The following is a 144,179-nucleotide window of genomic DNA, read 5'->3' as shown; positions in this document are numbered from 1 at the left end:
GGCTTTACCCGAGAGCCAAGGAATCTTCGGCTCGGTCTTGTGGATGGCGTGAATCCATCCGGTTTGCGCTCAACTTCTTACAGTGTGTGGCCTATAGTCCTTGTCAACTACAATATCCCTCCATGGGTTTCTACGAAGAAAGGATATCTCATCCTTAGCTTACTTGTCCACGGCCGCTACAAAGTCAAAAATATGGACGTGTATCTTCATCCATTAGTCGATGAGCTTAAGATTTTGTGGGAGGAGATGGTCACCGTGCAAAATATGAGCAAGCGCGATGGTTGACAGTCCGCCAATATTCGAGCCATTCTCAGGTGGACCATGCATTACTTTCTGGGATTCGGAGATTGCTTAGGTAAATAGGCTTCCGTTCTCTTTGGTAATATCTATCATAGCTTGTTCAAGTTTGTATTCACTAGATAGAGGTATTGGGATAGATCTAGTTACCTCAGGTTATCATGCATGTCCGTTGTGCAGGCCACAGTTAGACTCTCGAAGGTCACGAACCATGAAGAAGATGGTATATCAAGGACACGCCGCTTTCTTGCCAAAAGGTTATGAACTCAGGAAAGGTTTTCTTGGATGACCTCCAACACGTATGAATGCCCAAAGCTGGTACGAGCTGAAAATGGTCCACGCAAAGTCACATACAAACGGAATGCGACGGTTCTGAGTCTTCTAGTAGTTGCCATATTGGACCTACTTACACGAGCATTGTACACAGTGCAAAAACTATTTTGTATGGCCCAAATAAAGCACACAAATTTTTTTCCCTGTTACCATCGCTATTAGCGTCGCAAATTTACATGTACGCATCATTGTTGGCATCATTATTATCGTTGCAAAGCAACACGTTGCAATTGACTACTCAATAACCGAAACCTATTAAGTGCCACTTCAAAATAGGTTGTTTTGATTTTAGAAATGTCACATAAGTTGTTTGAACCCTATTAGGTTTGATAACTAATATCTCAGCATATTTCTTCATAGGTACATGACCTAGTCAATTACTCACTCTCATAGGTTGCCCATCATTAATGTAAAATAATAACTTGAGATGGAGGTTTGAAAGACATTTGATGCAAAACTAATGCCTTGAAAGACTCTTCTGATTGTGAGGACTCAGTAATCTCAACCATATAATGATCTAACACATCTTGCATTCCCATGGACACTTGCTAGTCCTTTAAACAATATTGTGCACCTGTATGTTTATTTTTACTTTGGTTATGCAAATTCTAACGATAACATTGTAGAATCTGATTATGATGCTCAAGACATTGTTGATCTTGGTAAGCCCACCTCCATTTATTTGTTTCAATTTGAGTATCAACAAATGAAGATTTACATTTACTTTACCCTATATACAACAACCTAAATAGTGAGTAATCCTCTTAAGCTCTATGAAGTTGGTTGGAGCCACTGGTTCATGCCATAAAAGATGTCGTTCAATCCCATCACCATAAATTATAAAATCCATAACCTTTTTAGTAGAATGTGGTAAAATCATTTTTATACCACACTCACCACTTAGACATTTATCTCTTTGTGTGAGACTTGGAAAAGTAGACTATACAGAAGAAGTCAGTATGAGAAGAATGTAGGAAAAGAGAATAAAGGAAGCTTGAGGCTCCATATCCATCTCTCAATCAACTTCCATTGTGCATTCCCATTGAATCTCTCATCTATTTTCAGTTGGTATAAAAGCTAAATCTAAGAGGTTGAGGAGAGCAGGGATGCCACCTCTACCAGTAGTCTCAAGGACGGTGATGTTGCAGCGCAAGTGCAATGATGCCTGTTGGGTTCTCATCTACACCATGGAATTTCCTGAAACGTGTCACATGGAGCATAGAAGGCTAAGGCACTTGAGAACCCATCTATGCTATACTACGAATGGAATAAGCCCAATTCTTGAAAGAAAATCGTACATTGTCCTTTAGTGCACAAGCTCTATGTTCCAGAGTATGAGTACCAACCGGTGTGTTGATCCATTCTCCTTTACAAAAAGTTCTAATGTACACACATACTGAGTTCCTTGCGATGAATTTTGCACAACAAAATGAACTTATTGGAGGTCTGAATGCACTTCCTATTTCAACATCCTCAGCTCTCCTAATCCACCATCCTACATGGTGAGGCATTGTATCAGCTACAAATATTGTCTGATCCTTTTACGAGATAACATTGTTGATGGCGTGGAATGTTAGCACCTCCTATCTGGACACATCTTATCTCATTGCTGCCCCCTAACTTGCAATGCAAGGTTTTACCAAACACCATCAATTGGAACAACAGAAAGGTCTACTAATCCACATGCACAAGCCTAGACAGAGAGAGGCATGCACCATTGAGGGAGGAGGGATTTCATGCTGATGTGTCATGGTAAGATTACCTTCCTGCCTCTTGACAAAGGCATCATTTCATAAAGGATAAGTATCCATGCGTGGAGATGCTATAAGAAAATATAGCATCCTCTTTGCTAAGAGAATGCATAATGGCACCTCATTTTGAATGTATGCAAAATGGTTGGACCTTGAAAGTGGACCAACACCTTCACTTGCATAGTTAAACATTTTGATCACTGTTTATGGCCCTCAGAAAATGAACATTTCTTCCAAAATATGCACTAGGGCACATGCTGAAGTAAAATGAGACAATGTGTTGGTTCTTGTGAATCCATTCCATGTCGGAAAGGGCATGGGTGATCACTTTGCCATCGAAAATTTGATTAGCCGTCTACGGACTTGCAAACAGAATAAGGATATAGGGCTTGCCACCAGGCAGTGGTGGCTGGCATACATTAGACAGTGGCAATTAGACACACACACATTGGAGCTGCATCATTCGACTATAGTTGTCATGGTTTACGTCAAGCAAGAAGCTAACCTAGTTGTTTTGGAGGCCTAAAAGACCGATTTTATGCCATTTTTGGGTTCCATTTTGGAGGCTTAAAAATTTGCAAAAAAAAAACCCAAAATTTTGTTTAGCTTCAATTTGACTGGGAATCTATTTTTGCACAAAAAAAAATTCAAAAAAAATTCAAGGAATTGGTCGATTTCTAGCCCATATTTTGATGTTTTTTGGGTCATATAAGCACCATTTGAGCCTTATTTTGAATGTTTCTTGCTAGACAGCCAATGTATGATGTATGGGCATCTTGAATGAATGTATATGATAGCATTTGAGCTTATGTATAGTAGCCATTCTCTTCGAAGGGAATCTACATGAATTTTTGGGCTATTTTTGGTCTTGGATTGACCATTTGAGGCAATGGATTGGTTCATGTTGTTGAATGCTTGATTGGGACATCATATATTGTTGGTTTTTCTGAAATTGCAGCTATCAAAATATCGGACACAACTCAAATTACTCAGATTGTTGGAGATAAACTGACCAAGGACAACTATAGTGTTTGGTCATACATGATGGAGAACTTTTTGACGGGGAGAGGTCTTTGGGACCTCATTATAGGTGATGGTGCATGTCCAAAGCTTCTTCAAGAGCCCACAAAAGAGAAAAAGAAAAGGCATACAAGGATTGAACTAGAAAGATCAGGAAGGTTTTTCATTAGATTTCTATATGCATATCAGAGACTTTGATTCCTCATATCAAGAAGGCAAACAGGCATGGGAGATCATTGAGAAAATGTATGGAACATGTACAGAGGCAAGGAAGATACAACTTAAGCAAAGATTGCATGGAGAATGGAGAGGAAACCGCACTATTAGTGACTATGTTGCAAAAATAAAAAAAGTTGTAGAAGATCTTGTATCTATAAATGCACCAGTGGATGATGATGACTTGGTTTCAATTACGCTTAATGGACTTGGCCCATCATATAAATCTTTGGATACCTCTATTTCAGTTAGAGGAGGCTCTATGCCACACTTTGAAGAATTGATTGCTTTACTAACCGAGGAAATAAAGTTGGGTTTGAATGCATTTAGTAGAACCAAAAATACAATTGGAGATATTGTCTTTTATCATTAGAGAGGAATATCAAGAAACCTTCTTGTCTTGATTATGTGACGAAAATGGGCTGAAATAGGCAGGCCAAATAAAGAATAGTGGGCAGAAATACATTTCTCTCTCTTCTTGAAGATTCATGATCAATCATTGGTCTTACTTAACATTGATATGCTTGATGCAAGTTGACATTGCATAAGCATTGTGGAAGGGGTATCAACAGAGCATCTTGATTGCTCTATGTACATGCTTGGGCTGAAATAGGTAGCCAATAACAGGGCCGAAAAGGGCAACAAGATCTCCTTCTTCTCTCCTACTTCTACCTGCTTCTTGTAAGCTACCTATTGCTTGTTTACATACTCTTGAATATAGGGGCTGCTTTTGTACTTCATCAAAGTGTCTTCTTGGAAGATTGAAGCCATGTATATGGGTTGAAACATGCATCCCACATAGTGATTTTGTAGTCAACAGGTCCTTTTTCTTTCCTATTGTTTCATAGGGTGTGATAGACACTTGCATTTGGCTAATCTATGCACTCTGTGTTAGGGGAAGTTTATGTTATCATCAAAGGTGAATCTTGGAATATATTTGGGCTAATTTGGGGCTGATATCTTCAGCCATAATTAGAAAATTAGCTACAGCAGTGATCTTTTGATTCATTTCTTACTTTTCAGAAGACATCTTGTCAAGATATGCAAGTGTTATGTGCCCCTATGGCAGGGCAATGTTTTTAGACCATTGATAAATGCTTTGCATTGGATTAAGAGGAGATTTTTCTCTTTATTCTTGACTGTAATAACCTATCCTTATTAGGAAATCTATTTGACGATTTCTTAAAGCAAGTCTCTTTTGCTCTACAAGCCTTGTAATTGACTCATAGTCTTTTGTCTCTATTAGTCTATATTGAATGTAATCATGTAAAGTTGATTCATACTTTGGCATCATTTTGATTGATGGGGAGTAGAGTTGTTTATGTTACATGATAGCGTATTGTACTTGAACACATATCTTGTGATTGCTCTTATAGTCAATAAAACAAGCTTGATTTGAATCAGATCTTATGAGGCAACACTCTTGTGATCTTTGCTAAGTACATGCAATTGGAAACTCTATTAACATCCTTGAGAACTTGGCTTGAAACCTTCAACCCTTCTTCTATCTCTACCAACTCCAGAGTTCAAGCTCTTGAACCCTCATACATTCTTCCCTCTCAAACCCCTGTGGTTGACCTTCAACCCTACATGCCCCGACATTGGTGAACCCGGTGTGAAGGTCAGTTGTAAGAAGACTTCAAGATGGGGGATTCTTCAGGAGATACTCTACAACAGTTGGTGTGCATACTGTAGCAAACTCAATAACAACAAATCCAAATGTTACAGCAACAACAACAAAGGCAAGACAAAGAGGAGAATTATTCCACAATTATCAAAGCCCTAGAAGAAGTTGGGTGAGAATTAAAATATTTTAATGGTCAAAATGTATGTGTTTTCATCCACTTATATGTTGAGAAAATGCTCTTCTTTGGTGTACCGCAACATGCATGGAGTCGCTATTTTGCCAGACTAGCCAAGCACGGTCTTCAAGAAAGAATCCATGGTCTTTTTCAGTGAGATGTGGATTGGGCTGCATACAAAAAAGCCCTATACAAAGAATTCTTCTTAGAAGACTCTCGCCTAATGATGAAGAAAAGTTTCACTGATTGGGTTGAGAAACCCAAAAAAGGTTTAGCTACAAAAACTTTATACCATGAGTTTGAAAGTAAATTTGGACAACTTGATGTTGAAGACCAACAAAGTATGGAAGGTCAGAAGATTAAATTATTACTTAAGGCTGCAGATCCCATCCTGCAAGAAAAGCTTGATGATCGCCTAGAGGATGCTACCTCCGAAACATGAGTCAGAACTGCATGGATAGTAGTTACTGATGCAGTTAACATGATTGCTCAAAGAGAATGAATGTGACTAAGATTGGGCTCTATCTCAACTCCAACAACTCCACTGATGGAGCCTGTTCCACCTTCAAAACCCCTATCTCTTTGACTAATAAATCATCTCTTCCTTCTTATGTTCCTTCTATTTTAACTCTTAAAAATGATTTCATGGATGAACTCATTAAAAGCACACAAGATCTTCATCTGAATCTAACAAAAATGAGTTTCAAGGTGCAGAATATGGATATCAAAGTTGAAGAACGAGGACGATCATCAACTCAAAGACCCATTAGAGAAGGCTTTAAGAGGCACTGTATTTGGTGTGAGAGCCAACACCATGACAAGAGGGCGTATTCTGCCTTCCATGAGGCTGAAGCACCGAAGCTCGTCTTTGGAAAATATGAAAAAATTAAGGCAGTTGAAATTGGTCGTCCACTGGAGCCAAATTTTGGCAATGGTGGAATGAAGAAAAGATTAGAAGATTTAGCTGTAAAGAATGCCTACAAGACAATTGATGGGTTACCTATGGGTTGCAAATTGAGTCAACTAAATCTAATTTGAAAGCATGTAAAGCTAATGTGCAATCTAAAGTATGGATACATGCATTAGATCAAATGGAACGTGTCAAAGTAGCCAAAGATGATTTGACTAATGCTAGTTAGTGCATTCGAGGAATAATTGGTTGGAAAGAATGGGTAGATTCTTTCTCTACCTATTTGGTTGAATTCAATCATAGAGAAGTCTTGGTTGAAGAAAAGAGAAGAAGAGAAGATGAACCTGGCCCTTCCCCTTCTGGCCCTCCGAAACGAGTAACTAGAAGAACGTTTGAATAACCAAAGCCTGCTGAAAATACAACCCCAAATCAAGAGATGAAAGATGCGCCACAAACAAAGAAGACCGAAGGAAAGAGGAAATGTAAGCAGCCACGCTACAAATTATAGTCTGACATCGAATTTGCAACCAATCTCAAACAAGTCCTAGAAGAACAAATTCTAGGAAGTAAAATTGAGTTTACCTTAGGCAAAACTCTTGGAATTGCCAAACGTGAATTTCATGATGTAATTATTAATGTAATCAAAAGAAAAAGACAATATACTGGTGATGATGCTAAAGAAACAGTACCTACTTTTTTGCAAGCTCTTCGAGTATTTGTGTAGGATAAAGAGAAGCTGAATGCACAATAAATTCAGCTTGAAGTAGTTAAAGAATTAATTACAACCAAACTAAGTCTTCTCACAATGAACCACATTAATTGGAGTCAACTCAAGACTCCCCACACTACTCAACTTAATCTTCTCAATATCAATACTCTCAAAAAAACTAGCCAACTTTTCATCGCATCCAATTCCATCACAAGAGTAAACATCTCTTGTAGCTTGTCATGTTCCATGAGTTCAACATTATGACCAATGGACAGACTCCTATTATTTTAGGGCTTTGACCTACAAAGCAGTTAGGCTAACTCTCACCTATCCACTCACATGACCTACAAACATGGCAATTTGCTTATTGTGAGCTTGCTAAGTATCACATCAAGCATGATAGAAGCACATGGCAAACTCCATGATCCAAATGAGTGCACTTCCATTCTTAACCATCTACATCCTCCACATGCATAAGAGAAAGTATAGATATGGTAAGAGAGAGCTTGGAGAGAAAGTAGAGGAGCTTCATGCACTTAGTCCCTCACTCCCTCCTTGCCTTCCTCTCTCTCTCTCTCTTTCTCTCTCTCTCTCTCTCTCTCTCTCTCTCTCTCTCTCTCTTGTGGAAAACACACATATGAAAATTCTTTTTCATTAGTTCTCATCCTTTTTAACAAGATGTTTAGGATTAGGATTTTCTCATGTCCCTTAGACATCTTGCCCCTTTTATTGCCTTTCTAGCTAGTCATGGCTTCTTTTCATGTTCATAGACCTCATTTCTTAACTGAACATTGACTAATACATTTGACAACGTCTTCAAAATATTAGTCGGTTTTTACAACTTGCATGGGTAGGAGCCCGGCTCTCATCAAAATAATAACATAAGTTTTCCTTATTAAAAAGTTATAATTCCCTAGTGTGATATATGAGGAATAGGATTTTCAAGAGTTATCACCTGAATTTCCCTAATTTAGGATATGGGGAATAGGATCTCTTAGAGATATAGCATATATTGTAAGCATCCCTAGAATTTCCTAGATACACGTAGAATTACGGCGTAACGCGGGATTATGGTCGTAGGGTTTGAACTCAAGCATCCAAATACGCGACCCGCACACCTTACCACTACACCATCACCCCGTTGGGAGATTCGCTGAGAATTTTCCAGTATGAGATGCAGAGAATACTATTCCCTAGTTATACGCAGGAATGGCGCATATGTGGGTAGCCAGAAAATATTTAAAATTTTCCTACGCTCCGCTAGTTTTTCTATGTTAGGAACCTCTCGAAAGCTCCTTGTGACTCGCTAAAACAGCTACTATTGCCGCTGCGCAAGGCTGTGATTAAGTGCGAGCGAGTGGGAGAAGAAGATGATGATGATGATGGAGGGCAAGAAGGAGCAGTGACGACGGGATTGATGGAGAGCAGTCTTGGAGCTCGACATATATGCTCCGGGTCACTGTATTAGCTTCGGGGGAAGGCACTCAATATATTTGATTTTGATAGATATTATGAGGTGTATCGATGAGAATGGGGTGATAATAGCTATCCTTGCTATCATATTATAAAAGAGAGAATTGATAGAGGGGTCTCTGGAATATAGGATAGAGGGGCGGGGGCCTTTGATTGATCAACTGTATTATTGTGGCGCAACTTCCTGGAAGTAGCGCTTTGATGGGACTCGAGAGACAAGAAGCAGTGAGAGCAGTGGAGCATCCCAACTGTTGGAGGTTAACCGCTTCCTGCGTGTCCCTTCTGTACCTACGGGTACGTATCAAGGTACGACTTACAAGCTCTCTCTCTCTCATATAAGTTTTCCCACAACTGGTGTTGTGTACTGCAACAAATTGCGTGCATGTGTTTGTCTGCAACGCTGAGCGCATATATACAGACAGACAGAGATAGGGGGCCCCGGGGGGAGCCACAAAGCGCCCCGTATAATGCAGGAAAACGTAATACCTTTAGGCTTTCTTACGTCCGATCAGGGACATGAAAGTTGCCGCGACGCTTCCTCTTATTACAGGCCCTTTTAGATCGAGAGAGCGACTAAAGAGAGATAGAGATACACGGCTGATAATTGTCACGGACCACCACCCAAAGTACGTGCAGATGAGCCTTAAAGAAGATAATTCGCTATAGGAGTTCGCGCATTGTGCCATCCACAATATGTTGGTTTTCCAACTTTTAAGTCGACCCAACAAAATATAAAGGTTTAGTGTTGAGCGAACTGTCTAGCCATGTATGGAAAGAAAAATAAAGATAGAGAATGGAATGCCAACAAGTGCTATGTTTCTTTCGAAATGTGAAGGTAGTAAGCAATAGTTACATGCAAATACAAAGAGGCAAATTAGTAAAGAGCATTGAACATGCAAGAACAAAAAGGTGCCCAAAAGGTAAAGTAAGATATCTACATGTAAGAGTCATGCCCCACATGGTTACTTTTACTAGCAGCACCTTGTTAGAATATGTCAAGCAAGCTTTGATTGCCTTACTTCACCTACCCCATTCGGAAAACCCATCACAAATGCAATTGCACCTTCATGTCCTACACGTGAAGGCTCCTCATCACCAAAATACATTTTAGAGCTACACCTTCATTTTAGGGTGCCTCACCTTCAATCAAGGTCAAATGTGTTGTTCTCTTTCCCCTTGTGTATGTACTTCTATGCTTCTTCAAGACAAATACCTATATTTTACAACTACCTCTTCCACATTACCTCATGGAAATATCTTAGTTTGTGTGTTACTTTTATGCGATCTCTGTTACCTTTATACTACTAACTATGACACAACAAACTTACATATTCTCTACTTATGGCCAAGCTTTGTATTCTATCAATTAAATAATCTATTTATCTAGAAGCTATCAAATTTCACAATCATCACCCCAAGCTAAGCTACTCATGAAGATCAAAGATACTCCGACACACTTCACTCTAGAGGAGTCTACTCTTCTCTCTATATTGCAATCCTTGTTTGGCTTTCTTGCTATTGCATGCAAAATTCACGAACTATGTACTTACAATATTATGCAAAGCATGGATGAAGAAGAAGGCGATTTAGAACTTGTCATCTCCTTCTACTTATCTTTGTTACATGCAATTATCGCAGCACGTCACTGCCAACTACTTCCCAACTATCCCACAAGGCCAATCTCATGGTATATAGAGCCTCGATCATTGTTAACCACATTATGCAACATGTCTTCACAACTTTTTGGAAAGAAAGAAAGCGATTGTATTACTAACTTTGGATATTTTGTGTGAGTAATTAAGAGAAGGGCTCTCTCCTGTGCAAATTGTAAGTAAGAGTGTGTAGAAATTAATTTACACAATAGGAGTAAAGCTTAGACTAGGAGAGGTGCATGAATTTTAAGGGATACTAGTCAAGTGACTTGGGTATAGGGTGGATGCCCGAGGGGAAGGTGAAAACCCTAACCCTATAAACTTGAACTAAAGGATGAGAAAGGATAGAATAAGCTATTCATATATGTGCTAAATCAAGTTGGCCTTTTCTTTATACTCATTTGCCTATTGTGTGAGAGTGAAGGAGAGGGCATGTGTGAGAGAGTGACGAGCGAGGAACAAGTAGTGAATCTCTCTTCTTTCTTTCCACCTTCTTCTACATCCCATCTTGGTGAGTTGTGTATATGAGGAATAGTGTCTGTGATTGAGAGAGTGAGTGACGTGTGGTGAGAAGCTATCTACTTCTCTTCTTTGCCTTATGCTTACATGCAACAACTCCTCTTTTTCCATGGGTAAGAATGGAAGCAAGTACATGAGCCAAGAGCAAGTCATGTGGATCATGGAGCAACACTTAACAAGGTAGATGACTAAAATTTAGTTAGCATTTTCACTATGACTACCTCAAATCAATCTATCATCCAAGGAGTGATAGATTAGTTTGTTATATTTTATGAATGTGAGAAGACAAGGTGAGAGATAATCATTGACTTTGTGAGTTGAATCCCTTGAAAAAAATAAGGGTGTGTTCAAAGGTCCCACATTGATCTCATGCACAGGGCGATCTTTTACTATCATTGTGCCAAGACTTGAATAGATCAGTTACATAGTTGCATATGCATTTTATAATGTGGATTAGAAGTAATATGCAAGTACACGATTCGAAATACATGTAGATTGTTATGATTTCTTTTCTAGGTTAAAAAAATATTTTGTTGTTGCGTCACAATGTGGTTCCTAAAAAATAAATAAGCCTGACTTATCCTTTTTGTTGTGAATACTAGGAATAACTTAGAAATAGAATATTGACTGATGATTGTGAGTTTTGTAGAAAGTGAAATGCATTAAACTTACAAGGATCATTACAATGGTGCACCTTACATCAAGTAAGATCACTCCCTTAGGCAAGGAAAGAGAGAGTAAAATTATGGAAGGAGAACTCAAACCTCCATATACATGAAGAAGGGTTATTCATGATCTTAAATAGCAAATGGAGAGAGACTTCTTAGTGTGTCCAAGGGCTAAGATTATGGGGTTGAGTGAAAGCGAGATGGAGAGAAACTTGAAAGCTCATAGTGAACATACCGAAGTTAGCCCTTTGTTTATGTTTACTATTTATTACTTAAAGGTTTGCTTAGGTGCCTCCCAAATCAAGGTGAACGCCCCCCCCATGCGTATGTGGCACAAGGAGAGAGGTCTGGTATTCAAGAAATAAGAGGGTTTTTTTAAAGGGCAATTTAATGAGGAAAAAGGGGAAGGTGAGTCTTTGAAAATTTTGAGTGGACTCTCTCTCTCTCTCTCTCTCTCTATTATGATGAATATGTAAGAGATAAGGGTTTTATTTTGAAAGGTGATATGTTGATAAAAAGATTTAAATATGAGCCTTTAAAAAGCAATTCATGCCTCTCTCTCTCTCTCTCTCTCTCTCTCTCTCTCTCTATAGATGAATTTCTTTTCTAATTGAAGATATGAGATGAAATGATATTTTAATGGTTGAACATGTGCATGCAATGTGTGTGTACTCTAAAAACATCCACAAATGCACATGCATTATAAAAAGAAATGAATTTTTAATGGTTAAATGTATGCATGTAATGTGTACATATTCTCAAAACGCCCACAATTATATATATATAATAATACATACATAACATATACGCACACTCATAGATATATGTATGCACACATATGTGCAAACACATACACTCATGACGTACACACATATGCACACATGCCTATACACACACAGAGATTAGAAAAATCTAGAGACAGAGAGAGGAGAGGAAATAAAGGACAGGAGAGAGAATGGATACAAACTTATGAAACATGGGGATACATACATGCATATAACATATACAGGCATATATATCCATGCATGAATATATAGTTGTTGAAATTTATGAAACATGGAGATACATACATGCATATAACATATGCAAACATATATATCCATGCACAAATATATAGTTGTTGAAATACACGTATGCATACACATGCACACACACACATATACACCATTCATATATGAAGAAAAAAAAATGAGAGACAAGGGACTTGAGAGAAATGCAAAGGAGATGAGAGAAAAATGATGAGAGGGAGAAATAAAACACATACATACTTATAAGACCATATGATTGGAAACACATGTATTAAATAGACACATGAATGAATACAAACTTATGAAACATAGACATACATACATGCATATACACACATGCAAACTTACATCCATGCACAAATATATACTTGATAAAATGCACATTTGCATATATATGAGGTAAAAAGAATGAGCGAAAAAAATATAAGAGACAAGGGACTTTGTAAAAAAAGAAAGGGGATGAGAGAAAAATGACGAGAGCGAGAAATAAGACACACTCTTTTATGATGAGAGTGAGAAATAACACACACTTTTATGATACCAAATGAATGGAAAGAGATTAAAACTATGAGAGACAAGGGACTTTGGAAAAAAAGAAAGGGGATAAGAGAAAAATGATGAGAGTGAGAGATAAGACACACACACTCATGATACCAAGTGAATAGAAAGACATGTATTAAACACACACATGAATGGATATAGACTTATGAAACATGGATATACATACATGCACATACATGCATGCATATATATACATGCAAACATATACATCCATGCACAAATATATATTTGCAAAAATACACATTTGCATGCACATATGTATACACATGTACACACACATATATACAACATGCATATATATGATGTGAATAAAATGAGAGACTAGGTACTGAAGAAAAAAAGGAAGGGGACCAAAGAAAAATGATGAGAGAGAGAGATAGATAGAGAGAGAGAGAGAGAGAGAGAGAGAGAGAGAGAGAGAGAGAGAGAGATAGGACACACACTTATGAGACCACATGAATGGAAACACACGTATTAAACACACACATACATATATCTACATGCATATACTCATGCATACACATGTAACTATACACACACACACACACACACACAAACACAGAGGAAGACAGTGAAAAAGAAAGGAGATACAAGTGATTTAAAAAAAGATGGGAGAAAAATAATGAACTCATGAGACCAAATAAATGGATATACACACATATATATAAAATTGATTTCTTTATCTCAACGACCCATAAGCCTTCTTGATACATGAAACATGCATTAAGACACAAAGTCTCTTAATTGTTGCTAACATTGGTCCTTTGAACATTTGTGTGAAGCTCGGGGGGGGGGGGGGGGGGGGGGGGAGGAAGGGGAGGGGGTCACCTTACAGAACATGTAATATACCACATGAGTTCAAAAGAAAGGGTTTTTTTATTATGTTGACTTACAGTTTTCCAAAAATAGAAGGGGTTCATAAATGCACTTCATGTAAAATTTCATTGGGAGTCTTTTTATTCAAAATTTTTCAAAAGTAAACTTTTTTAGGGAGGCATGGCGGGGGGGAGGGAAGGGGATGGGTCGGGGGAAGATGGGGAGAGGGGAATCAATACTTAAAGGCATATATGTTCTCATGAAATAAATATTTACAACTAGCATGGGGGAGGGGGTGGATTCTATCATAGCTTTTCATCAATATGAATTTACCTTGTGCTAATATTAAAATCCAAACAACTTCCAAGTTTGAGGATTATAGGAAGGGGATGGGTTGGGGGAAGATGGGGAGAGGGGAATCAATACTTAAAGGCATATATGTTCTCATGAGATAAATATTTACAACTAGCATGGGGGAGGGGGTGTATTCTATCATAGCTTTTCATCAATATGAATTTACCTTGTGCTCATATTAAAATCCAAACAACTTCCAAGTTTGAGGATTATAGGCAACACATGTGCTTTTGTCAGGTGAGGCAAAGCATCCATAGTTGTTGCCTCTCCTTGCAATTTTATTAGCATTTCCCTTCAGGGCATATGCTAGTGAAATGGTGCATGTCAAGGTGATGCATGGCTCCAAAAAATTAGCCACACTTTACTTAAGTTACGTGGCTTACTATATTGAGTAAACTAGCCCACTTTATGAGTTAAATGTTTTGGATCTTGGGAAAAAAAGAGTCCTTAAAATTAGGCATTGGCCACATCAAGGTAGATTAGAAGTGTTGGAGGATGCCAATCAAGAGGTTGCTTAACTCACTCAACCTTGTAAACTATCTTGGATAGTGGTCAAAATAGAAGTGGTACAATGGTGTAGTAGTAAATCGAATCTCAGTATGGAAAGCACCCCCTCTCTGCATAGAAGGCAACAAGATTAGCCAATCATTGTCTTTCACTCATGTAAGGAAGCTATTGTTAAGGTGTAGACCTGACTTTAGCCACATTTGCAGGATCTAGAGCATTGAATTGTCAGATGTTGAGATTGAGGGGGACACTTATTCATCTTTGGAACATTAGGGCTCCTCTCAAAGATAGAGGATTTGGCTAGAATCTCATTTCAGGTGCTCTTTTTATACGTTAACAATTAAAGAATAGAGGTATTTTAGATGGCCTATATATCTGTGGAGGAGTGAAAATGCCTTCATACTTGTTCTCGGATGGTTTCCATGCCCCCTAGATTTGGAGGGAGGTTCTTTCCAAATTGAGTCAATGGGGATTAATTCTTCACAACCAAAAATTTTATATCACTACTCTCAAAATTTTGTTGTTAACATAACTAGGTGATTTACACTACGTGAGAGATGGTAGGCACGCTATCGGAGCGTTTGAGGTCGAAAGTCTACCACTAGGGTAAAAGACAATAGGGTGAAGGGAGATTTAAGGAGAGGAGTAGACGAAAGAGAAGAGGCATAAAGAAATAGAAGATATAGAAGAATACTCATAAAGGTGAAGCTTGTCAATTTATTTCTGCATTATGAGAAGATAAATCTCTTATAGACAAAAATGTGCATAAAACAATAACTTCCTCTATGTTTCAGACCTCCAGTCTGATGCTTCCATTGGCTTTGAAAGGGGGATAAAATACAAGGACACCTAGCCAGATTTTTGTTAGATCACTCCTTCATCTCCCAATTTGTAGTGCTCTTCATTGCTTAAAAACTGCGATCGCACGTCGCGTGATTTCACAATCCTTATTTTTACATGAAATCCTTCCAAAATGGCAAAAAGCTACATACTTTCTTTCATCCTATTCTGGAAGTTGTCTTCAACTTTTGGATATTTACAAGAGATAATATCTAAAGTATCAAAAATTGGCTAAACTTGTCTAAAAATCTAGTATTTTTGAACCATCCACACTAAAACACTGACATTAATGACTAATATGGCATTCACTCTCTAGATCAATAAGAAAGCTACACTCTAGAGTTTTTCACATTGTGACTACGTAATGGCGTGACATCCACCCCCTCCTAACCTGCACATCCTCTGGTATGTGCCAAAGTCTTATGGATCTACTTTGTTAGAAGAAGTATCCTCTACCATATCAATGTCTTCATCTTATACCTCTTCTTCTTCCATATTCTTATATTCATGCTTAGCAAACTCTTGAATGACTTCATATATTTCTAAAGTGTCATTATAAATAACCTCTTTTTCTGCCTTGTTTTCAGCATTAATTGTTGTAGAAATTTCAGCCCCAGTATATCAACATCAACCAGCCTTGAAAATAGCCTTGAAATACCTTCATTTGGAGCCATCAAACCATATGTCTTCAGCTCTTTTTCAGCCCATCCTACATATTTCATTTCAGCCCTACACATGGCTGAAATATTCTTAAAACTGTGAAGACTACATGTTGTCCATTCCTACAATCCAGACACAAACACACTTTTTTCCTTTCTTGAAAGCATAATTATCTTCCTAGAGGCACTGCCATAGCGTCCACCTACACTAGTGTTGTGTAAAACCCTTAAACTCTCGTGTATTAAGTGCCATAGGATTATCCCGCAGTCTATCTCTATTGCGGGGATGATTCACACAAATAGTAAGAAATTTTACTGCCTTTGTATTATCTTTATTCCAAACTCGAGCATATGAAGAATCATCATCCAAGGATTTTGTTTCCAGCCTTGATTCTGAAATATAGGGCTGCCCCAAAATCACCAGATAACTACATGAATCCTGCATTAAAAAATGATATTGATCCCTAACATCTCTAATAGTCATGAGTACATTCGAACAAGCTGCATAAAGATCCCCTGATGAATTGTTTGTTTCTCCCATGCACCATCCTGGATCTACATCAATCGGCCAACCTCCATTCGCATACAAGATGCGTGCCATAACATTGATTTTAGAACCATGATCCGAGCTATGCAAGGCATTTCTCTTTCTCCCACTTTAACAATTGTCTCTGTTGTAGCATGAGTCAAATGCGTTCGTGAATAATGACTACGTCTTGGAATAAAATGAGCATCTTCTTCTTCATGTGCTTGTTGATGGATATCCCCATTATACATAGCCTTCTCTCTATGCTTACTACTGCCCATAAGACCAAATTTAGCCACAAACTTGTTGTCTACACTCCCATTTAACCCATTTTCAACATCAACCTACTCCAAATCAGCATTACATGCATCATCATATTCCCTATGAAGTTGTTTCTCTATGTCTTTGTCAACTTGCATCAATGCTTGCAAAAATTCATTATCAAACTATCTTTTTCGTTTTAGCATATCAATGATTGCATCATGAAATTCATGCTATGCGATTCCAAGAACTTCACCAAGTGTGAATTCCACTCTATTGCCAAGTATGTGATCTTCCAAGACCTTTTTAAGGTTTGTGGCAAGCTTAGGATACGATTGTAACCTATAACGGAGCTGCTTGCCCCTTTTCTTTCCTTCTTGTTTCTTCTCCTGAGATGCATCCTCCATAATGTGCTCTCAAGTATGGCTTTTTCAACATCTTTTTGCTGCTCCGTTTTACTTTGAGTTATGCATTTAGATGGGCGTAAAGAGGAAGGACCAGCAGTGTCCTCATCTCTTCTTCTCTTTTCTTCCACAAGAGCTTCTTGATTACGAACCTCAGTCAAATAAGCATAGGTTAAAAATGAATCCACTTATGCACTCCATCATGTTCTTCCCTGATATAATTTGACTTGCATCAACCAATTCAGACTTTGTTGTTTTGCCTTTTTCCATGCAATCTAATGCTTGTATCCAAACGCAAGATTTTTCTTTAGCAATGCCTCCTTTACGAGTTTCATTAGTCCTTTCAATTCTCAACCCATATGTGGCTGCATCTATGGCAACAAATACTATCCATGCAGCCATATCTTCCAATCTCTTTTGCATGCCACCATTTCCAAAATTTGGCTCAATTGGAAGACCAATTTATGTTGCATGTATTTTTCCATCTTTCCAAAAGACTAACCTTTTCATTTTTCTTCACAGTAGCCTTGTACAGTCTTACTTTTCATGCTGTAAGTTGTCACACCAAATGCATCTCCTCTTGTATCCTTCTGTATATGGCCTTTGGCCGACCCTTCTCTTCTATCTTGACATCCAACGTTTTGACCTTTCAAGCATAGATTTCTATCAAATTCAGCCTCAAATCATGCATGCCTTTGATTAATTCATCCACAGCATCACCTTTAAAAGCTAGACCAATAGGTATAGTCAGTTGTTCTTCCATATCTACAGGCGCATTGGCTGCAATTTCATCCCCCTTTTGAGCACTAGCAAGTGTGGTGCCTATAGCCCATCTTAATTTCATCCGCTCTCTCTTTATCAACATATACGTTTACTCAATTACATTAGCCCAATCTAACTTCAGTCTCGTTTCAGAAGAGGCATCTTCTAATGGATCAATCAGCTTCTCCTACAGAACAGGATCTGCAGCCTTTAGAAACAAATCAATTTTCTGACTCTCCAATGATTACTGCTTATTGGCATCCAAATGCGCATACTGACTTTCAAATTCACGGAGCAAAGCTGTAGCAGCCAACCCTTTATTGGGCTTTTCAATTCAATCTATAAATGTATTTTTAGTTAGCAATCCTGCATCTTCTAAGAAAAAATATTCTCTCAAAGCTTCCCGATTAGCATCTCTTTTATGTAACTCATCAATCTAATCATGTAATGCATGCATGGCCAAACGGGAGAAATATCAGCTCTATGCATAGTATGGTGCCCCATGAAACAACATCATTTCTTAATACAATCGGATGAAGGTCGAAACATTTTGACCCTTAAACTACTTCAATTCCTGTCCCACTACCTGCAATGCATTCACAGCTAAGAAATCCATTTTTTATGCTTCCTACTAAGTTTGCATATGTTGTTATAACAATAACTATTGCTGCTGTTGTTGTAGCAAAGAAGCAATCATGTATTGTAAAGCATCACCACTACTTGAACCAAAAGAATGCCCCATCTTTACACACCTACTGCTGACCTTCACGTCGGGTTCACTATTGTCGAGGTGTTTGGGGTCGAAACTCTACCACGAGGATAAGAGACAGTAGAGTGAAGGGAGATTTAGGGAGAGGAGTAGATGGAAGAGAAGGGGCTTAAAGAAATAGAAGATGTAGAAGAATACTCATAGAGGTGAAGCCTTTCAATTTATTTCTACATTGTGAGAAGATGAATCTCTTATAGACAAAAACGTGCATAAAACAATAACTTCCTCTTTGCTGCTAAGACCATCAATCTGACGCTTCCATTGGCTCCAAAACGGGCAGTAAAATACTAGGACACTCAGCTAGAATTCTGCTAGATCACTCCTTCTCCCAGTTCGGAGTGCTATTCACTACCTGAAAACTAGGATCTCGCGTCGCATGATTTTGCCAAATCTTGTTTTTACGTAAAATCCTCCCAAAATGGTAAAAAGCTACATGCTTTCTTTTACGTGTCATTCTATTCTAGAAGTTATCTCTAGCTTTTGGGTGTTTACAATAGATAATATCTAAAATATTAAAAATTGGCTAAACTTGTCTAAAAGTCTTGTATTTTTTAAACATCCACACTAGAACACTGACATTAATGACTAATATGGCATTCACTCTCTAGATCAACAAGAAAGCTGCGCTCTAGAGTTTCTCACACTGTGACCTTATAGCAGCCTGACAACGTGTTAAACTCCTCTTTTAGGAGAAGGAGATGGGCAAGTTGTCTAGGCTGCAATATGGCCAAAATTTTGGTGGTATTTTAGGGGACTTTGTGAAAAAAATCACGTTAGCAATAACGAGCTAAGTTAGCTAGCCAAATGGCTTTCAATTTTGTAACCGAGATATTTTTTTTGACACCATTAATAATAATACAATACTTAGTTACCTCCAAAAAGGTAGTCCTTGATTTTCGGTTAATGCATACTATACCATCAAATGGCCACCTCACAGCTTGATAGTAGACAAATTCTTTCCATCCTTTCCTACAATTAGAGACATAAGAGAGGAGGTATCATCATCATCATGATTCACCATTATCATCAATCAGATCATCATTCTTACCATTAGAATTTCTACAAGTCTTAGTAAGAGAGATGGTCTTGCACTCGGTATCTCCCCTTTCAATTACAATAGTGAGTTAATTTGCCTCAATATATCTCATCATCACGTATTCAACCTCTACAAAACATGAAATCTTATGAGCTATCATAGAGACACGGATTTTTCTCTCACCCCATTGCAACCGTAGGCCAGTGCAAAGGTCTCTAGATTTCAAGCATAAAAAGTGACAATAGAGGCCTTGTGGTTGGATTGCCAATACAATCCAACCTAGGTTTTTGAAGAGCTTAGAAAAATGAATCAATGTCGATGCTTGAATTGAACGAAGCGGAGCCTCAAGAGGAAAAAGGAGCTATCTTTTGAGAGGAGACTACCCATTTTGTTGGAATTTTTAAGGCTTGGGCAAAGCAAACCAATCTATTCAAGGGCACAAGGCTACATGAGGACATTCACAAACGACATTACTTCAAATAAGCCCCTATGCTACAAGCACTTTAATAACTATGTATGCTAAATGTGGTGCTCTTACAAAAGCAGAAGAAGTACATGATGAAGGTATTGTTAATGGATATATTCTCATGATCTCCACTGATTGCAGGATATCCACAAAATGGCCATGATGATGAAGCTCTAAAATTCTTTGATAAGATGTAGCACGAAGGTCACTTTCCACATTCAGTCACCTTTACATGTGCATTGAAATCCTATACTTGTGTAGAAGCACTCAATAAGGGTGAACAAATTTGTGATGAGATTGTGAGATCAAAGTTGGAGAAATATGTTGTACTCATCAGTAATGCTTTGGTGAACATGTGTGCCACTTGTGGTGCTCTTACAAACTCAACCTCCTGCATATCAACACCTTCTAATCTAAAATTTGGCAATCCCTATCACTTTCCATCTAGATTTGTCGCACCTCCCTATACTATGGGTTGAAAATCCTAGACCTGACCCTTCTTATTGGTTCTTTTTGCTCCTCAAATGGGGTAGTTTATGATATTTGTGTAGGACCCAAACCTTCTTGTTCTCTTCTTTTATTTTCTACTACTCTCTATTTAATTAAGGCCCTCTTGTTCTATAGAACTAACCTTTTCTTTTGTCTAGTAGTCCATGAACCTCACATGCTTGGAACTAGGATATTTCACAAAGATGGTAACTTGGAGTAGACCTATGTCTTTCAAAGCAAAGTCCTTAAAGAAATTCCTGTAAGTACCATACAATATGCAATACATATATCTCACAACCTCCTTTCTGTCTAGGTCTTAGAAGACACTAACCTATCTAGTCAACCTTAGTTTACATCATGCGAAAACATTTATTCCTCTCTATGGGTTGCCAGTGGTTTGTATTTATCAACTTGAACTAGTGGTGAAGAGAGAGTCTAATTGCTAAAACAGCCTCCCAGGAACCTCTACCTTGAGCTCTCCCCTTGGACTTGTGGTGCCCATAGCTAGTACCACTCTCTTGAGGCAACATCACCAATGGAGATTATACAGTGGTCACAATGTGAGCAAACAACGCTATTATTAATGGCCTAGATGGGCTCTGTGATCTTGAAGGGCCAATCAATGGGAAGTATGTGGTTATATATAGCTGAGAAGTCCAAAGGCTACTCATATACTCATATAGCTCTAGTAACATAGGACACCCAAAAAATACCTCTACTCTTGCCATTAGCATGTCTGTGTGTTGTGCTATCCCTTTCAATGTTTGGGTTTGGATTATAAGATGAAGACCCTAGATACATCCATTTTTGCAATAAAATGAATAGCCACATCTACAAAAAATGCAACACATTAGCATTAGCAATGTACATAGATGTACATTCCAACAACAATAATATGCTTGCAGTCTAACATTCTAACATAGGCAAAGGCATATGCACAACATGGCATACAGAGAAACATACACATGGCATATGCATATACATGACATGATGTAAGCATATACATAGGCTAGGCTAGGCTAGGCATAGACATATTATAGGCCCTATGTAGAGGCTATGTATAGGCTAGGCCAGGATAGGCATAGGTGTATGCATAGGCTAGGCTAGACATACGTGTATGCCACATAGGGATATATGTAGGCTAGGGTAGGCTAGGCTAGACACATGTGTTTGGCTAGGCATAGATGTATGCTAGGCAAAGGCCCATTCTTGCCCTTAGTCTATGCCATGCCTAGCGTAGCCTACACCTAGGCCAAGTCCATGCATGGCCTTCATCTAGCCTACACCTACACTTACACCTAGTCTAGCCTACACATGACATAGTCTACACATGGCATAAGCCATGCATACACATGGCATAGGCAATGCTACAAAAGCTAGGCTAGATATATGCATAGGCTAGGTATAGGTGTATACTAAGCATAGGTCTAGTGTTTGCCCTTAGCCTATGTCATGCTTATGCTTGTGCCTAGCCTATGAATTTCCTTCACCTAGCCTACACATGGTATAGGTTACCCATGGCTTAATCTATGCATAAAAAATGGCATAGGCCATGTATAGGTGACTAGACATAGGTCTATGTGTATGTGTAGTCTACTAGGCTAGGTTAGTCTAGTCTAGCCTAGCATGGCACAAGTGATGTAACGCTTGGCCTACGCATGGTGTAGGCATTGTTTAAACATGGATTATATTGATGAATGGCTTACACGTGTAATAGGCTACACCTATGCTACGCCTACTACACCACTGCTTACCCTATGCTAGGTGTAATTCACCTATACCATCTCTGACATCTAGCCTAGCCTATGTCTAGTCTTGCTTACACTTACATTTTTTATATAGTTAGAAGGAGTACCCAAACACCAACATGTTATAGAGTGAATAGCACCAAGAAGTGATTATAATGATTTATCATGGCAATTTTGGGAAGGACATTTAGCACATTTGAGCACTCTATACTAGCCTACTTTGCTATAGTACATGTAGAGTTCACACTCAATGCTCACATGCCACTAACCATTCTCAAATGTCTTTTCCAAATTGTTCTGTGTCCCAATCATTTGTTTCTATGCTTACAATAACATCCAATTGAAGAAGGACTTGTAAATCATGTCTTCTAGATATGTTTGCATGTGAAATGATCATAATGCTAACACTGATAAGCTAATAAAGTCAAGACACACAAAAATTGTAGCTATTGTGATGAGAAGAGGGGTGATGAGCAGGGATTCTACATGGTCACATACCTAGGAGCATTTATCAAATTACACATAGACAAAATATTAAGACTATACAATGAAACATTATTCATTTCAATGGTCATATGTCAATGGTAACCATGGTAACATCACTAAGGATTCAACAACCACTCGTGGCACCCAAGTTATAGTGCTTGGCTTTTCATAATGCTTTGTGGTTCCATTAGGACTTTAATGAACACTAGCAAGGAATATTTTTTTACATGTGTTGGATCTTTTCAATCTATGAAATGGATCCTGGAGAGCTCTAGGAAGCTTCTTATCCCCCTCTCTTATCTGCATGAATTAGGGTGCTTGGGAGACATTAGGTTGATTGTTTCCACTACAATGGATAAGGCTAGTGAACAAAAAACTAATTTTATGAACTATGAAAAAAAACTTATGGGCATGTCTATATGGCCTATTGCACACATTAGTAAACTTGCATTTATATTTGTATTAACTTTGAAAGTTAAAAGTGCATGTAGTTGTGAAAATAGACACGCTTATAAATGTGTTTATAAATAGACTTACAAAAGCCCCTATAGATGCATTGCTTTTTGGTATTAAAATAATTAGGGAGATTCTACTTGGAATCAATGATTCCCTAGCTTTTCTTTAATTTGACAAATTGCATGGCGTCAAGGAAGCACATAGTTGAAACCAGTGATTCCCTAGCTTTTCTTTAATTCTACAATTTCATGACATCAAGGAAGCATCGCTTAAGTCCAACTTAGGAAATTGGCTATCCCCTTTACTTTCATTTACATAAGATTGCAAAAGATATGTAAAATGGTTGCACATAGAAGTATTGATTTCATCATAATCTATACATGTAAGTAATGCTCCATTTGCACATAAAAAGCTAAACATACATATACTACATTGCAAAGTTGCATAATGCTTTGATCATCATCATTATAATCAAGAAAGTTAAAGCCCAAGTGAAAGTTAAAGTTATCATTATCATCATTATAATGCTATGGAAAATGGAGTAAGAGAGCAAGAGAGAGAGGCATTGTATATAGAAACTCCAACACTCATTATATGTGACCAACCTTCCTTTATTCAATAGAACACAATATTAGTGAGTTTGGGGATCTCCCAATTCCCATTTTTTGAATACTAAAAAGGTGGCACCCGGATAACATGCCCATAAGTTTCTCAAAACCATATGATGCGACCTATAACTGGAAAGCACTTGAAGAATGCAATCTATTGAGCTATAGAGTGCTTGATTTGGAGTTATAGTGTTCAAGTTATGACAAATCCAGAGATTTGACCATGTGTCCTAAACTTATGGAAAATTCCCATATTCCCCAATATGGTGTTATAGTCACTAAAAAATTAAAGAATATAGTGATAGTGATGGGTGCCTGCCACCTACAGTGTATAGGTATGCAATCAAAGTGTGTGTAGTAAATAGAGGATGGCATAGGCATATGTATCTTTACCCACAACAACCTCCCACTTCAAGGCAAATGCACCTCAAGTGAGGAGATAAAAAGGAAAATGACAAAGTATAAATGTACATAAACTACAATAGGAAGAGAAATAGATGCCATCTCATTCTATACCCATCATCTTCTTAAGGAAGGCTAAACATTTTGTTGAGAGACTTTTAGTAAGTAGATTCCCAGGACTCTCGTCAATCAAGATCTTGAGAAGCTCAACAGACTTGTCCTGGCAATGTGATTTTTGTTCTCATGGAATTTTGATGAATTCTTGGCCAAATGAATAGCACTCATAGAATCTAAATGCAGTATAGGGGTAACACTAATAGCAAGGTCTAAATGTTGCTACTTATCTAACTACTTAGCCATGATAGGGATTCTTGATTGGCTCTTAAAGCCTAATTTAACTCCTAATCCTACAAGCAACGAGGTTGCAATTGTAGTGGCGCTTTGCTGGGCGGAAGTATTTTCTAGTAGTCGCTTCATAAGAAGCTCACTCAACATAAGATCTCCTTCTGACGCTCTTTCCCTCTCTGCATCAGGGCCTGTCCTATTTCTACTTGCTAGGGCTAGCACACATTGAATCTTGTACGTTTCTATGCTCTGCTGCAAGTTCTTGGCTTGATGCTCCTAATTGTAGTTCAATATACCTTGTAAAGCTTTCCACGCTAGTCTCCTCTCCCTTAGACATCCTATCATGGTGGTTTGTTCAGGTCTATAGATATTAATTGGCAACTAGCCATTGGATTTTTGTCGAGAAACCACCTAGGTCAAGCTCTTTGTCCCGTTCATGGATAGTGCTTGACTCTGCCATGTTTGCACTCTTGTGCTCCACTAGGTTGTTGATGAGATTGATCAAGTTAGGTAGATCCACTCCTCCAATGGTGTTGGTCCTGGCTTGGTCCTACACTTGGGGTTCTCAATCACTCAGCTACATTTTAGGGTCTTCTCCTACTAGTGGATTCATACCTACGGTTAGGTCTAAGTGAGTTCCTTATTATTTACAAACACTCCTCAACTTTAATTCACTCATTTGATGTGTACAGGTACTCTCTTTCATGCATTGTGTGCATTCACACTTTTGACTTTTCAATGCACTTTAAGTGATAAAATCGATATGGGGTGTGAATGCTAAATGAACAATGCAACTCACGCTATTCCCCTTTTTTTCTCATAGCCTAATGTGGCTCTAGATGCATTCCTTGGCTGCTCCTCAGAATTGTCTAGGGTCTCTACTGCTCCTCTCTGTTCGCTCAGGGTAATTTTAGGGTCAATGAATTGGTTTCGACTCTAAGTGGGATTGAACTCTTGATTAGGACACTAGAGGCTACCCCTAGGTTGTGGATCACGAGGTCGAGAGTATGTCCTCCATCCGATCGATGGTGCCAATATCACACTGCGGGATGCATCCAATTCCACAATCAGAGAGAAGCGTCCCCCATGATCCTAGATCTGGATTTTCCAACTCATTGAACACTTCATATGCTTTAGCAGGTTCTCCATGTTTGGAATACATATCAATGAGTGCATTTCCTACTTCTACATCAAAATCGGATTCTGTCCTCATTATCTGATCATGTATCATTTTATCATGCCTTACAGCCCCAATGCTACTACAAGCTTTTAGAACACATGTCAATATGAACTTGTTTGGCACAGTTCCCTCATACTGCATAATATCATACAAATGGAGAGCCCTCTCTCCCTATACTGCCCACGCAGAACAAAATGCAAACACAACGACTAAGTATGTACAAAGTAACAAATTTCACACACACAACTTTTTGGTTGATTCCACACCTCGAATACACAGCAGTACGACAACGTCAATATTGAAAACATGACTTCTTGCAATGTTGAAAATACTCTTTTTGTTGTGAATATGAACTATATGATTTGTGTAATGTTGAAAAAAGTCTCGTAGATGTGAATATGGAATAAATTGTTTGTGCAATGCTTTTATCAATGATGAGTGCTTTCAAAATACTAGCCTTTCTTTCTATTCTGTGATGCTATATACCTCAAGATTTTACCTCAAGGCTAAACCTAGCCTTATATTTGTATCATTCCATAATATTAGAGCATTTTATCAAGTTCTTATACATTGTATTATACTTTACTATATAGAACTTTCCATTATACTGTACTTTCATAGTAAAAGCATTACCATTAGATTTTATGGTTACACTCTTTATAATTTTGCAATAAGCATATGGCTATACAATACGTAAAAATACTCAATATGATTTTGCCATAGCATGTAATTTTATCTTCTAACAACACATATCACGATCTTTCATCAATTTATAGATTAGACCAAATGGTCAAAAAATTTCTTGCAATATAAGAAGTACTTTTTGTTATTTTATTCAATACAATCTAAGATTTGGCCATGAGATCAAATATTTTCTTGTAATATAAGAAGTAATTTATGTTTTTCTTTCCAATATACTGTGAGATTTTGCCATGTGGCTAAATCTTCTCCTTAAGCTATCTCTTGGCCAAAATAAGGACTCTTGTAGTATCACAATATCTTGCAACCAATCAAGCACTTTTTTCATTTTACTACAAGAATGAAATTTTGCCATTTGGTCAAATGCTTTCTTATATTATCAACCCTTGCTTACTTCCAAAAGGAAAGGCTAGTTTATACTTATAATTCCTTACTTTCTATAATTTGGCCATGTGGTCAAATCTTGTCTTGCAACAAACAAACCACTTTTTTGGAATTTGATCCTAAAAAATTAAGACTAAATCTATGGTGGGCTCAATCACACAAATTTTGGGTATGCTAGATTTGGTTGTATGGAAAATTTTTCTAAGAAAAACATATTCTATATTATCTCCAAAAAAGGAAGACCATGTTCTAGTTGGAACACCTTGATTACCTATATATTTTTAGGAAGTTTCGCCATGTGGTCAAAACTTGTTGTGCAACAAACAAAACACTTTGTTTCCATAAAGCATTTCTTTCATTTCAATTTTTCATAACTTCCTGTAAATATCATATCATTTTGCCACAAATTAGCCACTTTTTCCATTCCGCTACAAAATAAAAATTGGCCATATGATCAAATCTTTCATTTTGTTATCAATGCTAGCATCCAAGAATCACCCATTCTTGTTTTGTTCAGCCATATGATCAAATCTAATCTCATAAATCTTGGAAACCATGAGACCACTTTTTCATTCCACTATAAAACAATATTTGGCTACATAGTCAACTCCAATTTCACAGCATGTTTCAACAAATGAATCACTTTCTTCATATGGTTATGAAACTAGATTTGGCCATATGGTTAAAACTAGTTTATAGAAATCGTCTTATCTTGTAGGTTTCGCCATGAGGTCAAATCTCCACCTTTCAATTGTTTTTCACTTTATCTTATATTGATATCTATGGGATTTGCTACATAGCTATATTTTTTAAATATGTGAATCTCATATCACAATTAACCGCATCATTTCTTTAACTAGCCTTTAAAATCCCTATGGTAAAAAACCGTGGTAAAATTTCTAATCTTATAGATAAGTCTTATGACTAAATAGGATTTGACCACCTGGCTAAAACCAATGACAATGTTTCTACAATATAGCTCCTTTCAAGGGAAACTTACATGTGCAGTAATTAAAATGTTAACTCTGGGCCAAATGGAATTGTGAGATTGCTACATAACCAGATTGATATATAGGTGGATCTCATATTGGACTAAATCTCATTCTTTGATTAAATAGGATTTGACCACATGGCCAAAAATCTTAGCAAAGTTCCTAGAGTATGATCCTTGCATAGGAAACTTACATGGAGAAGAAATCCAATATTAACTTAGGGACAAAATCATCAATGACATTTTCTACATAACCACAAGGATTTTTCACTATGTCTCATACCACACTCACACTCAAAATTTCATTATCACTTGACCATTTGGTTAAGCCCATGGTCAAGTCTCACTATTAATAGAATTTGATCTTTTCACCGAAGTCCGATTTGTTAGTCCTTAAGAAGAAACTATGAAAATGTATTCAAATAGAGTATAACTTATCTCAATTAAATTGTAATGTGTCACTTATATGTGACATAGTTTTGATCACATGATCAAAGTATCATGTATAAATTTTCTTTTAATAATTAGGACTAATAAACACCTTCTTTGTACATGCCATTTTGAAGGCCTTTTTAAAAATTGAGTATGTTAAATATTATAATGATAATATAATTTGTGCAACTAATTACAAGAATCTATTGTTAGTATCTCAAGTATACTTATAACTAGCGATAAAAAGTAGGTATGAAAAAATGACTTTATTAGAATAGATTTTACTTCAAAAAAATCGTCATATATATTTTTTCCACCTCATGATATTACTTTTAATTAGATTTGACTACATGGTCAAATGTCTCTTTTCTTAAGACTTCATTTTTTAAGTAGTACCTATTTATGTATTTATCAATGTGAAGTTAAATTGCTTTAGTATTCTATGCGAGTTTATAGTTCAAACATTAGGTAGAATGATGAGGAAGTAAATGAATCTAATGTGCTTCTTTTTCTTCTTTGTAACTTCAACTAAGACATCTATGGTTGAATATCTAACAAATTCAACAATAGTAGAGCATGATGATGTGATTGATGTTTCCTTGATAAGAAATGCAACACAATTATGTGTAATACTTGATCTCAATGGTCTTCTTTTACAACGATGCTTTGCTAAGTCTAAAAGGGTTCAAAGCTTTCAAATGGGAAAGCAATGGCTTGTTCTTCGACCAGGATGTATGGAGTTTCTTGAAGCCTTATTTGCAAGATTCCAAGTGGGAGTTTGGTCAACAGCTTTACATAAGAATGTCATGGTAGTTATTAAGTGCTTGAAGATCCATGCAAAAAGGAAGTATCCTTTTTTCATGATTTGGGACCAAGAACAATGTCATAGACATTGACTCAAAATCATATATAGGCTAGATAAGATCGGAGTAGAAGCAATGTTCAAGCCTCTGAAGTATGTATGGGATCAATATAGAGATGTTTGTCAGCATACCAAGACTATTCTCATAGATGATAGTCCTTACAAAGGATGTCCAAATCCTGGTTAGAATTGCATTTATCCAAAAACATTTGATATTGATCGTGAAGACTCTATCTTGATCAAAGAACTTCTACCATACTTGACTCGCTTAAGAAAATACCATGATGCACATGAAGTCATCAAGTTTGATCGATATGGACAGGATCCAATTCAATATGGACATGAATTGTATGCTCAATTCAAGGTTGTCATTGATGAATGGACTAGAGCAGAGAATAATGGTATTTCATCATCATCATCAGCACGGCAGGAGACCATGCTTGATAAAGATGGTATATATGTTCAACCTTTAATTACTTCTTGCTTCAAGAGACCATCTATTATACAAACATCCTCAACAAATGCCTCACATCATCTGTCTCTTATATTGAACAGCTCACAATTATCCATGTTGAAGCAGACTCCTTTAGTCTCTACTTTGAAAGATATGGAAGCAATGCAACTTGCTCATGAGTTAGGATATCACAAGCATTTCATAAATGGTAGTGCAGCTAAATATTTTATACAAAATCTATAAAATTTGTATTTTTCCAATATACATGATGTAACAAGAAGGTGCTAACTCTATATGGACTAATTTTGACTTTCATAATAGATATATCCCTTACATTAAAGGCTTTTGTATGGCTATGAAATATATGCTTGTTAGAAATTTAAAGTGTTTTATGTAGTTACCTTGGTGTTTCTTAGCACCACCAATATCAATAAGAAAGTCTACTTGATGTTTTTTATTGTTTCAATAACATTAGTTAATTGTGTTGAAATTTCTTATAAAGTGGTTTAAATCCTATTTTGTAATTTATAATAGTCTACTATACAAACATACTCAACAAATGCCCTGCATCGTCTATCACTTACATTGAACAACTCACAATTATCCATGTTGAAGTAAACTCCTTTAGTCTCTACTTTGAAAGATATGGAAGCAATGCAACTTGCTCATGAGCTAGGATATTACAAACATTTCATGAATGGTAGTGCAACTAAATGTTTTATGCAAAATCTACAAAATTTGTATTTTTCCAATATACATGATGTAATAAGAAGCGCTGACTTTCATAAATATATCCCTTACATTAAAGGATTTTGTATGGCTATGAAATGTATGCTTGTTAGAAATTTAAAGTGTTTTATGTACTTACCTTTGTGTTTCTAAACACCACCAATATCAATGAGAGAATCTACTTGATGTTTTTTATATACAAGCATACTCAACAAATGCTTCACATCGTCTATCACTTACATTGAACAACTCACAATTATCCATGTTGAAGCAAACTCCTTTAGTCTCTACTTTGAAAGATATGAAAGCAATGCAACTTACTCATGAGTTAGGATATCACAAAAATTTCATAAATGGTAGTGCAGCTATCTACAAAAGTTGCATTTTTCCAATATACACGATGCAACAAGACAGTGACTCTATATGGACTAATCTTGACTTCCATAGTAAATATATCCCTTACATTAAGGGCTTTTGCATGGCTATGAAATATATGGTTGTTAAAAATTCAAAGTGTTTTGTGTAGTTACCTTGGTGTTTTTAAACGCCACCAATATCAATGAGAGAATCTACTTAATATTTTTTATTCTTTCAATAACACTAGTTAATTGTGTTGAAATTTCTTATAAAGTGGTTTAAGTCCAATTTTGTACTTTATAACTTAGCTAACAAATAAGTCTTAATTGATAATAAAATTTATGTCTATTTCTTTGGAAACACAAACCATTGGTCAAAGGTTAAATCTTTAGTCTTAGAAAAAACATAAACTTCTAGCTTGGTATATAAATCTTTATTTTATGATATGAAAATTCATTTAGCTAGTCAAAGTGTGAAGCTAGTTAATTTTGGCTAAAGTCAATATCCATCTTGTCCATATATTATCAAGATAGATAGAAATTTTGAATAAAAGATATTTATATATCATGCATATATATACAAAAAATATAAATGGGATGATCAATTATTTGACATAATTGTGTCTATTTGTAACGTGTCCACTTGTATCTTCAGGACACGTCTTAGCACTCCATCAGAAAGGATGTCTAGAAAGCTCCGCCCGGCACTCCCATGGAATGTTACGGGGTTTGCAATCTAGGGCTTTCCGCGTCTGCCACGTAGCGAAAGTATTCTGGCAGTTTCCACTTAGGATCAACTTGAATTAGGGTTTTCTTTATTGGTCATTTCCTAATGGCAACTAGCATCAGACCCAAGCGAACTACTTTACGCAGAAATGCCAGGTTCGAAGCGGATTCATACTGCAGTTGGTTCAAGGAGAATAGGAAACGAGAGGGATGCAAAGCTCAACCTCTCTACCATAAGGCATAGTCCCATTCCGTTCCCCTAAGACAGCGTAAATCGGAATCAATCATAACTCTAGGTCAACGCTTTTGTTGGTCGTGTTCTTCGACGATCTTTTAGCTATCCATCGTGATTTGAGAAAAGTTCCCGGCCAACCAGGACCACCAATCCGTAAGATAGGCCTATGGCCAGATCCATCGCACTTTCCTTGGGTTCTTTTAATTATCTAATTAGCTAACACATTTAGTTGGACATGTATCAATCAAGTTCTTTTAATTAGCCTGTTAGGCACTGGTTCTTTCACCTAATCATCTCACTTGACATAGAAAGACAATGTCAAACAAGTTCCTTATTAACAGATTATCATATTTATCTTTGAAATACAAAAAGTCCAGCCCGTAGGCCTATACACAATCCACCCGAAGTCTATCCAGCAATCCACAGGGATCACTAATCCAAGATTCCATCCATAGACTAGTATGCGGGCCTCGAGATCCAATCCTGAGTCACGTTAGCCTCTTGTGCAGGGCCCGGAAGGCGAGGGATTTATGGCCGGAGCCCCCCTTGGCACCCAAGCATCCTCTTGCTCCAATTAGCACTCAACGGAGAGACCTCTTGTGGCGGGTTCGATCCACTTGCCCGGTGCAGTTAACAACCCCCTTGGTTAGGGTCAGGCAGGTAGTTGGGTGTAACTAAAGCTGCCTCTCCCTTCAAGCCTTCAACCTGAATTATTAGATATCCATTTATCTTTTAATTCATTGATCAAACAAAACCAAACAATGCTCTTAAGTCTGTAACAAGCACAAACATTTCCATTGGTCGTTTTTGTTGGCAAACTGCTAAGGAATGAATCCTTCCTTTTGAATGCATCCAGCACTCGATCCGGGATGACCTGCAACTTGGCAAGATCCCCTATATCCCGGGTTAGGGCATACCGTATTAACCTGACTTGGTCAAACCTTAAGTTCATAGGTTATTTCAGTTTATCGGCTGGTCTTTAGCTTTCAACCAATCTTCTTTACTAAAGAAAGATACTAAATTAGGATGATTATTCATCCTCTTGCAAGATAACTTGCGTAAGGACCTACCAACCTCATTGCGAGAATTTGGCCATTCCCTTGTGATCCAATCACAAGATCATGTGACTTCGCACTTGCTGCGTAAGTGTCGCATCGAACTACGAGACTTATTGTACTCATTGAACGGAGTCACGAAACAATCTATTCCTGATTACATTAGGTTGACGTCATCAGTCCTCGAGTTCCAAGTTCCATCTTGTAAGACTCTTAAGGACAAGCCCTAGATCATTTTCCAAATATGTTTCACTGTCCCTACATTCGGTGAATGTGGGCAAGTATTTAGGGTATAGAAGTTTCAATTTTAGTAATACATACGATTAGGTCACGTATTAATTTGCTACTGAATTTTAATTCATTCTAAATGAGTACTCCGCAGTTTAGGTGTTTTAGGTTTATGCCTATTTGTTTAACTCTATAAGATAATTACGTCATCATTTCCACATGACACGTTGTCTATGCGTAAATTGATAATCCTAACTTACTGATTTAAGGTCAGACATAGGTTAGGTTAATTCCAACTAATCTTCCTATAACTTGGCAAACAAAATTCATGCTAAACAAGCAACCTTTTACTTGATAATTTATGTAGTTGACAAACGATAATTGCCTAGAGTTATGCATTGTAAGAATCATTTCATGCCTTGCACTTTCCTAAGGATTCCTAGCACTTTCCATGATGATTCAATTTGCAAAGAGGATAAAGCTATTTACTAGAAATGCATATATGCGGCCTTTATTTTGCTTGTTTTATTAAAAAATATTAATGACTAAATTCCTCTGTCGTGAGCTAATTTTTCTAAAACATTTAAAATGAAAAATGCATCCTATTTCCAACAATTATCCTTTGCACGATTGAGTTATAATGTTACCAAATACAAATGATGAAGGAAAACCCGGATTGGGGGTGAGATGTCCACATGGATGCTAGACGAACATCGTGCGGCTGTGCCTTGGGCTTTCTTAGGAGGCATCGCGAATGTAGCCTTCCCATCGTGGATGCAGCTTTACAACTCCTTTTTGAAATTCCACCATGGTTCCCTTTTGCAATAACTTGCACCGCCCGTCGAAAGCAACTTTAGAAGGCTTCCTTCTTGAAGTAGGGATTTCAAAAGGGGGTGTTTCAAGATCTTTCACGAATAAGACCCATTAAAGCCATGGGAAAGGCTTAATGGCCTTATAAAGACTCGCACGAACGGGGAATAAAAGGTGTAGTATCCCTTACGAGGGCTTTTGAGTGGGAAAGGAAGGTGTCAAAAGATCCTCAACACTCACCTTTCTTTTACGTGTGGGGGAAAAAAACAAGGTATGGGAGAGCTAGATGGGTTACTTTTGCATGGCCTAAGGGGGCCCTTAAAGGGATTTAAGATCCGGGAAGGAAGAGACTTTAAGGTAACATCTTTTGGTGGAAAAAGGACTTTATAAAGGTTCAAGGGGAAAATTGAGGGGGGAAAGGAAAAAGGGCTAAGGTAAAATTTTCTTGGGGGAAAAAGGGCCTTATAGAATCCTAAGGGAGAAACTCCAAGGGGGGAAAAAAATTAGCCTTAAAGGCTATGGGAAAGGGGCCTAAGGGGGATTTAGAAAGCATGCGGCGGGGGGGGGGGGGGGGGGGAAAGAAAGGCCCTTTGGGGTAACCTTTTATGGGGGGGAAGGCCCTAAGGGAGCCTTAGAGAGGAATTTTTATAAGGGGGAAAAATAGCCTTTAAAGGCTATACCTTTTTGGAAGGAGGGAAAGGGGCCTAAGGGGGCTTAAGGGAAAACTTGGAGGGAGGGGGGGGATAACTCCAAAGCCCATAGGAAGGGGGGCTTAGGAAGCCTCCCTTGGAAGCTTCTAAGCTTCCAAAAGCTCACGAGTACTCCACGTGGGGGGGGGGGAAATTGGAGGCCGTCAGATGGTGGCAACGACCAGGTAGCTGTGGCACGACGGATGGGAGACATCGCCCTCTTGGCATTGATTTGCAGCGTCTCTCCTCAACTCCTCCTCTCCCTTTGACAGCGGCAGCAACGCCTCAACTCTCCCTTCTTCACAGCGTTTGCGGCTCCATCTCGTTCGCCTTCCTAGGCTTCCATAGCCACTAGCTCCCCATGGCTTATATAGGGGAAGGGGAGGGGGATCCTCCCTCCCTTGCATGTCGTCGCATATGGTTACAAGCTTTGGCAAGCTCTAGCAAGGAGGTTGCTCACCTTACTAATCCCCTCTTCCTCCAGCTCGACAGTCAGCTGGAGGAGAGGGAAAATAAAAAATTTGGCTTTTATCTAAAGGATAATTCCATTATCTTCTAATGGCCAGTTCACGCGAGCCTACCCCTTTGGAATATTATGTTCTCTCCCCCTTAGAGGAATAGAGATGTCCTCATCTCGAGATAAACTAGGGATAGTGATGGTTGAGAGTGCCTTCATCTATGCAAGTGGCATCCTCTTCAGGATAATCTTTCCACTAGACAAGGCATTCTCTCAAGGTTCTAGATCTCAATTGTCTCTCCCTAACATCTAAGATCCTGTCAGGCCTTAGTTCAAGGACTCCTTGACTAGGCATTACAATTTGTTGGTCATCAAGTACATGGTTAGGATTAGGTACATACTTCTTCAATAGGCTAATATGGAATACATTGTGAACCTTTAGGTTCTCAGGGAGTTGCAATTGATAAGCATTAGGTCCTAGGCATTTGAGGATCTTGTACGGTCCACAATACCTTGGACTTAGCTTCTTGCAATCTCGTAAGGATAGGGAACTCTTCTTAGGGCGTACGCGAATGAAGACCCTGTCTCCTTCTTTAAAGACTCTATCTTGATGCTTCAAATCCGCGTATGCCTTCTGTCTATCCTTGGCAGCTTGGATATCCTATCTTATTGACTTTATTTGGTCATCCATCTCTTCCAACATCTGCCTTGAAGCTTCAACCCTTAAGGTTGGATCTGAGAAGTTTAGGGGACTTCGACAGTCATGACCATACAGTGCTTGGAAAGGGGTCATCTGAATGCTTTGTTTGTAAGAAGCATTGTAGGCAAACTCAACCAAAGGCAAGTATTGAATCCACCTCTTCGGCTCACAATAGCAGTATGCCCTAAGCATATCCTCCATGAATTGATTTACTCGCTCTGTTTGGCCATCCGTTAGGAGATGGTAAGCGGTGCTAAAGCAGAGTTGAGTGCCAATGGCTTCAAAGATAACTCTCCACAAGTGTGATGTGAAGAGAGAATCACGATCACTAATGATTCTTCTCGGTAAACCATGTAGCTTGAATATCTCCTTGATAAACAATCTTGCAATGTCTGAGGCTTTATAGTTTGTCTTTACTGGAATAAGGTGTGCAACCTTAGTAAGCATGTCAACCACAACCATGATGGAGTTGTATCCTCCCTGAACTTGGGGTAGGCCAACAACAAAGTCCATATTAATGAATTCCCATTTCATTTGGGGGATGTCAAGCGGTTGTGGCTTCCCTAGCATCTTGACATGTTCGGCTTTGATACGTTGGCAAGACAAACACTCGGTGACATACTTGAGAATGTCACATTTGAGCCTCTCCCAATGGTAGCTCTTTCTAACCGCATTGAGATTCTTGGCGTAGCCAAGATGTCCTGCAAAAGGGGAATCATGAGCTTCCCACAATATCTTCTATTTAAGTGACTGGCTTGCTGGTATACACAGCCTTGTTCTATAGTAGACAAGTCCACTATTGATAGAAAATTCATGATACTTAGCCTGCAACTTTGGTTCTGATCCTTGATAGAGATCTCCCTTAGCATTGTTTGGTAGGCCAGATCATGGCATGCATCCTCTCTAGCTAACTCAAGTATTGGATTGTTTGGCATATATACTTTTGTAGCTAGGGATCTAGCTGTTGATGGGTTCTGCAAGATTAGGGAATTAAGGAATGCCTTGCGACTGAGTGCATCGGCAACTACATTATCTTTCCCTGGTCGGTACTTGATTTCAAAGTCATACTCCTCCAGTACTTCAATCCATCAACGTTGCCTCATGTTGAGCTCATTCTGGGTAAAGATCCACTTGAGACTCTTATGATTAGTTACTAGGGTAAACTTGTTACCCAACAGGTAGTGTCTCCAAAGCTTTAGAGCATGGATGAGAGCTAGCAATTCCAGATCATGCGTAGCATAATTCTTTTCATGACTCTTCAATTTCCTTGAAGAGTATGCTACAGGATGACCTTCCTGCATGAGCACACATCCCAAGGCAAGTGTGCTAGCATCAGTTACTACTTCAAACTCCTTATTGAGATCTGGAAGTTTTAGGATAGGTGATGATACCAAACTTTGCTTCAATCTATCGAAGCTATTTTGTTCGAGAGTTGACCATGCAATGGAAGTTTGCTTCTTCAGTAAGTCTGTCAGAGGTGCTACAATCAAAGCATAGTTTTTTATGAAGATCCTATACCATCCTCTCAACCCAAGAAAGCTGTGTATTTCTTTGACAAATGTTGGTATTGACCATTCTAGCGCATCTCTGAACTTGGCTGGGTCCACTAAGATTCCTTCTGCTGATACTATGAATCCCATATATTCAATCTAATGTTTGAAGAATGCACACTTCTTCATCTTAGCATACAGTTTATGTGCCCTCATTGTCTCAAGGACAATCCAAAGTTGGGGTTCATGATCTTCTTCCTGTTTAGAATAGACTAAAGTGTCGTCGAAGAAGACAAGCACGAAATCATCAAGATATGGCCTAAAGATATCTTGCATTAACCTGTTGAAGGTGGCAGGTGCATTCGTAAGTCCCAATGACATAACTAGGAACTCAAAGTGCCCATATCTTGTATTGAAGGCCGTCTTAGGGATATCTTCTTCCTTGATCCTTATCTGATAGTATTCTGATCTGAGATCAATCTTGGAGAAGATCTTTGCACCCTGAAGACGATCAAAAAGCTCATCTATTCTAGGAATAGGGTACTTGTTCTTGATCGTTGATTGATTCAACCCTCGGTAATCAATACATGGTCGAAATGTCCCATCTTTCTTTTTCTGGAATAGTACTCGAGCTCCCCATGGTGAACTGCTAGGACGAATGTAGCCCTGTTCTAGCAGTTGCTTGAGTTGTTCCTTCAGCTCAATTGCTTCTGATATAGACATTCTATAAGGTCTTTTTGCAATTGGCACAGCTCCTGGTACTAGCTTAATCTCATGATCCACTTCTCTTTGAGGTGGGAGTTCTGTCAACTCTTCAAGGAATACGTCCGTGTATTCCTTTAGCCAAGAAGGTCCTTCACTAAACTCTTGCTTCTGATCTAACTTGTTGAGTTTGATCAAGTAGACAGGTAATCCTTTTCTGACTCCTTTTATGATCCAAGATACTTTGGCCAATTGGATGCTTGGCACTCCAGCCTCACCTTGAGTTGTGACTAATTCCCTTTCAGAGTTTCGAAAGGAAACTTGACCCTTTCCACAGTGAATGTGGGCGTCATTAGGCTTAAGCCAATCCATTCCGAGTAGACACTCATGGATACCTAAATTCATGACTCTGAATTCGACCGAAGTCGTTTTTCCTCCCAGAAAGAATTCCACCTTAGCAGTTTGCCTGGTACAAGTAACCTCATGACCATTTTCCAATTCCACAAGCAAGGTAGATGATTCTATTGTGGCTATTCCTAACCCTTTTTGCACAAGCTGGTGAGATAAAGGAATGTGTATTGCCACAATCAATAAAGGTCTTGAAACTTTTACCTTGATTGTCCGACGGTGTCTGAATCACCGAGAATTGGCGATTCGGCCCTTTCTTGTGTAGAGTGGCATGGACTGTTGCTCTTTCAAACTCTGCTTCCATGGTCGGATCTTCTTCTTCTTCTTCTTCTTCTTCTTCTTACATTTGCCTATTAGCAACGCAGGCGGTTCTTCCTCTGCCTCGGGTAGCGGCTCCTTGACCATGGCCCATTCCTTGGAAAGGTGCTTGGCGATGTCCTCCTCCAAGTTTGGGACATTGCCTTTTGAAGTGACCGGGCTCGTTGCAGTGGAAACAACAGAGGTTTCGGCCATTGCTTTGAGTAGGAACAAAGTTGTTGACGTTGTTAGTTCTTGCTTTCTTTGTTTGTCCCTGATTCTGACCTTGAACTCTCTTCATCTGAGGTCTAAATGCTCCTCTGTTCGGGTCATTATAAGACCAAGCTTTGTTATCCCTTGGTCTAGACTACACCTCTTGAATTATAGGTGCAACTCGAATGAGTGCGTCCTGAAGATCTAATGGACGTATGGATTTGAGACGGGTATTTACTGGTGGATTTAAACCAGCACAAAATATGAACACCTGCTGTGTCATGTCCATCTACGGCACATACTTAAGAAGTGAGACAAATTTGGAATAGTATGCGTCAAGAGTGAGTCCCAGCTGTTTTAGCTTGTAGAACTCATTCATTTTCTACGTGCGATATGCGGGTGGTAAGTATCTTCCTTGCACGGCTTTCTTCAGCTTCTCCAAGGTAACGGATCCCTCTGCGATCCCTTGATCCCCGCAGCATTGCTTCCACCAAAGCCTGACTTTGCCGGTGAGCTTCAGCTTGGCGAGCATAGCCTGATTGGCGGGTGCAGTACTGGTTGCTTCGAAGTAATCCTCCATGGATTCAATCCAAATTTCAGCATCTGCTTGGACGGACCTTCCTCTCCCATCAAATTCGGGCAGCTTAATCTGCTTGAGAAGAAACTTCTTCTCCTGGATTACAGTAGTACTTGATGTAAGAGGCAAACTAGGAACTTGTACCTGGGGTTGTGCCTAGGTAAAGGTTTCTTAATGTTATTATACGATAAACGTTATTGATTTATATTACATGTTCAATTCCGCTATCACCCAAGCAATCTAACCACTTAAATTTTTATCAATTCTCATGCACAATCAGACATTGATAAAAAGAAGTCTTATTTGTATTTATATGGGCATAGCCCTTTCGGAACACAACATTTCTTGTGATGATAAGCCAATTGTTACATTTAATTTGGGGAGAACAACGTTGTATTACATTTATCTACAGGAAGTGTATAATAGTATGGTTTCGGGTCATGGATCTTCAGGAATCGGTAAGTCATTGGAAGTTTAGAGTATTCTTTTCTTTGGAACCCATTCTTCTCATGGCGCCCCAACACTTTAATCCTGTCGGCGGGGATCACACGAGTTACTTTCTCATATACATATAAGATCATCTCAACCCTCTGACCTCGAATATGTAAAGTTGAGTTTACGTGAGCTTCCACAAAAATGAACAGCTTCACCACTTTCAGGTCTTCCAACCACTTGATCCACTTTAGGTTGGTTTGTAGATAAGCAAACCGGTGGGTGGCTATATAGTAGATTCATAAGGCACCCGTCCATCTTCGTTTTATGTAGAAAGGTGATGGATTATAGATTTTCTGCAGGATGTTCATCATCTCAACCCTTTGTCGATAATGCGGAGAATGCATTGCAGTCATAAACATGATTCGAAATACTAAGAACTTGTTCCATGCTTCGTAATTCTGCAAGACATCATTGGAAGTAAGAAAATGTTTGGAACATCAACATTTGCTTTACTTCTTCTTATTAAAATTTCATAAAAACAATTCCGTTGTTGTTTGGCTCTGATACCAACTATAACGTGTCCACTTGTATCTTCAGGACACGTCTTAGCACTCCATCGGAAAGGATGTCTAGACAGCTCTGCCTGGCACTCACATGGAATGTTACGAGGTTTGCGATCTAGGGCTTTCCGCATTTGCCATGTAGCGAAAGTATTCTGACCATTCCCACTTAGGATCGACCTAAATTAGGGTTTTCTTTATTGTTCATTTCCTAACTGCAACTAGCGTCGGACCCAAGCGAACTACTTTACGCAAAAATGCCAGGTCTGAAGTGGATTCACGCTGCACTTGGTTCAAGGAGAATGGAAAACGAGAGGGATGCAAAGATGAACCTCTCTGCCATAAGGCATAGTCCCATTCCGTTCCCCTAAAACAACGTAAATCGGAATCAATCATAACTCTAGGTCAACACTTTTGTTGGTCATGTTCTTCGACGATCTTCTGGCTGTCCATCGTGATTTGAGAAAAGTTCCCGGCCAACCAGGACCACCCATCCGTAGGATGGAACTTATGGCCACATCTAGCACACTTTCCTCGGGTTGTTTTAATTATCTAATTGCCTAACACATTTAGTTGGACATGTATCAATCAGCTTCACTTAATTAGCCCGTTAGGCACTTGTTCTTTCACGTAATCATATCCCTTGACATAGAAAGACAATGCCAAACAAGTTCCTTATTAACAAGTTATCATATTTATATTTGAAATACAAAAAGTCCCGCCTGTAGGCCTATACACAATCCACTCGAAGGCTATCCAAAAATCCAGAGGGATCACAAATCTAAGATTCCGCCCGTAGACTAGTATGCGGGCCTCGAGATCCAATCCCAAGTCATGTTAGCCTCTTGTGTAGGGCCCGAAAGGCAAGGGATTTACGAGCCAGAGCCCCCCCTGGCACCCAAGCGTCCTCCTGCTCCAGGTAGTGCTCAACGGAGAGATCTCTCCCGGCGGGCTCGGTCCACTTGCCCGGCGTGATTAACAACCCCCTTGGTTAGGGTTAGGTAGGCAGTCGGGGGTAACTCAAGCTGCTTCTCCCTTCAGGCCTTCAACTTGAAGTATTAGATATCCATTTATCTTTTAATTCATTGATTAAAAAAAACCAAACAGTGCTCTTAAGTCTTTAACAAGCACAAACCTTTCCATTGGTCGTCTTTGTTGCAAACTGCTAAGGAATGAATCCTTCCTTTCGAATGCGTCCAGCACTCGATCTGGGATGACTTGCAACTTGGCAAGATCCCCTATATCCCGGGTTAGGGTGTACCCTATTAACCCGACTTGGTCAAATCTTAAGTTCATAGGTTATTTCAGTTTATCGGCTCGTCTTTAGCTTTCAACCAATCTTCTTTACTCAAGAAAGATACTAAATTAGGATGATTATTCGTCCTCTTGCAAGATAACTTGCGTAAGGACCTGCCAACCTCATTGCGAGAATTTGGCCATTCCCTTGTGATCCAATCACAAGATTATGTGACTCCGCACTTGCTGCGCAAGTGTTGCATCGAACTATGAGACTTATTCTACTCATTGAACGGAGTCACGAAACAATCTATTCCTGATTACATTAGGCTAACATCGTCAGTCCTAGAGTTCCAAGTTCCATCTTGTAAGATTCTTAAGGACAAACCCTAGATCATTTCCCAAATATGTTTCACTTTCCCTACATTCGGTGAATGTGGGCAAGTATTTAGGGTATAGGAGTTTCAATTTTAGCAATACGTACGATTAGGTCACGTATTAATTTCCTAGTGAATTTTAATTCATTCTAAATGAGTACTCCGCGGTTTGGGTGTTTTAGGTTTATGCCCATTTGTTTAACTCTATAAGATAATTACGTCATCTTTCCACATGACACATTGTCTACATGTAAATTGATAATCCTAACTTATTGATTTAAGGTCAGGCATAGGTTAGGTTAATTCCAACTAATCTTCCTATAACTTTGCGAACAAAATTCATGCTAAACAAGCAACCTTTTGCTTGATAATTTATGCAGTTGACAAACGATAATTGCCTAGAGTTATGCATCGTAAGAATCATTTCTTGCCTTGCACTTTCCTAAGGATTCCTAGCACTTTCCATGATGATTCAATTTGCGAAGAGGATATGGGTTAATAATGTGATATGCAGTTTATACTTCCATGTTTAAACAAGGTATACTATTTTAATTCCGTTCTATAACAATGGACATTAATCTACTTTTAATTCATTGCACTACATAAAGCTATTTACTAGAAATGCATCTATGCGGCCTTTATTTTGCTTGTTTTATTAAAAAATATTAATGACTAAATTCCTCCATCGTGAGCTAATTTTTCTAAAACATTTAAAATGAAAAATGCATCCTATTTCCAACAATTATCCTTTGCACGATTGAGTTATAACGTTACCAAATACAAATGATGAAGGAAAACCTGGACTTGGGGTGAGATGTCCACGTGGATGCTAGGAGACGAACCTCCTGCTGCTGCGCCTTGGGCTTTCTTAGGAGGCATTGCGAATGTAGCCTTCCTGTCATGGATGCAGCTTTACAACTCCTTTTTGACATTCCACTGTGGTTCTCTTTTGCAATAATTTGCACCATCCGTCAAAAGCAACTTTAGAAGGCTTCCTCCTTGAAGTAGGGATTTCGAAAGGGGATGTTTCAAGATCTTTCACGAATAAGACCCATTAAAGCCATGGGAAAGGCTTAATGGCCTTATAAAGACTCGCAGGAACGGGGAATAAAAGGTGTAGAATCCCTTACGAGGGATTTTGAGTGGGAAAGGAAGGTGTCAAAAGACCCTCAACACTCTCCTTTCTTTTACGTGTGGGGGAAAAAAACAAGGTATAGGAGAGCTAGATGGGTTATTTTTGCATGGCCTAAGGGGGCCCTTAAAGGGATTTAAGATCCGGGAAGGAAGAGACTTTAAGGTAACATCTTTTGGTGGAAAAAGGACTTTATAAAGGTTCAAGGGGAAATTTGAGGGGGGAAAGGAAAAAGGGCTAAGGTAAAATTTTCTTGGGGGAAAAAGGGCCTTATAGAATCCTAAGGGAGAAACTCCAAGGGGGGAAAAAAATTAGCCTTAAAGGCTATGGGAAAGGGGCCTAAGGGGGATTAAAAAAACACAAGGGGGGGGGGGGGGGGGGGGGAAGAAAGGCCCTTTGGGGTAACCTTTTATGGGGGAAGGCCCTAAGGGAGCCTTAGAGGAGAATTTTTATAAGGGGGAAAACTAGCCTTTAAAGGCTATACCTTTTTGGAAGGAGGGAAAGGGGCCCAAGGGGGCTAAAGGGAAAACTTGGAGGGAGGGGGGGGGGAGTAACCACAAAGCCCACGGGAAGGGGGCTTAGGAAGCCCCCCGTTGGAAGCTTTTAAGTGTCCAAAAGCTCACGAGTACGTGGAGGGGGGGGAGGTTGAGAACTCCACATGGGGGGGGAAATTGGAGGCCGTCAGATCGCGGTGGCGATCAGGTGGCTGTGGCACGGCGGATGGGAGACATCGCCCTCTTGGCATTGATTTGCAACGTCTCTCCTCAACTCCTCCTCTCCCTCTGACAGCGGCAGCAGCGCCTCAACTCTCCCTTCCTCACAGTGTTTGCGGCTCCATCTCATCCACCTCCCTAGGCTCCCATAGCCACTAGCTCCCCATGGTTTATATAGGGGAAGGGGAGGGAGATCCTCCCTCCCTTGCATGTCATCGCGCATGGTTACAAACTTTGGCAAGCTCCAACAGAGCTTGCCCACCTTATTAATCCCCTCTTCCTCCAGCTCGACAGTCGGCTGGAGGAGAGGGAATATAAAAAATTTTGCTTTTATCTAAATGATAATTCCATTATCTTCTAATGGCCAGTTCACGCGAGCCTACCCCTTCCGAATATTACACTATTGGTTTACATAAAAATAGAACCATCACATCATAGGTTATCCAAACTTATTACGATATGGTATTAGATCAAGTTATTAAACCACACCTAGTTAGTGGTGACTCTTTTAAGGTCCTAGTTCATGAAACTTCTACATGTCACTTTAACTGATGCTATATCTAAGAGAAAAAACTCGTATTATAATATCTTCAAATCCATAACATTATGAATTTTGGCCATGATAACATATTTTCATACAATATATAAGGCTCTTGTATTCTAAATTCTCTCTCCACTCCATCAAACCTTTGTATTCTTACATTAAACTTGGAAATTTCCTAGGTATATACTAGTTAAGCCTCCTTGATGTTTCCACCACCATACAACATCATATTTTGTTAGTATGCTAGAAAAGATAGAGGTGAAATCAAAATCTCATAACAACCACATAGCTTACATTCATCATTTAAGCTCTCAAGATGTGTGATCTCATATTTGTAACATACAAAGTGCCCTTTAAAGATAAACATAAACATAGTGCTCTCTTTCATTCACAAAAGTAAGACATTCATTCAAAGTGGGACTTGGAAAATTTCCAAAATCTCTAATATGGTATTTAAACAAAAAAAAGGAACTCCATGAGATTTTAGAGTATTTGACTGGCAAGCTAGTTGACAATTCAGTAGCAAATTTCAAGCCACTGCAAGATCTCTTAGATAAACCAGGGTGGCAATGGACCAGGGTGCATGACCTAAACCTCATGTACAATTGGACCCTAGTCCTTGATCAAAGACATGAGACATATCAAAACCTAGCAGATGACGAGCAGTCAGATAAAGATGCTTGTGATGATGAATATGAAGAATGTTGCTCCTTCAGTGAGACAAGAGTGAGGGTGAGATAGATAACATAGAATATGACACTGAAGGACGAAAGATAGAATAGATACGAGTTGACTCCAAGCCACAGACAAATAACATCTTCAGGATATAGTGAGGGGTCATGCGCGTGGATTGTGAGCACACTTGGTTGGAACATATAGGAGCCATAAAATTTGAACAAGCAAGCCTAACCCAACTAGATACCACACCAACGCTTAGAACAAAGTCACCCTCTGAGTTGTGACCACCGGGAGAGACTACCTCTTCTAGCGAAGACGGGAAGTTTGATTCTGAGTTGAAAGTGAGTTCGGAGAGTGACCCAGAAATACCTAGGCCTTCCAAGGTAGATGTACCAAGGGGGACCTATCCGTCCACGTGAGGCACAGATGGTTAAAGAAAGAAAGGGAAAAACAACCTAAGGAGACATGAGTAGATGAACAACAAAAACCATAGAACCTCCCTAAGAGAATTACGAAGTTCAAGAAGAGTGATAGGGTAGTGATCTTGTTGGGTACCAAATGTCAAGGGTAAGCAAGTGAACCCATCGAGGGACTTGCCAAAGTCAAGGAGGTGAACCTAGCCCAGTAAGGGGAGACACCCCGACCTATCTTTATTGCCAATGACTTGACGGAGGAAGAGGAGACAAGTCTCATTGCTCTCTTGTGAGAGTATACAGACGTATTCACTTGGTCCTTAGAAGAGATAAAGGGGATAGATCCGAGTGTAGTGACTCATAACATACCCATGATGCCAGACGCAATGCTGATCAAGCAACGATCCTACCCTATGAATCCAAAACATGCTCATGCAGTCAAAGAAGAGATTGACAAGCTGATGAGAGCCAGCTTCATCTATAAAATTGAGCATAGAGATTGGGTGTCACCATAGTCATTGTAATGAAGAAAAATGGAAAGATTAGAGTGTGCATAAATTACAAGAAGGTGAATGCTGCTATTAAGAGGGACAACTACCCATTGTCGTATACCGAGTACATGCTCAAGAGAGTGGCGGGCAAAGAGGCCTACAAATTTCTAGACGGCTTCCTTGGATACAATCAGCTATGCTGGTGCATCATGACGATAGGCATAAGACTTCATTCGCCACCACTGAGTGGGGTGTCTTTGCCTACATAGTTATGCGCTTAGGGTTGACTAATGCTCAAGCCACCTTTCAATGCCTTATGTATACCATATTCAAAGACATGCTTAGGAAAGAGTTAGAAGTCTTTGTAGATGACTTGTGTGTTCACTCAACCTAGAGAACACTTAGAGAAACTTTGAGCAGTCTTTGAATGGTGTCACCTATATTATCTCTCTCTAAATCCCTTAAAGTGCTAGTTCTGGGTAAAGCACAAATGCATCCTAGGATAGGTGGTGTCGAAGAATAGGATTGCCATGGACTTTTCGAAAGTTAGGGTAATTGTTGATCTTTCACCCCCAACTAACTATAAGGGAGTTCAATGCTTCTTAGGACATACGGGGTATTACGAGTGGCTTGTGGTAAATTATGCATTGATTGCTAGACCTCTGTACAAACTATTGATTATATTCAAATGGACTAAAGAATGCCAACATGCATATGAGGAATTGAAAAATGATCTGACCATAGTATCGATTCTACGAGCCCCAAATTGGAGCATTACCTTCCACGTGTATATTGATGCTTCAAAATTCGTTGTGGGGGCAGTGTTGTGCCAACTTGGCAAACACAATCTCAACTATCCAATGAGCTTTGCTAGCAAACAACTCACTGAGACCGATATGAACTACTCGACGATAGAAAGAGAAGGTCTGGCCATGCTATTTTCCGTGAAGAAATTTCAGCATTATTTATTAGCCACGCCTTTCACTTTCTTTGTGGACCATCAGGCCTTGCTATATTTAGTAAACAAACCTTGTGCTACAGGATGCATAGCCTGATGGCTCCTTTTTCTTTTAGAGTTTTACTTCTCTGTGATTGTATGAAAAGGAAAGCAGCACTACATGGCCAACACATGTCATGCATCCCCATGGGAGAGAGAAATTTGAGCATTATTTATTAGTTATGCCTTCACTTTCTTTGTGGACCATCAAGCCTTGCTATATTTAGTAAACAAACCTTGTGCTACAAGACACATAGACTGATGGCTCCTTTTGCTTTTAGATTTTTACTTCTCCGTGGTTGTATGAAAAGGAAAGCAGCACTACATGGCCAACACAGGTCATGCATCCCCACGGGAGAGGCCATTGGACAAGGCATTTCCGATAAGTTACCCAATGTATACTTGTATAGTCTATCCAGCAAGAGAGATTTCTTTCTAGCCAACTTGACGCCATATTGAGCAAACGTCACATTCCAAGTGCTTGAGTATGGACTACTTGAACAATCGATAGAGAAAGCCCAACTTAGGTAACTTATCCTCAAGATCCAGCATATCAGTTGATAGCATGCCTGCTATATAGGCTAGGGCAAGATAAATTGTTGCATAGATGGGCATGCAAGCATGAGATGCACGATGCACTCTCAGAGGAACACAATGGAATCACTGGAGGACACTTTAGTAAAGATACAATAGCCCGCAAGGTGCTACAATCTCAACTGTGATGGTCGACACTTTTTCGCGATGTGTTACGATTTGTTAAGCAATGTGACGAGTGTCAGCAGACAAAGGTCCCGATTCACAAGGATGAGATGGAGCTAATCCCAATAATTGCACAATAACCCTTTGAAAAATAGGAAATTGACTTCATAGGACCCATTAGTCCTCCGGCACAATACTCGCATACCAAGTACATCATTATTGCCCACTGACTATCTAATGAAATGGGTAGAAGCAAGAGCTATGAGAAAGAATGATGCTAGAATGACTACCAAGTTCTTATTGGAGCACGTAATCTCACGATTCCGCTGCCCCATTGAACTAGTTAGCGACCAGGACACACACTTCATTAATGAAGTGATTGTGCATCTTCTATCCACCTTTCTAATTATCCATAGCAAATCCTCGCCACACTACCCTCAGGCAAACAACCAAGTAGAATCCACAAATAAAATTCTAGTAAATGTCGTGACCAAGGTAGTCTCAGCTTTGCACAATGAGTGCGATAACAAGTTGATGGAAACCTTGTGGGCTTACCGCACAGCCTATAAAACAACTGTAGGCCAGCCACCTTTTAGGTTGACCTATGGAACTGAAGAAATTCTACCCGTAGAGTTCTTTGTTCCTAGCCTAAGGATCGCACGTCATGAATGATAGGAAGGGAAGGAGGCATGGACGGAATGTCTAGCTGAACTCAAACGCCCCTTGGAAACTCGACTTCTAGCTACCTATGTGCTCATATGCAAGAAAACACGACACAAAATTTAGTTTGATAAGCATGTCGAGCAACGTGACTTTGAACATGGAGACTTAATCCTCTTGTACTCTGTTAAGGGGCATAAACACAAAATGAAGTTTAAAGGTCTAGGGCTTTCAAGGTTCATGCCATCAGCGGAAAAATGGTAATGTCAAAATCAAGACTCTGGAAGGTGAGGACATAGGCTTCTTCAAGGGCAGCTGCATCAAGAAGTACTACCCTCTCACACATCCTCTGCATGAACCACCAATGTTAGAACCCCCTATCAAGGTATGAGTAGCCACAATCACGGAGATTGATAATGAAAATGAGGAAGCTGTAGAACTTGCTTACCTCTACATCACGGTCATTGCCAAGCATACATGCACTTTCAATGCCTTGATCAATGAGGGAGCAGACTTCAATGTCTTAACCCACGATCATTGGACCCACATTGGCAAACCAAAATTACAGCCCACTACTGCCAAACTAAGCCCATATGGGGGTCGATCATACGCACTCCTAGGGAAGTGTAGGTTTGTAGTTTCTATCGAGTCTAAGAGCATACCAATGATCTTTTATGTGTTGCCAAACACTAAAGATATAGGAACGGAGTCACTGCTAGGTCGAACCTTTAAAAAGCAAGCTCACTGCAATGTTGATGTTAACCCTCAAACAAACAAAGGTGGAAAATCCAAAAAAGCTGAAGCAGAAGACAAGGCCAAGGCAAAAGTGAAACGGAAGATGAAGCCGTGCCAAAAAAAATCTAGAAACACAAGGAGCGCAGAAAAGTCCTAAATAAGGGAAAAAGGCGCACAAGAAAAAGCGCAAGTCAAAACTTTTGTAAAAGAGCGCAAGCGCATCGTGATTTAATTTAAGGAGCGTCGGGCTCTCACCCGTGCAATTTGTAAAGGTAGATGGGTGGTAAGAAGGAAGCTAGGAAGATAGGAGGACAATGGGAAAAAGGGCCACAGCTGGCCATGTAAAAAAGGGGATAAGAAGATGACCACCCAAGAGGGATTTAGGGTTTTGTATATAAAGTTGAAAAGTAAATAAGAAGCTCATTCTTGTGTGTGGCCAAAAGTGGCTCTCCTCTTCTTCTTCTTCTTCTTATTCTTGCTTGCTTGAGCTTGTGCTTGAGAGAGGGAGTGTGAGAGTGTGAGGGAGTGAGTGTGTGATGGTGAGGGACTGGGGAGGAGAAGCTCTCCATCTTCTCCTCTCTTCTTCTCTTCTCTTCTCTTCTATTGTCTGGCTTGTGGTGATGGAGCTTGGAGCGTGGAGCTTGAGGATGGAGCTTGCTTGAAGCTTGCACTTGGATCGTGGAGCTACCAGAGTGTGCGAGAGAGGAGGTAACTCGATCGGCATGGAGGTAAACTCACTACACTCGTAGATATGGATGGCGCGTCGGCTATGTGAGAGGTAGCCATTAGTACTCGACTTGAAACGCTTGAAACAACTTGAGCGCTTGCGCGCTTCGAATAGAGCATTGAAGTAGGGTTTTCCTCGAACCGGTGCTTGAGGTAGATAGGTAAGAAGCAACGGAGTTTGAAGAGGTATTTGATCTCTTTAGCAAGTAGATTTTTGGTTTTTTGGATTTGGAAAAGCATGTTGGAGTAGTGTAGGTGATTTCTTGTGATTTGTATGCATTTAGGGTAGGAAAAAACAAAGAAAAAGAAGCAAACAATAGGCTTTTTTGTTGCGATATAACAGGCTAAAACAGGGAAATAGGGGCATAAATGCAAATTTCTGGATGGAAGAGTATGAGGGATTAACTTCTGAAGTTACAACAGGCTAGAATGGGGCAATAAGAGGCCCAAGGAACCAGGAAAGACCACATTTGACATCTTGCCTTCTGAGAAGAGAGTGAGATTGAGAGCCAAAGAGAGAGAGAGAGAGCAGTGGCAAGACTGTTGAAGTGCTAAACAATTCGAGCACCACATTGTTTCCAGGTATGCTAGGTGGTTCCCTCTGTTGCTTTGCATCTAGGCATGACACGATTTGGTGAAGTAGACGTCGGCCTAGAGGCATCGCGCGCAACTCGCGGGCCGTCGTCTGCCCCGTCGGACAAGTTCTCGTCCGAGTCCCAGAATAGGTTTGCTCGATCTCTGGAGTCGGATCGTTCAACTCCGAAAAATTGGACCTCTTCGAAAATCGGACCACTTTTTCGATCCCAGTCCCAGAATCGGACCAGTCCCAGAATCAGACCAGTCCCATAATCAGACTACCTTTGTCTATCTGATCAGACACTCGACTGTCCGATTTTGAAAATCGGGCACTCGAAACCTGAGAATCAGACACACAAAAATCGGACGCAAGGAATTGGACCACTCAAAATCGGATGTTGTCAAAATCGGACTTCTGATTCCAGAAATCGGATGTGATCAAAATCGGACCACTGGGCCGATCGAACCAACCAAAATTGGACGTCTGATTTTGATAATCGGACTCCTGAAAATTGGACATCTGAGAATCAAACAAAAAAATTTGTCAAAATTGGACAGGTATCTAGAACTCAAATCTTGATGCATCTAAGCCCTGAAATTGACCCCAAAGGCTATGTAGAGCTAAAGGCACATCATAGATCCATCACTGGGTTGAAACTTAGAGCAAGTAGTTCAAATTTTGGCTATAAATGGTCCTCTAAATTGTGCATGGCATTTACCGTAATGGCCCTGCGGGCCGGGGGGGACTACCCCCCCGGACCCCTGCAGAGAGAGCTATGCCCCCTCCGCACCTCCCCCAATAGGTTGGAGAGAAAACGTGCATCGTGACAGGTCCTCCAAATTAGACCCTAGTGTAGTAATGGCTCTATGTGAGTATGGATTCTCACTTGCAAAAGAGCAACCAAAAGTCCATACCCGAACAAAGAGAAATAGAGACCCTAGAACATCAATGGGCCATTCTAGCCAATAAGGGAAAAAAGGCCACACTGCAAAAACACATACGCAGACTATATCTAGTCAAAGCGGAAAGCATTAACATCAAGCTACAACAGCAAGAATGACTAGATATGATAGTCCGGACAATAGATGCTCCTTGAATAGCACTACATTGACGATCCAAGACATCAGTGGAGAATCCACATCTGGTCATGTAGTTGGGGACTCAAGGGCATTTGTCATAAGGCTTAAATTTACAAGCCAAGACCCGGAAGACGAAGACATAGTACCACCTACTTGTCTTAGGGTCAAACTCACCGCGAAAAGAGAGTATACTATCGATGCTCTGATTGATGAAGGAGCTGATTTTAATATCTTGACCTATGAATCATGGACCTTACTAGGCCAACTAGAGCTCAACCAACTAATGTAACTCTTAGCCCTTACGAGGGAAACCCACAAGCACTCATAGGCAAGTGCAAAATCCTTGCGAAAATTGAAACTGAAAGCTTGCCTATCCTATTTCATGTTCCTCCAAACAGCGCTAATTATGGAAAGGAAACCCTCCTAAGAAGACCCTTCAAAAGGGCGACCAAGTGTGAGGCTGACTATGTAGCACAGAGGATACACCTGACACTATCAGGTGTGAGGATAGTCACAATCTCTAGAAAGGGTGACCTTATCAAACCTCGAGGGAAAGGCAAGGAAGGTGCTAACATAACACTCAAACCTACTAACGAGAGCAAGGACTTGTTGGAAGAGTTGATACAAGCAGAGGTTGAACAACAAGAACTAGTGAATGAGGCCATGCTTGAAAAAAGAGGGTCAAGAGACAAGGCCAAGGACAGGCTTTGGACTTACAAATATCGTAGAAGACCCCAAAAGAAGCCCAAGCCTTATAGACGAAGGCATCGATGGAGGGTCAATACAATGTCGACATGGATATCCAAAGCTTTGGTACGTGCTCAAGGGTATTATGGAGGTAGCCGATGGATTTGGGTACCAAAACCCCCATGCTAAACCATCTCTATCAGTTGAAGACCAGATTGCATCAAAAGCAACGAAGCACAGGAGGAATTCTAAGAGAAACTCTAGGTCTCGAGGCAAGAAACCAAACATGAGTGTTCGAAAGAAAGAGCCTCAGCCTAGCATGCTTAATAAGCAGATGTCATATGTAACCATTGAGCGTGCACAAAGACTACTAGTGCTCAAGGAGCTTTTGACTTCCCAAGAGGATAACAGGCATCATAAGTACAACATTGCTCATGGCAAGGCTGATTGCTCAACAAAGCAAATGGCATAATCGTCTAATAGCCTTGAGCAAATCATTTAGCCAGTGTCAAGTCCATCTAAGAATCCTAGATCTCCTACACCCTCTTTTTCCAAACAGATACAAGAAGCACAGTAGCGGTCATCAAGGACGGCTGCTCACTCCCAATCTCTATCTCCATCTAAGCTTCCAAATGTCCAAGAGGTGGGACATGACACTAGCCGTAGCTCTCGGCCCAAGGATATGCCTATGCAACCTAATGTGACTAGCTTAACTCATGCTTGATCTACACAAGTGAATGCTCAAAGGGCAACAAAAGACATGACCACTTCCGATCGCCCTAGGGGCTTGACACTGCAATCCACCAAGGGTAGCCAGCCCAATGGACTAGCTGCTACTACTTCCAATCAGGGATCACATCAGTCACAGCCCTTGGCCGTGACAACGCCCCTTGCAGAATGTGTCCTTAGCAGTTCACCTGTGGAGGAGGTGCCACAACCAGCATCCTTGATAACTCCAATACTTCCAAAGTGCTTAAAGCCTAAGCTAGAGGAGTTAAACAAAAGGGAATTGACTGTGGAGGAGGTGCCCCAACCAGCATCCTTGACAACTCCAATACTTTCAAAGTGCTTAAAGCCTAAGCTAGAGGAGTTAAATAAAAGGGAATTGACTGAAGAGCTAGACTCTCCAAAAAGAGAGGTAGTTGTACCCTCTCAACCTAGCAAGGCTGTCCAACACGGTGTAGCTACGTCCCATGAGGACACACCAGGGAAGGGGAAAGATGCGGCCCAACTAAACATATCAACGACGACTGACCTAGTCCAGGGTCCTGAGTCCTTGAAAGATGCACCTTCACTGCCTAAGAAAAAGAGGAGAAAACAACAAAAACAACAATAGTTATAGGTGGTTGTGGACCCTAAGAACATTGACACTAAGAGCGCTCGAGAGCTGAGGAATAAAGTATTGAGTCCATCCACCAATGACCCCATTGATGCCTCTCCTAATAGCGGTGAAACCTCAGACACATCCATGTGCTCTAAAAAATCAAAGCAGTCATTACCATCAACGGTTGCTTGCAACACTCAATCCACCGACAATAGAACTCACATTGACCAATCAAGAGTGGATACAATGCTGTCACAACAGGGTGACAAATCTATACCAGTCACATCCAAGGAGAACCGTGACGAAATAACAAAGCCTCAAGAGTCTAAAAGCATAAGAAATCCTAGCATAAGGAATCCAGGCCTGAGCCCCCAGCTATGCTAAGGCCTAGGCAAACTCCTAGAACCTTGGATGAGATAGTAACCGAGCAAGCCCTCATTGAACATAGAAGTGTCGCAGAATGCTTAACCAAGTTGGATGCTAAGCTCAAAATGTTCGCATGTGTTTATGTCCTGGCAGACATGGGCGCATTCCCTAAAGAGCAGCTTGAAGAATACTTGCCATTTTCCTTATCCTGGGAAGAGCAAGAACATCTTGATGAGCACTATTAGAGACTCCTGTATGAACGCATGTGACTCATCTCTAACGAGGAAGCCAACAAACTACGCTTAGCTGTAACATTCAATGATGTACTCTGCCAACCAAATCTCTTAGAGATAGAAAAACTAAAGTGACAATCAGAGGGTCAAGTCAATTTGAACAATGTTGGTGAGAAAACTGCATTGCAATGGCCGAACTAGGAGCCCAGATCATGACAGTCTCAGAGGAGCGATTGGCCAAATGGCGATCTCAAAGAGACCCAATCTATGTGGCACCAACTTCCTTTCGAGTGCTGACTGCCATTCGGGGTATGGACTTAGCTGAAACTAGCCAAGAGAACTCTCTGTTTGATAAGGTTCTCACTGAGGAGGAGTTACATGTTGCCAGTAGACTCAGACAAGGTTCCATGCTACTTGATGTTGCAAAATATATATCGGTATTAAGTAAGCTGCCACAAGTACTAGATGCGTTTGCCACACTCTAGTACAATCCAGAGTTCTACAATTGGCTTTTATCCTCGAGAAGTGACATGGATTTGTAAATATGTACATAAATAAACAATGAATTTTGTGACCCTGTATAGACAATGTCAACACACACATGCAATGATAGTCAAGCACAGGGAGAAGAGTTGGGTTTAGCAGGCTAAGCTCCTCAAGTCCTCCTCACACCACACATTTAGAAGTTGTGTGACCATTCATGCCTCCATGTGGAGGGCATGCAACCCTCATCACCACCATATGAAGCTCTGACCAATATCTCTAAGGGTGTAGATAGGGTACCGTCCCTTTCTATACACCTTCCCCCTTTCCGGTCTATCCTTCCAAGGATGATCCCTACTCCACTCTATGACAACCAGTCCACGCAACTTAGCATAAGCCAAGATCTGGTAATGGTGGTTGGAGGCCCAATGAACATCATCATAGGGGCCATCCCTCTACTACAAACATTGCATGCCTCACCTCTCGCCTCCTCGTCATCTGCGCTTGATAACCCACTATATAATCCCTTCCATGCGAATAGTTTTGTCCTGTCTCAAGGTCTAATCCTTGGTTCGCATTTTGCAGGTCCCCCTACGGTAGCAGACATGGAGCACCCAGTGTAGCTGGCTTGCAAAGACACTATCCACCATCGAAGGGAGCATGCAACACAAGTTTCTTTGTCGGAGTGCTACGTACCTAGCCTCAAAAGGTGTGCAAAGAAATTAGGCCCCAAGCGACATCTCCCCGGACGTAAACCAAAAAATCTCCAAGCCAAGGGAATAGAAGCTCAAGGGAGCACAAAGGCGTGGCAACACCAGTCATGCAGGCCCCCAACATATGCTCGGGCACTAGGTGCTCGAAAGAGGAGAGGACAGCTCGAGACAAGCAAGAATTTGATATTATTTAAAAGTATTTTGGAAATAGTTGCGGCCAGGGACTACACGATTCAGGTCCCGAGCGACATTTTCACCGCCTAGCCTCACAGGAGCCCCTCACCAGCACAGCCTCCGTCGCTCGACCACCCAGACTCACCCTGCCTCGTACAAATAGAGTAGCCCCATCTTGTATAAAAGGCTTATCAAATGCTACATGGCCATGACTTTTTGTCTTTAAATGGTTAAGTGCTAACATGTTTCCCAATTGTACAAACTTTTCATATCTGCATTTAATATATTTCACATCTTTAAGAAAAAGAAAAAGCTAATCAAGCGCAGGTGATAAGTATCTAAGCCAACACCATGGAATTCAGATAAGTGATGCTTCCTTGCATTGCGCTGGTTTATTCTAGTTGCGGCATATGCCGTGCATGTACTCTCATGAAGTGACAAGCGGATGCAGGTTGATGTAGGTATTTGTGCGAAAGTGTTCAATACACCCAAGTCACCGCAAGTCCACCGACCCTACAAAGAGCCGCAACAAAGCCACGCTTTCGAAAGCAAAGATCACCCGTGCGAGTGCCCAATTCACATGGGCCAAAGCATGATCTTAACCACTTCCTCTTTTTGGGTTACACTCTACGCCGAGCACTCATGGTAGCTGTTACCCCAATTGTACCAACATCGCATGTTCCAAAGAGGATTGCAATATCTCAAGTGTATCTCCCCTCTCAACGACTGCTTCTCTAACAACGAGGCTAGGGCACAATCATCACTATAATATCCATTTCCCGAGCCTTCGAAGCTTGACATTTCCCAACCCATTGAAAGGCTGATAGCCTCAACATATTGCAATGGTTGTACTTAGGCAAGTCCAAAAAGAAAAGGAGAAAAAAGAAAGAAAGAAAAAAAAAGCAAAGAAAAAGCAAAAGCACAAGAAAAAATAAACGAAAAAGGAAAAAAAAAAGAAAAGAAGAAAAATATATGAAGCACCCACGATCATAGCACAGCACCTAGGGGTCCTCAAATTAGGCTCGTCCAGTGACCTTGGTCGGCTGGCTCCGTCCCTAGTCCCCTAGCCCTTTAGCATTACCCACAATTGTTCAGGGCACATCAAGGGCAGGATATACCTAGGGAGCTGGAGCCCCAAGAGGAACACCAAGGAAAAGGGAATTCTCTTGCAAGAAAATCTATCTTGTATCATCAACAAGCTTGTTTATTATGTTTTATATGATCACAATGAAGAAAAGAACACCAGGCACAACAAATCTTCATACAGCATCATGTAGATCTCCCATGGATTTGATAGAATCAACCATATTCTTCAATATCTTCACAAAATCCATCAATATAACAAAGAAAGCAAAGGAATACACCATCTTTGAATGGAAATACATCACATAGTATTCATCTTCAATATCTTCATAGTCTTCTCTCTCAATCTCTCACATACAATCACTCTGTTTTAGTAGAATTGGCTATCTCTGACTCTCTCTCTCTCTCTCTCCATCAATAATACATCATATCCTCACTACAATCTCTCAAAAATCACCCTCAATAATCCTTCTTAGGTCGTGGATACCCCTCCCAAGAGGTATGTCTGATATGAAGAGTCACCAGAGCCACTACAGTGTCCTTTCATAGCTCACTACTGTCACTTCACTCCAGTCTTCACTTGAGTCTTCAGCAGCTACTTCTTTCACTTCTTTCAGCTCTTTTGCACTTGTATTCATCTCTTTCCAAGACTAGAAAACTTTCCCAAGCTACACTCTCATTCATCAGAACACATACAGAAGCATACAGAACAGTCTCACAGAACAGTACCAGAACAGCTACAGTACAGAACAGAATAGAGACAGAAGCTCTACAGAAGACCTATAGAAGGTTACAGAAGGTCATCAAAACCTCATAACTCATACTCAAACCATTCCAAACTATCAAAATTCACTCAATAAGCTTTCACAAGATCTCAATCATCATCAATCATCAATTCATCCCTCCTTACAAAAGACAATCAGAACAAAACAGAACAAAACAGAAGCTATATAAAAGGTATACAGAACCAATCAGAACCTATCAGATCATCACAGAACCTCATATCTCCACTGATAAACATCATGAACTTCCAAAACACAATCAATATCATCCAAAAAACTCTCAAAACCACTTTCAAACCAATCATTCATCTCATAAAATCAACCATTCAGCTCTCAAAAACAACAAAAATCAGCCAAAAAACAAGTCATTTCAACACTCAACATATCCCCACACTTAATAAGGAAGCGTCCTCGCGACCCAGGAAAAAGGGAATACAAGTTCATTCAAAAGCTCAACTTTGATCTTCAATATGTCTTCAAAAACAATCCATCCAACCACGACCCCAACTTATAACCTGTATCTAATATAAAAATACAACGAAAGGAAAAGCCTTTATACATTAACACTGCTTATCAAACTAAAAATCACAACAAACATATAAAGGATATAAGAGTTTTCTTCTTCTTCATCTGCATCAGCATCGTCAACTCTCCAACCACGACCCCATCACCACAATTCTCCAAAATGTAGCTCGCATGAAATCCAATCCAATATGTTCTTTTTACATAAAGTAACTCACAACACAAACACTACACATAACACAAAAGAGAGATTTTCATTAAAAAGCATCCACCATACATTGGAAAGGTATCAATGAAGATGATCCCTCTTGAAATATTGATGATTTCGGAAACGATCCATAGACAAGGATTCATCTACAAATGTTTTGGGAGGATTTTGAAAAAACTAAAGACAGCACATCCTTTCCAATAGGACAAGGTATCTGCTAGGCAAACAAAGGGCATGAAAATACAATATATCGAGCTACTGGGAATCAATGCTCACATTGACATTCATTCACAACTTTGGAATAGGCTTGGAATCATTATAAGAGTGCCTATGCATATACGCCAAGTACCAAGCAAAGTGAGCAGTTAATCTCACTGAAGGATCTGCAGACTGTGAATACTGTTGAGCAAAATGAATATAGTTCTGATAAGCTTGACTGGCAGAGCTGTCCATTCTCCTGAAATTACTGGCCAATTTATCTAAGGTCATGTAAGCGAATCATTCGAGCTCCATCCCCTTCTTCTAGAAATCTGATTATCAAACCCGTCATAGTCACTAACTAACTGAGGTGGTTGAGATATAGAAGTGTTAGGAGATGGAAGTGGAATAAGGAAAAGTGGATGAAGTGAGGGGTAGGCAAAATCATAAAAGGAAGAATAATTTAAAGAAGAAGTGGTAGAAATTTGTAGGGAATCACTAAGGAATGGTGTTAACTGATAAATAGGAAAGGTGGAAGGTACATGAATGGATGGAGAAGGACATGGTGGAGAAGGGGAAAATACTCTATCCTCAATAAAGGAGCATTATGTAAAAATGGGAATTTGAGGGAAAGATGAAGGTTGGAAAAGAAGGGGTAAAATATTTGTGGAATTAGATTGACAAAGGGAAAGATATAGATCATATCGGTGAGCCATTTGTTGGTAATACAGGAGGGTAGGAACAGAAGGTTCTAAGAGAGATCTTCTCTGATAGGCATCAAAAAAGGTAGAATCAAACGGATTATGTTTTGAAAGATAAGCTAAGAGATCCACCCTCAGTTGATTAGTACTCTGGGCATAGGTAGGGGCTGTGTTCTGTCTTTGATTCAGGACCACAGAATCAATCATGGTATGCCAGGAATTATCAGGACAATTAGCCACTTTGGAGGAGTAACTCTGGAACATGTTAGCTATGCACAATTCCAAATGGTTGACATACAAAACAGCTTGTAGAACCACGTCTCCCACATACCATGCCATATCCACCTCATCTGGAATCAACAAGTCTCCTCATAGATACATGTAGGACATCAACATGGTATCTGTCGTGACAGAATCTTCAAACACCATCCTTACCACCTCCGTCAACAACTCAGCAGACCAAGCATTAGGGGAGTTTTGAGGTCTCGAAAATGCCTTTTAGGATGTGGAGAGAGAGTGCTCTAGACCAATAAGAGCAAAGTCTCCATAACGGAACTTCTAATTTAAAAAAAATAAAAAATCATTTTACAAAAATATATAAATATGATAATATTACGAATTTGTATTTTTATTATGTATTTTTAGTCTCTTATATTCGTGATTATGACATATTTTGCATTAATGGCATAGAGTCTCGGCTACTTTTATTTAATGATGTTTCTAGATTAATGATAATGACTGATGTAATCGAAATTCAAATTGGTGAAAAGCATGGCGCTCAGTTTTTTCCCTCGTTTCTTTTATTCCTCTATTGTTTTTCCCTCCGTTATGATAGCCTAGTCCTCTCTCTCTCTCTCTCTCTCTCTATCTCTCTCTCTCTCTCTCTCTCTCTCTCTCTCTCTCTCTCTCTCTGTGCATGTATCTCTCTCTTCTACCATGGATACAGAAATTCGACCTTCAACAAGGCGTCCAAGCTCCCAAATCACATCCATATCAGTGTTTAACTCATTCCAAACTGATGGAAGATGGATTCCTACTATCATTAGCAAAGGTAGTTGGATCACCATGCAACAAGCAAAACGTGGAAAAAGGCAAAGACATGAGAGCTCGTTTATCTCTGCTTGGAAGGGCAGAATCCGAGATTTTAAGCTTGGAGCAAATAAGAATAGTATCAAAGAGGTACTAGTGCAACATGTGTTCATGCATAGAGAGCTGTGTTTGAAACCTGGATCTTCAAAGCTTCCAATGCATAGACCAAATTGTAAGAATTTGATTCTTAAAGTTTTTCCTTTCTTAAACATGGTTTAGGTTTTTCCATTATAATATTTGTTTGTCTTGTAGATGTCTATCCCTCTAATCTTGAGGAATGGCAACCAGTGGAATCTATTATTGATGTTATTGATGTTATACATGGTTCAATTGGAGAAGAAATGTATAGAGGTAGAAAGAAGACAGAGCTTGCAGAGAATGGAATATTCTTTTATGACCATTCTTATGTTATTCCTATGCGGTGTTGCCAATGGGGATCAATAAAACTCCTTCCTTTGCCAGATTTTTCAAGCTTTGAGTGGCCTTTGCCAAGTCCAGCTACTAGTGAGGGCTATAGATGTAAGATATTTTCTGAGATCCAGAAAGCACTAAAATCTAATATCTCAAGTAGGCTAAGCAAAGTTACTTTATTTATGCCTATTAATATATTTATTGATTTCTTCTCTAATATGGAGATAAGAATAACAAAAACCATGCTTTCAGTGAAGAGACTAACATATGATCATATCATACAATTTGTTGATGAAGGATGGGATACAAGGACAGAAGGAAAAATTATATGTAAGATAGATCAAGACTCTATAGCTTGTAAATATATGATTGCTACTCAAAATTTTATCCTTAGCTTTTACTATAGTCGATGGCATTTTGTTGGTAGTAGTCTAGTTGCTTTAGACCAGAATCTTAATGATTTCAGCAAGGATCCTATTGTGGATCTTGATATTTGGTTCAACGAGTATATTATTGCAATCTTAAAGATCAGAAAATCATGTACGCTACATCAAGTGAGGATGGATTTACAAAATGAAGACATTGAACTACCATGCTCCTTTGTATTCCAACTTGACAAGAAACGAGTAAGTTTTCACATCATATTATATCTACTTAGATGTATATCAAGATCTCACTTTCTAACTAACAAACATTTGTAATTTATTTTTTGCAGATATAAAAAAGGAGAGAAAATAAAATACACTGCAATGACATTCAAGAAAAGATATCTTTACTATCAATATAAAATACATGTACAAATTTTGTAGCAGATGTCTATCTGCCATCTCTATGAGATATACAAGGGCTGAAGGGCAAATTTCTATATATGAAGGCCTACAAGGCGATATGGCAAAGCTATTTCTTTTTTGGAGAACTATCCTTTCTAGGAGTCCTTTTGCCTTTCTTTGATGTCTTGGGTATAGAAGGTGTTGAAGCTGTGGATTTGCCTTCTGTGGTTATAGGCACCGCATCTCCTTCATGGTGCAAATCCCCACCAATCTCTGTTGTTGGTTGTATACAATTGATTATCATATACTTCAAGAGCTTTGCTCTGATGTACCAAATATGCTCAGATGTATAGCAATCCTTCGAAAACTGTCACACATTTATAGAAAAAAGAGTTTTAGTTCATTATTGTTCTTACAATAGACTATATTTTTATCATCAATGGACTATTTGCAATTAATATCTATCTTAAAGTTTAGCATCTTTCATATTACCTTTACATGTTTATCATCATTAAGATAAACAAAGTTAACCATTCTTCTAGCATTTGCAATCACCCTCCAGCCACAAGAATGGCTATCATCCTGATGGGGACACTGCAACCACCAACACAAAGTAAAACTATAAAGAGGACGAATGGTAGTTCATAGAACAAACTCATGTTTCAATTATTTTAATGAATAACTTACTGCAACTTGTCTATATTGCATTGTTGCAAGCAAATCAGATGGCATAGGGGGTCTTTTCTCTAGCTCTTCAATTAATCTTTTGGCACCTCTGTATATAAAATATGTTGAAATTTAGAGTACTTACAAAAAAAAGAATTGAAATATCAAGGAGCCCTTGGATAATATAACTTACAATTTAGCATTTCCATGGCTTCCTTTCATAGAGTTGATTAAAAAGCATTGCTTATCCACAAGGTCTATTGCAATCAAGCTCCAATGAGAACTAAAAGCAATCATATCTCAACAAATTAGTAGGATAAAATCTCAAAAACTCTAATAGAATATTGAATCACTTACTTTTCATTATATGGAATTATAAGCAGCTCCAAAGTATCAAAGTCAATCAAATTGAGCCAGTGCTCAATAAAACTTGCATCAAGCTCATTCCTCATAAAGAATGAGATAGATGGATCAAAAACCTCAATTTTTTGTTGTATATCCAAAGGAAACTCATGCATTATACACCTAGAAAAGGCATAGAAATAGTGAGTATAAACAAGAAAAATCTTATTGCTAAAAAAATATCAAAAAGTATAAGTAATTATGGATGGACATACCTTAGGCCAGCAAGAATAAGACTGTCATTTACTTCTCTTCTTTTATCCTTAAGAATCTGAACACATGCAGCATCAAAGGAGATAACCTCAGTTCTTTTGCCTAAGTCACCAGGTAAGAAACAAAACACACTGAATCCTTTTGGATTAGTTGCTTCAAGAAGGGTGGCTAGCTCATTTTCAAAGGACTCTAGTTGCTCTATTTCCCTTTCTTCAACCCTTTGCCTCCTATACTCTCTCCATTTATCTGCTTGTTCCTCTTTAGCCTTCTCCTCTTTTTCATGTTGCCTTGTATCCTTCTCATGGGTGACATCCTCAACCCTGACACCAGAATCATCTTTCTTTCTTCTAGCTGGGGGCACATTAAGGATATTAAATGTCTTCATATCAGTGAGGGGAATTGGCTCAAGGACCTTTGAAAATCTATATCTTAGCCTCCTAAGAATTACCATGTCCTTGTCCATGAGTGTGAGCCTATGAGCATGAGCAGCACAAATGTAGGCATCTTGGAAAAACTCAATTAGAAAATCCTCTGTTGCTTCTTGTATACAATTAAGAGCTGTTCTTGTCCATCTGAAACTATCCAAACTATATCTATCACAAATTTCCCTGACAAGCCTCTGAAAAGACAACTTTGGAATTGCATTGTCAAGAGCATTTACTGCCTTCCTAATCTCCCTTAGACACCTGACATTTTGAGAAAACCTTCTCCTTGGCTTTGACTTTCTAGAGAGCTTCTGAGGCTTTGAAGACTGATGAATCTTTGATGCTAAATCCCTAGGATCAATCTTCTCTTTTCTTGCTGTTGCCTTAGTCCTAGCCATCTGCCAAAAAAACATATGTTACTTCTTCTCCAGCATGTAAAGCAAAACGCAAGTCCCAGACAAGAGTTATCTATGCTGCATGGTGTTTTCTCGTATCAGCTGAATTTTTCTCGAGCTGTTTAGTGAAATGCGAGTGTCAAGCAAGGCGCCTCCTTGCAGCTGCTTCTTTTCGCGTTTCACCGGACTTGTTGTCCATTGTGTCCAGTGAAACGCGAATTTAAGCCAGGAAATCTGCTTGAAGTACCTTATTTTCGCGTTTCACCGGACAGCTCATGAATAGCATAAAAATTGACCAAGGAAAGCTTTTAAGATTACTTAAAATATCCATAGAATTAGGGAGGAAAGAAATAGTCACCGAGAGCATGGAATTCTCAGATAAGTAATTATTTACAGTAGCATGGATTTCAGATAGCTCATGCAGATCACAGTAAGATTTTCTTAAATATCCACAATATTAAGGAATGCTTTCACTGTGGAAAAAATTCTTTTGTAGTGGTCATGAGCTAATAATAACATAAAGGATTAAGGAAAAATATCAAAACAATGCATTGAATGGAGCTTGTTATTGAAAAGCAAGATGCAGAAACCATACCTTCTTCTTAGCTTGTTCTTCACAATCTCAGCCTAAAGATGACAATATGCTTGAAGGTTTGCTTTGTTGGGGAAGCAGTGAAATGCTTGGAGATTGGAAGGAAATGCGTGGAGACTGGAAGGAACACCAAAAACAAAGATGGAGTAGCGATGAAATGCGATGAAAGCTGAAGGCGGTGAATTTGCATGGACTCAACGTTCTTCGCAAAGTGTTAATAACACACGTGTGACGTACCCTCGCTTATCGGAATTTTTTATTTACTTGGAAAAGGGTTATTTAACACACGTAAAACGTATTTTTGGAAAAAGAGAATGCGCACGTCTTCTGAGGAGTTTATTACGCTGTGTTAAGTCACACACGTGTGTTTCCATTATTACACAAACTTTTTCGTTGGAACTATCACCACATGCTTAACGGTCGTTATAAAAGCATTTCAAACCCATTTCTCCGACATTGTCTTCTTCTCTGCCAAAATTTCGTCTCGACTTCCCTTCAAGGTCCTTGCATCCTGTGTGGAGAGCAGTTCAACAATCTTTGATATAGGTAACAATTTTTTTTATTACAAGCATTTTAACAAAATAAATTTGATTAATATAGAAAGAATGTTTTATAACACTTAAACAATTAAAGATGTTATGTGCTTTCTATCTTTCAAATGCAGCATATCTTTTCCAAAAATGATTATATCATCAATTTGTGTGTTTCCATATAATTTATTTATTGTTCATGTTTCTTTTCTTCATTTGCAATTTTTGACAAGTAAAACGCGAGACAATGTCTTTGTTGATGATATTTTTCTTAGTATCGCGTTTCACCGGCCACATTTTAGAATAATTTTTGTCTTCAAGCTAGTGTCTGATGAAACGCGATTCCTTCACAGGCATTTGCCTTACACACTTGAATTTTCGCGTTTCACCGGTCAACTAAAAAAATTCTCCTGTTTTGATTTTTTTGTCTTGGAAAATCAATGTTGGGGCCTCTTTCCATGATATCATCTTGTTTTATTGGATATTGGTTCTTTTTTGCTTTTTTTTTTCAGGGATAAATATTTTTCTGGTCAAAATGACAAAGAGGAAGCTATCTCTGGAAGGAATGGATGAGGAGGAGATAATTGAGACATCTGATGATAGGCTCTTTGATTTTTTACACATCACTGGAAATTCTTCCAAGTTTTGCTATATCAGGGAAATTTTCAATGTTCCTTTTGATTTGAAGGAGTTATTAGAGGATCTTGATGATAAACTTAAGGAGTACAGATGTTTTTATGATAGACATGTGCAAGGTTTGGAAGTCAATGGATTTGTTCATTATAGTGATGTCATGGGAGCCACCAATACATCCAGGTCAACTTTGCTCGGCAGGTTCAACCTCATTGATGAGGAATTCAGAAAGAAAGAAACATGTTGCCCTTTCCACAGGTATCAACACCAATGCCTTCTAATCCACAAGGACGTTGGATTTATTGTGTATCTTCAGTACATGGAAAATTCTTCTCCAGATATAGACCAACAGAGAAAGCTAGAGGATATTGCAAGTATGGATAAGGAGGTCGAAGAGAAGGAGGAGATGTTCCAAGAAGATGTTGAGAATCAACTTGTCCAAGGTTTTGATGTAGGTTTATTCAAGAGTGACAATATCACAATGGTGGAAGAAAAGGAGATTGAGCCAAGTGCACAGGTTGATGAAGAAGGTCCTCTTGCCTGTGTTCCAACATTTCCCACTTATCTTATCAACAAGAAGAGATATGTGTTGCTAAATGATATTCAACATCTTTTTGATCTTAGAGAAGATTATTGCTTAGCAATCCTTGCAGGTTGGGGCAAAAATGACATGAATTTTATAGGTTATGAACAAGAACCACTAGCAAGTCTTGATGTTGAGGGAGAGAATTTCCAAGATAGCTCTATAGCCTTACATACATGTATTAATCAGATCATAGAATACGAAAAGGGGGGGCTACCTACAGAAGAAGAGTTCTTGCAAGTCCAGAAGAAACTTCATATTGATGATGTAGGGTATGAAGAGAGATTGAAGTCACCATCAGATGAGAAGCCCAAGAGTTCAATAAATCTTTATGATGATAGTCTTCTTGAAGAAGATGAACACCCTAAGGTATGAAATATAATTCGAAGTTACCCATTGAGTTTATGTTAGACTTTATTATGCATTATAGATAAATATCTTATATCTTGTACTGTTGTGGTTTGTTCTATAGATTGAGATTGAAGATCTGGACAACTTTCTTGGAAGGGCCAAGGGCTCTAGGCCAATGAAGCTTGGAAAAAATCAAAGCCTTGGCCATTATATTGGAAACTTAAACAATCAAACAATTGTAATATATCATAGTAGATTGTCAAGCTCTCCAAGTCTACCAATGATGGCTTTGAGAGCTATCTCAAAGGTTATTGGATCTCAAGTTTTCAGCAGAGGTTTGGACAAGATCATTTTGGTGGAGAAGGAAGAAGCCATAAGAGTTTTTGGCTTTATGCCTGGATACAGTGGATCTAGAGCTGGATATTTTGGAGTTCTTGGCTCCTATTTGCTCTCTTATGTAGGAGATAGTAAGAATTTGAAGCTTCTTCCGGGCTATCGAAAACAAGAGTTTTTGAAATACAGAGGTCTTATTGAGTGGGATGAAACAAAAGATTCCTCTAGAGGCCCTGTCGAGCTACCTGAAACCAAGGACTCCACTGAAGGCCTTGTTGAGGTGCCTGAAACTAAGGACTCTTCTGCAACACAATCAGACTAGAAGATGCCAAAGATTAAGGGTTTCTTGAAACCCATCTTTTCCCAACTCTTTGTTTGGTTTGTAACCATTCTGTAAATCTTTGCTTTGCGCAAGAATTTAAATATCTATCTTTTCTTCTTTGGGTAACAATTTGTATAGTCCTTGCTAAAGATGATGTATTGCTTGATGTGGTTGTATCTTTAAGCTTGAATTTATGCCAAATTTGTCGATAGAACCATTGAAAGACCTCTAATAAACTGTTGGCTTTGTGTCTTCCACCTCCATGTCTTGTATGTCTGAAATATTTTGTTCTTGCTTGATAATGTGATTTTTCCATACCTTGGGTTGACCAGATAGATAGAGATCCATATTGTTTAATAAAGTATGGAGCATGGTTGTATAGAATATGCTGCATAGTCAACAAATAAGGAAAGTTATTAAAAAACATTATATGAGTTCGACAATGAAGAAACAAACATATACAAACTTCTTACCATATAGTGAGTAAAGTGTTGATCACCCCAAGCTTCTGTCATCGCCTTTTTGAAAAGGTTCAATTGGTTTTTAAAGTCTTTGAGATCATCGTCATTCCATTCAGTCTTATCACAATAAAAAAACACTTTGTCTAGTGTTTCCCAAACTTTAGCTTTTCTATTTCGAGCTTGTCCATTATCAGTGTGATCCTTAACTGCATTATGTAGGGATTTCCACTGATTAAATTTAATAGTTGAGCCACCATTTCTCAAGTTTATCTTGCCAAGTCTCCCATGAAAGCCTAGAAACCTTCTAGCCTTCACTCCACCAATAGATGGTTTTTTTGGGACACAATTACCATCCTTAGACTTTTGAAGATCTGGTTCAATAACAACATTGCCACCATGCAAACCAATTGCAGAGAGAACTTTTTCAACCTTTGTTATAGCATCTGTTCTAGTTGATAATGGCTTCAACTTCCATGCAAATCCTATATAGAGATGAACAAGCTTTTCGATTATCCTGCAAAGTGCATGAAGTGTACAAATATGGGCATTCGCTAAAGGAATGTCCAAGACTGGTTTAAACTGTAGATCCTTATTGTGCCTAGAGGGAGCTCTATTCCAATTGCTTGAGTTTAACTCTACAGCTGGTGACATGCAGTATAAGCAAGGAGATCTTGAGTTAGCTCCCTTTGATACATTATACATACATTTGAGTGTCTTTAGGTCACCAGCTATGTGCCACTCAATCCTGTAGTTCCCTAATCCTTCAACAAATAGCTCTTCTCCTGCTTGTTGCCTTTGAATAACATTAGGTATTGATGTTTGATGAAAAACCCAATATAGTATATCAAAATTCTCAGTATCTACCTCAAATGCTCCTAGCCACCAGATGTTATATTCAGATTGAACACTAAATGATGTTGAGTGATTGCAATGACTTGACGAAAGTGCTCTATTCATCAAGGTGATAGAGATTCTCTCCAATTTTTTACATTTCAGAATCTCACTTTCATCAAGTTTAATCACAAATCTAGCCACTCCCTGTGCCTCAACTACTGACAAGTCATAAAATTTGATCATTAAGCATTGTAGGGTGGGCAAGTCAAGGAAAATATTGTTAAATTCATTGAATGTAACCTCCTTTTTCTTGCCCTTGAAGCTAGCCTTGATATGAAAAGGCTCACCTAGAATCTCCATCACTTTGTTATTAAGTCTCTGTCTGATAGTCCTAACCACAAATGGTTTCGGAAGTATGCAATTGTGTACCTGTCCTTGCTTCATATTTGATTGTAAAAGTTGGAAAAGTTGCATATAAGCATCTCGACTGATACCAATACTATCCAGTGTCTTCTGTACTAACTCAGAATCCAAAGAATGATCCTTCACAAATGACTCCAAGCATTGTTTCTTTGCCTTTTTAAATTTCTTCTTCTCCAAAATATCCTTTGAAAACACTGAAGGAAGAAGATGATAATAAAACTGAGCTGCTTTTAAAGAATCTCTTTCACTTGCATTTGGTTGTAGAAGAGATCTAAGCAAAATTAACATCACAAATCAATGCAAGTAGTTTAAATAAAGCCATATTTAAGATTTTTCAAGTGAAAAAAAATATACCTTGCTGCTTGGATTCTTTTACCACAGCCTCCTCCTCCTCGTTTGAGATTCTCAATATTTTTAAGAGCTCTTTGTCGATTTCGAAGGCCTAATAAAGTTTGCTTTTGTTGATAAGCTTTGATACGCTTTTCCAATGAATGAATTTTTTGTTGACAATCCTCTAGCTTCTGCAACAACTCTATATTGTGTTTCATCAAAAGATGATTCTCTAGTCCAAGGATATCCTTTTCTGCAACAAGATTAAGTGTATAACCTAAAAATCCATTGTAGCCATCGCCAATAAACCTCATTAATGACGAGCTATTATAGAAAGGAGGAGTGCTATTTCTGCTAGGATCTTTGGGATATAGCTTTCCATCTAACCAAAGATCAATATTCTTCTTTCCTTCAAACCTCAGTATATGTTTCATAGACTCTGTAACCGTGATAGATTTTGTTCTCTTTCTTATCGGTTCATACTCACTGTCCAACTCAATATGAAGATGATAGAGAGGTCTTTTATGAGAGCTACAGAGATCATTAGATGATTGATCCATAGCTGAGTTACAGAGATCATTGGGTGATTGATCCATAGCTAAGGATATGATTAGAAGCAAGAATGAAAACAAAGAAGAGACTAATAAGGAGGAGAAAAAAATAAGAGAGAAACGATGGAGAAACGATGGAGGGAGGCAATCGAGTATCCACCAAAATTCAAATTGAATATTACTTTTCACTTTAATGAGGAGAGGTAAGATCTTCATTATGACAACCTTGCCAACTTTATGGCGACCTAGATTTCTAGGTTTGATGTGACCACGAGAATATCACGACAATGACTTATTAACGAATTTTGATATTTTAACTTACCAAAATATAAACCTTTTAAAAATTCTATAAAATGATTTTATTTCGTAAATTGTTTTCTCTCTCTAGGATCTCTTACAAGGCATTTTCGAGACCTCAAAACTCCCCTAATGCCCCACTCCATCCATCCTCTGGAAGAGGTAAATCCATCGTGGAAAGCTTCATGTAGAAGGCCAACTTCTGTAAGTGGTAGTGGACAAAGAAAGAATGATCTGGTGGAACATATTCCTGAAACTGCTCAAATGTAGACCATAACAAATCCATTCTGGATTGCAATCTTTCCACTTTATCTTGGAATAGAGGACACAAGGTAGCATGTCTCTGAAGAGCAGCCAAGTCCTGCTGTGAGAGAGAAGGAATCAAGGGAACATTAGGGCTTGGAGGAACAGACCGTGACTTTGCCAGTTGATCTTGCAACTGCTTGATTTGGGAGGCTTGTGATTCCACTGTGTCATTAGCAGTCTGTAAGGCTGAAAGTTTTTCATCTAAGAGAGTTTGGAACTCCTGCTCTTCTCTGGACATCCTCTTCTTCTCCTCTGAAAGGCTAGTAACCTCGGATTGAACCTCTGTTAATTGAACCTTCAAAGAAGATATCTCATCTCTTTGGGTTGCAACCAGTTAGGTTTGTTGCTCCATCTGCTTAAACAAATCTGCTAGGGTATCCTTAGCAGAGGCTAACTCGGATGTTGCCTTATGCAACTGGTCCTTAGACTGCATCAGCTCTTCATAAAAGGAAGCGTACAGCTGTTGAACACATGCTATCACTGACAATTCAATGGAACTCTGAATATCTTTACAGAGGAAAGGAATTGCATCTCCCGAGACTAGACTGTTCAGTGAGGGAACTGATATATCCAACGAACCTTCGCGATGTGCTCTGAACAAGTTATTACAAGTGAGATACCCAGGGAGATCACTGCCAGAGGTAGCAGGAATGGGCACTGAAGGAAGAACTGAAGGAGCTTTATCCGCTACCCGCTTCAAGCGTTTGCGCTGTATGACCAGGGGAGGTGGAGAATCATCATCCTCTATATCAATGGGTTCTGACTCATCTGAAGGTGGAGGAGGAGGTACTGGATCTGATGGAGGTGGTGGAGGCACACTCTTCTGTAAACCTGAATAGGTCAAGAAGGCAGACAAGTATGATCCATAGGTGACATTGGTAACATTACCCCTGGTGACTTTGATGAAATGTTGATCCATTTTAGTGAGGAGGTAAGTGCTCCAATCAATAGCGACTCCTTTCAACACCATCCTTGAAGCTGTGAAAAGCTCTTTTGATAAGTATTGGGATGGCGTTTTGGCAGGCATAAACCTGTAATGGAGAAACTGATAGACCATCTTCCACACGGGATCAGTGATCATGGAAAAGGAAACTCCTAAAGAGTTTATCACCTTCTTAACATCCAGCATTTCCCTTGTCTGTTTTTGTAACAGCTTCAAAATCTCTTCATTAGAAAAAAGTTGACGAGTGGTAACAAAAGGTTCACCTTTGGAGGGAAGAGACAGAGCCTTCCCTAGGCCTCGAGGTGTCAAAGTCATAGAAATACCCTGGACCAGTCCTGACTTCTTGCTGTAGGAGGCCATAAACTCGTCACACAACGATGGATCCTCTGGAAGCAATGGAAAGGAGGTAGCCACAAAAGCAGCGAGTCCCGCCTTCGGAGGGGCTTAAAAGTGAGTAGGGAAGAGTAATCCCTACTGAGTAGTGGGACATACTGGATAGGGGGAGGAGCGTGAGAAGGCACCATTCAGATGGTTACACACACACCACAAATACAGACAATCAAGGAGAATGCCTGCAAAACCACAGCTTAGAAAAAATTCGACATGGCCTCTAGACATATGCGACCGAAAGCTTCATGCTATGCATCATACAAACACCCAAATCCCCGTATCAGGCAATAAAAGAAAAAAATGACACACCGTACCCTTAACCGTAACAAAGACACTAAACCAAAACATCACAACAACCTACACACATCAAGACCACATCGTTGATAAACCGGTGTTTGACCAAGAAAATAACTCCAAAGACTGCGCATACCCATCCCACGAAACGGGTTCGTTAAAAAAGGGAATTAAGTGCAGTGAGAGAAAAATTAATTTAATGAAATGTTCATTTTAATAACTTATTAAGAATGGGTGAAGTTTTATTAAGTGATAAACCTTAGCAAGAAAACGGCGGTTCCTTCTTAAAAATTTAATTACCAATTATTAGGTGAAAGCGGTGCTTTAATTCGAATCCCGGCCTTCGATACCCAGATTGGGTCTCTAAATGCAAGTTCATTGATTACAAATTAAGGTGATGTGGAGCGCTTTTTTGCCAGCGCATGCTCTTGTGGCGGGCTGGTTCATTTTAATTAATGGTTTGTTTAGCACGAATGCGCGTGCCATGGTGGTGTGTAGGGTTCATTTTTATTTAGTATTTGTTTGTGTGTTTGTTTTTGTTTGTTTTTTTTTCGTTTGTGTGTTGTTTGTTTTTTTTTTTTAAATTAACCATGGGTTTTGGGGTAGCTGAAAAAAATAACAAATAAAAGAGAAAATACCTGGTAGTGGGTGTATGGAAATGCAAAGAATACGCTCTCCTCAATCCAAAAATATCTGGATTTTTTGTCTAGATGTTTAGTTTGTGTTTGGATGAATTTTCTTTTTAAATTTTATTGATTTTTTTTATTTTTAAGGAATTTAGGTGTGAAATAAAATATTGTGACAACTTAGAAAAATATGCAAAAAATAATTAAAAATATTAAGGGAGGTGTTAGGAATTTTTTAGAAATTAATTTGGAATTTTTAAGTATTTTTAATGAAGTTGTTTCATTTTTTTGGTATTTTCAAAAGATTTTGGAATTTTAAAATGGTCAGAAATGTTTTTTCTGAAATTTACAGGTTTAGAAAAATATGGCCATGGGTGGCAGAAATAGTAGGAATTTTTCTAGATTTTTCTAGAATTTTTTCAGAATGTTAAAGGGTGGTTTATGTTTAATTTTTATTTTTTTATTGTTTTTTTTTAGTGTTTAAAAGGTTTCGGGTGTGAATTAAAAATTTGGAAAAATACCCAGAAATAAGCTGCGTGGCAGCAACCGACGATCAAAGGCCTGCACCCGCGCACGATCAATCACGAACAATCACACTCGCACAAACAAACACGTGCGTACACACCTACGCGTGTGTCGAAGGACGGAAAATGGTATCTGCGTGTGTGGTGGGAACAGTGGCTGAGGAAGGGGTTATGCGGTTGTCGGCGTATGAACAGTGGTTAGAGGGGGGTGGTTGCTGCGGGTATGCCTGTGGGGGGGGTTTAGTGTGTGTGTGTGCCTTGGGAGGGAACAAGGGTTTATGAAGGGTTGTGGCTTGCGGGTGTGCCGATGGAGGGAAGGGGGCTTTGGTGGGGGTTGGTTGGATTTTGGTGTGCTGGGGTGGGGGTAGTGGTGGGAATGGGGGTTAGGTTGGGGGGTGGTGGGGTGTGTGTGAACTAGGGGGGAAAGGGGGCTAGGGAGGAGGTGGGTTGGTGTGTGTGTCGCTGCTGGAGGGCGACGACATGCTGCACGGTGGGCGCAGAGGCGGCTGACAAATGGCGCTGCAGACGCGCGCGGGCGGCTTGGAGGGCAACGGGGCGGCGCGTTGACGGCGGGGGCGTCTCGAGCGAAGGCGGGGTGGGGCTGAAGGCACTGGAGCGGCCGCAGGCATCGTCGTCAGACGAAGGGCGCAGGGAGGCAGCGCCGGAGGCAGGAGAGGAGATGGCGAGGGGCACTGCAGACGCGGGCGGCACTGGTGAAGGAAGGCGCATGAGGCGGCAGGCGTGTCACGGTTGGAGGGCGGCGAGGCTGGAGGGTAGTGACGTCTAGGAGGGCAGCGAGGGGAAGAGGGAGGGGAGGGAGAATGGCAGGGAGGAGGGAGGCGGGGAAAGAAGGGAGGAAGGAGAGAGGAAAAAGAGGAGTAGGAGGGGAAGGAGGGTGTCGTGAGGGAGGAGAGAAGGGTGAGATGGAGAGGGAGATGGAGGAAGGGGAGCACGCAGGCAGAGGGAAGGGAGAGAGGGAGGGAGGTAGTTGGGGTGGGGAGGTCGGGGAGAGAGAAGGGTGGGGAGGGGTGAAAGGGTGTGGTGGGGTGGAAGGGTGTGGGGGGTGCCTAGAGGGGTGCCCAGGGGGGGTACTTAGGGATGGGAATGGGCGGGGTGCCCAGGGGGTGGGTTAGGGGTAGGGGTTGGGGGTAGGTTAGGGTGGGAAGATGGGCAGGAGCCCAAAGGGGGAAAATGGGCGAGGGGGCCCATAAAGGAGAGGCGTACCCCCCGTTCCGCGCGCGTGTGCGGGGCGAGGTAAAAAAATTTGCCATGACGGGATTGAAAAGGCACCCGGATGCAGGGACGAGGCACGCGGATGCGACCGGGGTGCGTTAAGACGTGTAAAATCGAAAACGGCCGCGTTCACGCGCAGGACGGGGCGCGCGAAAACACAAAAAAATAAAGAAAAATTAATAATTCCCAATCCGGACGTCAAAACAAAAGGACGTAAAAACAAAAAGTGGGCATGACGGCAGGGGGAAGACTGGAAAAATGTGCAACGGGAGTTCCGGGGGGGTAAAGGGCAGTCACGTGCAAAAACACAAAAAAGGGGCAAAAAACGCAATTAAAAATTAATATCGAAAGATCCGTGCATCGGAACGAGGTGCAGGAAAAAGGAAAAATGTGTAGAAAGACATGCCCGACAATCCTATCACATCAAAACATAGTTTTGACTGAGATAAGACACGTTCACGTGGGAAAAATCCAAAAAACAAACCCAAAAATGGGATCGGAAATTAATATGGGACGAACCGTTCACCGGAATGACATGCAGTAAGAAGGAAAGATGTCCGCAAGAAGGGATGGCACAGGGTTGTCATGTTAAACAGCAGATCTGGTGGAAGTAGGAGGGGTTCATATGCAAAAAACACCAAAAATACGTCCGAAAACTCATTGAAAAATTAATAATAATAAATCCAAAAGTCGAAAGAGGGTGGAGAAAAAAGAAAAAAGGTGGGGAAAGGCACAGGGGACACGACTGTCAAATCAAATTGGAATTCCGATGCAAACAGGGCAGGTTCACATGGAAAAATGTCAAAAAGACGCACAAAAATGTCTTAAATACCCGGAAAATTAATATTGGACAAACCATGCATTGGAATGACACGGAGTAAAAAGGAAAAATATCAGGGAGAAAAGTGGTTTTCAAGGCTATGACATCAGATCACGGTTCTGAAGCAAGAAAAGCGCGTTCACATGGAAAAACCGGCTAATTTGCGTAAAATGCTTCAAAATTTAATAACTCGAAAAACGTGCACCAAAACAAGGGTAGGTAAAAAGGAAAAATGGTCAGTTCAAAGGGAGGAACAGGGCTATAAGGTTAGATTTGGACTTCGGTGAACGTAGGATGCATTCACATGGCAGGACAGCAAAATCAGGGAATGAAGGAAAACTGCAAGGAAACAGTCCCAAGGGTGGGTGGAAAATGAACAAGTAGGTGGGAAGGGACCCCATTAGGGTAGAAACAAGGCATGGCATAGAGGCATTAGCAGGTTAAGGCATATGCAGAAGGATATGCAATGTAGACACGCAGGGACGCGTCCCCACACTTAAGACCTTAACGGATAGGGTTAACCGAGCAACAGGGATCTAGGACCACGCCACACACCATCCACTAACGTCCCCACACTTAAAACATGATCGTCACTCAGAAACAGAAGTTGTAGGGTTAGAAAAACTTGGCCCATTTTGTTGAGGATCACGGTTGATTGTCGATGGCACGTCCTGTGTCGTTGTCGGCTGCTGGAGGTACCAAGGCATCTTCTCAGCACACGTCCTTCATGGCAGGGACCACGCAGCAGCATCTAGGGAGGTAGCTGGTGGAAGGAATCGCAGGAAATTCATCGATGATGAGGGATACTACACTCAACTCACAGTCACTCAAATGGAATGAAAGAACTGTCACTCGCCCCATGACTAATATCACTCGAGGAATAAGGATTGAAACCCATATCTCATACCCAGTTTAGAAATCAACAAGGGGGAATGGTGCAGAAGAAGTATGCCAGGGTGCACAATTGATGGTGCATTAGTGCATCCAACCCATCTGGCATAAGTGCAAGGAGGAAGGCAAGGGAGCCTTACAGTGAAGTGTACAGAACAGGGTGATGTGTCTTGTGATGACGGTAGAGACCCATCCCATGGGTGCATAGAGAAACTGGAACATACCTTACTCCAAATATCATAACGTCCCTCAATCTCACCTCTCGGTAATTGATTGAAGAAACTCCAGTCACACTTAGCCCACCCTCTGTCTCACGCTCTGTTGATAGATACAGGAGGGCAGCCATTTCCTGAAACCCATTGATATAATCCTCACGATCACTTGTGCAAAGGTTGTATGCCTTGTGCGCATTGGATGGTGCAACTGTGCATCCTGCCCTATGCCAACATACAGTGTGAGAAGGAAGGACAGGGAGCCTTATAGTGCAGTGCACAGAAACAAATTGTGCTTTGTGCATTGAGAGGCCCGTCCCGTGCATGTAACACTTCATTCACACTACTCACCTCTCATTTGATTTGAAGGGAAAAGACTGGTCACTCACCCCGCCCTGTGTCTCACTCTCTGTTGATAGTTACAGAGAGCAACCATACTCACTTTCCCATCCGGTTATGATGAAAGCTCACATCACTCGATTGTTTATCGATGAAGATCACACCGTCAGTTGTTGAAGAGGCATACCCAGGGAGGTAGCCATCAAATCGAACATTGTGTGGGATAGGACATGTCGTTTGCTAGAGGACAGTTAGACGCTCTGCAGAGAGACCTAGGACACAGCGTACCAAGGGAGGTAGCTTTGGAATTGGATCCTGGAAATATCAATTGATGAATCCACTTTCTGGACTACTAGGTGTTACCACCTTTTTCACAGCCAGCTTCCCGCCCAAGGGTGTTGACCACCTTTTCTTGGAACGAGGCCTGCTATGACAGGGAATTTTTTCCTTTTCTCCCATAACAGTTTTGTTTTTCATGTTTTCTGTTTAATCTTGTTTTTTTTCTTTTTTCTTTTTTCTTTTTTCTTTTTTTTCCCCCCTATTCCCGAGGGTGTTTCCACCTTTTCTCGAAGAATAGGTCGGCATGACAGGGACCTAAGTCCTTTTCTCCCATGACCGATATGTATATATTTTTTTCTTTTTTTCTTTTTTTCTTCGAATTAAGAAAGGGAATGGTAGAAATACCATGTATCAGAACCAACCTCGCCACTGTCGCTGGTGGAAAATAGAGAATAAGAGATCAAGGCTGGAAGGTAGGGTTGAGGGGACAGAGGGTTGCATCCACCTCATCAGGAGTAGCTGAAGAACGGCTATCAGAAGTAACATCATAAGAATTATAGTGCCACGCCAACGAGGGAAAGGATCAAATAACCATGATTGTCAAGATCCCCAAGGAGGAAAGTACTTCTTCAGGCGATATCCATTGATCAGAAAGGGATCATCAGAGGCATCAACGGTCTGCACTTGGACAGAGCCATTAGGGTTGACAGCAAGTACCTTATATGGGCCCATCCACCGCTATTGGAGCTTGCCAGGAAACTTGCCAAATCGTGAATCATAGGCTAGGACCAAATCACCTTCATTGAACTCCTTATGCTTGATGAAGCTATCATGGTAAGCCTTGCGTTGAGCTTGCGTGGCTTCCATGCACTGTAGAGCCATCCTGCGAGTTTCGTCCAAACATTCCAAGTGCAGGAGACGGCGTTGCAGTGAATCATCGTCCCCCAAACGCTCTTTGATAGCCACTCTCAAAGAGGGTAATTCCAGTTCAACAGGAAAAACAGCTTCTGTACCATACACCAGCTGGAAGGGTGTCTGTCCTGTTGCTGCTTTATGGGAGGTTCTGTACGCCCAAAGGGCCTCTGTAAGTCGATCATCCCAATCACGACGATGTGCGGCAATCGTTCTTGTTAGAATCGAGTAGAGGATGCGATTCGTGACTTTGACTTGGCCGTTGGCTCTGGGGTAATAAGGAGTAGACTTGCGACGGCGGATCTTATACAGCTCTGTCAACTCTTCCATGACTTTATTAATGAAATGAGTGCCTCTGTCACTTACCAGCTCTAAGGGACTGCCAAAACGGGTGATGATATTCTCGTACATGAACAGGGCCGCGCTGTTACCATCATCCCGCTTTAGGGCTTTAGCCTCACACCACTTTGTAACATAATCCGTACATACAAGGATGTATCGGTTCTGTTTCCTTCTCGTAGGAGGATCGATCAGGCCAATGAAGTCGATGCCCCACTTCTCGAACGGCTTCAAAGGAAGGATAGGTTGCAGTGGCATGGCACTTGTCTTCGTGGGTTTTCCCATTCTCTGACAAGCATAACATCTTTTACAGTAATCATAGGCATCCTTATGGATGGTAGGCCACCAGTATCCTGCTAGCAGAGCCTTCCTGGCTGTAGCTTCTCCTGCAAAGTGGCCTCCACATGGCTCGTCATGGCAAGCCTTCAAAACAATCCCAATCTCATCTCCTGCAACACATCTTCTAAGCACTTCATCTTTGCCTTTCTTATATAGTGCACCGCCTAACAGGGTGTAGGGAGCTGATTCTAACATGAGCTTCTTCCTTTCCCGACTAGAAATGCCAGGAGGATACTGTTGGGTTGCCAGTAGATTGGCAATGTCTGCATACCAGGGGGTTACAGTTTCTACCAAGAATAGGGAAGCATCAAGGAGGTCTGGATCATCCTGCTCCTCGTCTACAATTTGTGGGATACACGACAGATGATCAGCTAGAACATGGGAATGACCAAGCTTGGTAATTACCTCAAAGTCGAACTCCTGGAATAGAAGGAGCCATCTGATCATTCGTCCTTTCACATCTGCTTTGTTCATCAGGAAGGACAGGGCCTCATGATCCACATAAAATTTAAAAATGGGTAGATAGGAGGTAGTGGCAGAACTTCTCTAGGGCAAACACCATTGCCAAGCACTCAAGCTCTGTCACTGTATAGTTCCATTCCCTATCAGTGACTTTTCGGCTTGCGTAATAGATGGGTTGATCCAGCTTCGAGGAGCCCTTCTGGCAGAGAACTGCGCCTAAGCCTTCAATAGATGCATCAGTGTGTACATGGAACTCTTTCGTCCAATCAGGAGGTTGCAGAATGGGTGCCTCAATCAAACACTGCTTCAGAGTGGCGAAGGCTTTGTCACATTCTTCCGTCCAATTAAACTCTGCATCTTTCCTCAGAAGCTTGTGCAAGGAGGTTGCCTTTGTTGCAAAATGAACTATGAACCTTCTATAGTAACCCACATGGCCTAGGAATCCCCTCAACTGTTTGAGTTTGGTGGGTGCTGTCAGAGCTACAATCTTTTCGATCTTTGCAGGGTCTATTGATATCCCTTGTGCAGAGACAATGTGGCCCAACAGAACTCCAGAAGAGACCCCAAAGATGCATTTGTCGGGGTTGAGAAAAATCCCATACTCCCAGCATCGGTCAAAGCATTGTTCCAGGTGTCTCCAGTGTTCACAGATCAAACTATAGACACAGAAGTCATCCAAATATACCTCAATAAAGTCGTGTAGATGATTTTGGAATGCCGCCATCATGACTCGCTAGAAAGTAGCAGGGGCATTGCAGAGCCCAAACGGCATCACTCGGTAAGCGTAGGTTCCCCATTCTGTGGTGAAGGTTGTTTTGGATTGGTCTTCTTCTGCAATCTGCACTTGGTTGTATTCGCTAAATCCATCCAGAAGGGAATAAAGCTCATATCCTGTCACTGTGTCTAATAGTTGGTCTATGAAAGGGATAGGGAAGTGATCCTTCTTCGTCTTCGAATTTAGCTTTCGAAAATCCACACATGTACGAAGCTTTCCATTCTTCTTGGGTACAACCACGATGGGTGAAACCCATTCACTATTTGCCACTGGATAGATGAACTCGGCTTCCAGAAGCTTCAGTAGCTCTGCTTTTACCAATGTGAAATAATTTAGGTTCATTCGCCTCTGTCGTTGCCGTACTGGCTTGGCATCAGGCTCCAAGTCAATATGATGCTGACATATTGTGGGATCAATCCCCTTTAGGTCTTTGTAGGACCATGCAAACACGTCCAAATTTTCCTTCAACAAGTTGTACAAAGTTGACAACTCCTCTTCTGGTAGGCTACTACCCATCTTCAAGTGGCGTTCAGTGCCATCTACATCCACAAAAGTTAACTGCCTTTTACCTTCTACTTCACAGATGAAGGTCCCGCGGACTGCTTCTGGGTAGAGATCCGACTCCTTCAAGGGAGTGGTGTCCTCTTCTGATGTCCCACTAGAACCAACTTCTTCTATTGATGGAGACTTAGGTTGCTCCTTGAGATGTTGGAATGGGATTATAGCCGTTTTAGGTTTGGTTTCATGATTAGTTACCTCTTGGCTTGAAGACTCATCTTCTGATGACACATCTAGGAATGTCACATAACAGGGACCCTCTGATTTCTGTTGGGTTTGTGAGATTGGTGCTTGTTGGAACGGTGCATCATCATCATCTTTCTTTGGCAAGGATGGTTGAGGGCGGCAAGAGCCACTGCTGAAAGACGGCTTGTTCTTCTTAACCCATTTCTTATAAATATTTTGCATATGAGAAGATCCATTTACCAGACCAAATGGTACCATCGCCATTTTGTCCCACAGCATGAGCTCGTTTGCTTCTGATGCTTCTGGAACTTCTTCTTCAAATGTATCCTCTGCAGGTGGGATATATTATTATGGCTCACTTTCATAACCTTCTTGTTCAATATCATCTCCCTCCTCTTCTGTCTCTGTCTCTGTCTCTGTCTCTGTCTCTGTCTCTGCCTCTGCCTCTGTAGGAGCTCTGTAAGAGAAGAACAAGTTCTCTATTTCATCTTCTGCCTCTGTGTCTGGCTCTTCTATGGCCATGTAACAGGGAGAGCAGTACATCCATGCTTCTATCTCACTGTCAGAAGTGATTTCGGAAATCGTTCCTGGTTCAGGCAGAAAGTATTCTCCCATTGACAGGGACTTTGCATCTCTTGGAAGTTGGCTTACAATATCCACTGTTAAGGAACGTGCCACTGTTTTCTTGGGAAGAATCTGTTTGATAGCATCTTCATCTACTAATGTTCCATCTGTAGCCTCATTAGGAGAGTCAGAAGATAATTCCAAGGAGGTGGATCCATGTCCTTTTTGAGAACCATATAGCTTCATCACCACTTTATTGGGTCCTCTACCCAAGGTCAAGGTTCCTTTGAACCAATTCGTCCTTGCTCGGGCTTCAAAAAGCCATGGTCTACCCAGTAAAAGGGGGTAGGATGTACCATAAGAGTTTGGCTTCACCACCAGATAGGTTAGCCAATAATCTTTTCCAGCCACTGTAGTCTTCACATATGGGAGAATGCCCAAAGGCTTAATTCTGCTCTGATCTGCCAGTCTGATGAGCCATTGGGTGGGTTGCACACCTTGCAGGCCTAAATCCTTCATTGTTACATCCGTCATAATGTTCACTGATAAACCTCCATCAATCAGTGCATTTGCAATGAAGCAGCCTTCTATCCACACGCCCGTCTCTGGGGTACCCGGATCTAGGAAGGCGTTAGCCACGTCCACTTCTTTTACAGGCTCTGGAGCCTTGTTGGACTTTGTTGTTGTTGAGGGAGCAATCCTTAAGACACGTCTTCTTGTTAATATACTTTTGAACCTTTTTCGGCAACTGGGAGACAACATCAATAATTGTCGGAATGTGAGGTTTGGTTTAAAGGTATCTAGATCTCTGACCAGATTGTATTCCTTAATAGGATCCACTGGCTTCTCTAACCGGTTAGGGAATGGGGCAACACCCATTTTCATTTTCCTTGTTTCTTCCAACAGAGGCATCATGGGAACTTCTTCTGCCACTTGTGGCACCTCCTCCTCTTCTATCTCTTGGACCTCTGGTCTTATCTCTGGAACTGTCTCTGTATCTCTCTGTGACACTGTAGTGCTTTGTATGGCACTGTCAGGCTCTGTTTTGTTATGTTCTTCTGGTGGAAGATTGAACTTCACTGTTCTGGTAGGAGGATTATTTTCTTTCTGGATAAGTGGTTCCTTCTTCTTTGCAGGAGTGATTGCAGCAACTTCCAATTCCACTAAATTGGAGGTAGGCTCTTGGGCCTTGGCAGGACTATCAGTAGCACTGTTTTTCACTGGGGCTGGGCTTGGACAGTCTTTTGCAGTGTGGCCTTCTCCTTTGCATCGACTGCATAAGAGCTTATAATCCACTGACCTTCTGGGATTTGGACAATTTGGTGAAATGTGTCCTTTTTCTCCACATCTGTAACACTCCACTTCTGATCTCTGACAATCGCCAGACTGTCTTCCTCTGTAACTTTGAGAGGGAAACCTCCTTGGACCGAAATTAGGACCAAACTCTCTAGGCTTGGGCCCAATATCCTGTGTTGTCATTTTGGATTCCAGCAAGTTGAATCGTGTGTCTTCTTCCTTTCTTCTCCTATCATGCATCTCCTTTAGAGAGCAAATATCCTCTGTATGGTTCTTCCATAAACAGTAGGAACAGAAGGCTCCGGGAATGGTTGGTTTTCGTGTACATTTAGTGGCTAAATGGCCTGCTTGATGACACTTACCACACCAAGTATTTGACCGCATCACATCTCTTCCTACTCCTGCAACGTTGGATATACTAGCGGTATTCACTTTCAGCATCTGTAGCTACTCTATAATCACATCCATCAACTCCTTTTTAATATTTGCAACTTAGTTGGATAAGTAATCCTTCAAGCTTTCTCCTCCTGAGGCACTGGCAGGAGGGTTTTGAGGAGTCTCGGTAATCACTACATAAACCGGTTGGGCTGGGGCAGAGGGGTCTCTGTTCTGATTCTGATTCAGAGCTCATGTTTGAATTGTTGGCTGTTGGCTCCAGTTGGTAGGGTTTCACTGTTGCTGCTGATTTGGCATTGGGGAAATTGGTTGGGACCATTGTTGTTGTGGCTGAACCATCATTTGAGGCATTGATTGTGGCCACTATGGATTTGGTGCACTGTACTGTGATACTGGGGGCATCTGTTGGTAGGGGTAGGGGACTGTCCCTGGAACTGCATTTGGTGGGTACATCATTCTTGGCATCAGAGGAGGTAGGACTCCTCTTCCTGGATTCATTGCCAATCTAGCTTCCGCTTCATCGTACAGTCTTGCACCTTCTGTTGCAGCTTACAGTGTGGCTGGTCTTTGCAGCTCCACAAACTTACAGACTTCTGGTTGTAATCCTCTGAGAAACATCCCCTTCTGAATGCCATCGTCTAGATTATGGTTAGTCCATCTCTTCAAGATGGATTCCATTCGTGAGACATAAGCTTCCACTCTTTCTCCAGAGGACTGACTTAGGTTCATAAATTCCTCTCGCATGTGCTCTTCAAAACCTTCACGCCTGAATTTAGTGAGGAAGGCCAACTTCAGGTCGTCCCATGTGCCAAAAGTTCCTGCTGCTTGTCGCTCATACCATTGAAATGCCGCGCCCTTGAAAGTGGCGGGGAATATTGCTAGCTAATGCTCAGGGGTTTTGGCATTGTTAGCCACACATGCTACCATAAACTCTGCTACATGAAGATCGGGGTCTTCATTGTACTCTCCCTTAAAAACTGGCAATGGGACTACATTCGCTGGCCTGTCATCAATATTTCCAGGACGGATCTGGCTTGGAAGTGGACCTCCAGCACGAGGAGGAAGGGCTTGATGTGCCATTGGGGCTTCTGTAAAGAGTTCCGCAAGGGCGTCAAAGGCGGCTTCTGCTGCGAGCTCGTTCTCGGCTCTGATTTTTGCTTTCTCTCTTCTCACGTACCTCTTGACTCGTTCTAACGCTTGCCTCTTTATTGCGTCATTCATCAGGGGGTTGGCTCCACTATGTTGTTGGTGCTCCACAGAGGGTTAACAGAAGGCTTCAGTCTCTGGAGGACTCTCTTGCCAACATTTCTTCTACTTCTTCCTTTTCAACATCTCTAAATTTTGCTTTCATGCCACTACACAGAGGAAGATATTCGGTTCTGAAGGTGTCAAAATGCATACGTCTGAGCATTGTGGTGGTGCCATCATCATAGTAATGCCAGCTTCTGATGGTTTCAACAATGTATGTTGTAAAGAACACTCTGTCTACCAACTTCCAGTGGGTTGCTAATTGAACAAAGAGAAGGTTATCAGTACACCAAGCATCCCACGTATCTTGCTGTTGAGCATCCACGAATAAATTCCAACTCTTTTCCTTCTTGTCTCTGTGAACCTCCACTGACCAAGACTCCTGAAGCTTCTTCACAATCTCCCACTTGATGATGTCTGGAAACTTCTCAATGAATGCCAAATCTTCCATGGATGGTCATTCTCTCTATTTCTGCTTTTCAGTTTGTTCCCAAACAGTTTGCCACCAATATGCAAGTTTCTGCTGCTTCAACAGGAAGAGGAAACTGTCCACCACATAGAGCATGCATCATGATGGTGATGTGTTTCCGCCATTGTGGGATGAACTTCTTGTGGAAAGTGGCTCTGATTATGAGAAATTCCAACTCTTCAATGGAAGAAGGAACTTTACAAACATCCATTGAATTCTTCTCTTCTTGGCAATGCCATTTCCTTCATTTTCAGCCTCTTCTGGTGCTTATTGATGGCAAGTTTCCCCGGCTGCGCACCAAAAATATGGAGCCCCAAGAGGAACACCAAGGAAAAGGGAATTCTCTTGCAAGAAAATCTATCTTGTATCATCAACAAGCTTGTTTATTATGTTTTATATGATCACAATGAAGAAAAGAACACCAGGCACAACAAATCTTCATATAGCATCATGTAGATCTCCCACGGATTTGATAGAATCAACCATATTCTTCAATATCTTCACAAAATCCATCAATATAACAAAGAAAGCAAAGGAATACACCATCTTTGAATGGAAATACATCACATAGTATTCATCTTCAATATCTTCATAGTCTTCTCTCTCAATCTCTCACATACAATCACTCTGTTTTAGTAGAATTGGCTATCTCTGACTCTCTCTCTCTCTCTCTCCATCAATAATACATCATATCCTCACTACAATCTCTCAAAAATCACCCTCAATAATCCTTCTTAGGTCGTGGATACCCCTCCCAAGAGGTATGTCTGATATGAAGAGTCACCAGAGCCACTACAGTGTCCTTTCATAGCTCACTACTGTCACTTCACTCCAGTCTTCACTTGAGTCTTCAGCAGCTACTTCTTTCACTTCTTTCAGCTCTTTTGCACTTGTATTCATCTCTTTCCAAGACTAGAAAACTTTCCCAAGCTACACTCTCATTCATCAGAACACATACAGAAGCATACAGAACAGTCTCACAGAACAGTACCAGAACAGCTACAGTACAGAACAGAATAGAGACAGAAGCTCTACAGAAGACCTATAGAAGGTTACAGAAGGTCATCAAAACCTCATAACTCATACTCAAACCATTCCAAACTATCAAAATTCACTCAATAAGCTTTCACAAGATCTCAATCATCATCAATCATCAATTCATCCCTCCTTACAAAAGACAATCAAAACAAAACAGAACAAAACAGAAGCTATACAAAAGGTATACAGAACCAATCAGAACCTATCAGATCATCACAGAACCTTATATCTCCACTGATAAACATCATGAAATTCCAAAACACAATCAATATCATCCAAAATACTCTCAAACCACTTTCAAACCAATCAATCATCTCATAAAATCAACCATTCAGCTCTCAAAAACAACAAAAATCAGCCAAAAAACAAGTCATTTCAACACTCAACAGGAGCTTGTCTCGCCTATGGTTAGAGCTGTCACCCTGACCCATTCGCACAATTCCCTCTTGCACTCTGCCTTAATACCATCGCAATCACTTGTGGTAAGCACCGCACGAATGGCCATGAAAAGTACACCATCCTCATCAAGCAAGTCCAATAGCTCCCAACTATCGAAAGTGCGGTGTCCTTGTGTTCAATTAGGCTACGCCGTGCAATCACAACGCAAAGGATGTCTCATACACCTTCACATGTACTTCTTCTCAACATGGACAACTTTGCTTCATTCACACATTGTTATGAGGAACCAGCCCACGTTCTTCTAGCTACATAATATCTAAGTATGCACGAGCACTCACATAATATCTGCACCAAAGTATATATACAGTTTGGGTCCTTAAGTGCAGGACAATACTCTCAGCTTGCTTAGAGTTCGACCTGTCTCCCAAACTAATTGAACTATGTCTTGTGCACGATAGAGAAGACTAGCACTACCCCTAGGGAGAGACTACCTATGAGAGGTTGTTAATTGTAGGTATTAAAGACTCCAACGAGAGTGTCGCTCGCTCTTCATTAATACCCAACTCTGAACTCTTATCCTTTATCATCCTACAATCCCGCCAAGAATCATCATGTGCAAAATCCCCAACAAACCAACACTTGTGCTAGCCATCGGTGCAATCCCCAACCAAGAACAGCCCTACCACCAACTCCAACAACCCTACCACCAGTCACCTAGGCCACCAATGTATCCCCAACGACCTTCCTCCACATCACCACCAACACTCCTCCACGGCAATCATCGATGTCCCTTTCACCCATGTCTTCAGTGCATACTAAAGCCTGCTACCTACAGCGGTGAGTGCCATGGGATTGGCACTCATACAAGAGAGGGTAATGTTAACCCTCAAACAAAAAAAGGTGGAAAATCTAGAAAAGCTGAAGTAGAAGACAAGGCCAAGGCAAAAGTGAAACGGAAGATGAAGGCGCCCCAAGAAAAATCTAGAAATACAAGAAGCGAAGAAAAGTCCTAAATAAGGGAAAAAGGCGCACAAGAAAAAGCGCAAGTCAATACTTTTGTAAAAAAGCGCAAGCGCATCATGATTTAATTTAAGGAGTGCCAAGCTCTCATCCGTGCAATTTGTAAAGGTAGATGGGTGATAGGAAGGAAGCTAGAAAGATAGGAGGACAATGGGAAAAAGGGCCTAAGCCACAGCTGGCCATGTAAAAAAGGGGATAAGGGGATGACCACCCAAGAGAGATTTAGGGTTTTGTATATAAAGTTGAAAAGTGAATGAGAAGCTCATTCTTGTGTGTGGCCAAAAGTGGCTCTCCTCTTCTTCTTCTTCTTCTTCTTCTTGCTTGCTTGAGCTTGTGCTTGAGAGAGGGAGTGTGAGAGTGTGAGGGAGTGAGTGTGTGAGTGTGAGGGAGTGAGTGTGTGAGGGTGAGGGACCGGGGAGGAGAAACTATCCATCTTCTCCTCTCTTCTTCTCTTCTCTTGTCTTACTCGCGGTGATAGAGCTTGGAGTGTGGAGCTTGAGGATGGAGCTTGCTTGAAGCTTGCACTTGGATCATGGAGCCATCGGAGTGCGCGAGAGAGGAGGTAACTCGATCGGCATGGAGGTAAGCTCACTACACTCGTAGATATGGATGGTGCGTCGGCTATATGAGAGGTAGCCATTAGTGCTCGGCTTGGAACGCTTGAAACAATAAGCGGTCTGTGGGTCTTGGCGGTTGAGCGAAAGCTCTCACAGTTGATTATGAGTCGCAAAGTATCCACCTAGCCATTGGAAATGTTTGCATAATAGCTGCCTTCAGCAAGGGCTGTGTGACTCCTACGAGATCCGCAAAGCCATTAGTAGAAACACCTGCAACCAAGTATAAGGAGGGGGGTTGTGACTTGTTTCAATCCGCCAAGCCTCTATGCCATCAACCTGCTAAGGCCAAAGCCAATGCCCATGAACCTTAGTCTAGATGGGTACCTAAACATCAGATCCTACCACCGAGGAGCAATCACCCACACCTTTGCAAGGCTAAGAATGCAACCTCAAAACCTAGGAGGCCAAGACAAAGCTATAGACAGCGACGTACAGTCAAAAGCTGCGATGGGTTCCTAAGACCTATTGCAAGTGCAAGGCTATTATGAGGGTAATGCCTAGATATGAATCCCTAAGGCCAAAACAGCCAAAGGCATTGATCAAATGCTGCCCTCACACTTGACCATACCCAGCCATACAAGGTGTCAAGACCTAAAGTCGTATAAGCCTCAAGACACCAATCCCATAGACTCACAACTAATTATGCCCATGAAGACCAACCACGTCTATTGGCCTAAATCCCAGCATGCTACTCCCACACCAATACCACGTAACTCTACCAAGGTTCAGGAAGCTGCATTCGCAAGTAGCACTGCCCCATTAGTAGTCCAGTCCCCATTGTGCAAGAGACCCAGCTGCCGCATGTTGAGATGACAAGCTCAACACATGTGGACATTGATGATGGACCGCCTGGTTAGATGGGTCCACACGTCTACACTTAGCACGTCGGTGGTCATTATGACTCTCACATGGCCACTGACTCACTACTTATTATATTCAGGTTGTTACACCTATTTACATCTGGCATAGTTATAGCGCCAGTCGACTAGTGTAGTCGATTATGCATTGTTTGACTTAGTAGGCCACTTTCCTTTTATCTTGTATCTTATATATACTTTGTGTATATTGTGAAGTGGGTGGAAGAAGAAGCAGAAATCAGCAAGAAAACGTTTTGGCCTCCATCTCTCTTCTTGTCTCTTGAGTGAGCTTCTCCTTGTGCATTCTGTGTGTGTTCGGCGCAGCATCTTGAGCAATCCCCTCCACCACGCGATTCTTGACATGGTATCAGAGCGGCACCACTAAGAGAGGCTGATTTCAAAGGTTGAAGCAAAGGGGAAGAAGCAAGGTTCGAGCAAGCAAGCCACGGGTAAGAAGCTCTCCCATCCTTCCACTCTTTCTCTTGGATAGTGCCTGTGGAGGCACCGGAAGCAGGGCAGAGCAAAAATCTCAGATTGTAGTGAGATTTGGTGTGCGCGAAGAGCACTGTATATTCTGCAGATAAGCCCTTTAGGGCTTATCCGTAGAGATTTTGGGCATTTGAGGCCGTTTCAGGGCCCGTTTTAGAGCCGCAAGTTGCGGACAGCAGTTTCAGGGTACACTGTGACTTCAGCTGTATCGACCGACAGTAAGTGCGCAGGTTACAGATTTCAGATCTGTAAGATTAAAGGTGTTTACCAGTGAGTAAACACGAGGTTTATCTGCAAACAGGTTGCAGATTGCATGTATTGTTGAGCAGACAGTGAAAAAGGCTGTCTAGTGTATTGTTGTGCACTACAGGTCGAGGATTGCAGAAGATTTGCTTGCTGTTTGGTATTATTCTTGTGATAATGGCAGAGAACAGTGGAAGCCCCATCATTGAGAAGCTTGACAAGAACAACTACCCTTCATGGAAGTTCCGTGTCACGAACTTTCTTATTGGAAAAGGCCTCTACGAGTTCGTTTCAGGTGAAGAAAAGGAGCGGGAGGTGAGTGATCCTCCAACTGCAGAAGAGATAAAGGCACGAAAGGAATGGAATGCAACAGACAAGAAGGTCATGTATTGGTTGTCTGCAGTAATTGACAATAATATGTTGGGACACATTAGAAATGCAGAGAATGCATATGCAGCTTGGACCATACTTGAAAGTATGTTTTCTGTAAATACAAAGGCACGAAAGATTCAACTCAAGCAAGAGTTGAATACATTGAAGAAAGGGAAGATGTCTATCAATGAGTATGCATTGAAGGTAAGGAGCATTGCAGATGCATTGGCAGCGATTGATGCAATGCCCGATGATGATGATTTGGTGTCGTCTACCTTGGGTGGACTTAACAATGAAAAGGCTTGGAAGTCTTTTGTAACTTCCGTATATGTCAGAAAGCCATTTCCAGATTTTGATGAGTTGGTCTCTCTAATGATCACTGAAGAAATCAACATGCAGAGTGAGACATCTGAAAGAAGTGGTGAACAGGTCCAGGCTTTCTACTCCAGTTCAGGAAGGGGACATGGTAGGTTCTCTTCAAGAGGCCGTGGTACAGGACGTGGTAGTGATAACCAGCAAAATAGATTGAATCAGCAATTTGGCGATATGCAGGTTTCAAGAGGTCGTGGTAACTTTAGAGGCAGGGGGAGCTTTAGAGGAAGACGTGGATGGCAGAACAGAGGTTCTAACAACTCTGGTATTATGTACCATTACTGTGGCAAAACAGGTCATATTGCAGCCCAATGTTATGCCAAGAAAGATGATATTCGGAGTGGTAAGTTGCAGCAAGGAAACTATGCATCGTCTTCACGACAGAATGAAGACAAAAATGAACGTTTGTTTGTTATGCAGCATATGCTGAATGCTGTTACAGGAAAGGGAACACATGAAGATGTTTGGTATGTCGATTCAGGTGCATCCAATCATATGACCAGCCATGCAGAATGGTTTGGAGAGATGCAGGATTTGCAGAATGCAGGTTATGTGCAGATGGGTGATGGCTCATGCCACCCAATTTCACACATTGGAAAAGTTCCCTTGTCCTTGCATGATGGTAAGACAAAGAGTCTTTCAGATGTATTACATGTGCCATCTATTACAAAGAATTTGGTGTCAGTCGGTCAAATGGTAGAGCAAGGGCTACAAGTCAGATTTAATGCAAAGGGCTGCTTTGTAGAAGACTTCAATGACAAGTGCACGTTGGTAGCAAAGGGAAGTAGAGTTGGACGTATGTTCACTCTAGATGCCGGAATTCCTACTATGAATGCTGCTATGTATGCCAAAGGAAAAGGTGTTGTTGCAGACATTGAAATTTGGCACAAACGCATTAGACATGCAAATGTACAAAGGCTGAAACTAATGCAGTCCAAAGGGTTGATTACAGGTTTGCCTACATTTAGAGTTGCAGAATTTCAGAAGGTATGTGAAGCATGTCAGTTTGGTAAGCAGGCAACGCAACCTTTTTCACATGATAGAGATGTAAGCAGAAATATTCTTGATGTTGTATATACAGACATTTGGGGGCCTACACAAAATGTATCTCTTGGAGGCAGTTCATACTTTGTTACATTCATTGATGATTGTTCTAGAAAGCTGTGGGTATATTTTATGAAGGAAAAGAGTGAAGCGTTTGAGCACTTTAGAACTTTCAAGGCTGCAGTTGAAAGAGAAACAGGCTTGAAAGTAAAGTGCCTGAGGTCAGATGGAGGGGGAGAGTACCTCTCAAATGAGTTCAGTGATTTTCTGAAGTCTCATGGGATAAAGAGACAATTCACATGCAGGTATACCCCACAGCAAAATTGGGTTGCTTACAACTAGAATATGCTATAGGATGATTGTCTTGCATAAGTACGGCTCCTATTCCTGATCCACTAGCATCGGTCACTACTAGAAAGAATGGTCTATGAAAGTCGGGCAACTGTAAAACAGGGGCATTGGTTAATGCATGTTTGAGTAAGTCAAAGGATTTCTGTTGATTTTCGGTCCATTGATAAACAATTCCTTTCTTGAGAAGTTTGGTTAATGGTAAAGTAAGTAATGAAAAATTACGTACAAACTTCCTATAGAAACTAGCAAGACCAAGGAATGAGCGTAACTCATGCACGTGTTTAGGAACATGCCAATTCAATATTGCATCAATTTTCTTAGGATCAACTTTAATTCCTTCAGATGATACAATATGACCTAAATACTCAATTTCTGTCTTAAAAAATTCACTCTTTTCAGGATTTGCATACAGTTGATTTTCTTTCAATAATTGAAAAACTAATGACAAATGCTCATAATGTTCTTTGTCATTTTGACTAAACACCAAAATATCATCAAAGAAAACAATTACACAATATTGATATTTCAAAAAGATACGGTTCATCATTCTACTAAAGGTAGCAGGTGCATTAGTCAATCCGAATGGCATGACTAAAAATTCGTAATGACCAAACTGTGTTCTGAATGCAGTCTTGAATATGTCAAATTTATCTAGCCTCACCTGATGATAACCAAACTTAAGGTCAATTTTACTAAATATAGAAGATCCTTGCAGTTTGTCCATAAGGTCGTCAACTCTAGGAATAGGGTACCTATTCTTTACAGTGATCTTATTTAAAGCTCGGTAGTCAATACACATACGATAGGTATTATTCTTTTTCTTGACTAACAATACAGGTGCACCGAATGGAGAACTGCTAGGTTGAATCAAATCTCTATTTAATAATTCCTCAACTTGACTCTGCATTTCTTTTTGCTCTATCTGGTTATGCCTATATGGTGCTTTGCAAGGTGGTTGTGTGCCAGGGATCAAATCTATCTTATGGTCTTCTGGACGTGAAGGAGGTAAACCTGGTGGTAGGTCTTCTGCAAAACAGTCCTTAAAATATGCAAGAAATTCCTTATGCCTAGGGTGCATATGACTTTCTTTTACTTGCAATTCATTCACCCAAATGAGATAGGATTTACTACTCTTGCGTAATGCACGTTTAGCTTGAGTATGCGAAAGTAGTGGAAAAACATTAGATGCATGCATACCATATAATGTAATAGATTTTCCTTGAAAATTAATATTCATTGTGTGTGTGGAATAATCTATATCTGGGTTATGCTGGTGTCGCCAAGGCATACCAAAAATAATGTCACTCGACTGTAATGGAACAACTAAGAAATTTCTTATTTTAGTGTATTGGCCAATTTGAATCTCTAAGTCTTGCACTTCCTGTGTACCATTATATCTAGTGCCTAAAAATGTAGCTTTTATGCAATAATGCGTAGGTACAGTCTGTAATTTCAATTCCTTTACCAATTTTGCTGAAATAAAATCATGAGTACTATCGTCATCATGCAAAATAGTCTTTTCCTTTCCATACACCAAACATTTCATAGTAAAAAATGAATGTGGAGTAGGCATACCTGGTAAAGTATCGGAAGTAGTAGTAGTGTCGTCCTCATCTTCAGTGAAATCAGGCATATCCTCATGTTCGTCTTCATCCATGGCTCCAAGATAGTTGATATGAGCTGGTGGCTTCTTTGAATGACAATTTGCTGCGAGATGTCCAGGTTGGTGGTATTTATAGCATACTATTGGCTTGGCTTTGGTTACATTATTGGCAATAGCGGGAAGTCTAGGTACATTTGGATTTGGCTGTGGAGTAGGCTTAGGATTTTTCTGATCTTCTTGAACTCTTCATCTGTCCATTCATCTCTTTTTCTTAGTGTACTAAGGTACTTGCCAATCTGCAACCAATCTCCAACATAGAGTTCTTCTATGAAAGCCACAATATCATAGACATGACAGATCAACCATAGCGGCTGAAATTTCTGCATCATCTTCTTCTGCAAGTAGTGTCTCCTCATCATCATATCTGGCTCTAGATAGCATATCCGCCACTGGATTATCCTTCCCTGCTATGTGTTTAAAATCTAGATTTAATGACTTGATGTATGCAATCCATCTCAGTATAGCTATATCCGGAGTAGAGCAACTCATAATCATACCTATCAATGGCAAGCAATCAGTCTCTACCACAATTGAGGCTCCAATAAAGTACTCCTTGTCATATTTGAGAGCCGTAAAAATTCCTAGTAACTCCCTCTTGATTTGTGGATATCTCCTTTGTCTCTCGTTTACGACTTTCGCCCCAAACTGAATAGCATACATGTTTCCATCAGCATCATCCTGACCCACAGCCCAACCTATGCCAATTGGACTAGTGTCAACTATCAATACAATAGGCCTTTGGCAATTATAATCTGCTTTCCTGAGAGTAGGAGCAATCTGCAATAACTCTTTCAATTTCCGCATGGCTCTAGTGTGGCTCTCATCCCAAAAAAATTTCTGCCCCTTTCGAAGTAGCTGATATAAACAATCTGCTATGTGTCCAAAATGGGGTATCCAAATCATGTAAAACACACAAACTCCAATGAACCTCTGTACCTCTGAAGTGGTAGAACAATACTCTGTAATCTTGCCTATAGCATCCACCTTCTCAGGTGAAGGTTTCCTGCCATAATACCCACACATATGTCCAACAATGACGACCTCATTTACTCCAAAAATAGTTTTTTTCCCTGATAGTGTCAAGTTCACTTCTTCTAACCTGGCCAAAATCTTTTCACAAGCTGAAATATGATCAGCCACAAAGTATCTGCATCCCTGCTCATTTAGACTCTCATCCTTCTCTTCTTTTGCACACCCCTTAATGGGCACATCATCGAAGAAAGGCATGGTAAGCTGAGGTATGTACTTACGAAGGACCTTATGCATGGCATTCATCATATGCACAACAGAATTAGTGGCACCTCAAGGCAAGGTACACATTCTGACAAGCCCAATAGGAGTTCTCATTGTGGTTATGTCCCTGCTTTTCAAAGCCAGCTGAAATTGATCATATCCCGAATAAAAATCACCTAAAGAATAGATGGCACGTCCAGCAAATGCTTCTGCAAACTCATCCATAACTGTACCTATACCAACATTCCTCATAGTAACTCTGTTTACTAGCTGCATGTCCTGTATAAATCAGAGAGTACCATTCTTCTTTGGAACTGTAAACCACCTATTTGAGTATGGTGTAGATGATGGGTCTAGGATTCCCATCCTGATTTTCTCATTCAACAAGTCAACTAACTTTGCCAGGTGTGCCCTAGGCACTGGAATAGGTCGGAGGTTCCATGGAATATAAGGAATAGTAAAGATCACCATAGGGGCAACAATATCTGGATTCACACATCCAATCTCATGCGAGAAAAAAGTAAACCCCCTTCCATATCGCTCAAGCATATCCTGAAAGCATTCCTTCTTTGTGGGTAGCAAGAAATCACCATTTCCAATTTTTAATTCAGCAAGAGTCTCTGCTGAAAATTTATGACCTATATGCTCTTGATTCCTCAAAATTGGCTGCTTGGCAGCCCTCTCTATTTGCTGATCACTGTCAGGTGGAAGCAGTCCAGCTACCGGCTTCACCTTCTTATCCACAGTCTTGTATTTCATGTCAACCCTAACTTCATTATGATCCTCTACATTACTCAAATCTTGCTGTAAATCAACAATTCTGCACTTTGGTGGCTGAATATCCTCAGCCCTCTGCTCTATGGATTGCATAGGAACAACCCTAAACTCTGGATGCTGAAATATTTTAGCAATAAACTCTGTTGGATGAAAGTTTTCAGCCCTCCGTGTCTCTGTAGACCGATCATAATCAGCCGAAAACTCTGTTTGCTGAATTTCTTCAACAGTACTCAATACTTTTTGTTGAGTCACCTCAACCTCTGACTCTATCTGTGACACAAAATCTAAAATTTCATGAAACATGTCCAGGGACTGCACTGATACATTACTGTGACAACTCTGCATATAAGTTTTCAGCATATTTCCCATCTCTATCATCGTATCTGCACAAACCATACTATCATACATCCCATCTATATGCTCATCATCCTCGAAAATACCAGCATTTTTCAAATCTTTCTCCTTCCTGCATATGTAGTGCCTGGCAGCTCTAGGCAACTTAGAAATCTTCTGATAACTCATCGAACTGTTTGCTGGAATTCCAACAAAATTGGAGGAGAAAACACTACTGCCAGGAGGCGAGAACTCCAATCTCCTCTGCTTTGTACCACCGTCGTTTCGCGAAACAGTGGTACCTAATGAAAACCCAAATCCCTCACAGTGGGCAAAGGTGCATCTCGAAGAGTATCCCTATTTCTAGCATGGTTTACACACACAGTCATAAACTGAACTGCTCTCATACCATCTTTACTGCGAATCAGTGCATAAGCAGATCCATCATCCACTACTTTCGTCTCCATGCACATCTCTGTGATGAATGGCTGTCCAAGGATTATGGGGTAAGAGCATGAATCCTACACAAAGAAATGGAAATCCTCCTCTACATCTCCAATAGAAATCCTGACACTAGGACATGCAGCATACAAATCACCTGCAGTGTTGTTGGCGGCTCTCATACGCCACCCATGCTCTGCATCCATAGGCCATCTATTACTTTCATAAACTCCACGAACTATGAGATTAATCTCTGAACCATGATCCACCAAAGCAACATAAGACACCTGTTTCTCTCCAATTTTTAACATTGTTTCTGTAGTTGCCCTAGCCCAATGACTCTGTGAAAAATGACTACGCGGTATCAAGATAGGCCCATCAGTTTCAGCATAATGCATAGGCTGAACCCTCTTCTCTGTCTGCGGAAAAACAGAAGCATTTTCAACCATAACCTCATCCTCATCCTCATCCAACACCCCAATCAAAACTTCCTGTGTATCAGTAGTAGGCAATGCATGTATTTTTCTCTTCAGGACCTCTTGGAACTGATCTTGAAACTCTCTTTTCGAGATGCCCAAAACCTCAGAAATAGTAAAAGTCACCTCAGTGCCCAGTATCTTATCATTAAAGATTTTCTTCATGTCTGTAGATGTCTCAATATTAGACATCAATCTAAAGCCTAGCTGTTTTCTCTCTCTAGGCTCTTGCCTCTTTTCTTTCTTTTGAGCATCTTCCATCTATCATTTTGGCCCTGGTCTCAAAGACGGCCCTACAGTAGTGGAGTAACAAACTCACCCCCTCTAGTCTATTTAGCTTCATTTGGATTCTCTTCATCCCTCTTATGCTTCTCCTCAACAAGTACATCTACTCCCTGAGACTTAGCCAAGTAGGCATAAATAGTGTACCTGTCAACAAGCGAATCCCAACCTGTCTCAGATATGATGCTAGAACCTACACTAGTCAAAACAGTCTGCTGAATTTTCCCCTTGTTTGCCGTCTCCAAAGCATATGTCCATAATGCTCACTGATTCTCTGATCCTTTCTCAATGTGGACTCCATATGCAGAAGCATCTCCTCTAGCTGCCATATAAGAAGTACGCGCAGCCATATCATCTACTAATTTCTTCATTCCGCCTTTCCTAAAATTGGTAGCAAGCGGAGCTCCTGTTTCAGTCAACCAGATCTTGCCATCTTTTCCCCAAAATACCAAATTCTTCCTCCTTGCATCTTGAAAAGATTCGCAATCCCTGCAATGCTGATGGTCCGTGTACTATCACACCAAATACATCTTCGATCTCTCCTAGGTGCACTAGGAGCACTCCTAGGTGTAGTAGGAGCACTACAAGAAATAGTAGGCGAAATCGAAGCAAACTACTCTTTCAAATTTTCCACAAATTCTGCTTTAACTGACTCCAATGTCAAATCCATTATGCCTTTGATTCTGTCATCAAGAGAGGAAGGAACCGACGGAGTGGATGGTTTTGGAGCAGAAGGAGCCGGCATCGATCTTGGAACAGGAGGAATGGGAGGATTAGAAATAGTAGGCATTGGCATAGGCCAAGAAACTAGTTGAGGAAGAGAAGAAATGACAGGGGTAGAAGCAGACATAGGAGCAGAAGATGGCATCGGTGTCATGGATCCATTCTGTAGGCGGGTCTACCATATCCTCCTCTTGGTCAAAGTCGAGACCGCATCTTGGGCATCTTGCCAATCCGTTTTAAGACCCATAGGCTTCGTGCGATCCTCAAGAAGCTCTCCTAATTCTTCCTGAAGAGCAGGATCTGTAGCTTGCAAGAAAAGCTCAACTTTCTCAACATCCAATGCTCTTTGTTCAATAGCATCAAGCTGACTATACCTCTCTTCAAATTCTCGTATCAATTCTGAAGTAGCTAGACCTTTATTTTGCATGTAGACCCACTCTCGAAATGATCGCCGTGTAGCCATCCTAAAGTCCTCAAGAAAATATTCCTCTTTCAGGGCCTTCTTAAAATCTTGCCAATGCGAATTTCGAAGGAAAAGATCAGCCACTTTTACCCTCAAGGCGGGTGTGACAAGACGAAGGAAATATTTGCTCATAAGTCCTGTTGGTACTAAAAAAAAATCCCATCTTGATCTCATACGTCTTCAAATAAGCGGAAACATTACGGCCATCAAATAGCTTCTTTTCATTCTCAACTGCTTCAATCGCCTTAGTCGCACTGATTGCATTCTCTTGCTCCGAATATAGTTGCCTTTACTGAGACAACTGTTGTTGATGCAACTGCTGCTGCTACTGCATCTATAATTGTGTCTGCTGATTTTGAAGCTGCTTATACATAGACATATTCTGCAAAATTTGCTTTAAATCATCCGTAGAAGTACTTGAATCAAAAGTCGATGATGAAGCTGAAGTAGTGGACAAAGCAGGAATCGTAGAAGAGGCTGAAACTGATATGAAGTATCCCCCATTGTGAAATTTAAATGCGACGCTTTCACGTCGGGTTCACCAAAAATGTCGAAGGGTTTTTGAAACCAAAGTCATGGCCACAAAGGACCTTGACTAATTTTAGGATAGAAGATCAATCATACGAATAAGCAAGATGAGAGAATTTGTGAGCAGCAATAGATCTACCAATGGAACCACTTTACAAATAACTGGAGTTCTACGAACCTAAGTAATAAAAGAAATAAGGTAATTGGCTAGATCAGGAACAATAATCACTTGTGCACCAACGTCACCCTGGACAAGAATGTCACCATTTTTTTTTTCTTGAGAGATTCCAGTATTTAGAATAGCACCAAGAAAATTGCTATATGCAGCTTGATCGAACATAAAATCTCCTACTATGCTAAGTGCAACAACTGCACCAAGGTATCTAGAGCCATCATTCTCAATGTTGGAAGTAATTCTCTCCTTGTTCCCAAAGAAAGTCGGCAACATTCTGCTTGAGGATAGCCACCTATTCAAGAACTCGAGCTATTGCTTCCACGTGGGCTTGGTCCACCTTGGCCAGAAGATCCTTCTGCACATTAGCCGCCAAGCACAGCCCTGGGGACACGAACCCAATCCCCTTATCTCCAGCCTCTTTGTATTCTTTCTTTTTCTTCCCTTTTAAATTCCTCAACAACAGGTGCACTAAGGAACAGCCTCTCAAGTAACTCTGTTGTCATCATTATTGCCCCTCCAATGCTAGATTCATCAATGGTTCGAAAGAACCTCTTCCATCCGACATACACTCCTTCAATGATGAGGGCAGTCAGGTCCTCAAGGAAGTCCAGTGTGCATACTATAGCTTTTTTTGTGAAGAGAGGATGCCCATCCTTTTGAATCTTGAACTTTTGCTGCGACTGCACAGTTTGGAAGCAATCATAGTAGAAGATTGGGTTCACAAAAGGCGGACAGTTGGGCTCATGGTTGGGGGAATCCAGGAAGAGGATGTTGGGAAAAGGGATAACACTCTGCAGCAACTGATATAGCCAATGAGGGAGACAATTCTCATCCAAAAGACTTCCTTCTACAATAGATCAATCGAGATCAAGGTAAATGTGTTTGTACCGTGAAATCGATCCTTAATGGAAGGCGCGCTGAAGCAGGGGACTGCTCTTTTTCTCTCTCTCGGAATGGAGAATTGTAGAGAATCTCTAATGGCACAGAGGAAAGGAAAATATCTAAGAATGTGTGCATATATCTGTGTGTCTGTGTGTCACAGAGAGAGACACTATTTTCCCTCCCTTATCGTCATACTGGAAGAGTAGCTCTCCCTGGCACAATGGTTCCAAGTGCACAAGCCCTGGCCCTTAGAGCTGTAACTCGCCCATGACCAACACCAATACCTGCTGATCCTTTTTCCCAAATTTTAGCATCAAATCTCTTAAACATGGGTGCGTTCTTTAGCATGTTAGGAATTATCATAAATCAAATTTTTCTTCCCCGTATAAAAACATGCTCCAATTGTGAGACTCTGTCATCCTTTGCAGTGTAAGTGATGTTCTCCAGCTGGCAATTCTAGTTATCCTCGGATTCGATAAGGAATCCCCAATAGAGCTCCTTGCTCTTGAGCTCGATGGAGATGATATGGCCTTCAGCTTCGTGCAACAGCTTCACGGGTATACCTAGAGTCTTGCTCATGATACAGAATGCTGCTGAGAGTGCAGATTTCAGCCAGTCACGTCTTCATGCTCTTTGCTTTTTCTTTCCCCTTTCGAGCTTCCTTCCACCATAATCCCCCAAAAAGCTTCTCCCTCCGATCAAAGCCTCTTCCTGATGCTTTTCTTCACAATTCTCTGTTACTTCCACAATAGCTCCCCTTTTTAACTAGAAAAGCGGCCCAGCCACTCCCAATTGAGCACTCCCTCCACAGTAAAGTCCTTCCCTTGTTTTGCTATGAAACAACGATGCATTAGCCCCTCTTCTACCCTCACATTGCCATATTTATGGCATGCTCCCAAAACGCACATCCAGATGGACCAGTTAGTCTACACTGGCATTTGCAATAGTAGAAGTCTCATTCTACCAAACTCTCCTACCCATGCAAGGAGATCCATCATTACCCCATAGTGCTTTGCAACTGGAGTGATGCCATACTCTCAGGTCATTGATATAAAATACTGGGATCCTCTGTATATAAGACCTTTTGAGCATCCAACATACTTGCACAACTCCCATATGCTCGGAGGAGAGTGTTTCTTATAAAAGGGTCCTGATCGTACCCTTGACAGCACACACATGCTTGAATGGCAATCACAAATGACTGCTGATCTCTGGAAGGATACCTTCATCTTGCATTTGTTTGTACAAGAGCAAGGCCTTCTTTCCTTTACCCTTCTCAACATATGCTAAGAGCATGGCACTCCATGACACAATGTCTAGCTTTCGCAATGCTTGAAACACATTCTCTACCTCAGCCATATTTCCACACCTTCATCAAGCATCTATCTGTACAACAATACAGTCTTTTCCACTTGCTCTTGCTCCACATATGCTGTAAGCATTGAGCTCCATGATACTAAGTCTCGCCTTCATAACCCAATCAAGACATTCTCTACTTCAACAATGCTTCCACACTTGCCATACAAATTCACAAGAGTGTTACCAAATAACAAATCAAAACACAACCCTTCCCTTTGTGCATCTGAATGCAATGCTTGCCCTATGATTAGTGCTATCACTCTGTTCAACTGTCCTGTCTCAGCCATGGTGTTATCCTTCTGTGTTAGAATGCCACATGCTTGAAGCCCGACCACATATGTTTGTTGGTCTGGGATGACACCCTTCTCTTGCATCTGTCTGTAAAACTAAAGAGCCTTCTCCCCCTGGTCTAGCTCTACATAAGTGGTGAGCATTGGAGTCCACGAGACAACATTTGGACTTGATAAGCCGTCAAACGCAATTTTTGCTTTCGCAATATTCTGCCACATCTTCCATAGAAGCTTACAAGTGTATTGCAAATAAAAACATTTTGATGAAAGCACTTCCACTGGGCATCAACATGTATTGCCTACCCAATGTCTAGAAGCATTGTGTTTGCTAGTTTGCCCTCTAGAGCATCTCCATCTTCAGCAAGAGCATTGCAGGCTTGAAGAGCTATCACAAAAGTCAATTGGCTTGGGCAAAAGCCCTCTTTTTGCATCAGTCTGTAAAGTTGTAATGTCTTCTCCCCTTGACCCTACTCAACATAAACTAACAACATTGCATTCCATTATACGTTGCTGCAGAAGGACAAGTTGTTGAATGCCTGTTGAGCTTCCAGAATGCTTCCACACTTGCAGTACATAGAGATCATGTTATTCTAAATAAACATGTCTAGATGAATATTTTTGCAAGCATCAGCATCTGGTAGGTTACCATACTTGGCATACATGCCAACTAGAGCATTACAGATAAGTTCCTCTTGCTCCAACCCCCTCTCCACTATACTGCCCACGCAGAACAAAATGAAAATACAACGACTAAGTATGTACAAAGTAACAAATGTCACACACACAACTTTTTGGTGGATTCCACATCTCAGATGCGCAACAATACGACAACAATGGTGGTACTAGTCAAGGAAGGCTCTCGCCTCTGGTAGTGGCAGTTTTTCCTCATGTGTTTATGGTGTATCCACCGAAATTACTTTGTGTTTTCAACATATTTCTAATATGCCTAGAGCTGCTAGGCAGTATGTAAAAAGAAGAGAAAATGAATTTATGATTGTAGGTGTTTTGTAGGAAGAAGGCCTGATAAATGGTCTCTATGATGGTCTTTCATGCTCAAATACCCTGGAAGAATTTTTGGTATTGCTAAATGCTAACAATGAAGAGTTGTCATATGTCTTACAGGTCTATTATCTGGGATGTATTATGAGCTTGCTGATTTCATGCTTCAAAAGAAATTGGGTAGTGAGGATTCTCAAAAAAATGTTTTATTTGCTGACATATTTCAACAAAAAGATTTGGGTGTTGCTGTTTTTACACAAAAAAATTTGTGTTTACCAGGATATTTTCATCAAGGGGTGAAATTCGCAGGTTGTAGTAATGAAGCCAAAGTTCAGACTAAATATAAGACAGTTGACAAGAAGGTTAGACTAGTTGTAGGACTACTACCTTTGGACAATGATGAGATGATTAGGAGAGCTGCTAAGCAACCTTCTTTACAAGATTTTGCAGGTATCGAGCATAAGTTTTCAGCTGAGACATTGAAAGAGATGAAGATTAGGACCGAAGATTTTTTGCTTCCTGAAGAGGTAAGATGTTTTGAAGAGACGTTATGTAGACATGAAAAAACCTTTGCTTTCTTTCCACATGAGATTGGATGCGTTGATCCTAGGGTTGTGATGCCTATTGTTATTTTAACCATTCCGCATGTCCCTTGGAATCTACTGCCTATTCTTGTACCGAAGGCTCACTTGCCCATATTGGTAGAGATTTTGAATGAGCGGATCAGGATGGAAATTCTAGAGCCATCTTCAACTCCATATTCCAACAGGTGGTTCACAGTTCCTAAGAAGAATGGGACACTCAGATTCATGTAGGACCTACAGCCAGTAAACAAGGTCACTATTCCAAATGTTGGTGTTGGACCTATTATAAATGAGTTTGCCAAAGCCTTTTCTGGACAGGCTATCTATTCACTTGGTGATCTTTATTTCGGATATGATTAGTTTTATCTTGCCCTTGAGAGTAGAGATTTGACTACAATGAAGACACCCTTAGGCCTTGTCCGAATGTGTATGCTCCCGCAAGGGGCTACTAATATGATTTCCCATATGATGAATGGAATGAGTAAGGTTCTACAAGATTGTATTTTGGAGCTTACTATGCCTTTTATTGATGATTTACCTATCAAGGGATGCTTGGAAGAAGGTAAAGATGATTCTTTAGATGATCATGGATACAAATTCTTTGTGGCTTCACATATTAGAGATGTTGAGAGGATTCTTGCAGACTGGAAGAAGTAAATTTGACCTTGTTATGATTGAAGTCTGTTTTTGGAGCCAAAGAAGTTTTGATTGTTGGTCCTATGTGTGGATATTATGGCAGGAAGCCTTCTCCTACGAAGGCTGATGCCATAGAAAAGATTATAGAGACTTGCTCTTGTACTTTGGAGGTTTGCAGGTTTCTTGGAGCTTGTGTATTCTACCTTATTTGAATTTCTCATTTTGCTCATATTGTTGATGATCTCTACCAGCTCTTGAGAAAAGGGCTACACTTTTCTTGGGAGATAAAACATACTAAAGCCATGCAGAAATTATTGAGAGGTGCTTTGACTCTTCGAAAGGTAGATTATGAGTGGGAGATGTATTGTTCTTACTACTGATACTAGTCCTATCGACATTGGATGGGATGTTGGCCAAGATGATGCATATGGGAATAGGTATGCTATTCAGTTTGGGGTGAAAATCCTAAATGAGTGACAATGAAGATATCCACAAGTTAAAAGAGAGCTCATGGGAGTTGTCTCACGGCTCTCAAGAATGACAGAGAATACTTCATTGGAGTTGTTGTGGTGGTTGAAACTAATTGTTTGCCTCTTCTAGATATGATCACAAGTTTTTTTACTCTAGATATGGCCATGCTTAGGTGGATTGGGTACATAAAATCCATGAATCCTAAGTTCAGACACATAGCAAGTAAAGACAACCCACTAGCTGATATTATTTCATGAGCAAGGTATGATGATATGTATTTTTCTTGCATTGATAATGTTGATGATGGGGCTGATCTTTCAGCCATGTATGCTGACCATATTTGACATGTGTCTGCTTTGGAAAGCTTTGATGAATCTTTGTATACAAGAGAGTATTTACAGATTGGACATTATTTGAGTACTATGTCTAGACAGGATGAATGGACTAAAAGATTAGAAGAAAAGCTTATGGTTTCTTCTTGCGAAGTGGGCTACTTTGGAAGCATCCACGAAAGCGAGGAGGAAAACCATTGAGAGTTGCTTGTGATAGAGCTTCATAGGTGCGTATCATGAAATAATTCCATGAAAGTCTTTGGGATAGGCATTGAGCTGTTTGGGTAACCTATGAGAAGATCAAAGAGCGCTATTGGTGGAGAGGCATGTATAGAGATATCTCACAGTTTGTTGAAACATGCCCTGATTGTTGTCAATTGTTCTCTTCACTGAGGCATAGAGATGAGCTTCATCCTACCTACCCGCTATGTATTCATTACAAGTGGGTTCTTGATTTGATTACTATACCTATTGGCTTATGGGGCACATGCACTATATTGTTTTGGCATGAGAAGGTCTCACAAATCAAGTGGAAGGAAGGCATTACAAACGAAATCTACTTCAGTGGTTTGTAAGTTTCTATTGGAAGATGTTATTTGTAGGTATGGATGTATTGGGAAAGTTACTGCAGATAGAGGTGAGTTGGATGCTGATGAGGCTAGAGAGTTTTTCTCTTGCATTGGCATTAAACTTGCTTTGACTTTGGCATATAATCCAGAAGGCAACGAGAAGAGCGAAAGAGGCCATCCACCGATTGTGAAAGCCTTGGCCAAAGCATGCAATGGACGGGTTCGGGACTGGCCTAGGCTGTTGCCTTATGCCTTATGGGCCAATCGCACTACTCACAGTGTGACTGAAGGATATATGCTAGCAGTTGAGTTGATGAATGGAAAAAAGCCAGTCATACCTACAGAGACTTGCACACTTACTTGGAGTGCTTTACCGTGGCAGCAAGAAGAGATGTCTAGAGACTGAGTATTCATGACAACAATGAATTTCTTCAAGATTTTGTGGGGTTTTTACTTCTTTAAGCTCCTAGAAGCATTCTCCTATCCTATTCTTCAGACATTGAATCATTTTCTCCTGTTAAAGCTTCTTTCAAACTGTAGCCATAGATCGGTTTATGGATAGCAAGCTAAATCTTGGTTAATTCTTGTAAATTTCATGAAGCTCTTACTCAAATATCTCTTGAATATCATTCTTTACCTTCATTAAGTGATTAGGAAGTAAGATTGAAGCATTTGGACAAGATTTGGTAGATTCTTAATATTAATTTGGAAAAAAATAGAGAATCCGTAAAATTCTTCAAAATTTTGATCAATTTGTGGTTTAGTCATGGGAATTATAAAGTGTTTTACTTCTTCGTGTATCAAGTACAAAGCCATTCCATCAAGATTGATCCAACATTGGAGCAATAGACTTTGATTCATAGAATTTCTTTCTTCTTGAATACTTGGGCAGCTATCAATCACTTGGATTCTTGTTTCTAATCAAGGATCAATGAGGCATCTCTTGAAGTGTTGGATCGATCTTCATCAAGAATTAATGCATTTCTTGAAGCTTTTGATTGATATTTTGCTTTACTTGAAGACATTGAGTTAGATTTATAGATATTTGATCGTTCTTTGATCAATGCAAGTAACCATTGTTCAAGTTTGGCATTCTTGAAGCTCTTTTGAAGACTTCAAGTGGACTCTTAATTAATGGAAGACTTATACAAAGCTCCCACCAACTATGTTGAAGGCATTTGATCTATTTAAGCAAGATACATTAATCTCAAGCATCAAACAAGGTATCATCTACTTATTTTTAATCTCTCTTATTTTAATTGCTAAGGCTTAGCCAATTGCTAAAGTAAGGGTTGAATTGGGTATGTCCTCTTTGCTTGATTAATAAATTCAATCCACTTATGTTGAAAATTGAATGTCTATTCATTCTTGATTGAATCTCTATCATGAATTGATAGATAATCTAGTCCTTTTAGCTTGATTTTCATCATTGACATCTTTCATGATTGAAGCATGCATGTTGGTACATTTCAAGCTAAAAAATTTCAGTGAATTCTTGCTCATGTGATTACCTAATCTCTAAATTTGGAATTCTAATTATGATCCTATATATTGAGACACCCTCTACTAGTGATACGCATGATGAGGAGGATGCATATATACCCTACTACTTGCATGGAGAATAGCTACGTAATAAGGTGACTTGTGGCTTATAAGAGACTTGCTTAGGTGGAATTTTATACCTTGGATTGCATTGCCTACAAGCCTTCACATTGAAATTTGTTAAAGGTGAGTTTAGTAGATCAGTGAGTCACTGATTTTTAAAGATAAACCTTTCCCAAACCTCTTCATTTCATTTAACTTTCAATTCCTACATCTCATTGAAATTCTAAAGCTTTATTTAAACCATGCAAAGTATCCTTGTCTTCCAGAGCACTAGCTTTGCCATCGTGTATACATATAGAGCGAGGAAAAATGTCAAAGTTTGATGAGACAGCCAAACAAAAGAGAGGTGAACTCCCTTGCTATTTAGGATTTTGTAGGGGTGTATAACCTAGCTAGAAAGAAACTTTCCACACATTCTAGAGTTTTAGAGCCCATTTAGGGACTCATCCACCATTTTATACCTCATCACACATGGATGACTATGCAAGACCACTCAGGATGGAGTGGAAAAAGATTGAAGATCGTTGGGAAAAAGGGAACTAAAACAAGGTAGTGGACACAAAGAAATTTCATGTTATTACATGTTTATTGATCTTTTACAAGTGGATATATGGTATTTGAGGGGTATACATGTTGTCCTTTAGTGGGCATAGGTTAATTATGTATACCAATGGTCAACTGTGACAAATAAGGTAATTACATGGTCAAATCTAGACAGTCATAGAAAAGTGAAATTTAGAATTAAATATTTCAATTTTGACTTAGAACTCTTATACCCAACTTGTTGAGGACAAAGGAAGCTTAAGTTATAGTCAAGAAGTTTCGCAATCAAAGTTGTGAAGCAAAATTTATGCCAAATTTTCTAATAGGTGGCACACTAAAAACAACTCTTGGATAGCTAGGCAGGGTACATTGTTTTGTTCTAGGACTATTCCTTACCCTATTGTAACTTTTAATTTTGGAAAATATACCTTACCTACACACACTAAGATTCATTTTTAGCCCATTAAAAATTTATTGAAGGGGTTTAACTTTTGTTATAGCCCATTTATTGACAGAAAGTCTTCTTTCACTGCACCCATTCTAATGGCTAGGAATAAGAAGAAAGAGCAAATGTTGAGAATCATAAATGAAGAGTTAGATTAGTATCAAGTAGAGATAAACTTATCTATTAGAGCCAAGTATTATGGAAAACAGGATGGGAATAATGGCAATGCACATGAAGAATCACAATGGCCAAAAGACCCTTTTGATGAGATATATATGTCTCAAGTGAATGGATCACATGATTCAAAAAAAATCCAAAAAAATTATCATGGAATTGGATGCAAGAATGAGGGTATCATTCAATTGAACCAAACAATTGATGATAAGTTTATATAAATGGTCAATCACTTTGATAAGTTTTGGCAGTATAGTCAATTATTGGACACTAAATTTGATCAGATAATCTCTATTCTCAACAACTTGGGTAATAAGTGGCAAAAAATCTACCTTTAAATGATAATGAGACATTGATTCCACATGACAATGTAAAGTCAAGAGTATCCCATCAATTTAAATAAACCTACGAACATTCGTCAAGAGTTAAGGAAACATTTCAAGCTCCTTCTAACTCTTGGAATAGGAGGAGACAAAACTTTGAATATTCAAAGGATCATGGGTAGCCTCAAAAAGCTCAACATGCTAAAAAAGAAGAAGGCATTTATGGGTGTAAATCTTTCCATAAGTAGTTTTATCCACAAAACTCACAAATGCCTAATACAAGGAATAGACAAGATCAACACGATTCAAGAAGAGAGAACATAGTTTAGCATGATGATGATCTTGAGGATATGATTTTACCTATTTGGTCCCCTCATAGTCATTAGCCATGTGAAATTAACTCACTTGATCATTATTCTTTTAGAAACAAGAAGAATGGTCAACAATCCTTTAACAATAACCATGGATAGTCAATATTGAATAATCTCTCTCTAAGGCAATGATCAAGTAGTTTACCCACGAACAATAATGGTTATCATTTCCACTACGATAGAGAGTACACAGACAAAATCAGTGTATTATAGTTTAAAGGGGACTATCCCTCAAAAATAGAGCTTGAAGAATAGATTAATAAATTGGAAATGTATTTTACCCTCTATCCTTGCCATGTTGAGGCAAAGATTCACTATGCAGTTTAACACTTAGAGGGATACACATATATATGGTGGAGATATATAATGAAAACTGGGCAAGTTTTTCATACATGGGAGGGCTTTAAATCAGCCATGACACAAGCTTTCATATCTCCAATCAAAAAGGAAAATGGGGGCGGGAGGGGGGGGCAAGAACCTCAAGCTCCAAGAAATGGAGAAGTTTACAAATGTGCTAAAAGTTGCTTACAATGGCACACTCTTGCCTTTTATACTCTAGCCTTAATTAAGATAAATTTTCCTAAGCCAAAGGGTACAAATTTTGTTTTATTACAATAGTATTTTTTTGTAGTTGATTGTCTTACCAAATCAGCCCATTTTATATCCCCATTAAAGTCTAGTATTTAGCCAAACAAGTGGGAGATCAATTCATGGAAGGAATTTTCAGAATTCATGGTTTACCTATGACGATTGTTTCTAATAGGGATAAAACATTCATGGGAAATTTTGAGAGAGACGTTTTTACTTCCATCGAAACCCACAAACCAATGGTCAAATTGAAAGAACCAACAAGTGATTGAAAGGCTACTTGCGATACTTTTTCCATGACACACAAAATGTATGGGATCATTGGATTCATCTTGTGGAGTTTTGCTACAACAATACATACCACATGAGTATATGCATGTCACCCTTTGAGGCTTTATATAGCAACAAGATTCAAGTACCTTCAGCATTGTTACATGATTAAGGGAATCCCCTTGCTAAGAAAGAGCTAGAAAAAATGGAGGGCCTAATGAAGCAATGTAAGAAAAATATTTGAAAAGCCCAAGAGACTATGAAATCTTATGCTCATGATAATTGAAGGCATGTCTTTCTCCTACTGTGCATATGGGATTTTGGTCATGAGCCCTCACTGCTCCTCACAATGGGACTGAAGTAGGTGTGATTGCAAATATCTCAACACCCCTGCTCAATCACAACCAAAGGTACAAAGTGCGTGGAGGCTTTAGTGAAAGCAACACTTGCAAAGTGTGGACACACCATAAACATGGCAAAACACTAGACGCTATCGCAGAAAAGGCTAAGTGTGCATACCACAAACATGATGGACATCCAGAGGCTATAGTACGGGCCTCACAAAGTGTACACAGGCTATAGTGCAAGGATAAATGAGGAGTTTACAAGTTTGTGTCTGAGGCATTAGGGCTATGAAATACACAGCTAAAAAAGTCTGTATGAATAGAAGGACTGATGAGGTTTTTCCTTCTCTTGATGGTCTTCTTCTTCTTCTTCCTTTTCTCTGTTTTCTTCTTCTTCTTTGATTGCAACTAGATAAGCCTTTTGGGACCTCTTTCTGGCGTGGCAGAAATTCTCGGTGTATTTGGTCATTTTGCAAAAATCAAAGAAGAGCTAATCCTTCTTGCCTTTGTACCTATTTGCTAACATATAATGCGTGCTCATCTCTAGAGGTACTTGGTGCTTCCTTAGTTTTTAGCTTCTTTTCCTCCTCTAACAGTTGAAAGGTGAGAAGGATCGAAGCTTGCACTCGAGAGCTATGGCAGGAGAGCAAGAGCAAGAAAGAGAGAGACAAGAAATGGAAACTCCAACAATCACAATGTGTGACCGGGCCTTCCTTTATTCAAACTGTCACTAAAAGAATAAAGAATAAAGTGACGGTGACGGGCGCCCACCACCTGCAGTGTGTAGTGGCGGTGACTGTTAGTGTAGTAATACACAGTGGCTAGGCGGAGGCGCCTTTACCCCCAACAACCTCCCAATTAAAGGCAAATCTGCCCTAATAAGGAGTGAAAAGAAAAAGAAAAAGACAATACAACATGTACACATGCACAACAGGATGAGAAAACACGTCATCTCATCCCACACCCATCAACCTCCTGAGGAAGGCAAAGCACTCTATAGAGAGGCTTTTCGTGAGTACATCTGCACAATTATGGTCAGTCAAGATCTTGACAAGATCAACAGACTTGTCCTCAATGACCCCATGTGTGAAGTGATACCTCAACTCAATGTGTTTCATCTTCACATGGAAGACCGGATTCTTGGCTAATTGAATAGCACTCATGGAATCTGAATCCAGTGTAGGGATAGCATCAATACCAAGGTTAGTAACCAAACGACCCAGCCAAATGGCCTCCTTGTTGCAAGCCTCAGTGGCTGCGACATACTCGGTCTCTGTAGTAGAAAGGGATGTGCATTTCTACACCCTGGACATCCAAGAAACATCACCTCCACCATAGGTGAATACATAGCCGGAAGTGGACTTCCTACTATCTACATGTCCTGCATAATCAGAGTCTGTGTACACCACGACTCCTATATCCTGGCTGCCATAGCATATGCACATATTTGCAGTGCCCTTTAGGTACCTCATGATACCCTTCACGGCATCCCAATGCTTCTTGCCAGGTGTATCCATATAGCATGCCACAACACCAACTGCAAAGGCAATATCTGGATGAGTGGCGATCATGGCATAAATAAGACTACCCACTGTGGATGCATAGGGAATCTTGGCCATCTCGGCCCTCGGCTCATCTGTCTGCAGACAATCAGCCTGTGATACCTTCACATAAAAAGGCAATGGACAGCCAATAGGCTTTACGTCCTGCATGTGGAAGCGCTCAAGGACTTTATGAATGTACTCACTCTGTGATAAGTAGAGGAGTCCCAGATCTTTCATCTCAAAGCTCTTCTTGAGTTGAGCCTTAACAGCATCTAGCTATCAGCATATCATCCACATAGAGTACCAAAATCAATAAAGAACCATCACAGGCTTTCTTTGTGTAAAGACACGGATCCATACCACTCGTGTTATAGCCCTGTGACTGCATAGAGGCATCAAACTTATGATACCACTCCCTAGGTGCCTGCTTCAAGCCATAAAGACTTTTCTTCAATTTGTACACTAGGTGCTCCTTGCCAGGTTCTACAAAGCCCTTAGGTTGCTCCATTTAAATCTCATCATACAAGTCCCCATGTCAAAAAGCCATCTTGACATCCATCTAGCATAAATCCAAGTCAAACCGAGCAACCAAATCCAAGACTAAGTGCAGGGTGATCATCTTAACCACAGGAGAATAGACCTCATCAAAGTCCACACCATGCTGCTGCTTAAAACCCTTTGCTACCAATCTAGCCTTGTATGTTGGCTTGGGGTGTCCAGGGGTACTTTTTAGCTTGTACACCCACTTGCATGGCAAAGCCTTCTTGCCCTTAGGCAAGGAAACTAAATCCCAAGTCTCATTCTTATGCAAGGAGTCCCCATGTCAAAAAGCCATCTTGACATCCATCTAGCATAAATCCAAGTCAAACCGAGCAACCAAAGCCAAGACTAAGTGCAGGGTGATCATCTTAACCACAGGAGAAAAGACCTCATCAAAGTCCATACCATGCTCCTGCTTAAAACCCTTTGCTACCAATCTAGCCTTGTATGTTGGCTTGGGGTGTCCAGGGGTACTTTTTAGCTTGTACACCCACTTGCATTGCAAAGCCTTCTTGCCCTTAGGCAAGGAAACTAAATCCCAAGTTTCATTCTTATGCAAGGAGTCTATCTCAGACTACATAGCTCTCTCCCAGGAGTGACTGTCACCCCTACGCATAGCCTCATCATAGATGAAAGGCTCTCTTGCATCTGTAACCAAGACATAATGCATCAAGGGCTAAAATCTATCAGGTGGACGTCTCTCTCTAGTAGACCATCTCACGGCAGGCTCTGCGACCTACCCAGCTACCTGTCCAACACCCTGACCATGAGCATTTGCTGCAGCTGTAGGCTATCCAACTGGCTGTGTAGGAGCTCTCGACTCCTCTTGAAATATGACCCTCTGGATCTCAACAACTCTCTTTGACTGCCTATGCATCTTGTCTTCATGGAAGACTACATCATGACTGCGAATGACTTTCCACGCTTGCGGATCCTAGAGATGGTAACCCATCTCGCCTGCATCCCCATAACCAAGGAAAATGCATTTAACACTCTCAGGATCAAGCTTACTTCTCTTGTCCCTGGGCACATGGAAAAATGCCTCACATCCAAAGACACGGAGATGCGCATAAGAGGGAGGTTTTCCAGTCCATACCTCCTCGGCAACTTGGAAATCCAAACCACTATAAGGTGATCTGTTTATGACATGCATAGCTGTACTAACTGCCTCAGCCCAAAAATTCTGTGGTAGGCCTGCATGGCTAAGCATACTGCACACATCCTCTTGGATGGTTCTATTCATCCGCTTAGCTAAACCATTCTAGGGGGGGTGTAGGGGGTGATGAACAGATGTATACCCCTCTCATCACATAACTGCTCAAAAGCATGTGAGACATACTCACCCCCATTATCTGTCCTTAAGCATTTTAGCGTATACCCAGACTGGTTCTCAACCAATGCAAGCCATCTCTGAAACACAGCCAAGACATTCGATTTCAGCTTAATGGGATAAGCCCAAACTTTTTGTGAAAAATCATCTATGAAAGTAACAAAATACTTGGCACCCCCCATAGACTGACAAGGCATGGGCCCACAGACATCCGAATGTACCAATGCCAAGGGCTCACTCATGCATGGCCTACCAGACTTCTTATGCATAGACCTAGTTTGCCTGCCATAAAGAAAATGCTCACATGAATCAAAACATGCATAATCAAGGGGTGGTAACTACTGCAAACCAGAAAGCATTTTCATTCCCTTCAAAGACATATGGCCCAAACGGGCATGCCAAAGAGATACATGTGGGATAGAACCCACTGACAAAACATGATCAAGGGAAGAAGTAGATACAATCAAGGGATAAAGGCTCCCAGCCTTGGCACCTCTCGCAATCACAAGTCTGCCCTGAGTGATCTTCCATGCAGAGTCTCCAAAAGATACATGATAACCTGCACCATCAAGCTGTCCAGCTGACATGAGACTGTGGGTCAAAGCATGATACAAGTTGAAAGGTGAGAAGGATCGAAGCTTGCACTCGAGAGCTATGGTGGGAGAGCAAAGGTAAGAAAGACAGAGACAAGAAATGGGAACTCCAACAGTCACAATGTGTGATCGGGCCTTCCTTTATTCAAACTGTCACTAAAAGAATAAAGAATAAAGTGGTGGGACGGGCGCCCACCATTTGCAGTGTGCAGTGGTGGTGATTGTCGGTGTAGTAATACATGGGCGGCTAGGCGAAGGCGCCTTTACCCCCACCAACAGTGATAGCTGGATATCAACAAGTTCAGGGTTTTGGCATATTAATTAGAGTTGTTGATACATTATTATATTCAGGAGGCAAACTCTTAAGTAGAATACCGATGCAAACATCTTCTTACATTTTAATGTTGATTCTTGCAAGTTGGGTTAGAAGTCTTTCCATGTAATTTAGATGTGTGGCAAGTGATGTGTTGGACTTCATTTCAAGCTTGAAAAACACAATCAGGAGATCATAAATTGATGATTTATATTGTGCATTGAACAAAGTGTCAATTCTCTTCCATGTATCCTGTGAAGTCTCAGAGTTATCCACATGGTCGATATAGCTATCGTCTAGCTCCAGTTTGATAATGACCTGAGCCTTATCATCGTTCTTTTGCCAAGTGATAGCAAGATCCGCATCACGAGGCTTCTTTTCTTTTCTATTGGTAATGACCTAGAGGCCCTTTTTCATCAGGATCAGTTTGATGTGGGTCTGCTAGGTATGAAACCCGACTCCTTTGAAATGGGTAGTTCGAGAATCTTTTCCCGTGTTCGAATTAAGGGACGAGATGCAAATCAACTTCAGACTTATCAAATTTAAGTAGCAGAATAGTTGGTTGAGATGTGTCAAGAGACACAAGTGGTTAGATCACTAAAAATGATCCTTCAAACCTGAGTCTATGTTTCTTCCCTGAGTCTTTCAAACCTGCAAAAATCCTTCAAGTTCTTTCAGATCCAGATCTTCCCCTTGTTGATTTGATGCTAGGACCTTCAAGTCTGAGTGGCAGTGGGTTGTTCTAGTGGTAGAAGAGAGAAAATGATGAGATTTTTTAGCTTGATGAAGTTTGGCTATGGCTGTCCTATCAAAACAGGGACCAGTGACTAGTAAATGAGCTCCCACGAGCTCCATAGGTCGAATTTGCTCAAAACCTTTGAGATGGAGGACCCTCACTAATGGATCTAGCTCTCTTAAGAGGGTTTATACTCATTTTTCCCGAGTTGAGAGATCTAAGCCTTCAAAGTGGTCGCTGTGAAAACTGCACCCAGATTTGAAAAAATGCAAATGCGGAGCATGGTGTGCATCAATCTCCTTGATTTTTTCACCAAGAAGTTGTGCCTTGACCTGAAGAACAACTCTTGAGAAGAAATCTTGAAGAGATATGGCCTGGTTGATGAGATATGGCTGCTTCAACAAATGTAGGTAGGTGTTGTCCATAGACAGTTATGGCAGCGACTCTGAAAAGAGGCAATCATGAAGCTATAGTTGCCCAATCTCAATGATTGAGGTGCCAGGGAGGAGCTTTGAAAGTAGAAAAACACTTCTCTAGAAGAAAATTGAGAGAGATTTGGCCTGTGGAGAGATATATAAAAGCTTCAAACTGACAGGGTGTTGTTGGCTATGGCTGCCATGGAAGCTTCATTAAAGGTACGAATGCAAATGAAGTTGAAGATAGGGTCCAGTACTCAAAGTGAGCTAAGTAGAAATAGAGTGAAAGGAGAGTTGGGCCATGCTCATTTGGGCTCTAATACCATGTGAAATATGTGGGATCTAGAGCATGGATGATGCGGAAGCTATGGAGGTTGAAAGAGGAAAAAGAAACTCATGAAGACATTGACCCTGACTAGGACAAATTGTTACACAAGTGAATTAGGTTCCAAGATTGAGACTTGGACTCAGAAACACAATCTTGTGTATTGATAGTGGCATGACACTTGACTGGAAAGAAAAGAGTACTATCATTGCATTAGAAAAAGAGTGCAAGTACAATGCTTTATAGAATTTGAGTGGTGGTACTTTCTCCTACTGTGCATATGGGATTCTGGTCCTAAGCCCTCATTGCTCCTTACAAAGGGACTGAAGTAGGTGTGATTGCAAATATCTCAACAGATGAATCTCTGCTAGACAAAGGATAGTCCTAGAAATCCTTTCAATGAAGTAGAATTTTATAGTATGGGACAATGTTTAATGCTTTGGATCCACCCCGATCCCTTTCTCACCCACAATATGACCCATATATTCTACCTCTCTGGCCATAAAAGTACACTTGCTTTCCTTTGCAAAAAACTTGTGTTGTCTCAATGTAAGAAGGACTACACAAACATGTTGTAAATGATTCTCTCTATTCCTACTATATATGAGAATATAATCAAAGAATACCAAGACAAATCTATACAAGAATAGCTATAAAACCTTGTTCATAAGAGCCTAGGTACATTGGAAAGCCCAAATAGTATAATCAAGAAGTGGTAGAGACCCCTTTTTGTTCTAAAAGCTATATTATACTCGTCAACTTCTTTCATCGTGATTTGCAGGTAGCTTGACCTCAATAATAGAAAACACCCTTGCATCCTTGAGTTCATCCAACAAATCATCAACGCGGGGGGTTGAGTACATATTCTTCATAGTACTATTGAGGTCCTTATAATCAATGCACATCTTGTAGGATCCATCTTTCTTCTTTACAAGTAGTACGGGAGAAGCAAAGGGTGATTGACTAGGCTGAATAAATCCCATTTTGAGCAAGTCTTTAATCTATTTCTCCACTTCTTCTCTTTTGTACTTTGACAACCTATAAGGGGTTTTCTTGATAGGTTTAGTATTATGTCAAATCAATAGGATGGTCCACTTCTCTCTTAGGTGGTAATGATATAGGAGGCTGAAATATATCTTAAACTCTTTCAAAATTTTACAAAGACATGGCTCATACTCTTTAGGTGTAGAATATTGCTAATTTTCATCCATCTTTGAGAGGAAAAATATAAAAATACAAGCATTGCATTGATCTCTCTCTTCAGCTTCTTTTTGTCGATTACTTCCACTTATTTTCTCTATACCATTGACTATTATGTGCTACCCCTTATGTTTAAGATCCAAGGAAAACTTTCCAATTTTAAGCTAATCATAGGCAATATGATATCTATACAACCCATATTGAGGACAATCAAGCTTGTCATAATGATGCAAGGCCATGCTAGTTGAATGTGTATTTATAGATGTATCTCCTTGCTCAACTCTTGAGCTCCATTTGCCAGTTCTACCTTTTGTAGGGTGTCCATATCTTCAGGTAATAACTTCAACTCAAATAATGATTTGGCATTGATAAAGAGATAGGTATTGTTGGTATTAATAAGAATATGAGCAACATTATAATTGATCGTGTCTTTGAGCCGAAATGTGTTTTCTCCTTTACAACCCATCCAAGAATCTTAGGATATAGAACATAGCATGGATGAGCATGCAAGAGAGCTGAAGAATTATCCATCGGTAATCCACCTAGATCTAATGGACCACCTAGATCGATTGGAAACCTCGAGGAAGTTACTATATGTATATCCACTACATCACGTGCGTTCAATGCCTATTTATAAATATCCTTATCTATGAGATTTTCTTGAATAAAACACAACACTTTTCTATTCAATCTATAAATAACCCCTTTATATTACACCCTTCTATATGTGAAAAATATATGAAAATGGTATTTTAAAAATACCTTATTTTGAACCCACATGATGCACACATATATTCATCAGTAACTTACCCGAGATGAAAACTTAATGACCAACTCTAAATCCTCCTATATAAACTGATTATCATGGTCATGCATCTCATCATAAGGAAGATTTTTCTCATCTTGCATTTGGCCTTCCTCATGGGCTTCATCCTCATCTAAGTTTTCTACAATCACCATATTAAAATTTGCATTGTTGGCTTTGCACTTTTGTTTATAATTAGGTGACCATTTTTCTCCACATTTGAAACATAGTTCTTTTAGCTTGTTATTGGAGAAGGGCTTATTGCTAATGGTATTAGGTGACTTTTTAGCTCCACTTTCATCTTTCTGGAAATCCAGTTTTGGATCAACCTTATACTTGAAGTTATTATCTTGTTTCGAAGTATATGCTATAGGGTATGTAGGAATATTGTTGCAAGTGTTTGAAGCCCTATTCTCATGTCTATTGCAATAAAGTAAAAATACCTTAGCCAATATTTAGCCTACTAGGGTTAAGTATAAAAGGCTAAGATGAAATTTGCCAAGGATCTTTTTTCCAATTCTAACATTTCATGCTTGAGGTCTTATCCTCCCACCACCTAGGAGGGTGCACTCTTTGTCACCATGGCATTAAGGTGTATACCCATGCTATGGCCTCTCATTAACACATTCTCAACCATTAATGGTGACATGATTTCAGCCTAGCCACCTTGGCTATGGTTTCTTGGAAATTTAGTCTATTTTCTTGTATTTCCAATTTTATAGTTTACTGTGGGAATTAGCTTGTTAACATTGGTATTAGAGAAAATCTTTGATCCAAGGGGAAGGTCATTTTCATGGTGGATCTGGTTACAAGACTAGGCACAGGGTAACTAGAGGACAAGAATTAGTCACAAAACTTGACATTGTTAAAATCCTGACTAGTTAAGGCTCTCTACAACAAGTTGGGAGGAACTTGAAGAATATCTGAGGAAATAATGGTATGTTCTAGGTCATTTTAGTGGTCCTGGTCAATATGGGGGACTATTTTAAAGGTTCTAGGACTTCATTTGAGTCTAAAAATGTTTGGAAGAGTTAAAATAGGATTACTTCTTGTTGCAAGCTTCTCTTTGCTCTTTCCAAGCTTCCTTATGAGAGCTTTCATGGAGATATCTTCTCTTACCTCTTTCCCATGGCTTCTACTCTTCAGGTGACCTATTGAAGATTATCGTATGGGTCTTGAGCAAGCTATAGAGTACCTATATGCTTCATCTTCACCTCATTTTTTTCATGTGATAAAAAATGATGTTCTTTGATAGTTTGTGTTGTTTTTCAATAGCCTCTTCTCCTTTGAAATTTAAAAAAACATAGACATGAGAAGCCATTCCTTTAGTTTCTTGATCAATTGAAGCACTAATATAGAGTACTTACTATCTTTTACTTGATCTTTCACTCTTCTTGAACCTTTGTGCTCTCATCAAAACCCTAGCTATGACAGAACCTAGAGAGCATGAAAATTTCAAAGCTTTCTTAAAGATTTGAGCCTATTTTGGTGCCTTTTAGCTTCAAGAAGTGAAAGGCAAGCATTTAAAATCAATATTTGGCCTACATTGGAGCTTGATAGCAAGATTGGAAGCATTATCTTCATTTCAAATTGGGGCAAAATAGGGTAGTTATCAATTTTCATCAAATTTAGCTTGATTGAAGCTTCAAACCATGGGAATTTTGTTGTCTACAACTTGAGGAAGGTTAAATTGAAGCTACTTCATCAAGGATTGGCTTACGTTGAAGGATTCCATCAAGATTGATGGTATTTTCATCCTCTTGAATATGGAAAAGTATGAAAAATCTTGTAATTCTTGATTCTATAAAGAATTTGGATTCTTCAAGGCTTAAAGGACCTCCTCCAACAATCATTGTGAACCCATTCTCTTGATTCATTGGAGTACTCTTTATGATTCAAATCTGAACTTACACGAAAGCAATCATTATGAGACAAATTATTTCTTGAAGTGGACCTTATGTTCTTCAAGCCTGGTCCATTCGACAATGGATTGTGTTGAGATTTGATCGGTTGTGGTTGATCTACTACTCTTCAACATTAAGAGGTGATTGCTTTTAGCTGAATCTCTCTTTTCATCCTATTGTTGAACTAGTATTATTGTTGATAAAGAGAGATTGAGTAAAACATATACTCTAAAATTACTATTGACGAGCATGTAGAATTCAACCTAGGGCTTATTGTGATTATTCTATGATTTCCCTTTCTTGCCCATTCATAAATTGATGCCAAATTGATTGCAAAGTACTATTCACTACCTAACTTGGAATTTGATTGGATGATTAAACATTGATGCCATAGGACTGAAATAATGATGAAAATGGTAAATTGATGCCAAATTGATTGCAAAGTGCTATTCACTGCCTATCTAACTTGGAATTTGATTGGATGATTGAACATTGATGCTATAGAACTGAAATAATGATGAAATGGTAAGTGGGATATTTGTAAAAGAAGTGAGTCACTACAAAAGGGTAATGCCCTATCCTTAGTCCTTTCCAATTCAGTTATTTCCTCATTTTCACTTGCATTTCATTAAATACACCAAAGACTTTTTCAATCAATGCATAGCATCCCTATTTGATTAGTCAATAGTATGTACTTTCCATGTTGATTCCCGCAAGGAAAAAGTAGATTCCAGGCAAGTCAGGTAGACAATAGTGAGGTGGCCTTCCCTCCTTGATTATGACCATGAAGGGATGCACAACTCGGTGGAACTTTGCAAACGCCCCTCAAGTCTCGAAGCCCATTCAATTTTCAAGTTTAGGTATAGGTACATACTCATTGATAGAGCTTGACAATGGTAGAATCATGTTTCAATCCAATTTATAAAGCTACAATTGGTTGAAGTTTCATATGAACAAATATTGTAAGAGGTTCATGGCATCTCATGTTCTCTAGATACCTACACGTGGTCATATTTTTCACAAGTTTATACAATAGGTACCTAGCATGTTGTAGGTCATTCTTGAGTCCTATATGTGTCCCATAACCATATCCAAGTTTCTATAGGGGTTTTTAGGGTTTATACTCACACAAGGAACTCCCATAGGTTCAAATAGGGCACTTATAAGCTGTGGACATGGTGCAGGAAACTTCTGTTTAGCATTGAAGATCCTATTACAAAATATTCTATACTAATCCATATTGAGAACTTGATAGATAATTACAAAGAGGGGATCCTAAAATTCATTTTGATTCAAATAATTTGTCGATCCAATATGTGCAACTCAAGTTATTGTAGATTTATTAATAGTAGAGACAGTGAGACAACACCTAGACATCATATAGGGTAATACTGTGTGTCACTATTCCATCTAAAGCCTTCAACCAAATCTAAAATCCTTTCAAATTTGTATATTCCCACATCATGATATTTCTATTGAGATATTAAGCATTAGGATTGGATCTATATTTTGGGAGAAATAAGGGATTTATTGACAAACAGTATATGACTACAACATTGTTTTTAATGGCCAAGAACAAGAAGAAAAACCCTATTACATAAGCAATCAATGATGATGTCAAAAATTTTCAAGAGGATAAAAATTACACAAATAAAGCCAATAATTTTGAGCAAATAGATAAATACTTAAGCATTTTATTTACCTATAGCATACACCAAGAAATGGAGGATACACATGAAGTACATGCAGTCAATGACTACTCATTACTATCTAAAGAGCTACACCATATGAATGATGGTATTTCGAAGAATTTGAAGGCATTGAATGAAGATTTGATACATATGAATCAGGGTTTGTTGCAAGGCATGGCACAAGTAAATAAGGGTATCATTGATCTACAACAAAGTAACAAATCTTTATTTCAAGAACTCATTTCAATCGTAAGAGAAATTGGAAGTAAACCAAAAAGGGAAACCTCAACCGATTGAAGACCCACGTGTAGTTCCTTATGTTGAAAATTTATCCCATTCAAATAAAGAAAGTTCTCAGCCTGTTATGCATCGTTTTGAAAGAGATGAACCGTAAGGGTGAACCGTAAGGGTGAACCGTAAGGGTGAACCGTAAGGGTGAGGGATAACTACTACTCTTCACAAACTCATGGCAATCATACCACAAGGCCTCCGTTTACTAGCCTTAAAGATGGTCTTAGACATGAAGGGGAACAAGACAAAAATAGAAGGGATGATGATTATCATGGATGTGACCCCTTCTATAAATCTTTTTACCACCAGCCCTTTAATGTGCAAAAAGGGAAATTTGTAGTTTACAGTCAAGTTCGTGAAGGCGGAAGGATTGATGGAAGAAGATTATCCCATGATCTCTCAAACAAAGAGCATGTTTCAAATGGTCAACCCTCATCTCATGGTTTTGGACAACCTCCTTTTAGGCTATACTCTTGGGATAAATATTTATCAAAGCAACATCCTTATGGAAAAACCATCTTACAATGAAAAGGAGTATAAGGCAAAGATTAACATCACTAATTTCAAGGGAGATAATGCTTCACCTCAGAAGGGGAGGAATGGATTAACAAGCTTGAATTGTACTTCATCCTTTATCCTGAAAGTGATGAAGCCAATATTTATTTTGCAACTCTATATATTGAAGATTATGCCCATACTTGGTGGCGATACATGCACAAGATTGGACAAGACTTTCTAACTTGGGAGGAGTTCAAGAAAGCAATGATTCATATGTTTGTTTCCCCTTTGGAAAGAGAAAGACTTCAAAGAAAATGGTATGCATGAGCTCAAAGAGGAATGTCCATTTAGAGATTACTCAAACACCTACTTGAATCTCTCTATGTATGTTCAAGGCATTTTAGACTTTGCTAAGTTGAATAAACATATTTTGGTCTTGACCATGCCTTGTCGTTGGAGTTGGGAACTTAAAAATCAAAAACCTTGCATGAGGCCACACAATTGATTGAAATATATTCATTGAAGTACAAGAGAGATGCAGGGAATTTCTAGCAAAGAAGGTTGGGCAATATCTTTTCCAATCAGCCTACCAAATTGGGGCAAGTTCTCAGCAAGTCAAGAGACACTTTCAAGCAAGAAAATAGGGGTTATAAGAGTTATAATAGTTATAATAGCAAAGTGCCAACTTTCCCTACTATTTATGCCTCAAAATATGGTGGAAATTATGCACAAAACTAGGGGAAGAATTTCAAAAATGTGGTTGAGACAAAGGGTAAATTTTCCAAGGGTTGAAAATGGTTCAAAACTATCTTGAAATAGTTCTAAGAAAAACTTTCTTCCTCACAATAAGCTTAGGAAAATGCATGCCAAAGGATTATGTTTTAAATGTGGGGAGAAGTGGTCCCAAGACCATAAGCTGAAGTGCAAAGCCAAAAATTCTAAAATCAATATTGTAATCACTCAAGATGTGGAAGTTAAAGAAGAAAACAAATAAGAGGGCACTTTACTGTATGTTAATGTTTATCCAATGGTGGAAGAAATGCATGAGGAAGAGGATGTCAACAATGAAGGATTTTATGATCTTATGGATGGGTTTTCATTCAATTCGAGTGGCACCAATGATTCTCATTCTTCCTTGTGTGCTATTTTATATGATGCTTGGATGACGGGATGCAAAGGGGAAAGTGCATTTAGGCTCAAAGGTATCATTTTAAATGGCAAAATTGCACATATTCTAGCAAATACGGATAACACTCATAGCTTCGCCAACACCAAATCTTTGACTAGGTTGAAGTTGCTACCTATTGACATGGAATCATCCTTATAGATACAAGTTGCCAATGGTGCGTATGAGTCTAGTAAACAAGTGTATCCATGCACTCCAATTGAACTATCGCCCTCTTGCACAATACAAGAAGATTTTATCACTTTGGATATGGGGCCTATTGACATTGTTATTAGTTGTAATTCACTGAAAACTTTTGAAAATTTTACTTTGGATTTGGAACAAATGTAAATTGAATTTAATTAGCAAGGGCGGTACATTGAAATGAAAGACATAGACCATAAGCATATAGAGCTCATGGACGAAAATCTATGCCAAGTCATGCATCTTCACTCTTTTTATTACGAAAGTAGATGAACAGGAACCATGAAATCAATCATCTTCTTCTCCAAAGAAAAGAGATCCAAGATTAGAAGAGCTATTAGAAAAATACAAGGATTTTTTTCAGTCAACATCATCCTTGCCTCCAAAGTGAGAGATTGACCATCTTATCGACTTGTTGCCCAACACAAAGCCCATCAACAAACCTCCCTATCACTTGTCCAAGTTTGAGAGGGAAGGGGTGAAGTAGCAAGTCAAAGATTTTTTAAAATGGGGCTTAATTCAACCAAGTCAATCATCGCTTGCCTCTCCTATACTCCTAGTCAAGAAGGATGGATCATTTTGTATGTGCATTGATTATAAGGATTTGAAGAAGTCAATGGTTAAGAATAGGTATCCTATTCCCTACATTGACAGTCTTTTGGACAAACTTAAAGATGCAAAGGTCTTTACCAAAATAGATATTTGTGTTTAGGTTACCATCAAATTCAAATGAAGAAAGGATATGAGTTCAAAATAGCATTTAGGACTGAAAGGGGGTTATATCACTTCTTGATTATGGCATTTGGGCTTTCCAATGTGCGTGCTACTTTTCAAGCTCTCATAAACAAAATATTGCAGTCCTGCTTGTTCAAAACAATTCTTGTTCTCTTTGATGATATCCTTATCTATAGAAAATCCAGAAATGAGAATTTGAAGCATGTATGAGAGGTCATTTACACATTGAGACATACTCTCTTTGCCAATATGACAAACTGTTCATTCATGAAAGATGAAGTAGAATACTTAGGTCATATTGTGGGAGAGCAAGTCATTAGAGTGGACCCTAACAATGTGAAATGTGTCAAAGAATGGCATACTCCTATGAATGTGATATCTTTGAGAGGTTTCCTTGGATAATTGTCTTTCTATAGGAGGTTCATCAAGAATTATGCTCATGAGGAAACTCCATTGATAAATATGATTTAAAAAGAAACCTTCTTTTGGGACTCCATAGCCCACAAAAGTTTCAATGAGCTTAAATCTCTTTTAATATTACCACCAATCCTTGAATGCTCGGATTTCTCTAAGAAGTTTATCATATATATGGATGCTAGTGGAGAGGAGTTGGGGCTGTTTTGTGTCAAGATCGAGTCATAGTTTATGAGAGCCGAATGCTTGATGATAAGGAGCTGCATCAACTATATGTTTATGAGTAAGAGATATTGGCAATATTGCATGCTATTAAAAAGTGGCATCACTATATGTATGGCACCTATTTAGAGATCAAAAGCAATCATCATGTGATGAAATTCTTTCTTTCACAACCAAATTTGGCTCCTAAGCAATGAAGATGGTTAGCTACTCTTCAAGGATATGACTTTGAAATATCCTATAATATGGTTGAAAAAGATAAAATGGTAGCAGATGCCTTTTCACAAATGTGGGCATGTTCCATTTCAACCATGCATAAGGATTAGATCCACAACCTTCAAGAAGAGTATTTGCTTGATGAGCAAGCATCTAAAATGATAAAGGAATTGCAACAAGGCAAAGGAGAAGAGTATCCAAATTATAAGTGGTATAATGGTCTTTTATGGTATCACAGAGGATGAAACTTCTTAACTCCTCAATTGTTTTTCAAAGATCGCATTTTGCAAGAGATGCACTCTTCACCTTTAGGGGGACAACATGGTTTGTTCAAAACATTTGATAATATCCATTAGAGCTTTTATTGGAAGGGCATTTGGTGAGATGTTAAAGACTATGTCATGAGATGTCTTCCATGTCAACAAAATAATGATTCCACACTTCTACCTGGTGGATTGCTTCAGCCACTACCTATTCCTCATGGGAAGTGGACTGATATTAGCATGGATTTCATAACAGGATTGCCTACAATAAAACATGGATGGAATAGTGTTTATGTGGTGGTGGACCTGTTGTCATGACACTACGTGTCCACCACTGTGAAGCCACTTTAGAGTGTTCTAATGACAATCATCTGTGGTTGGTAGAAAATGGTTGCCCTTTTAGTTCCGTTTAATACCATGCTTAATGGCTCATTTACATAATCCAGAACACAACATATTGATTTCTCTTAGAATGATATTTCAATGGAGACAATGCGTGTCATACATGAGTTTAACAAAATAGGTAGATTATCTTCTCTTGAACCCAAAGAGTTCCTTGAGATACTGGCTTTTTCAAACAAGAACTTATTGGCATCCTTCAAGACCCTCAAGTTGCAAGTTTACTCAAGTTGCAAGAGTACTCTTTGGTTGGTCTAGCTCGTGCTAAGTATGAGCTTGGGCACAAGCATGCAGCCCTACAGACAATTAATTCATTAGTCTGCCATGAGAAATCTCCGGGTTGGTGGTTGCTTGCCGAAAAATCTGTTTATTGCCTTGAGGAGGAAAACATTACCAACCTGAACTTGAAACTGAGGGATCCAACTCTGATATATCCCTACAAGTATAGAGTGGCAAAACACATGGATGAGCTGAACATTCTTGCAGCAATCATGGAGATAAATTGAATTCTTGTTTTCAAAGCTACCACGGATTGTCTTGAATTGCAAGTCTTATTTTGTCTTGTTGGGCAGGATTATGTAGGAGCTATTAGGGATGTTCATGTATTGCTTACTCTTAACCCAGAATATAATTTGTACTCTGGCCGTGTACGTGCTTCGAAGTTGCTTGACCTTCATGCCTCCCCATGTTGAGCAATGGAACACAGTGGATTGTTGGATGCAGTTGTATGATGAATGGTCTTCTGCGGATGGCATTGGCTTGCTAGTTGTTGTCCATCAGATGCTGGAGTCGAATATCGGAAAGGCTTGGCTCTTTTTGTGACGTCTTGACATTTTTGGATATTCTGGGAGCCAGTGCTATTCATGGGAGACTCTGCTTTTTGGAGAGGGTATTCACGAGACAAGGGCAACTATCTTAACGGAAGATTGGCACTGGAAGGGGGAGCAAGCCAATTGTTGCAAGGGCAGAAATAGAGCCTACAACAAGCATGGTAGAGGTCATATCAACCGAATCAGGTGTTCCAACGGCGGTCGTTGTTGTCTCAAGGAAAAGGCTGTGAAGCGGTTCCTTGTCAGGAATATTGTAGAGCAAGCTACTGTTCAGGATGTTTAGGAAGCTTGTGTTTACGATGGGTACACTCTGCCCAAACTATATGTCAAGACGCAGTATTGTGTCGCATGTTCTATCCACTCTGATGTTGTGAGAGTACGATCTCGCACTGCTCGCAGTATTAGAGAGCCTCCACGGTACTGTTTCAGGCAAAACGAGCATATGCAAAGCCAAAACCCTCGTGTGAATGTTTGTGATAGCCAGCTTAAAACTCGCACACTGACGAGGAAGTGCCATGGTTGTAAGATTGAACGATCTTTTCTATTTGATGTAGTAAATAATGGAATGCCCAGGTGGAGCTTTTGTCTTGCAACTTGGACTTCTCTGGCATCACAGAGAGCATCTCATGGAGAGAAAGCACAATTGGAGCAGGGCAAACTCTACTAAAAACTGTTGACCTTGCTCTAAGGTGTGTGGTACATGCAAAATTGAGGCTGAAGATTCTGCTGATGATGTACCATTGGTCGTTGTGATTATTGGAGCTTGAAGAATCATGCGGGCAGTTAATTCAGGGAAGGTGCTATACTATTTGCAACCACACTGACCGCCAGTAAAGAAAAAATAAAATCTGATCGTGATTCCCTTTTGCTTGTGATGAATTGGTTTTTGAGATAGATGATGAAGACATGAAAATAGCCGCTTGTCATCTTTGATATGACTAAAGAAAGAGTAAATCTAGACTTGTGCTCACATATTGAACTGATAATCAAAACGAGAGTGGTTCTATAGCAATCTGCAATTGCTTGCTATTCATCTTGTCTTAAACATGAATGCACTCTGAAGTCTTGGTATTGTTGAGGGCCTTCAGTATATTGGATTTGGAATAGAGTTTTACATCCAATACACACTCATTCTGATTGTATTGACAACTATGCTGGTTCTGATTGTCTATCATGTGTTGATTCATTGCTTCAAGTTTAAGCACTATAAGAGTGTGACTATAGTGGGCTACTATGTTATGTGCTTTGAAGTCAAAGAGTTGGAGCGAGCATCATGGAGTGCGAGCACATCTCTGAGATGTGTTAAGAATTTGTTCCGAGCATTGAATAGGTGGATGAATTCAAATTTGTGTAAAAAACTTTTGTGAATCAATAAATCAAATCATTTTGAGTTCTTTGAGTGTTTTCTTTCTTTTGTGCTTGTGATCTTGAGTAGACAGAGGCCGGGTGCCTTCCAACAATCGAATTGCAAAACAAGAATTCTCGATCCATCTCACACCATTGACTAAATTAACCAATTTCATCTCAACCAAAGCTCGAATTACAACAAAGAAAGTGGTTGAACAATTTATGGAATGTGTCTCTAAGCTTCATGGAATGCCAATGAAGATTGTGTCCGATTGTGACACTAAATTTCTAGGTAGCTTTTGGAGGATTTTGTTCTCTTCTATGGGAACTATTTTGACTCCTAATATGGCTTATCATCCACAAACAACGCGCAAACTGAACACATCAAAAAATGGCTAGAGGTTTACTTGTGTCACTTTTTCCATGATGCACAAAATGCACAGGATCACTGGCTTCGCCGGCTTACATAGTTTTGTTATAATAGTACTCATCATATGAGTATTGAGATATCTCCTTTTGAAGCATTATATGGCTACAAAGTTCAAGTGCCTTTTGCATTGTTTCATGATGATGTGAACCCTCATGCTCGTGAAGAGATCGAGAAGATGGAGGCTCTTATGAAGCAATGCAAGGACAATATTAGAAAAGCTCAAAAGGCAATGAAAACCTATGCGGATGAGAAAAGAAGACATGTGGATTTTGACAAGTGTGAATGGGTTTTCTCGAAGGCTCCAAATTCCCATCATGCTTCTCTTAAGGAAGGACATAATGAACTTTCTCATAGGTTTTATGGTCCATATGAAATAATCATCAAAGTTGGGGATCTTACCTATCAACTTGATTTATCTTTCATATATATCAGCTCAAGAAGTATGTTAGCCTTGAAATCTAAGTTCTAGACGAACTACCTCTCCTTGATGAAGATGGTTGATCATTTATGAACCCAAAAAGATTGTTGACAAGAGGAAGAAGGTTCTAAGGAACCGAATTATTGTGGAGTATTTCATAAACTGGAATGGTTTGCCTATGGAACGGTCTTCTTGGTAGCATGTTTTGTAGTTGGAACAATTTCCATGGCTTCTTCAAGAGGATAATTCACTCAATGAGGAATAATCAACTTGCTATAATAAATTTTTGTGACAAAATTAATTGCTTTATCTTCATCAAAATTCAAATTTGATGGCATGACTAGATACTACATGTTGTCCTCTACATTTCTATAGCTAGGTCACACATGGAAATCAGACACTTCTACTTCAAGATATGGCCAATTTTGTATTGCAACCTGTTTTGGATAGCCTAAAGTAGTTTGTTCTACTTACATGGTCCTTCATCAACTTATTTGGTCTTCTTTAGTATGGATCTTTATTTCAACATGAATTCATCTATTTTAAGCTATCCTTGTATTCATCATTGTATCTTGTCCCAATTTGGCCTTTGAGGACAAAGCTCTTCTATGCGCTAAGAGGATGACTTGTAATAAAGCAAAAATACCTTAGCCAATATTTAGCCTACTAGGGTTAAGTATAAAAGGCTAAGATATAATTTTCCAACGATCTTTTTGCCAGATCTAACATTTTATGTTTGAGGTCTCAACCTCCCGCCACTTAGGAGGGTGCATCCAAGGACCTCACTCATGAGGCCTATCTATTTTTCTAGTAGAGTGATGAAACTAACAAAGAAGAACTACACTCATGCTAAGCAGATGATTTTAGCTCTTATGTTTGGTGTAAAGAAGTTTTGTTCCTATCTTTTATCAAGGTACCTCATCGTTATCAATGTAGAGAAAACATTTCCCTATGTTCTATAACACATGGATGTTTCATCTATGATTTCTAAGTAAGTGATCCAGTTGCAAGAATTTGACTTTACAATAATGGTGGAAGGTTCAACCCAAGTATGCCTTGCCAATGTGCTAACTCAAAGATACCATGAGAAGAAGATAAAAACCAACAAAAAGCTCATGCTACAACAAGAGATGGAGACACCCCAGGTAGTAGATAAAGCCTTTGTACTCTACTTTGATAGAGCATATAAGAGAGGAAGGAAGGAAAAGCAATAGTAAGTAAAGTGGATTTTAACACTATGAAAGAGAAAGTAATAGGAAAAGGAGTTTCCCTCCAAGGGGTGAGATCAAACAATGAGGCAGAGTATGCAAGTCTTTCTAATGGACTTGAACATTATCTACATAATGAGATTCATAGCTCGGATAATTCCATGCTATTGATCAAATAGATTCAAGGAACTTGGATATGTAAGAGTGGATATTTTTCCACTAAATTAAAGAAGGTGAGAAGACTTATGAAGAAATTTGATGATATACAAGTACACTTTGTTCCAAGATACAAGAATATGATTGAAGGTACCTTGGCTAGTGAAAAATGGAAGATCAATTGGTGGGATTTAGAGAGCTACAAGATGCTAAGTTTCAAGATAGTGAACATCTATAGAACATTGTTTGTCTTTAAGAGATAGAATAGTATCCAAATAACTTAAGGAAGGAGCAACGAAGATGGCTAACTCAAAAGGTAGTTAGATCTTGACTCATCAATAATGAGATTTATTTTCAAGAAAAAGATTAAGTCCTTTGCAAGGTTCCATCTTGCAATGAAATGAGTGACAGGATGGAGTATGTAATGGCCATTTTTTCTATGATATTACTAGTAGAAAAGCACTCCAAGCACGGTGGTTGATTGCCTTAGTTGCGTATTCTTAAAAGGTTAAAATGAAGGATACATCGAGATGTCAAATTCTGCTGCAAGGCTTGTGATGTGTGCCAAAGATTAGGGCCAAGGAAGCTCATTCATGAACCTTAAATCCCTATCAAATCATACAGGCTATTTGAAAAGTGGAGATTTGATGCAATTGGTCCTCTTCCATGTACTAATGCTTGAAAGAAATAGATCATAGTGGGCATGGACTACATGACTAGATAGGCAAAAACTATTGCCACAAAAGAAGTGGAAAATTTTACTTTTGAAACCATAGAGGCACTCTTACCCAATCAGATAAAGCTAGCTAGCTTGTGGGTGCTTGAGAAAAAGAACATTGGATCTAAGGAGAAGATCAGACGATGCATTCGAAACCTTGAAATATTGCAATTAGGCAAGAAAAAGGCAATACAACATTGTGCTATCCAAGCAAGGAAAATAAAAAAAAAGCTCAATGACAAGCTCTCAAATAAGGAGATTATGAAACAATCTCTTGTGCTTATGTATGATAATAAGTTTGACCATATGAAGGATTGTAAGTTTGAAGCCAAATGGGAAAGATGTTTTGTTGTACGAGAGAGATACTCCATGAGCATAGATGATTTTAAGAGTCAATGTATACTTTCATGTTATAAAATATGTGGTGAAACTTGTATTTTAAACTTTTGAAAGTGTGGCAATTTGTTCTCTAAACCAAAGATATCCTATAATCAGTTCACAAATATTTTTTATGAAAATAATAAAGTAATAAAAGGTTTAAAGTGTTATTTTTAAACTAAGATGGTAAAGTTTTCTTAATAACAACGTAGAAAAAACATTGAATGAAAGTTAATTCAACCAAAGACCATATTATTGCAAAGAAAACAGTACCACTAAAGCAAGGTAAATCAAGTCAATACACATTGATTAAAGCTCAACTTTCTTGTGACTAAATACCTATAAATAATGTACTGATGAGTCACAATGCAACATTCACTTAAATTGTCTATACAAAAGCTTCACCATTCAAGTTGATTACACAAAGAACAACTTGATTATCTCAGGCTTGCCATCCATTAGTACTAAGAACTTCATCATTTTCATGTAGTTTTGTTTACGATGATGATGGTATTGATGTCGACCCCATCTTGATATCCAATTGATTGCATCGGGTATTGGCTGATATTCAAAATGCCAAAGCTCTGTCATAGGGAAAGTTCTCTACTGAGTACTAATGGAAAACATACAATCTCATGAAAGTATCCAAGTTTGTACAACCTTGTTTTTTAAAAACACCATAGCACTAAACATTCTTTCATCCTCCACGGATCCTAAAATCATTATTTGAGCCAAGTCAACAAGTCAAAAATATGCAGGCATATGATCTTGGAGAACTTGACTCATGCTCAACCTCTTCCCCATAATCACGTGATTGCACCTGATTTTGTAGGCTCTACAAGTTCTGTAAATTGATGCCGCATGGTCTCTCCAAAGCATTGTGATTGTTCCAAAAGTGCATCTCCATCTATTACCGAGAAGGTTGCATCAAACCCTTGCAATTGTAACATTTTCCCAAAGTGATCTTTAAAACATTGAACTCTTTTCTTGAAATCTGCTTGAAGAGCATGCATGTCTTGCTAATGGTTTCAAAATTGTGGATAAACTATTGACATTGCCGACAATAGTTCATCTCTTAGAAAGCATTCTCTTATTTCTTGTGACACAGATTGTGCAACTTGTGCTAATGTGATTTTAATACTCTCCACTACATTATTAAAAGTTTTCATCTTTACAGGTTGTCTTCTAACAAGCTGTCCTTGAACTTGCATCCTAGAGGCATAAAGATGTACCAACCTTGAATGTACTTTGATGGATATTGTACCATTTCTATTTATCTTTAAAAATCTCTTGCTAGGTTTTGATTGAAAGTTCATGATCTCATGCCCTCTTTTGAATCTCTCATCGTGTAAAGGATGATTCATATCTGCATAAAAAGAATCTCGAGCATCACTAGTTTCTTTTTTTTCTTTTTGTAATGTGTAGAAAAGCTTATAAGCACCCCAAGTGAACAAAAGTCTACAAGAAGGCCTCTTCTTTTTAGATAGGAATGGCTTTTTCTTTTGTCCTATCCATCCTTTCTTATGTAAACGACCTCTTTATTTTGTAAGATGGAAGTCTAGTGAGGAGTAGCAAGTAAGTCACAAGCCAAATGAACAACAGAGCTTGGTTGCACTGGGACCCTCCTCGTGATACGTCATCAAGCATAATTCCCAAAATTTTCAATAATGGGGAAATGGAAACATGTTTTGGAGTCAAATTGGAGTTTCAGCCTTGGTTCGAAACAAGGGAATGGGAATCATTTTTCTATTATTATATATTGTTACTAATGGACCTACACATGTCAAACACAAGTTGTGTAAATTCCTGAACTTTCCTTCAAATAGTGCCAAGATAAATCGCGTACGAGTGATAAAATGCATTGTCATTGATCAACATGCTAGAGAATCAACTTTCATGATAGTTTATTGAGATCAATCCAAGACATCACATGCAACTTTGTGAACAAGTGAATGCTTTTAAGAGTATGATCTTGCCCTTATTTTTCAAGGGCCTAAGGCCCACTACATGCACACTCCACAAATCAACCCTCAAGAAAGTGCCATAATGTATCAAGTTTTGGATTAGTGGTTGGAGAAGTGGAAAAAAACATACATAGCCTCCTAAGGAAGTCAAAGGGGCTACAATTGGTTTCATATTATCAAAGGGGCTAGAACAATATCCACCACCAAGACCACAACTTGCAAGAATTATAAGTGAAGAAAAGGTGCTCGTAAACTTTGAAGAGCCTTCAACCCACAAACCACAACCCAACATGGTCAAAATTTAAGTAAGATTTCATAAAATCGATCATTCACTCATTGGTACATTCAAGATCCCACTCGAACCACAATCCAATATGCACAACTTATCCATTGCTTACCAGCCATTGATCACTACCGTTGCTAAGGTTAAGCCATTTAGGTGATCAATCAAGTAATAAGTCATAACTCGTCCAATGAACCCTTCATACTAATCAATGCTTTTCTATATTCCATCTAAGTGATAAGTCTCCTGTCCAAAAAGAAATCCATCCATAGCCCATTGATAAAATTGTTAGAAAACCTATGGCAGTTTGGTACATGTCATGGTTTCTGGGTAATTTAATTATCCTTTAATTGAGCACCTTTTATAGAAATAGGCAACTCTTTAGGGGTTAGTCCAATGCAAATAGGGAGAGTAGAGGTACTATTGCTGTCATCATTATGCTAGTACCCAATGGTATTGTATTGTATATCTTATGCTTCATCTTATGGATTCCATTGCCCATTCATTCCACTAACTCATGCTTTGTCTTCCTCATTTCCAATCATCGGTGCATTCTCACATGCTATCAAACAACCAATGTTGCTGATTTTCTAGTCTTGTGTGCTATCACTAACTAATTTCAAGCCTGAAACCCTTGTGTTTTCTGCTGTTAGAGATCTATAACCTTGCATTTTTGCTCACTCACCCTTCCTCTCCACATGGCGACCTACACAAGAGCTGGGCAACCTCTTTCTTGTAGTTGGAAACTTGTTTTCCTACTATACAAAAGGCTATACTCTGCACTTTTTGTTGAGTTGGGACTGCTTCACTGAGGTTGCCATCACTATCACCTGTTGTTTTCTACCTCACATTGCAATTGTGGGATGATTGCTTGTACAAGTTGGTAAACTTTGCATTTTTTGCTTATCTGATCCCTACACACTTGTGTTTTTTCTTCTTCACCTTCAAAGAGGGTCTTGTGAACAATTATCGTGACTTTTCACAACATTCCTTCAGTGTTGCTCCATTCTCTATGATCTCTTGAATGCTTGTTTGTTTGAGTTGTTAAACCCTTGATTGGGCTATTTTGACCACAAGTTCCCAACATTGCTCTCTCTAACTCTCTCTCTTTTATCTTCACCTCCATGTTTCTACTATGGCAAGCTTTAAGACCCTAACTACTCTGTGTTTTTTAATGTTGTTTCAAACGCTTGGTTTGTACAACTACAAGGGAGATTTCCATCTCAAGCTAGCAACTCACATGTTCAAATTTTCATGATTGTAGAGCAAGGTGACAAGAAATTTGAGTGCTTCCTTTGAGGCAAGAAGGGGCAACTCTAATAAGGATTGCAAGAAGCTAGCAGCTATTTGGAAGAAGAAGAAGAAAAAGAAGGGCAAGGATGACTCTGACTCTTGTCATTCTCAACTTTTGACTCTCATTTAGGTCACACAACTAAGGCGACACAACTAAGGCTAGCATGACCAATGAATCAATTTTCCAGCTTGTAGCCATGTGGCCTACATAGCTAGTTTCTCACATTTTTACCATGACTATAAAAAAATTAACTCACACATTGACTAGCAAACAAAAGCATACAAGCTTCAAAGTTGTGGCCTTCATTCATACTTACAAATAAAGAGACACAAAAAGCCCATGGAACCAAAACCAATTTAATGCATCAAATTATTAGAAATAAGAGAAGTCAAAGGAAGGCCCCTCTCCCAAATGACAGTGACACAATCAGCCTAATAAGGATTCTTGGTGTCAAATAAATGCAACTAAGAAGAACAGGCAAGCATGCCCATGGGTGCTGCATTGGTGAAGAAATTGTACATGCTAAGGGTTACCTTCCATTATAGAGAAAAGACTTGTAAGCCTCTGTTGCTTCCAATTTGACTTGATTCCGCTCCACAATTGGGAGGAGATCACTTTTCACTTGCATTCAGTTCTAAACCGTGTTGAAACTAACTTTCAAAAACATTCCTTGAAGGCTAGATAGGTGATTCTTCTACAATGCATTACATTACAATAATCAAGCATTAATATCTCACATGATTCTGCAAAATCGTGCAATCTATAAACTTTCCACATACAAAAAATGTCACATTCTATAGAAGTTAGTTGGCAGCACTACAATGAGCATCCTAATCATGTGAGAGATCAAACCTAACTAATTGTCTACAATCTAACATATGCAAATGGATAGCAATTTACAATGGTATTTGGTTAGATTCATCAGTTTTTATGTTTGTAGTTCAACTTTCAAATATGCCAGAAAAGCAACATCTCTCACCAGGTCTAGATCTTCTTTTTCTATGACTTCAATACTGGCAAGAAGCCCTTCATAGTAGCACCACAGCAAAGCATCAACATCAAGCTCTAGGCCATGCTGCCAATACCAAAGTGAGAACATATGACACAAACTTCACAACATATCACTTGTGATAGTGTTTTACATAATTTTCCACATGACAACACAAGATGGTATCACATTGACATGCAAATCTAAAATCTTTCACCCAGTAGCTTCATTTAAAACAAAATACACATGGGATTGAGAACCAACTTTTGTGGCCAAATAGGAGTATGACAAAAGGTGGAGCCATCCTGCAAAGAGACTGCAAATGTTAATGAAAAAACTCTTTATGAATGAGACGTCCTTACTAGCTAAATTTCTACAACACCAACCTGACACATGAAATAGAGTTCAACATAGTTGTATATAGTACTCGTGTCTAGATCATCAAATGAATACTGGCCAACAATAGCCATCAAATTTCAGCAAAGATTTTCAGGAAAATAACCTCAGGAATTTTTGCGATAGCATCGAGGAAACAATTGTCTTATTCTATTTTGAGAAAACGAATTGCAGCTGCCACTCATGCAGATATAGGAGAGACAGGCTTACAAGTGAGAGGGTCCAAGCCATCCTAAGCGCGGCTCTCCATTTGAGAAAACATGAAAGCCAAATTTGAATTTCAAGCACAAGGAACTTTCAATCGATCCCCATATAGGAAAAAAAGAGAATTCCCCATGGAATTCCCTAGTTGAAAATACATATAAGTGGGGAAAGTAAAAACTAGGGAAAATGGGACATTTCCTAGTGAGAATAAGTAGGGAATCACATAAGACCTTTCCTATGTAGGAAATATTTCCTACATAGGAAAATACAAAATTTTCTATGTAGGGAATAATTCCTATATAGGAAATATTTCATATATAGGAAAAAATTTCTAGAGGTGATTCCCTAGGTACTCTCACTATTAAATCTCTCATTTTTCCTATTTTTTACATTCCCTACTTATATGTACTTTCAACTAGGGAATTCCCTGGAAATTCTCTTTTTTCCTTATCACTTTATCTACTTTGCCCTTCCTCTTAGACATGCTAATATCAAAGAAGAAATTGCACAATAAATTTTTAACCTTGAAATATCAGCTTGATTCACTTGATTCATGATATGTCCAGGTTGATCAGATGGATCAGAATCCTTTGTAGTCATGTTGGCCTTAATCTCGAGGAGGTTGCTACTGTTCAGGATATCTTGACCAAATTCGCCATGATTATCGCATGAAGTGACCAAATTCTTCATGATCTCTCTATTCCTGCAGCCTACAAATCAAATGTCAAGATGGAATATAGTCAATCACAAGAAGTTTGTTTGACATAATTTTCCCATGTGGAAAAGGGTACTGTTTACACTTGGTTTCCCCTAATAGTGTTCAATAACATGAGCTTCTGCTTGGGAGCCACCGCATATCTAGCTAGTTGCCATCGAGGGTAAGGGGCTCCTGGCCCCCACCCTGGGCTGGTAGCCAAAGACACTCCTCTCTCAGCCAACCATCACAACCTGCTCCAGGGGCTGCTACAGCCTATTCATTGCCCTCCACCTACTACTGATGAAAGTCTACATGTGGTTCTATCTACTAGTTTTTCTCCTAATTCATCATCCTCACCTCAGCTATTACTATTTGAGATCTTTCAAGTCAGCTACAACCAACATGACATGTCGAGCTGCTGCATTTCCACTCCAGGCCTGCTGACCACTTATTGTGGACAGCCATGTAGCATCTCAATTGCTGCATTTCAGATCTGCCCTGCTTCATCTGCAAATTACATCACTTCATGATCCGTGTTTTGCTATTTCAGTACTTCATCATCAGTCTCCTTCAAGCTCCTTCAAGATTTTTATTATTTCTATATCTAACTCCATGAGTCATCTAAAATACAAAAATCAATATGTCTTTGCTGTGGTCTTGGCAGAGTTACACTTCCTCTCATGATTTAAAGAGCATCTCATATTATTGAGATGCTATTTGTAAAGCCTTTAAGCAATAAGTGGCAATAAGCCTAATTTAAAGTCTTTAAAAGGGATTGATTTCTTGCTAATGTGCAACAAGTGCAGCATTGTACCTTGAACTACAATGGTAAAAAAAACTAGTCAACTCTTTCAAAGATGTATTTTTTCTAGCTTGAGCATAATCAAGTTTCATTTGCCAACTGTAGAATTCCTTACCTGAGGCGCTCCATCACACCATTCAATAATCCCACGAGCAATCACATTTCCCTACATGCAGAAAAATTAGCCTATTAGCAACATCCTAATAGTGATAAGACATGTACAATTTATTGATCTGACCTATGCTTAAAAGCCACAAACCAAGATGGAAATAACATGAAGTATAGCAAGGGCAGCATTGTATGATTTTGCTAACCTACATGGGAGAGGCAAACTATATTGTACCCATCGTGAAGCTCTGGCCCATTTGATTTAACACACCTCAAACAGCTCTATTGATAGGCAATAACCACTTGAGGATTCAAAAATATTTGGGCTGATCCATTCAACATAAACGTCCCTAATCTCATCAGTTGGTTAGCTAATCTTGGTGATCTCCAAATCAGTTCAATTGATTAATGAGCGTCATAAGTCATCAGTTCAGTTTATGAAATGGACAATACAAAATGCCTTAACAGCAGACAGCTCAAAAACAAGTAGCAAAGAGGGAAACTTGGATTCACACTTGTAAAAATTCCATACCACCGCTCATCTGTAATAAAAGACGTTGCCCTTTCCACTGCACCCAAATAAACACCAGGTCCAACATTTGCAGGCAGTGGATGGAACATCTTCTGGTTGGGGTAGTCCAAAACAACCACAACATGTTGATTTATCAGAAACCCAACCTGACGAGTCCCTATCCTACTCTGTACTATGGCTCCAAGTGTACTAAATGTCTCCTGACCTGCAACTTGTGAAATTCACCAGAGAGAGAAACGTATCAGAATTGTCAAACTAGTAATGATGCAACAATTATTTACATATATTGCAACTAAAAATTTGCCAATCTTCACCTCTACAGTGTAAAAAACACCATTAGTTGTTTAATTGATATATGATGAAGCATGTACACACTCTCAGCATTTCTCAAAGTTTATGGAAAGGAGGGGAAAAATGTGCGGAAAACATCTAATGACACCAAAAACACAGAAACACATGAGATGGTCATTTCTATTTTCTATACACAAATATGGACATCATCATGCTGCAATTGAGTATATCGGTAAACAAAATGATGATAGATTCGAGAGTGATGCCCCTCAAATATCAATGTAGACATATCAATCTGCCACTAAACTGTACACTATCATAATGCATCAAATGCCCTCATTTGATATGCTAGTTTATACAACTCAATTAAATAAAAAATACTAAACAGTTTGTTAGATCAATATAAGACATCAAACTTGATTACATAAAAAGGCCTATAGTTGATCCGAAAATTGAGCTAAGACCACAAGCATGACATCAAAAGACTAGACACATCCAGATTATGACCATGCTCTAAGGCTATGCAACTGATCCTTGAGATAAAATTTAGAAACTTGGTTGTAAGATGCACACCTCCAAAACAAATGTAAAATTATAGAATGACTAAATTTCAAGACAAGCAGTTTGTATTCAAACTTTGAAGTTATTCACTAGCTTTTTACCTAAGATCCTGGAGCGATGGATGGGTCATTGCCCCTTAAACCTTCAGCCAGCTCTGTGTATACCTCTTGCTTAGGGGTTGCGGCTGGAATACCAAAATAAGAGAACTCTACCACATCAACATCACACCATATGCCTCCAGCTGGTCAAACGTGAGAGTTAAAGAGGACAAACTCTTCCTACAAAAGACATGTAGATGAGAGTTGAAGAGGACAAACTCATAGCAAGTTTGATGCTGTCAACCATGAAAGTATTTGATGTGGTGAGCCTTGATTTGGTCCTTCAATCATACTAAGAGAGATCAAAATTTTCCTACAAGCTTAAATAGAATTGGCTAAGTAGCTGCATACTGAAAAGAATCCCTACTTTTGAAGATTCTTAGAGAATCTGATATTGAGTCCTACAACAACATGACAAGTGCAAGTAAGATGCTTCTCTACAACTTAGGGCCATCAACATGTACATTAGTATATGAATTTGTTGTGATGTATAATCAAAAAGTGTTTGTGTCCTTAAAAATGAATTCGAACATTTGGTACCTCTCATCATGGAGAATGCCCAACTCCTACACCATCATGGAGAGTTGATGCCATCATCCACCCAACAAAATCTGCATTTCCTACATACTAGGAAACATCATTAGAAATTTATGGACTGCTCCTATTGATGAGTCTTGGGAGAGATCTTTTCAAATGATGCATCACCTTAAAAATCTTATAATCCACTACTTTTCAAGAGGTGCAAGCATTGATCAATGGCAAAGGCCAAAAGCACTATGTCAAAGCTGCCCTGATGTATCACAACCAAGAGAAACCCTGCCATTTTTAGTAAACTGGCTTCCCTTTGATCTTGCAAGAGTGCAATCTCCCATAGCTCCATGGAAAAATCTATGCTAGTGGTTGTACACTTCAAGCTTTGTAGTCCTATCCACCACAAGACAATTAAATAATGAAATGATATTAAAATTATTTGCTAATGAAACAATGGCTTCCAAAAGACTTTCACGAACTGCGTTTTTGTAATTGGCTGATATTCTTTTAGCTAGCATTAAAAAAATTAAAATCAATAGAATCCCTTTAACTTTGCATCCCTTAAGCAGAGTTAATAAGACTTTGATTCAAGTAGCCCAAAAATAAAGATACTCTTAACTTTGAAGCTTTCTTGAGAAGAGCAGTACCTGAATTAGTGGGAGACCAGTGCCTTGCAGTAAGGTTCTTAAACTGTATACTTGCAACTTGACGTACAGAAATTTCTGCACTTGGTGTTACAACAACTTGAAGCAAACCCATGAGGTGACTAGGTACATGCTGATACTGAAAATTGATCATTAAAAGTCCAAATATTTAGGTAGTCAATTACAAAGAATGACATCACTGACATATTGAACCATACACAATTAGCTTTAACATTCAAAACATGCCTAAGGTGGTACTTTAGGTATGCCATCTTATTATCTCTTCTGATTTAGTTGCATAAGGTAGAAGAAACTCTAAATGCTGTCTAGAACCAACTCCAAATCATCCAAAAATTTTAGTATTAAGACAATTTTAGAGTGGAAGTGAAAGTCTTAAAAATGCAACATGGTGTGAGAATCATAAACCAGCTAAGTCATCATTGCTTAGTGCTCCTTAATGCCCATTCAAATGTGATTATGTTTCAACTAGTAACTTCAGTAGAAGCTGACTCTACTGATCTATGAAGTACAATCCTAGTAGTTGAATTCAGCCTGCACAATATGCTTGCAAGTTTTAAAAATGTGGCACCACTTGAAAATCATAAAGCAGCTAGGACACCAATGCTTAATGCTCCTTAGAAGGCGATCTAGATTTAGAGTAGCAAATTTAGTTGAATCCATTGATTTGTGAGGCATTATCTGAGCACATAAATTTAGCTTGCACAGTATGTTCAGAACGACATTACGGATTTTTTTCTGACATTAACAGGGTTTCTTGTCTCTCAATGTATTGATTCTCATATTAAAATTGATCCTAACATTGCTTTGTGTAGCTAATGCAAATAGATTCTGACTGAAGCATAGAAAATTTCATGGAAACCATGAATTAACCGAGACATAGAGAAAATGATACTTATTCCAAATCAAGCGCCATGCCTATTACACTTTGTTCAGGAAAAATCAACAAAGATATGCATGATCGGGAAAAGCAAGAGAGCATACCTGAGCGAGCGCAACTTCAATAGCTTTGTGCTCCTCTGGATTAGGACTGAGAAGCATCCTTCAATTATGGGTTGAATCCTTCCCTTTCTAGAGAGGAGGTGTTGAACCTAAACAGAGACTGGCTTCCATTTCTTTCTCCAACTAAACCGATCGTTCTTAAATGGACTTCCTAGGAACCTCACATTCCAAGAGATCATAGAGATTAGCTTTCGTCATTTACTATAATTTCTTCAAACTATTTTGATAGAAAAAGATATAGATAATTGCATGTTAGGCTTTATATTTGCAAGCGTAATCACTATGTAAAGGGGGCCATTAAAGTTTTTTGTTGTTATATTAGGTAAATAATCTTGCTTTTGCTTGCATTAGTCACAACCCTAGATAGCTTTAGAAAACTTTCATACACTTTCATCAAATACATCGACTAATTGCTTCTCTACTTGCACAATATTGGTAAGTTATTGTTGGTAGCAAAGAATTGGGAGACCAAGTGTCTTCTTACTCCATGCTGCACCTTCAAATCCAAATTCCTAAGCAAAGGGTTGGTGATTATGGTGGCAAAGATTAATGGGACCATGGGACACCCTTTGGCATTGACATCTTTACCTCAAATGGACCTAAGCATAGACCATTTACAAATACATTCCAAAGAGATTGAAACATCCCTATATAAATGCCACGATTCCTCCTCCATCATCTATCATAGTGATGAACTATTGTTTCTTATTTTGCTTCATCAATTCATAAAATTAATTGGTTGAAGAACCAGTCCCATAAGATACCATTTCCCTCAGACTAAATTTTGGCAACTTCACCTTTATGTTTTTGCAAATCCTCTATGTAATACTCCACTTCTTTGAGAAGTTGATAAAACATCCCATTAGTAGAACACTTAGAAAGAGTCATAATAATATAGTACTCCCTGCATTGCTAACTACTAACATGCAACCCTCTTTGAATCCAATCCTGATCTTTGCCATACATCTTGGTAATCTTAGTTATGACAGCTATCGATCTCATCTAGTTCTATGTTGGATTAGCCATTGGATTGTTGGTTTGTTTCCAAATATCCTTCAGCTATAGGTTGAATCCTTCTCTTTCTAGAAAGGAGGTGTTGAAAGAGAGGGGCTTCCACGTCTTTCTCCTACTAAACATATCCTTCTTGGATGGACTTCCTAGGCACCTCACAGTCCAAGAGATCATAGTGAGCCACCTAATTAACATTATATCTTTGTTTGAACCTCCATAATCCAAAATAGCAAAATAGCCTTGTCAATAAAACATTTGCAAGAATCTTTTAAAGGGAAAGCTTTTATTTCTTACCTCCATTAGACTTCAAAGATTTTGGTGGTTGAAATTATTTCTTTCCATCCCGCTTTAACTTCAGCATCTCTAGGATCATGACTGATGATTAGGTTGCTCCTTAGGTTCCTCCTTTTGAGGCTTGTTTGTTTTCTTGAATTTACCCTTCTCAACCTATGTTTTTTCCTTTTTGCTTCTTTTGAAGTTCTTCCTTATCTCCACTATTTTCTCCTTTGCTTCTTCTTATCTCAATTCCTTTTTGGGCATTCCTTTGCAAAGCACCCATCTTCTTTGCATTTGAAGCATGTATCCAAGAAGAGGGAGAATTTGACATCGACCAAAAACTCAATCCCATTAGATCAAAAATCCAGAGCATCTCAAGGATCTTCTTCCTCTTATCCCAAAGTACGAGAGGCCACTTGCTCCACTAGTTGATATCTTATAGAGCACTCTACCTAGCACTTCTACTAGCACATTAACTTCTCCATCTTGCAAAGTAGGAAGTCCATGAAAACTAGCCCATATTAGGCTTTCAATTTGCAAACCCTCCTCAGGAATAAAATCATGATGCCATGGAAGCATGTAAACAAGGCTCACTTTAACCCAAACAAGTGAACCCAAAACCCAATCTCTTTTTGCTTTAGATGAAAGCAAGACCCAAAAGAAGTCTAATGGCAAGCAAAACAATGTGAGCACCACTTTGATCCATAGGTGAGCCAAAACAATCTAGCAAACTCATCCTCAAGGGGGACCTTCCCTTAAAATACATGTACATGTTGCATAGAGAATACTTAGCATTGCTTTGCCAAATGCATGGAAACAAGGATACCACTCATGCACATAGCACTTGCTCCCAAAATTCTATTGTGACTCTCTTTTAATTCTCATTGAAATATATTTGGTCACCCCACATCTTCTTCTCTAGCTCTTCCATGTTCATGCTAGCAATGACAATGTTAGCATAATCCATCTCCATCATGTTGTCTTGCTTCTATTGCTTTATGTTTGTACTGTGTGTTCCATCATCTCTTTCTCCTTGTTCACCCCCTGAATATGCTACATGCATGAAAGTGGGGGTATATGCCGCATGTTGGTAGGAAATGTTACTTTTTTAATGAACTTAATACAGCTACCCTAGTTAATTGACCATGTGCCATGACTATCCATTGGGAGTTCCCCTCTTCAAGTTTCCGCATATTCAAGAGATTCTATGTCTTTCATTTAAGGAAAAGGCTATTACAATTTGAACTGTTTCTATTTTGCTAATGGATGGATATGCTCCTTGTTTGTAAGGGGCTCAAATAGCTTTTGATAACTATTTGTGCTTGTATGGATGCTAGGTATATCCCACACTTCAGGGGGGATTTGAGGGGAATTTCAAGATTTAGAGCCATGGCATTGAGTTGAATTGAATGAGATTTTTCTTTGTTTTAATGTCACAAGAAAAAAATTTATATTGATAAAAATGATATTTTATTTGTGGATGTGTAAACTATTTGTGCTATGTAAGTAAGAATTAAAAGTTATCAAAATGCACAAATGTATCTTATAGCACATGTACGTTTTGGATGCATACAAACATATCCATTATAAGTGTGTATTGACATTGTCTTATTTGAGATTGACTACATGGTTGATGGTTAGGCCTATTGATTGTGATGTGTATTACTTAACATGACTATATAAGCATGACTATGTTAGATGTTCTATACAAATTTGTTTTGATTTACTGTGCATGCACATTATCCTATGATCCATAGGTTCAAAATTTTATCCAATAAACATGGTTATATTAGGTGATATATAGAAATTTGCCTTGCTTTACCATATAGACACTTATTTTACTAGTTATAGCTTCAAATCTATCTAGTAAAATTAAAAACCTAGTTCCAATTTAAAAAACCCTAGTTACTAACTAGAAAAAATTGTGCATTTACTAGATATAAGGCTATCTACCATCTAGTTTAGTGTCTAAAGTTCCTTGTGTCTATTTTAATATTGGCCTTGTTGAGCATGTTCTTAGCACAAAAAGCATGCTTTTCTTTTAGCTCTCTTATTTTTTCTCAAAAGAAAAATTCAAAATTTTCCCAATCTTAATTTGTTCTTCTTTTCCTCTTGTGTTTTCCTTTTATTATGATGCACTTTCAATGTTCCATTGAGAATTTGCAAGAGCTTCTACATTGTTTGAATTGTTTCACCTACCTTTGAGATTGGTGAGAATTTGATATGCTTCCATCGATACTTTTCTATGGAATTTTTCAACTTCAAACCCTAATAAAATGAGGATTTCTTTGTTTTGGAGCACTAGTTCTTTGTAAAGGTAATATACTTCCACCCTTGTAAGGCTATTTAGGTGTAGCCTTCTTGTTATTCAAGTCACCTCATAGTGAACCTTAAAGTAGCTTCCCATCTATCATGTTGCAAGCT

Source organism: Lygodium microphyllum, chromosome 25 (assembly GCF_053477565.2).
Source record: "Lygodium microphyllum isolate KBCC chromosome 25, Lygodium_microphyllum_v1.1.10, whole genome shotgun sequence".
NCBI classification, from domain to species: Eukaryota; Viridiplantae; Streptophyta; class Polypodiopsida; order Schizaeales; family Lygodiaceae; genus Lygodium; species Lygodium microphyllum.
This window is presented reverse-complemented; position numbering follows the sequence as displayed.